This window comes from Phallusia mammillata, chromosome 5 (assembly GCF_965637545.1).
Source record: "Phallusia mammillata chromosome 5, kaPhaMamm4.hap1.1, whole genome shotgun sequence".
NCBI lineage: Eukaryota > Metazoa > Chordata > Ascidiacea > Phlebobranchia > Ascidiidae > Phallusia > Phallusia mammillata.
This window is the reverse complement of record NC_137256.1, coordinates 8,673,476-8,780,434: the sequence shown is the minus strand read 5'-3', so window position 1 is coordinate 8,780,434 and position 106,959 is coordinate 8,673,476. Positions and strand designations below refer to the sequence as shown.

The following is a 106,959-nucleotide window of genomic DNA, read 5'->3' as shown; positions in this document are numbered from 1 at the left end:
TGAAAAATTGAAAAAGGTCTCTCGCGTAAAGCGTTCTGCTGTAAAAATGCGCAAAGGGTGTGTCGTAACGGCAACGGGATAGAAAAGAGTAAGCTCTGGGCTACAACATGGTATCCAGCTGGTTAAAAGCCCCCCTCCGGAACAGTTTCAAAATTGAGGTTGTTTACGGCTAATTTATTCGCATTGGAAAAATTAAACAGATGTTTGAAAAATTGAAAAAGGTCTCTCGCGTAAAGCGTTCTGCTGTAAAAATGCGCAAAGGGTGTGTCGTAACGGCAACGGGATAGAAAAGAGTAAGCTCTGGGCTACAACATGGTATCCAGCTGGTTTAAAGCCCCCCTCCGGAACAGTTTCAAAATTAAGGGTTTTCACGGCTAATTTTTGTGTGTTTTGACACTGAAAGCTATGATTTCTATTATGACAATAAAATTCGAAAAAATGTCACAATGGACGCACAAGATTTTGCATGGTTCTATTTTATTTTGAGTATTTAGATTCTTTGACGCGTGATCACATTCAAATGCTCTTTATCATGTCATTTTTCCATTTATTTTTTCGTTTTTAATTGTGTTTTTCATTAATATTTTATTTGATATGGTACCTGAAATTTTGTGGTAAAATTTTTGTGTTTAGGGGAAATTATTCTGCCAGAATGACACTGGTTTAAAATCGTCATAAACACGCGATACTCCAATCTCTGTTTTCCGCTCTGTGACCTGTGCTCATCCGATATCATTAAAATAGTTTTGAATCCAATCAGGTTAGGTTGCAAATTAATTTTAGTTTTTTCCACAGTTATAAGGCCTTTTAAAAACAAATTAATTGTGCAATAAATATGTTTTACCTAAATTCAAGTTTCAAAATGCGTTTTTAAATAACTTTGTCATTTAATCATTTTTTGTAAAAGTAACAAATAAGTAACACTGCTACTGCAAACAAAAACTTTTAAACCATGAATTTTAACAAAAAATATCTCAAGCAAACCAGTTGAGTAAAAATGCGGTGTGCATAAACTAAAAAAACTCAACCGGCAAATTCTGTACAACAGCTCCCCCAGTGTTCAAAATAAACTTCCAACGCGTCAGCATTCAGGTGGAAAAGCTTGGCGATTGTCTGCGTGGACTTTTCGAAATAATTTCGTGCAATTGCGTTTGAATACAATACCAGATACACGATTTTGGAACGGTGAATATTCACAAATATGGTGAGAATATTTATGAGTTGTATTTGTTATAAATTGCGACTTAACAAGCCACTTTCGGTCATTTGTTTGTGAGCAAAAAAAATACTGTTTTTGTCATGTTTACATGTTTTTTTCTTTGGTTAAAACTAGCCAAATTTGTGTCCTTTATTGCTTCTATTGTCCTTTATTATGAAAATATCTTTAAAAGAAATTCGGAAACAGTGTAGATTTAGGAATAGAGTAATCAGTAACTAAATCAAGTATATATTTTTTTATTTAGCCGCTCAGATTGGACATCAAGCGTAAACTTAATGCACGCTCAGATCGAGTAAAGTGTGTTGATCTGCATCCAACTGAACCATGGATGCTTGTTTCTTTGTACAATGGTAAGCTAGATTATTTAAGATTATTTGTTTCCGTTGGAATTCCTTACTGATAAACGTTTGTTTTTGTAGGCAATGTTCATATTTGGAATCATGAGTCACAAACATTGGTCAAATCATTTGAAGTGTGTGACCTGCCAGTCCGAGCTACAAGATTTGTCCCAAGAAAGAACTGGGTTATTACTGGATCGGTAAATAAGCTAGATTTTACTTAACTCGATAACCAATTTTTTCGGTGTCCTTGCCATTTTTTGAAATCGTTCAACACTGACAGTTAGATAAAGTGACAATGCAAATAATATTTGACTTGATTTTAATTGACAAATAGTAAATAATGCTTTATTGTTTTCATTTGTAAGGGCACAGTTTGATACTGTCGAATGTGTATTTTTGCAGGACGACATGCAAATTCGTGTTTTCAATTACAACACACTGGAACGGACCCATGCCTTCGAAGCTCACACTGACTATGTGCGATCAATTGCTGTTCATCCAACTCAACCTTACATACTGACATCAAGTGGTAAGAAAACACACCATTGTCTTTCCCTAATGTATATGAAACAATATTTTTACAGATAAAATGTATTTGTCCAATTTTTTACCTCTTCTACACAAACCTACAAATTCCACAAGCAAACTAATTTCAATATAATAGGTTAAAAACGGTTGCTTCAAATACACATTGATTGTAGGTAATTGCTTTTTCAATTTACCAAGCTTTTTATACAATAAACAGAAACATGTCTTTACCCATGGGATTGTAGCACTAAATGGTTTAGGTTTGGATTTATGATCCCTGTGCTATTATACCAATTATGCATTTAACAAAATTCACCTGTACATATCATCTCAACATCTGCAAACTCCCTTCTCAAAATGCCTTTTGTGAGTATGTTTTAACCATGTGATTTTTTTAGATGACATGTTGATCAAGCTTTGGGACTGGGAGAAGAAATGGAATTGTGCTCAGGTGTTCGAAGGCCACACTCACTATGTTATGCAGATTGTAATTAATCCAAAGGATAACAACCAGTTTGCCAGCGCCTCACTCGATCACAGCATTAAAGTTTGGCAACTTGGCTCTTCTACTCCCAATTTTACACTGGAAGGCCATGACAAAGGTAAAGCGAAAGTTTTTTTTGAATTTGTGAAGTGAGAAGTGCATTTGAGGTGCCTAGGTATGGTTGGTATTGGCTAGTCATATTCCAGAACCTTACAAACTGGAGTGCTGTAAGGGTCTACATTAGCTCATACGGCGATCTCTCATCCACAGCATAGGTCAAAACAGTGTGTACTGTCTGCAACTTTTTCTTAACAGCGGGCCATATGTATAAAATCATAAATCTTGGCTTTTTGACAGTTTGGGGCATGCTGTAATACTTGCGTTAGTGATAGCTGCCATTTGTTCTTTTAGCCATTTTATGCAATTAAAGACTTATATAAAGTTGGTTTGGACTAAACGAAAAAAGATAGGTTCTTGGCCAAGCATTTTCAGGCCTGTATGATGTCACATATAAATAATGTAACAATGGAATAGTAGCCAGAAAATCAACTCTTTAAACAACCAAATGTTTCTATTTTTGTTGAAGACAGTAGGTATGTTGTTTTTCAGAGAAAGTTATAGGCCGGGGGGTTTATTGATTTTTTTCCTATTTAAATGTTGCTAACCAAGAATATTTTATTTGCAGGGGTGAACTGTGTTGATTATTACAATGGTGGAGACAAACCTTATCTCATTTCTGGAGCTGATGATCGTCTCACGAAGATTTGGGATTATCAGAACAAGACTTGTGTGCAGACGTTGGACGGCCACACCCAAAATGTGGTGTGTGTCAGTTTTCACCCTGAACTTCCCATCATTCTAACTGGATCTGAAGATGGTAAGTTAGGTTTAAGTATAAAAGTTTGTTATTTCGTTTTTTTTGCATTCATTATTTCAAGCAAGTCAATTGGTTGTAATGCCTTATGCTTGTCCGGTCTTGAATTTTAATGTCGCAAGTTATTATGGTTTCAACAACATAAACTGATGTAACACTGCTATAGACGTGAATAACACATACTTTTTAACTGCAGCAAAAAATGCTGAAATTTCAACTGCTTATAAGTTACGAACACAACACAGTTCTGCCCAATAAGGATAAAGAGTTCAAGATATTAATGCATTTTGTGTGTTTTGTGTTATAAAAGTTTTAAATCTAGAATCTGTGAAACACGGTTTTATGTTATGGTACCCTTTCCAATATCTTTAGTTGTTTTGTTTTAAATTTCCAAAACTAACAATCTTTGATTTGTTTTTCAGGCACAGTAAAGATTTGGCATGCAAACACATACAGGCTTGAGACCACCCTGAACTATGGGATGGAAAGAGTGTGGTGTTGTACTGCATTGAAAGTAAGTATTAGGGTGGAAAACATTTAAGTCACCGAATTAAGTATACAGCAACTACAAGTAACTCATATTTAAGTGTCCTGTTCCTTTCCCCCAAAATATGTAGCGAATATATAAAAGTTTCAAAGAAGCCCATAGTGTGTGTATAATGACATTATGTACCAAGCCACTCTTTTGATTTATAAGCATATTTTGATTAAAAATACTTGTCAAATTGGTTTGGATGTATCAAGATTTGTCCCATACGTATCTGATTGACTTATAACAGGGGTTCTTAAACTGGGGGGCGTGAAGGGTTCGCAAGGGGGGCGCAGCACAATCTGGCAGCAAAGTTTTAACTTGCAAACAATTGTAAATTAATGCATTGGAATTATGTCGGCGCTGATTTCGAACTTATTATTTAAAGTATAAACGCTTCATTACTCTGAAATGGATGTCCAATTGTATTAACCAAACTTTTCCCACTGCGGGCCGCCGCATAGTTTACATGCCCTAGTGCCGTCTTCTCAAACTTAGCCCATGAGGCGATTTTTATATGGGCGCCAAGATATGGTCTTTTTAAAACCCCATTTAAAATCTGTTAAATTGTATAGTTAGTCTCATCTTACAAGGAATGCTTGTATATTACGTCATAAGTGACACAATAAGGCAATTGTTTGCGCACAATTAACACTTTTTGTTTTGTCTGTGACGTAATAAACTGGGTTTGGATCAATCCTGGGCGTTGCAATCCTTTGAGAGTTGGTAATATTAATTTTACATGTCGTAACAGTAAACTTTCGTAAGGAGTAGATTAAGTTTTGACAGTAACAAAGTTATCAATACGATTTGGCAATCCAAAAATTGGGTCGCGAGCCGGATGAAATGACCTTGCGGGCCGTAGTTTGGTGACCCCTGTACTATATAGTCGGCTGTACATTGTTTATTTGTTCGCAATTTCGCATTAGAGATTGCCCTGACTTTGAGTGAATCAACAATTTCTGGGCAACATATGCGTAGTTTAAAAGAATACTGGCAACGTGTCTCTGTGTTCGCAAAAGCCTACTTTTTCGCAACTTATCAGTGTTGAAGTGGCTTTTTCCAACGTTCGGAACTAACTTGACAGTAGCTTAAGCTGACCTACGATGTATGTTGTTTTCAAAAAACAAGACAAGCATCATCAGTGCTAACGTTTTTTAGGGGGGCGCGTGAGAATAAATAATTAGTGTAAAGTGGGGCGCGACCGAAAAAGTTTAAGAACCCCTGACTTATAACATGAATAAAGTTGCTTGAACCATTTATTTTACATTAGTACAGCAACCATAGTCGTTCGGTATTATTTCCAAAAGTGTTATAATTTAAGGTTCAAAATTAAATGTTCAAAAAATTAATATTTTGAATGTATATGACAAACTTGCTTTTTGTGGTAAAGCTAGCTAAAGAAGTTTAACACACATTGAAAAACTTTAGTGTATAACTTAACGGAGCAACTAATCTTTTTAGGGATCCAACAACATTGCACTTGGATATGATGAGGGAAGTATAATGATCAAACTTGGCCGGGAAGAGCCAGCAATGTCCATGGATGCCAATGGCAAAATTATTTGGGCAAAACATTCCGAAATACAACAGGCTAATCTGAAGGCACTTACAGGTCTGTACAAAATTAGGTTACAAATTTTATTATGGGTGACATTTTGGAAGTCAAATGCATACTGTACATTTACAGCTAAAATTATAATCAAATAATTTGGTTTTTCATAATTTTTATGGTTAGTGGCAAACTTTTTTGGTGATAAACAAACAAACCAGCATTCATGTAGAATTTTGAAATATTTATAAGTCATTTTTAATCCACAAAAAAGATACCGAATTATATTTAAATGCTTTCCCTAAAAATGCTTGTATTTTCCTTTATTGTTGAAATTTAGATCTTGATTTTTAGATATGGATGTAAAGGATGGTGAAAGGTTGCAACTTCAAGTTAAAGATATGGGAAGTTGTGAAGTTTACCCACAGAACCTGAACCACAATGCTAACGGAAGGTAAAACTGCCGTACTTTTATATTAGTTCTCAAAATACCCACTAAATTTAAATTAGGTTCAATCCACTGTCATAAGATAATTTTCTGGTCTGTTTTTAAAATTTTACATCCTACGGTCCCGATGCAGCCAGCAAAGGTCTATAATTCGGCCTGGTGAGCAAGTCTTGAAGCTATCTTGCAAATTGTACCAATAAAATACACTTTATATTTTTTTTATTTCAATAATATAAGGTTTGACTCCAATATGACTTAAAAAACATAACTATGGTCATTTGTATACTTTTCCAAAAACGTTTGAAATAGATTTTTGCTAAACTCAGCCCCCAAACTTCAAAGATGGAGCCATGCTACACTTGAAAAAAACTTGTAAAAAAACACTACTTTAAATCAGGATTTTTCTTCTGTTGCAGATTTGTTGTGGTGTGTGGAGACGGAGAATACATCATTTACACTGCGATGGCATTGAGAAACAAAGCATTCGGATCAGCCTTGGAATTTACCTGGGCAAATGATTCAACGGAGTAAGGCATCAAGCAATGTATAGAGTGCTTTAAAATACCCATAGTGAAAATCATGTATGAAATAGAGCTCTTAATAAATCTAGAACAGTGGTTTTTAACCTGTTTTCGAGAAAAATGTATCAAATTCTTAATACAAGCTCTTTTAAAATGTGATGTGAAAAATAATTAGTTTGTTGATGCACCTGGTGCTTGAAAAGTTTTAGAACCACTGGTTTGTACAAAAATGTGCTTTTATAGGTTAAAAAAGTTTACACAAAGTGAAAAATAGTGTCTTAATGATTAGGTGATATTCTTTTTATCAGGTACGCTGTTCGAGAGAGCAATTCTACTGTGAAGTTGTTTAAGAATTTCAAGGAAAGAAAATCTTTCAAGCCTGACTTTGGAGCTGAGGGAATTTATGGAGGCCACTTTCTTGGTGTTCGCACCTCGCAAGGACTGGCATTCTATGACTGGGAAAGCTTGGATTTGATCCGAAGAATTGAAATTAACCCCAAAAATGTAAGGTTAAAAATAAACAACTCCTTTATCACTACCCTGTTTTTGTCATATGTACTCCCTCGATTATAAGTCACTTGTTTAAGTGTTAAAAATGTAGCTGTAATTTTAGGAAATTAATGGGTACATTAAAAAAACTCATATTTGTTTGATACATAATTTGTGTCAAAATGGAGAGCAGTCCAAAAAAATAAGCCTTCATTGATTGTCAGCCACACAACTTGTCAGCCACACAACAGATAGAGCTAAACAAACTTTATAATTGGATAAAAAAGGCACCCAGTACTTTTTCCAAGAGAGTTAAAATTAAAAATTTGTAATAAAATGCGGCAGTTTAACAAAATTATGCATAAAGACGAAAAGTAGGTTATAAATTGTACTTTCAATGTGTATGGAAAAGAGAGACACTGTTTGCATTTGCTTTTTAGGTTTTTTGGTCTGACAATGGAGACCTGGTTTGCATCACAACCGAAGAGTCATTTTACATTCTCAAGTTCAACCAAAGCAAACTGGAGGAGTCGAAGGAGAATCCTGATCTAGTTACTGAGGACGGAGTGACTGATGTTTTCAGCGAGGTTAGTTACTTTGTAATCAAGCAAAGAATTCTTTGTTTTGTTCTGTATTTCATAAAATAAAAAACATGGTTGCATTATCTCAGGACATTGGTGAAATTGAAGAAATAGTTCGAACTGGCCTCTGGGTGGGAGACTGCTTCATTTATACAAACTCTGTAAACAGGCTCAACTACTATGTTGGTGGTGAAATTGTCACCATTGCACATCTCGACAGGTAAACTACAACCTCTTTTTTTAATTTTTTTTGACAGGTTTCAGTGTTAAAAATGTACCTTCATTTTTATTCAACAGCCCAACTTAATATACTTAAATCAATTTTGCTTAGTGAAATGTACCTACAATTTTTGTTCAATTTACCCTGTGGTGGAAAATTAATTGCCTTTTAAGAAATTCTGTCATAGTCTGTACTGTTTATCTTCAATGCCTACCAGCAACCTATGCCTAAATCAAACTTTTGCTTTTTATCAACATTAACAAAAACTTGTGCACTTTTTCAGAACATTGTATCTGCTCGGATATATTCCAAACGACAATCGCTTGTATCTTGGTGACAAAGAACTGAATGTGGTAAGTGTGTTTGATGTCCATGGTTTTTGTTGTGGTTAAAAAAATTAAAAATAACGCTTATATATAATCTTAAAATAAGGACAGCCGAAGATTTAAATTTTCATATGAAACAAAACAAAGCTTTTGAACAAATCTTTGCATTTAAATGAGCCATTAGGGATGGGCCGAGCCGAGCCAGAACCCGAGTACTCGGTACCGAGCATCGCAGTTTTTAATGCTCGGTGCTCGGCCGAGCAGTTGCACAAACTGACCCGAGCGTTAAATTTGCATATTCATGCCCTGCTAACATACGAAACTAGTGTTCTGAAGGGTGTCTATGAACAAAAACGAATGATTTTTCAAATGCACTAGATGTTGGGAAAACGCGTACTTTATGCGCATGTGACGTAAGAGGCCTTGTAGAGCTAAAACGTAGAAAGGGGATTTTTGTGACGTCATAATGCACCGAGCGTGTTCGGCCGAGTACCGAGCATTAAAGTGAGATGCTCGGTGCTCGACCAAACAGAACATTTGCAGTTTTGGCACAACCCTATGAGCCATGACATATTTTTTGCCCAAAACAATCTGTTCCAGCAACTCCTTGTTCGTAGAAAGTACTTCGTGCATCTCACAATAGCTCAGGTCTATAGGTTTACTTTTACTTGTAGCAGGGATTTGACTTTGTAAATAAAAACATAGGACAAAATTATGACTCCAAAACAAGGACATTTCTTAGAAATAAGGATTTTTTTAAGACATTACCCTTCAAAATAAGGACTAATCTTAGAAATATGGTATGGCAACCCTGTCTATAATATCAGTAATTCAGGGTGAATGAACTTTAATGTGCTTTGATTTTTAGGTGAGTTACTCTCTTCTGCTATCTGTACTTGAATACCAAACTGCAGTCATGCGTCAAGATTTCGAGACAGCTGACAAAGTATTGCCATCGATTCCCAAAGAGCAGAGAACAAGAGTTGCACACTTCCTTGAAAAACAGGTATTGAAAATGTATTATAAGTATCTGTTCTGCCTTACCCCTTTTCAGCGTCTTTATAGATTTTATTGACTTGCTAGGGCTTAAACCTCATTTGAAAATGACAAATTGGTTGTCAAAATACTACAAAATGTGGTTAAAAAATTATGACCCCTCACTCATTCCCTGAAACAATTGTGACTCCAACTCTAATTTTTTAAGTAAACTAACTTTGACCCTAAATGGAGTCCAAAGAATTTACTCAATGTATTGCTGTATTGTATTTTTTGCTGACGGTCAAAGTGGCCCAAAATACCTAGACCCTGACTCCACAATAATAAAAATAGTGACTTCACTTTACTTTGCAACACTGACATTAGTTAGTTTCAACATAGTTTTTTGAGAGCTATACACTGTATTGCTGATGAAGGTTTAGTGGCCGCCGGAAGTAATAAACTAAAAGTAAATTTTTAAACAGGGCTTCAAACCTCAAGCTATGGCTGTTACCAGCGACCCTGAACATAAGTTTGAGCTTGCTCTTAATCTGGGTGACCTTAAAATTGCCTATGACCTTGCCAAAGAAGCACAGGTAAGAAAATTAATCTTGTTAACTGGCAATATGTTGTAGTGAAATGTGATTCCAAATTTGGCTAGAGCATAACTGACAAGAGCATAAGCATTAGGGATGGGCCGAGCCGAACCAGAACCCGAGTACTCGGCACCGAGCATCGCTGTTTTTAATGCTCAGTGCTCGGCCGAGCAGTTGCACAAACTGACCCGAGCATTAAATTTGCACATTTATGCCCTGCTAACATACGTGTAACTAGTGTTCGAAACGGTATCTATGAACAAAAACGAATGATTTTTCAAATGTTTTAGATGGTGGAAAAGCGCGTACTTTATGGGCATGTCAGCTTAAAAAACACTGCTGGTGACGTAAGAGACCTTGTAGAGCTAGAACGTAGAAAGGGGATTTTTTGTGACGTCATAATGCACCGAGCGTACTCGGCCGAGCACCGAGCATTAACGTGAGAAGCTCGGTGCTCGACCAAACAGAACATTTGCAGTTTTGGCACATCCCTAATAAGCATAATATTAAACCACATTAAAACATTTTATTTTTTTGCCAAGAAGGTTTAAGCACTATACATGGATCTGTTCATAAGTTTAATGACAAATATAACATCGCAAATAGACGCTTGTTTCCCACCCATTACTAATGATGGCACGAGGATTTGCCAAAATGTTTGAATAATAAAGCATGCACATTTAATGTCTATTTTGACCGTTATATTCATCATTAAGGCTCAAACATTACATGTAAATGTTTGATTGGACGCTCAAAGGTAAGTTTCCAAAACTTATGGTTTTTAACCAGGCTGAACAGAAATGGAAGCAACTCGCCGAGCTTGCCACAAGCAAATGTGAGTTTGGATTGGCCCAGGAATGTTTGAGACAAGCTCAAGACTTCGGTGGTCTCCTGCTTCTTGCCACTGCAGCAGGCAACAGCAATATGGTCAAATCCCTTGCTGAGAATGCTGAAACCGGAGGTACCCATTATTATAGCCAGTAGTTACTTAAATTCAGTGCAAATTTGTGTAATTATGGGTCCACTTCTGTGATGGGACCAAAAGTTTGTTATAGTTATCGTTTGAAATGCATTATTTTCTTGGCATGTTTGTGGACCCATGAGTTTCTGTCTTCAGAAAAAACAACAACAAAGGTTGTCAACAACACTCAATACAAAAAATAGGTTATAGTGTAAGTGCAATGGCAAAATGTGCTAAGCCACCCTTCTACTGTTTGTTATGTTTAAAAGTAGCATTTTTAGCCAAAATTAAAATAGAAAATACAATTTTTGCACAAAACCTTTTCTTAAGTTATTATGGGTCCCCTTCCCTGAAGGGGACACATATTGATTTTACTCGATTTGTTTGTTTTTTTGTTTTTTTTCTTGTTTTTTCTTGTTTTTTTTTCTGCCCAAAGTTTGTCCACCTCGTTTTGCCTTGAAATGTTTGATGGATTTGGATGAAATTTTCACAGATGGTAGATATAGTTATGTAGATGTGCCATTTGTTTTGTTTGACTCGATAGCCCCAGTGTTTACCCCACTAGCCCCCTAAAATGGGTAAATTTTGAACAATGTCTGAATTGGATGAAATTTGGACAGTTTGTTCATTGTGCCATTTTAGGGCATCGTTTGTTGTGTTTTACACTGTAGCCCCAATATTTATCCCACTAGACCCCTAAGACTTTATGCAGATTATTTTTTGATTAGTTCCAGGGCAGCGGTTTTCAAACCAGACCCATGTGGTCCCATAGTGGTACATAAAGCGATTTCCATAGTTAGGACTACCAAAAACTCCAGGTTCAGCAATTTCTAGGTTAAATAAATCCTGAATGTTGTAGTGAAGATGAAAATGTAGTGAGGAATTTTAATTAGCTGGGACCGTAAGTCCTACAAACTACGAGGAAATAGCAAAACGACCATTGTGTAAGTCAAAAAGTTTGAACATCACTGCCCTTGGCCTGGGAAATAGTCTATGCGGCCTACACGAGTGTCGATAAATCGTTAGGTATCTTTTATAAACGAAAAGGTTCCCCACCCCTGGTTTAGGTGGTCAAAAATCCGTTTTAAATCACTGGATAAATACGCGATTAATGTATCGATTCAGGAATCCGGCCCGCCAAGTACTTCATTTTCCCATATCAGGCCCGCCGACTGGAGAAGTTGCCCGCCCCTGTTATAAAGGCAACTACATATGGTACTTATGTTTGAGGATTGCTTGGTGAACGTGTTTGCGGATAGCAGTCAAGGGGGTTGTTTACAGCCTTGTGACGTCACAAGTCATTACGCCCCCTAGTGGTCAAATTGAAACATTGGCCGATTTAGACAAAATTTTACAGGATTGTTGTTTGGGTCATTGCAGATTCATATTTTCAACATTATGGTGAAGAACCCCATCAGTTACCCCACTAGCCCCCTAAAATGGGTGAATTTTTAAACAGGGTCGGAATTGGCTGAAATTTGGATAGCTTGTACAATTTGCCATTTACAAATGATGATTGTTGTGTTAAACCCTGTAGCCCCAGCATTTACCCCACTAGCCCCCTAAAATGGGTGAATTTTTAAACAGGGTTGGATTTGGCTGAAATTTGGATAGCTTGTAGAATTTGCCATTGACAAATGACGATTGTTGTGTTAAACCTTGTAGCCCCAGCATTTACCTCACTAGCCCCCTAAAAAGGGTAAATTTTTTAAACAGGGTCGGAATTGGCTGAAATTTGGATAGCTTGTACAATTTGCCATTTACAAATGACGATTGTTGTGTTAAACCCTGTAGCCCCAATAGTCACCCTACTAGCCCCCTAAAATGGGTGAGTTTTTAAACAGTGCGCAATTGTTGGAAATGTTATGCCATTTATAGGTATCGATTGTTGTGTTTTACTTCTTTGTTTTAAACTAAACAAACTTTAAACAATGCTTGAATTGAGTCGATTTGTATAGTTTGAACTTTGCATAGCATGACTATTTAATCCTAGTACCAATCACAGTGTTTTACTTTACAACACCAATGTTTCTTATGGTTATCTCTTGAAATGCAGTATTTACAACTTTGCATGTGTGGGGACCCATGAGTTTCTGCCTGCAGAAACAACTAACGTTTTAAAAGACGGTGGCTAATATGGGACCCAATATAAAATAAGTGAAGGAATTATATTGCCGTTTTAGAATACGATTTAGTGTATGGACAATGGCAAAATGTGCTAAGCCACCCTTCTAGTTTTAAACAATGTCCGATTCGGATGAAACTTGGACAGTTTGTTCATTGTGCTTTTTTAGGGCATCGATTATTGTGTTTCACCATGTAGCCCAATATTTACTGCTTAAGCCACCTATTTTTTTAAAAACATCCGATTTGGATGAATTTTTGATAGTTTTATGAATTTGGCATTTGTAGCTGTCGAATATTGTGTTTCACCCTGCAGCCCTATTATTTACCCTACCAACCCCCCAAAATGTGTGAATTAATCAACAATACATTTTGACAGTTTGTATAATATGCCATTTTGAGATGTCAGTGTTTTATGCTATTTAGGCACACAAACTTATAACAATGTCTCAATTGCATGAGATTTAGACAGTTTGTACTTTACATAACTTTTTTTTTAGGAACACTACCAATCACTGTGTTTGACTTTATAGCACCGTTTCTTATGGTTGTCTGTTTACAACTTTGCGGTTTTGGGGACCCATGAGTTTCTGCCTGCAGAAACAAATCAAGATTATAAAAAATGTTGGCTAATATAGGACCCAATATAAATAAATATAGAGAATATATTACAGTTTGCAGAATAGGTTGTAGTGTATATGCTATAGTAAAATGTGCTAAGCCACCCTTCTAGTATTGTAATTGAAGTTACTGTCTTTGTGCTGTAATTTATTACATTAATCAACTAGAATTTGCTGCTAGTCGAAGTTTGATGGGCATTGTGACTTAAAGTTAAACAATATTGATTTGGATGTTAGCTTATTGGATTTAATAAACCTTTTTAAGTGTCTTTTTTGTGTTGCTTTTGCTGTAAGTTCTCAAATTTTTCAGGCAAGAACAACGTTGCTTTCCTGAGTTATTTCATCACTGGACAAACCCAGAAATGTCTCGATCTTCTCATCAGCTCAAATCGACTGCCTGAAGCTGCATTTTTCGCTCGAACTTATTTGCCCAGTGAAGTGTCCAGGTATTGACCAGAATACATAACTATATGGTCTAAAGCAGGTGGCTTAACAAACCCATGGAGTGGTGTTATTTATCACTCTCGAAGCACCTTTATTGGGAAAACAACAGAAAACCTAGTCATATTTTATTTATACTGATATCAAGATCAAGATATATTGAAATATTCGCAAAAAAAGGTTGTATCCCAGTCATTTTTTATGAACAAAACGTAGTTAGATAGTTTAAACACTGAGCTAAATGCAATTTTACTGGGAAAGGCCAGAATAAGTTCAACTATTTTGCATCTTGCTTTATCAAAAAGGTAAAGGTATGCAAGGCCTATTAAATTCAAATATGCCTGCTATACTATGATTCCTTTTTGAGTGTGCTATGAGTACTGGTCTGCATAGATGCTTAAGGGTTGATACCAGTATAGCATAATGATGACTTGTTAAACTTGTTAAAAAGATGAACTTTTTTCAGTAGTTTCGTTTTGTAATTTTTGCCTTATTTGTGTAATAGAGTTGTCCAGCTTTGGAAAGAAGGTTTATCAAAGAGTAACAAAAAAGCTGGTGATGCATTGGCTGATCCTTCCCAGTATGAAAATCTATTTCCTGGCATGGCTGACAGTCTTGTTGCACAACAATACTTGGCTGCTACTGAAAAACAAAGACCAGCAGCACATTACCCTCTTACACCGGTAGGCAAAGCAACAAATAGATGAAATATTTCTGAACTTGATAAAAATAGTGTGTAGTGATCCTAACAATATTTTAGATAGAGTAAATATACTTACATAAGTGTATGACTTTTTTAGGTTTTGTTTTTGAACTTTTTGTGCATTTTCGAATGTTGTTTACTTGCACAGTTTTGTTGAAATACTGTGACAATTATTTTTTTTATTTACACAAAGGTAAAGCGTTTTTTTTTGTACTCTTAAGAAACAAACATAACTTGTTCTAATTCAAAATTACAAATTGCAAATGAAACACGCACACACAAAAAGTGGTAACAAAACATATTCACTACAAAACTTTTATTACATAACAAATTTTATTATAACTTGTTAATATGCTCACCAAGGCATTTTTCTAGAACACTTGAAAATAAGCACTTTGCATTGCCAGAGTAACGATGATCGAGATATTTTGGCTGAGTCTGAAGGTTTTGAAGGAACTTCACAAGATGTGCCGGTTAAGGTAATATTGTGTGAGTGACTCTGTGTGATACGTGCATCAAGCAATCATTTATTAAACATATTAAATTTAAGTTCAAAATTCTGTTTCCAAATTTGTTTACTATTTTGTTCATATATACAGCAGGGGTTCCCAACCTTTTTATGATCTCGTACCACTTGGACACTCTTTACTGCCACGCGTACCACTTCTAGCAGAACAACTTATTTGTTTAAATCATATTTTTTTCAAGAGAATAATATTGGCCTACTAAAATAACACTAAAGAACCACAACTAATTTGTTTTGTTTACTGTTCACCAATTGGTCAACAAAACCAGATAAATAAATGATAAAGTTGTGAATCTAGGCTTTTGTGAAAAACCGGATGCTACTCACGTACCACCTGAAAAACCTTCACGTACCACAGGTTGGGAACCCCTGATATACAGATATGGCATGTTTTTGTTTAAATCGATGTTTTCCAAAACTTGTTGTACAGCCCCCTTGTCTCATAACAGCTTACTAATTTCAAAATACTCTTGCCCCCTAAAGTAAAAAAATATTCGTTTTACTATCCAACGGCCTTTTAATATTGCAAATTTGCTTTGAGAACCACTGCTTTAGATGCAAGCCTTGCTGTTAACTGTTTTTTTACATGCACTATGATTTAATGTGCGATGAAACTGTTGGAATTAAATAATGCAATACAAATTAAAGGACTTTTTGTACCAAATCATTTTCATGATTATTTTGAACTATTTTGTTGAGTTCAATCATGCATGCAATTATTTTAACTGACAGGAAAACGAAATTGTTCCTGAAGTGTCGATTCCGCTTATAAAACCAGATAAAGCGAACCCTGAGCCAGAAGAGAAGGTTTGTGACTGGTTTTGTTTTAGCATGCACTTGTTTGCAAACTGTTTGTCCTGTTTATCATTTGTTCTGTGTTAATTTTGTATTTTAAGGTGCCAAATTGTTGTGCCAAACTAATTTATTCCTTTTTGTTGAACAATATACAAAACTAATTATTTATTAAGATAATAATAAAAGTAAAGCCAATAAATGATAGCTGCAGACGGTGCACACTGTTTCGGTTTCATGAGTGCATATAAGGTTTCATCAGTGCAGCTGGTGACAAGACATAGGTGGCATTGGCTACTTGGCTAGTGTAGCCATCCAACGGCACTCCAGTTTGTTGGGAGTAACAGGGTAAAAACCCGTGCCTAACAAACTGGAGTGCCGTTGGATGACTACACTAACCAATACAGCTGATCTCTTATCACCAGCTGCACTGATGAGACCTTATAGGTCGAAATAATAAAAGTATTATAAAAGTTGACTAACTTGGTTCTAACTAAAAAGTTTACCTTTTTTGATAAGGGTTTGTGTTTGAGAAACAATAAAAGGGGCCTGATTTTGGTCGGTTTTTACACTCCGCCTTATTTTAGCCTTAATTTTTGATATGAAAAGAAGTACCGCTATGGGCCTGGTTTTCGGACTAGTATTTTCGGGTTTGGACTCAATTTTAAGCCCACTAACTCTTGTTTTAAACTTTAAAAAACAAATAAAAATTTAAAAAATCGGTCTAGACTTTCAATTAATCAAACAAACGATTTTAAAATTTTCCTTTATGACATCACAGGAAGAAACCCCGCCAGTGGAGCAAGTTCCCGCCAAATGCGATGTCACCGAACAAGAGACGAAGGTGTCGTCACAAACCTTGGATGATTTTGACGTAGATAAGGGCCTCGTTTAGTGCGCATGCGCGTGGTGTTTTGCCCAATTTAATTTCTGATCATCCAGCAAATTTTTACCAACTTTTTGTTGAACTAAATCAAAACAACACGACGTTTTAATTTCTGCACACACACGCAATTTTGAGTTTGTTAATTTTTGCCTGAAAATGTAATTTAAAACCAAACCCTTACGTCAGTGGTTCCCAGACAGGAGGGCTTTCAAAACTTGAGGGAAGGAATTTACTTTAATTAGTACATGTGGTTTGTAAATTAACACTTAAGCTCTGTGAATAAAACCTGTGAAGTTGATAAATGACCCAATTTTAAATGGTATTTGTATGGTTTAGCTTAGCATCTACTATGTAGTATATTTAAGGGAAATAAAAATGTTTTGAATTGTTAAGGGGCGGGGGAGGGGGAGAATTCGTCGAAAAAGTTTGGGAACCACTGTGTTAGGTCAACTGTTTGTTTTTTTTGTTCTGTTTTTATGTATTTGTGCAACTAATGATTTGTTTTTGCCCAATGTTGTTTTCGTTGCAAACTAATTTATCATAACTGAACCAAATAATTTGTCATTCTTTGCAAATTGAAAGTTTAAACTCCAAAAGTTACGTTCATTTTCACAACGGTTCGAAAACATTTTTTCACAAATTTACCAAACTTGCATTTGTTTTAGGATCTTGAGTTGGACATAGAAAATCTCGAACTGGATGACGACATCGACACCTCTGACGTCAACCTCGATGACGAGTTCCTTGAGGATTGATGACGTCACAAAAGCCGTTGTGACTTAAAAACACTATGCCGGATATTTAAAATACCCACGCCCGGCCAAATCAATTTGTTTCTACTTGTTATATATATTATTATGAAATGCGCTTTGCGTCGTTGCGAAAGGAAGTCGTCGTTGTTACGTCACAAAAGATTTTGCGAGACTATGGTGACGTGGCAGTTTTTGTGTGCGCAAGAAAATTATTTCTTCATATCCTGGTAAAACGACATAACCAAAATGCAAAAGTGCAATGTTACTATATTCTTGGCATGTTGTTGCTGCTGTTTTAAACTTGCGAACCACAGATTCAAACCATTCCCGCCATTTGTCTCTTTGTTGTAGATACAGCTCTAGTACTATTTTGGTGCCGGACGCAAATAAACTACTATCTTGCGGTCTACATCTGATTAAGTTTATCATCATTTTAGCAGAATTCTACTGTCCTAAAAATATGTTAATATCAGTGCCACAACTTCGTACAACAAGTTCAATTTATAAAAAAAAATCCCAAGCAATAATTAAGAAAGATGCCTTCAGCACAAAAACAGGAATAGATGAGTAAAACCGAAGGCAGTGCCCTTGAATCATTTTTTTTCCGTTGTACACCTTTTACAATTTTTTCAGCAACTTCGTAGCCTATGCTTCACATAAAGCATTTTTAAATTGTGCACAGAGAAAAAATAGGCTACACTAATTAATCGTTGCTTGGTCAAGTGATTATATTTATCCTGCACTTGGCGAAGAAAATTAACCATGAAATAATGTAAAAAAAACGTTAACACGTTCACTGCCAACTACGAGTTATCTCGTAGTTTTCGATTAAGCCAGGCTTGCCAGATACGAGTATACTCGCAGTAGACTCATTTGATTGTAACGCGCTTAAAACGAGCTGGCGTCTCGAACTAACGTCGTGGATGCGTTGTGGCAACACCGCGACACCCTACACCAGCATGTTACCTACGAGTTAACTCGTAGCATGGCATACAAAATATTTCTACTTTCTCATTTCAGAACGCCACTAAAACATATTTGGCAAATTTAAGCACAACATAGGAATATCCCTTGGCAGTCAACGTGTTAAAGGGTGATTTAATGGCTATTTTGTTGCTGCGTGTGGACTCGTTATTCAGTTGTACAACTTAGTTTTTTAGATATAAACTTGGGTAAACAGTACATACCCGATTGAAGAGCACCACTACGCCTGTAATTGACACTGCATGTTGTTGCAATCGTTTAAACAACCTACTGCTTGAAAAGCCTGAAAACAAATGATTGTCCTTTGAACAATAGGATACGTGTTAAGCATTGTGTCTTGAGATGTTACTGGTCTGCTGCAGATTTTTGTTTTTTTTTGCGTCGAAAGATGTCATGCAACGCGCCGGAGCGCTTCTGGTTGTAATGTAAACACCATCACCACACCTGTTTGATGTTAGCACACGTCTGAGTTCGTGTAGGTGGCATGAAAAGAATAAGTAGACTTGGTACCATAAAGTCATTCGTTGGTTTCTTGATCGTTTTGTAACCCAGGCTGTTTTAGAATGTAAAATGTGTTCATATAGTTATGTACACTAGGCTACAATATACGCATTACCAGGGATGTAAAGGTATAGTACTTTATAGTTCATAATTAACAAACCGAAAATCAAGACGTCTTACGCAAATTATTAAAATTATCCACTTTTCTTCGCCCTATAGTTTATAAGGTAAAGACAGTCAGAATTACCCCTGGCCTAAAATGATTGAGAAACACTTTGTCAGAAAAATTGAAATGATCGCAATGACAAATACAAATGCACAACTATGTAACTACTTTGGTGCTTGGATAAACTTTTGATTTTGGTTCAGGCAGCTACTTAAACAAGACATTACAACTTGCAAAGCTTGAATTAACTTTCGCCCTTGCGAAACTCATTTCTCGTCGGGAGCGAGCTCTTCCCGGTATGGTTACGCTTGAATGCACACGCATACCTACCAGCTGTTGGTTGCAGCGAAATTAATTTGCAATGTTTTTCGTTGGTGTTCGCGAATCAATAAGAAAGGTTGAAGTGGCTTCAAGGAGATTCAGTCAAAAAGGCTCTTGCGCTGTTGTATCACTGTAAGACACCTTTAGGCCTGCTGTTGACCTGTATTTTTTGTTTGAGTATGTGTTTTTGTTTCAAAGGCGCCTTTTGTCCTTGGACAACGAATTGATGCTCAGATAAGGTTCTAGAAACCGGTCGCAAGAATGTTGTGGCCTTTTGTTCGGTTGTTTGTTAGATACAAAGAAGCATATGTTATTTTTCTTTTAATGCAATGTGCCTCCTACTTTAAATAGCATCATTTTAAATTGCACATTAAAACGTAAGTAGAGATAAGTTTATGCATGGTAAAAAGAAATTGTAACAGCATCAAAGATTGTACTGCACAAAAACAGTAAGACATTAAAATGTGACACCAATAAATTTTAGGGCGTAAATGGTTGATAGATTGTAGATGCTCTGCAGATTTACCCTGATTACAAAGCCCTATTTGACGGGTAAAATTGGCACACTAGCACATTGAACTGAGGTGGCACCATTGGTGGAACCAGTTAATTTGTAACCTAATCTAGCCATTAACACACATGTTGTGGAAAGCGATTGGAGCTTAACATAAAAACCATTGAAAAACCCTGCCACACTCTTGCATTAACTGTCCTAATATTAGCCATATTTCAACAAGTTTTGCGTTGTTTTGTTTTAGCTGTGGTGTTAGGTGTTGTGCAAAGCTTTTGTTAAGCTGTCTGGCTGAACATGGAGGCTCTTCATGACAAAACCAATCTCCATCCATTCTTTCACGACAAGGAAGTTTACGAAGTGAAATGTAAATTTTGTTGCCGTGAGCTTACAAACCGAGGAATGAAAGCAATTTTGCTTGCTGATACTAACGTGGATTTATACTCAACAGATATGCCACCCAAAACGTATGCTGCTACCATAGTTTAATAGATTTTTAAAGCATTTTTTGTTGATTTTTGTAAAAATTGTTAGCTACAGTAGTGGTTTAAATCTTGTTTTTTTCTTCAGAGCTGTGGAATTAATAGGAAAGTACTTTACCACCAAAACCTGCGCATGCAAGATCAAAGACTTCGCATGTCTTTCTTGGTAAGATTTTTGCAGTTTGCACTTCCCTGTTTTATGTATTTAACAAAAACAGAAGTTATACTGCTGCGAAATGACATTCAGATAAAGGTACCAATGACTTCTTATGTTCACAGCGGAAATCCTGTTGGCTACCATGTGGCCCTTCCTTGTGCCCAATGCCTTGAATCGTGCAATAATGGACACTTTTGGATTTTTCATTGTCACACTACCACTGTACATAAACGACTTAATAGCTTTGGTATGTATTAGTCTTATAATCTGAGTAAAATCTCCTTTGCCATATTAAAACGAATAATAATAAATCTTAGGTGTTTTAGGTGACATGTATGTGTTTTTTTGCAGTACAGCATATTTTCATCTTTGTAATGATACACAGTAAATCTTGGGTAATCCAGATTAATTTGGGCAAAAAAAATGTCTGGGTTAGGTGAAGATCTGGATTAATCGATATCGATTAGTTAAGCCTTACTACATTACAAATCATTTGTACCTCAATTTGTATGAATTAGGCAAATATCCGTATTAACCGAATCCGGTTTACCCGAAGTTTGCTATATTTTCTGTGCTGTTGCTTTTTAGACTCTGGTGTACTGACTTGGGGAGATTTATCTTGTGTTGCATCAACAAGTAACAATTTATATGATTCAAATGAAAACCTGTGTCGGTGATGTGATGATGACTAAACAGTTTTTATTCTTACTTCCAACCATTAGTATGTTTTATTAAGTTCTTTTACTGGATTTTTAGTGATGTCAACTTCAAGTTGAAAGTAGCTTGGCCCTAGGAAATGTTATTTTTTGCAAGCACCAATGCAACTTTATTTACTGTACACTTGTTTTATTTGTTTGTACATTATGGGCAGTAATTTTAAGTCTTTGGTAACTATCTACACATATTTTATCTGTTGTTTTGTACTGATATTATTATGATGTGAACAGTGTTCTAAATCTTGGAATTCATTTTAATTTATACTTTTTATCTGTAGCATAGATTCTGCCCCACTACAAATATTTTTAGACACTTCAAGGTTTGAAAAACAAAAACATTTCATTGTAAGTTTACCAATTTTTTGTTTAATTCACTTTCAAGTTTAAATAACTTTTATTGTTTCTAAATAATGTTAGAGATAAGTCGATTGTTCCATTTATGTTATTTGCACCATGATATGTTAAATAAGTTTGGTAAGTGAATGTGTGTGAAGTACATTGTAATATTTGATTTCAGTTTGTGAAGACTTTCAGCCATGGTGACCTTTTATGTAGATCTATTGTAATGTACAATACATATCAATATCATTATAAAGCATGTTACAAAGTGTGGCTGTGTGTAGGTCATTAACAAAACATCAGTCTTGTATCAAAAAGTGGACAAGTCCTAGTCTCATATAAGATTTAACGTTGTATTAACCCTTAACCTGATATAATGTTTTTTGCCTTTCACTTTCTATTTATGTATGCTAATAATAAATGTACAATATTATGCGATTTTTCAGTATCAAAAGCTTTCTATACCGTCACTTTAAAAAGCTATGGACTAGTTTTTATGCGTTTTCTGCTCATGTAGCACTTTGATGTGTCATAAGAACAAATATGTTATGATAGCGGTTGGTAATACTATGTGCTATTTCCACCTGTATTTTCTTGTGAAGTTTCTGTGTTTGTTTTAATTCAATCTTCAATATGTGTTTTGCGCATTTGTACTGCATTGCGCTTCATGCGATTTCGTTGATTTTAAAGACTAATTGTCAGTAACAAACAAAAAAAGTTGTCGTTTTTTTGCAGCAAAGTATAAGCAACAACGTTTGTTTCACATCGAGTTATGTTATATAAACGTTTGAGTTATGTATAAAAGCATTGGAGTCGCGTAGGTTTGCCTTCGATGCACAAATCTTGAACCAAATAGCCTCTAGAAACCAAATCTAAAAAGCAAGGCCAAACAGCTCCATTCTTTGCAATAGTTGAGCATACTAACGTAGTCGTTTATTTTGATGGACTGCTGAAACATGTAATTTATATTGCCCAATATTGAACTTAAGTAATTTAAGTGATAAATACGTGTATTTACAAAAAAATGCAACCAAATATCTCGCAAAAACAGCCGTTTGTGCTTTACAAACCAAATGACGTAATCCTAAAACAATCCAAAATTAAAATAAAAAATTTGCAAGTAAATGAAGAATAATGACTGAAGCGTCACGGCAAAACTGCAAATTTTCCTTTGCAAATCAAAACAGTCAAAATTTTAGCAAAAGTTTCATGTAAAAACGGTAAAATAGAGACTGCCTTGCTTGAAAGGCAAATTGCTGCTAAGAGACCGTAACCGTTACAAAAATCAGCTGACTTGGGATCGTTTATGACGTCATACGCGAATTTTTAGTGGGACATGAGGACAACTTCCGAAAAATTTGCCGACTTCTCTGCTCATTTTCATTTTGTCTTGAGAGAAAAGTGGATAGAAAAGGGCTGGAATATGGACTCTGAGGTGAGATTTTTGTCTGAATGTGCTTTTCGCGACTTCTAAAGTACTCGATTAATGTTTTTCTTAGACTTTGCTTATTTCAAACAAAACCAGTGATGAAACTAAAACAGACTACTGGTATTTTTAATTAATGCAGCAATAAGCTAAATTATTGAAAGCAAAGTTGTTCTTTGCGTCAGGAAGTCCCATTTTACACAGCTGTATTCGAACAGAAACAATCACTTCCATGAATTCAATATGTCAGATCTGTCAAAAACTAAATGACCCTAATTGGTTTGTCACATTTCATTTTTAGTTACCACCGACGATAGAAAGCAGGCCATCTACTGCCCGAAAAAGGAAATGGAAACAATGCGCTCCGGTAAAGCACGAAATCATGTTTCAATATTACAACAATTGGCTTCAATATTACATTGTTGGCAGCCAATACAACACGAGACAAACAAACCAAGACCTTGATTGCATAATTGGAGCAAAGACAATTATATTTGTATTGGCTACAGAATTTGTAAGGCACATTTGTCTGTGGTTGCTTGTTTATTTGTATGCTTGGTTGATCACACAACGTTTAACAGTGAAACAAATAACTGCAATGTGCTTTAACACACAAGCCTGAGTATCCAGTCTAAAGTGACTGCCATTTTTGATGGCTATATTTTATGCTTTCGATAGCTTTTTTATTTGGGGCATTTGTCCGTTTTCCACAAGCTTGAAACCGTTTGTTGATTTGCACTAAATAGAAAGATATAAGGTATGTTATTTTCCCAACACTTATGTTAGACCAGGTTTGTAAGTTTAAAGACGCTTTAATTTATTTGTAATTGCTTGAAATTGTTTGGTTGTATTTTTCAGCAAGGAACGTCGGTGGGATATTCCACAACTCGCGGAGAAAAATCGCCAACAAAAAAGTTATTTAAAAGCGACCGGCGGACGGATCCGTCAATTTCTTCCCACAAGGACTTCTTTATGCGTCTCCCGGACGAGCTGGTACCCTATAAACATTTTTACAACTTAAAATACTGCAAATGTCTAAGTTGTTTGGTAATACCTCTTTTCGGGCGACCAATGAATATGTGCCAATTACCTATTCCTACGTCATGTATGTGTGACGTAATAGTGCCCCAAGCTTGCTTGCTTAAACGTGTTTAGTGGTATACCAGCTGAAAAAAAAACTGTTTGGACCCCGTTGAAAGAACAACACCGACCTTTGGTTATACTGCCTTTATTTTTCTGATCGAAATGAATATAATTTGCCTAAAATATTCTTAACATCGATTTTGCTTTTCGATTTCAAAATCAGCCTCGGGTTAAATCTCTTGGACATGCGCAGATCAGTCAGATCGTTTTATATCTGAGGCCGCCCTCCATCGCGAAACTGGCTGTGACGTGCAAGCGTTTCAATGACGTCATCGGGCAGAACCATATTTGGAAAGCGCTCTTTCGAGATCATTTTCGCATGTGGAGGTCAAGGCCACGTGACTTGCGGCAGTTATCGTCAGAAGAGGATTGGAAAAGACAATATTGTCTGAATTGTGAGTTGAAAAACACAGTTGGTACTAGTGCATTTTGTTGGCACGTTTATTACGGAACAGGGTTGTAAGTCGGATCGGGCTTTTCGGGCCGAGTTCGGGCTTGGGTTTCTTAAAAATAACGGTCTCGATTCGGGCTTGACTTCACACTTTGTGAATTTAGCGAGCAAAGTACCCAGTTGCTGGTCCTGACCTAATGTCAAACAGCTCTAAAACGCCTTGTTTAAGACCAATTGTCTGCTGTGTTAGTTGTCTTGGTCTCTTCTGAGGCTTTAGTTTAATGTATACTCCTGTCAATCAAACTTTCGGGCCTAAACGGGCCTTTCCAAATACGATTTGGGTTCAGGCCGGATTTCTGGCTTGTGTTTCGGGTTCGGGCTCCAGTTTCGGCCCCGTTTACAAATCTGTTACGGAAAGTTAGCTGCACAATTATGTGGTTAACCAAAGATGTCTTTAGCTGAATAATCAAAGTTAGCTGAATAACCGAAGATAATACTTCAAAATAAATGTTAGATATTTCATTAATATTTTGTAGCCGTAGACGGGGGCAATATACCACAATCATTTAAAAATGCACATGTAAAGTACCCTGAGACGGGTTTCGCAAAAACAGACCTACAAAATAGAAAGTTTACACATGCAATTAAAATTCTGATCAATTATTATGAAAAATACCATTGTTTTGAAAAGCGACAGAAACTCTTATTTTACATCGTCCTTCAATTTTAGAAATCATTTTTTATGATTATCCCATCTAGCAAAGAGCGTAGCCGGTTCGCACCGGTTCTAACCGTCTCACGAAATTTATGAGATCAGCCAAACCAGTTAGAATTACTGGTTACTGTCAATGGACTTTTTGTAACTGAACCGCGGCTGACAAATATGACTTTTGTGGTATAACCGGCTGACAGAAAATTGAATCCCACCACAGATCATGTCTTGGAATGTAGTGCCACAATTTTTTACCTCACATTTAGACACCAAGGGCATCACGTACCATCTTCTGGGCAGTGGCAACGCAAGGCGGAAGAACTTGAACCAAATCTCGGACACACCTCTGGCCTTCGGTTTCAAAAAGCTTTGTGCAACCCGTGATCACGTGTTTGGTCTCGATATGGTTGGATGCCTTCATGTATATCGGTACGTGACGTTTTTTTATGAACAGTGTTGAGTAATGGGACTTTTATAAGTACAGTCTTCTGGCGTTTCTGTTTAAAGTCAGGTCATTTTATCGTACTAAATTAGAGTCGAGTATATTTCCATACTTGAGACTCGAATCTTTTATGTCGTGTCTTTGATAAACGCGACTCGAGTCGGATCTTGAACTCTTTTTACAGACAATCGTTTAAAATTAGAGCCGAGTATATCCTAACTTGTGACTCGATTGTGTGAAGTCGAGTCTTCGATAAACGCGACTCGAGTGGGACTTAGAACGCAACTCTTTTCACAGACAATCGTTCTGAATCAGTGTCGAGTATTTTGTAACTTGAGACTCGATTGTGTGAAGTCGAGTGTTTGATAAACGCGACTCGAGTTGGACTCTGACAGCAACTCTTTTCACAGATAATTTTTTATAATTTGTCATAATTTTCAAATCTGGATGTAAGTTCAGTAAAACATTTAGTCCTTCATCCATTAGTTTCAACTTGCTATATAGTTTATTAATCTTTATCCACCAAGCAACGGACTGGGTGATTCCAGTTTAAGGTTCAATTACGAATTTTCAAATTTGTCACAAAATAATAAGAGGCTTTATAATTTAACAGTGCTGAACCTGTTGGCAAGACAAAAATGCTTCCAACTTTGCAGGATAATAGTGTTTGCAATCTATTTAGTCAATCGTTTGCCAGTTTTGCACTTATTAGTATATAATGCATTATTTTTCCTTGACTTTTCAGAAGCAAATGGGAAAGAGACACTTTTACCAATGAATTAGTCTACAGAAGAACTGAATGGCATCAGGAATTTGCCAGACATGTTATTGATGTGAGAAAACACTTTTACTAAACACATATGCGATTATTTTCCGACTTTTTGGTGGCTTGAGTTTAATGTTAAATTTCGTAACTATTTGCGAGTTTATATTCAAAGGCTTTTTGATATAATTTAAAGTAATACATTGCTTGTTTTCAGTTTGTTATGTTGGAAGAGTTAAGAAATCTAGCCCAACACGCACGATTCTGCTTTCTTTTTGATTGATAATCAAATTAGTTTTCACAAACTAATGTTCAACACAAATATATTGACATTATCATGTTGACATAACAAGTGAAAAAATTTGGTGGATTTTGCGAACTTTCTTTAAGCGATCCTTTTCCTTCTCACAAAATTGTGAAAGTCACGCTGATTGTGCGCTTTTTGTTGCAGGTCACCACCGATCCCCGATATGACAACAACCACCGACGTTACGTGTACGTTCTCACGCAAAGCGAGGCAATGCGCATGCGCCGTTCGCTCCCCCACACGCGAAGTAGCGGGCCCTCAACTGGCGGAGGGTAAGCGTTTCTATCTTCATAAAATTACAGATATATAAATAATAAAACTGCTGGAATAACAATACTCGTTTTTCATTATGCTTGCTGGCAGCAATAGCATATACCTAAAACCATGGTTTGTATTTTGTTACGTCGATTTTACACCATTCGCTTCTCTCATCCAGTTGGAACGACGTAGGTGCGCCGGTTTCGGGTGACAAAATTGACGTGTTTGACGAAAGATCCTGTCGACGCGTCTTCAATATGACCTTTGACCCCGAGATGCGTTTTGTCTCCATGAAACTAACGTCATTTTCGCAGCAGCAGAAAACCTTGTTTATTTTAACGGACGCTGGAAAGGTAATTTGTGTGCACATATATTTTTTCACGTAACTTTCTCGTACAATGTGATACAAAATTTAACTGAAAAGGTGTTAACTAAGCAAAAACGAATGTCAACGTTGATAAGATAAATATTAGATATTTTGCTTATTGTATTAAGTTTATGAAAACATTAAGTCATTAGTCCTTATAATTCTGACATATACATAGGCTATATTTATCTTAATTGCCTTAATAGCATCATCATTAAATCAATAGACGTAACGTTCATTATAGTCTTCATCCACCAATCAATGAGCTAGGTAATTCTATTTTTAATGTACAAGTATTTAATTGTTGCACAGGCAACTAATTACATATATCATGGTACGACAGGTCAATGGAAGGTGCTATACCGAAACAACCCGGTATCTCAAGCATTTCTGGCTGATCTAAGCAAAGAATATTTGTCAATATTAACTGACCAGTATATTTTTCATGGTACTCCAGGCCTGTTAAAAGCGCATACCGAATCAGCCCGTCTAAGCATTTCCATATGGCAAGGAGTACATGCTAGAAAAATTTGTCCTGCGGTGGGATTCAAACCCACGACCGGAGCCTTTCCGAAAAAGTCGAATTACTAGCACCGTTGCGCTATGTCACGCCTTTAATATGCCTGGCGTACTACGATTTATATACGAGTGTGTCGTGATCTCTGGTCTGCATCAACACTTTTAGAGCTGATTCCAGCTGCGAATATATGTTCATCTTAATTGAGCGATATATTATTTAGGTTTACTCCCTTCAACTCTACGAGTCATCTCTTCTTAACCTCGGCTCGGAAGGAATGCAAGTGACCCTGAAGTCCGCAAGCAAAACATTGGGCGAAAAAGTTTGCAAGGTTGAAACCAGTGTTGGGGTGGTCGGCTTTCTAACAGGTAAAAACTTATTTGAAGTTCAATTGTAAAGGTTTTGAGTAAACTATATAATTAATTGGAGTTGATTATAGAAACACCAAAAATTTTCCATTTACGCTCCGCGCTTGCGCATTTCCTGGATCTTATCAGCGCCTAAGAATATCTACCTTGAGTCTGGACTGGTGTGTACGGGCCACAAACAAAGTGTCTTATTGTGATCTTACAAAACGACAATTCACCGCCTTCTCTGATTTTTAACTTAAAATTGCCTGCTATTTTACTTTATTTTTTGCTTGAAAACACCAGATGGAATAGGCGCGTTTTAGCTCCAAATATGCTGTGTTTTTGTTATGTTTGGTAAAGTGGGACTGGCCCAGTGTTTATCGATGTGTTGAATTTTTCTTTAGAAAGTGGGAAACTTCATGCTATCGTCCAACGAAAGTCGGAATTTGCTGATATTTTCGGTCGAAATGCTCAAGTCAAATTGGGTCTTCCTCAGGTTATTCCCCACGTCGCCAAAGTGGGTGAACTGAGTTTAAGATTTTTGCTTGTAGTAGGCAAAATATTGTACGTACTTTTTTTGTTTTAACCACGGCTTAAAGAGTTTACTTCACGAGTTTTTGTTTTGTTTCAAATAATTCCTAAAATAAACTATTACTGACAAAACACTAACTTCGTAAAAAAGTTCTGTTTACCTTCATGGTTTTTATTTTTATTTTTCAAGCCACAATCATTGTTTACAATAGGGATAAAATATGTGTTGCTTAGTGGATTGACACTGTTAAATGTATAGCAGTTAAATTTAAGTTCGAAAAAAAATTAAGTAGCTGACTTGTACAAACATTTTTCACTGGGATCAGCTCTGAAGCGTTCATGAATCCAGCGATTACAAAAGACCAGCGATTACGGTGCACTTATATAGGCAGGGTTGCCATCGACTTGAAGCCAAAAATAAGGACAAACGAAAAATTATATTTTTAGATGAAACGATTTAAACGTTTTTGAACAAATCTTTGCATTTACACGAGCTATGATACATCATATGCAATATTTTGGCCGGAAACAATCCATTGCAGTAACTTCTAATTGTTCGAAGAAAATACTTTTTGCATCTTACAACAGCACAGGTCTAGGTTTACTATTAATTGTAGCACGGATTTGACTTGTAGTTGTTTAAAATAAGACAAAAGAAGGACTCAAGTCAAAAACAAGGACATTTCTTAGAAATAAGGACAACGAACTTTTCTAAGACATAGCCCTTCAAAATAAGGACAAATCTTAGAAATAAGGACGGTATGGCAACCCTGTATATAGGCCTATGAATGATAAAACGCCAAGCTGGTCTCCAAAACATTCCCACTTGTCAAGACATAGACGATAAAAAGGCTAGCCTGTGTTTTGACTAGAAACCACGAAAGGAGTCCATCCTGGGCGTCTAGCGTACTTTAATTTAAATATAAAGTAATTTTCTGTTTTTTCTTGTTCGTCGAAAGTGAAATATTTATTTCTCCAAAGGACTATTACCCAATTTTTTTCTTAAGCTTTTACCCATTAACCTGATGCGCAAAAGCCTTAAAATTAAATATTCATTAAGGTTGTTCACTGTTCGATTGGGGATCGACATCTCGGCTTTATCGACGAGTACAACCGAGTTTTTGTGTTGGGCAACAATCGGTACGGTCAACTGGGAACGGGTGATAGAATGGATCGTAGCTCTCCTGTACAAGTTCTCTGTGGACGAAGAATAAGAATTCTTTATTGCAGGTTTAATTATTTTTTCTCAAAGCTGTTTAACTATAAAAGCACGATATTACATATGCATAAACTTCCCGGATATTTAGCATCATTATTGATCCTAATTCTTCATTTATTTTAAGAAATAATTTATGCTTTGTACCTGTTTTTTATTTGTACAGTCTAAATATATCACTGATTCCAAGCAAAAATCTTTCTTTTACATTCTCATGCCTGAGAGAAATTCTTACATACGAAAGTGTTTTGGTTGTTTATTTATGTTTATTGTTTTGTAAACATTTTCCGAAACAAAGTAATTTTCGGTAAAGTACAAAAAATACACGTCATTAGCAAAATGATAAAGTTGAGATTATGTCCTATATTTCCTTAATTGCACGGCATAATAGATGTACAAGAAACTTACCTTGCTGAATAAACATTTGTTTTAATAAATAGTTGAACTTATTTTTGGCGCCAGTTTAAACCACACGATGGCGGTAGAAGAGCACGGAGGTCGATGTAAAGTCCTGGGAACTGGTTGTGGTTATAACGGTCGTTTACCGGGAAAACACCGAGGTTGTGTGGAGTTTACGATTCTGGAAATTAAGGTACAGATATATTTAAGCTTTCAGTTCATTTGTGCTCGTTTGTTTGTTCAACGGTAAGAAATAAGCATTAATTTGTACGTTTAGTGAAGTGATTGCTGTGTTTGTTTCGTCCACCTATTCAAGCTAAGTTTGTTTATTTTATTTCTATCGTTAGTAGCGGAATAACGCGTATAAGTTTTTAGTTTAACTATCACCAATTTAAGTTTATAACTACCACCAATTTGTGCAAAACAAAGAACAGTCGCCCAGAGAACCACTATTCATGCACCATGAACATTTGAGCCAGAAAAATTGTTTTACCTGTTTCTAAAATCAAGTCATACATTTTGTCAACGGTGTAAGATAAAATAACGACACAAATGTGACCGAATATGAAAAACATGCAGGGCCAAATCATATCCGTTGTTTTCAAACTTGTGTCCGAATCCAACGCAAAAAAAGACTACACCTATATAACTCCTAGGATAAGTCGATTTATACAGAAGTGCGTTTTTCGGAAAAACAAAATCTTCAAGGTGATTCTTTTAGGTTCCTTGGGGTGTACGACAGGTGGACGCTCACAAAGAAACGTTATTCCTTCTTTCTTGTTGGGACACAGATAGCCAAGATGAATACAAGAAACAAGAAGACGGATTTCATCCTCGCCTGATGGAAAGCTTAGCGCTAAAATCACCAGAGGTTTGTTGACCGTCAGAGGGCGCTATTGAGACGACTTTTTTAGGGGTGGGGAGTTATAAAGTTCGGTGCGGTTGGGAGATCAAAATAGTGAGAAAGAAAGTTCTGTGCAATTTTAAATCAAAATAGTAAGAAAGATGATTGAAACGTCTGCATTACAAACAATTTACAGTGTGTAAGCTCTTCAGTTTTGTCTTGTTGAAAAAGATCTATTTGCACAAAACATCTTTCTTGGGTTTTATGTCTCCTTAACATATTTTCTTGTACTTAAAAAACACCATTTTACCAAAAATTTGCGTCTTTGCAGGAGTTGTTGATAGAAATGAAAAAGGGTCGAGGAATGGTTGAAAAACTAAGAGTAGTTGAGGCTATGGTGGATAAATTGAGTCATCATCGGCCAAAGTCAGAACATGGCAGCTCAGCTAGATCAGGTCATCATCAGTCCCCAAGTAGTAACGTAAATGGTAGAGAGGTTGGAGTTTTACGGAGGGCAGTGGAAGAGCTAAGGCTTGAAGTGGAAAGAGATGAATTAGACAGAAGGATTTTAAGCAGTAGGGTCGAGCAGCGCAGTAACGTGCAATAAACAAAATAAAGCTACCAAGTATCATAATCGTGCCTCCTATTTATGCTATTTATTCAAGTAGTTAGTTAAATAGTGATTTGGAACGACGGCATTAGTCAAAACGTTTTGTGCAGAAATACGTCGCTTGTTGGCCTCAAACAAGCAGCCCTGATTGTGCAATGGTGCTCAACCTTTTTTGATAATGCCGGTCGCATTACAAGTTCTTAGTTAACGAACAGGCACTAGCCTATATTGTGTCTATATATCTCCAAATAAAGTTTCCCAGATGGTCGCGTAGGAATACAAAACTGTGTATTTTTAGGTCCAAAATGTTTTTTTTAAACGTTTTAAGGGAGGCGCAAGAAAGAAATGTTAAAACTTGAGCGAAGGAGTTTACTTACGTGTAGTTTGTAAATAGACACTTGAAATAGATGTACGGTAAGTTCAGAAAAAAACACTTAGTCGTTCACCCTTTAGTTTAAATATATATATCTTTAAAACCAAATGATGAAGTGTTTTTTTGAACTTACAACTATTGCTATAAGGCTTTTTAGTCTTCATCCACCAAGCAATGGACTGGATGATTCCAGCTTTAAGTTTCAATTACGAGTATAGACACTTGAAATCGATGAATTTGATTAAAGATCCAATTTTAAATGCTCTTTGTATGGTTTTGCGGCTGCTATATGTAGGCCTAGCCTAATATACCAGGAAGGAAAACGGTTGGGAACCACTGATAGAACTAAAAGAGTTGTATAACAATGCTCATGCTCGTCAGCAAAAATTGTATTAACAGCCTCAAATTGTGCACCCCTGGTTCCCCGATCGTAAAAAACATTTAACCAACATAGAAATGTAATAGACACGCATCACTGGGTCTCCTAAACGTCACTCATCTTCCTGATTTACTGCGCAATGTTTTTGCGCAGCAAGGCGAAGGTCGGTCGGTAGGTTAATTGCAGGTTTTTAGTTAATTGTAGATTTTTCTAGTAATTTGAAAGAATTCGATCCCCGATTTTCTGCCGCTTAACCGTAGAATCTTGTGTTAGTTTACTCACAGTTATTTGAATTTAATTTCACATGGTTTAATCTGTGTATATATTTAGTTTTCTTTTTTACACAATCTATCTCAAAATAAAGTAAATTTGCTTTTGTATGTGGTAGGAATGTTCTGTTGCAATATTAACAACAACTGTTTATAGAAGTACAATGCGTTTACTGAAAACACACTCTCTGGCTGTGGCTGGGTATAATTGAGTTGCATTTATTTTATTTAGAAAAAAAACAACTAGTTAAACAACATAAGTAACGTATCTATACATTCTTAATTTTTTTCTGTTTGCGTAAGTTTAAAACCATAAATAATTATTTCAGTTTTTATTGGTGACAAAAAAAGAATTTATTTTGCACAATAATTAAAACAGGGACCACATTGAATTATGCTTTAGTCATAAATAATGTGTGTAAACACATGTTTACGAAGACTGAAAATAGATACATAAAAAAGCTTCTAAAATATAAAATAACATTCTTGATCATCCCACAATGTTTATTGTTGTGTAAAAGTTTGGTTTGGTGTTGACATAAGAAACTATGTGTTACAAGTATTTAATTCAGTTTAACTTTACTTTTTAACTTTACACGTAATTATTTACAAAACATAGCTGAAATACCCAGATTTTTAAAAGAGTTGTATAATTCTTAACCATATGATTGTTATAATGCATTGGTGTAGAACAAAGGAAATGAAATGTCCAGGTGGAGAAGCATAGGTTGTGGAATATTCCGTATTGTGTGTGGAATCAGAAAATAAGGGGATGAGCCGGAGGTTGTATTTCCGACTCTTATACCAAAAAACTAGGGAGAAGGTCCTTCTTACTGCCGGCCTCGTAGTAATTATGGGATATGGGATTTTTCTTTACATTTTCTGGTCTGTGTAGCAGAATTACCTACGATTGCTAGTAGCCTTGTGTGTCTGAATCTGTGTTTGTGCGTTGCTAGGACGATGGGGAAATGATGTCATATTCTCGTGGGGTTTGAGGGTCACATTGCAGTTTGGAAACTATGCCGAGGGCCGCATGTAGTTTTAATCTAGTTTTATACATTTAAACAACCTTTTCGCTACGATGGCCGCGTTGCAGATCCTTATTTTAAGAACAGTCGCCAATTACCTGCTGGTTTTTGTTATAAAATTACAGATGTAAATAAATAGGTTTATATCACATTGAAAGTCCTACAAGTCAAGATAAATTTCCAACCTGATGCACAGATAGAGCTGCACAGTGTGAAGCTCAGTTTTAATTGTTTATTACGTTATAATTTGTATTATGACGCTTTTGGTACCTGTTTTTCGCATTGTTTGCAGACAATAGGCCTACAAAAAGTTTGACGCATATGACTGCTAACTTAACGATTTAATTACTATTGTTTCATAACATATGGATTTTATTCATAAAAAAATTTCTGTAATTGTCTGTTTAAACAAAAGCTCTCACTTAGAAAAGTAAGAAAAATGTATTATAATTGGATAAAGATCTGACAAAATACGACAATTGTTGTTGAGTGTTCGTGGGCCGCATTGGAGGGCTTCGTGGGCCGCGAGTTTGACACCCCTGATGTATACCATAACTTACAAACATAACGGCTGTGTGTATAGCAGGGGTTTCGCAACACTTTACATTCATGCTAAGGTTGGCATGCAAGGTGGTTTTTCATGGCACACCGACATGCACAAAATGCTCCGCTTTCTCATTAATATTGATATCAGCTGGCATAAACCACCATTATGTAGAAAAAAAGTTAGCATGCAAGGTCATTAAAACATGCAAATAACAAGTAAATTGGCATGCGTTACCTAAAAGGTTGCTGACTCCTGGTGTATAGTTTGTATTTATAGTATTAGTAATGGGACTAGTAGAATCAGTTTTATTCAAGTTTCTTTATTTTATTCTATTCTATAAAAGAGAGAAAAGTAAAAATGAATCAACATAATACATAATCCTGATCATTGCTCTTGTTTTTTTCAGTAGGTTGGGCTAAAACTTATTAAAATAATACTATAAAACAAAACCAGCAAACCATGAGTTTAATTGCCCAAAGCCGAGCACTCCTAAAGGAACATAAATGCCTTTACCTGATTGTTGGTTGCTGTGGTCTGTCCTGCACCTTTGCAGGCGTTATCACAGTTCATTCTCTTCGCAAGTATGGAACCCACATGGGGGCTGGTTGGAGCGCGAACCCCAAACCCCATCTTTCAGTGCCTTGGGATAGACCAACCCAGTTTCTAATCACTTTGAGGAAATCTCACTTCAATTTGTACAAGGACGACAAGCCCTTCAAATCCATGTTGGCTGAGATCTATCAAGATGGAAGATATGACTGGAGAAAATCAGATTAGACATTAACTTTCGAATATTCATTACAACTGTTAAAAAACTGTTTATGATGATGTTTTATGTTTTGAATTCAGTGGACAATTTTCTTGCGTTGAGTTCAGGATATGTGTGTAATATAAAAAAAATGACTTGACCCATAAAAGTTATCCAACTTGGCCAATAAAGTTCCCAACTAATATGTTTTGTACTGTCTTTCTCAGTTAAAAGCTCCAGAAAGAGTTGGTTAAACCAGTGGTTTCCAACTAGGGAGGAATTTTAAAACTTGAGAAGAGTAATTTACTTTTATTATGAGTCATGTGGTTTGTAAACAGACACTTAAGCTTTGGAAATATGACCTGCAAAGTTGATAAAAAGACCCAATTTGAAAATATCTTTGTATGGTTTAGCACTCTAGCATCTATTATGTAGTATCTGAGGAAAGAGTAAAAATGTTTCTAATTGTCAAGGCAGAAATTCGTCAAAAATGGTTTAAACTCTGGCAAAAGCATATTGTTTTAATTTGGGCTGTGGCTGTCACCAAAGGCTACAGTTAACACGGTCTGTTTATGCATAGTGACATCACGTGGATAGAATATATTTAAAAATACCACCACACGATGTCGCAAAAACGCACAACGCTTTGCGTATAAACCAGGCAGTGCTCACGTTGCATACCAAAACGTAAATTCAAATACTTTGCGATATATGTTAAACCACATTGGCTAGAGAGTAACTAAATCTGGTTTAAGCGACTCGTAAATTGACATTTCAGATACAACGGACTCGTTTAGATGGATCCAAGCAATAATATCCGTTTTTATAGATTTCCTGACACACGTTAAATGACAAAGGTCCGTTTCAAAAAACCCAAGCTCGCCAAACACAAGCAACAAAACAGACCAAAAGCAACCAATGGCCACATTAGCATACTTCATTCAGTGTTTCGTGCAGCGGTGTTCAATGATTGTAATGTACCCTTTAGTTGAAAAACCGACATCTATTCGTAAAACAAAACTAAATATGCATTGAAAGTGCCTGCGAAATTGTGGCATTGACAGACCTTGAACCATCTCACGGACCACTTGCGGTTTTCTAACTTTAGGTTGGTATAGCGTGTGTACATTGGAAAAGTCTAAATCAGGGGTGCGTAACTTGCGGCTCATAGGATAAGAGCGGAAAAGTGGAAATCTAAGCCAGGGGGTGCGAGACCTGCGGAGATGTTTGGATTTAAATTAAGTCAAGTTTCGAAAAACTGTTATAGAGTGAAGTGCTAGCAAGCGATTCGAATGTTTACTGGTTTCTGACCGCCCAGTCTAATTTTTCTGGAACATAATGTTGCTGAAATCACTTACTGACAGTGGTGGGATTCAAATTTTTTGTCAGCCGGTTCTATCACAAAAAAAGTCATGTTTTTCAGCTGGTTCTGTTCCAAAAAGTCCATTGACAGTAACCAGTTTGCGAGCCGGCTGAATCCCACCACTGCTTACTAACCTCACTGACAGCCGTTAAACACAAGATAGGCGTGTTTGGAACGCAGCAATGTAAAGTCAACCACTATTCTAAAGGTGCGGCCCGTTGACTAATTATGTTAATTATGCCTACTTTTCACCAGCGGGGATAAAAGTTGCACCGCTCTTGTTGTAAACAACAGGAAACGGCAAACTGTTTACGCGGGGCGGACGGAAGCAAAACAACATACTCGCATATCGTCAACACGATCACATGTGTAAGGCGCGTGTAATATCAATGCCCAAGTATTGATAGGGCTAAAAACACATGAAACCCGACACAGCGGCCGCCTTACACAAACTTCCGCGTGTATTCATTGAAGTATCGGTTTATCTCCGTTCCTCAACAGTGTACGTGAGACTGTAACCGTTCGATCTGAGACTATTTTTACACATTCCTTTCCAAAGTGACGTAGTTGCCTGCCGCCGCTCGCTAATCACGTGTCTCATCGCGCTGATCACTTTATGACGTCACTTACGCGGGTCGGAAGTCAGCCATCGCGCTATTACCCAGGTCACGTCTCGATGGGTAAAAATGCTGAGTCAGCAATTTTTGCTGGTTGGATCAGGTCGTAAAATATTATGGCGCGTTTGTTTTTGTTTTAAGAGAGTTGCTTAGTCTGATATTTCTGCCATAAATACGTAAAGTTATGCAACACAGTAGGCAACACCATTTTCAACCGCATTACTTGAAAGTAAATCTCGACAGACAGCTATTGATTTCAATGCAACAGGATCAAACAACAACATAATTATAACAATACAGCTACAATTGTGCACAAACTTTTAAAAAGTATTCAGTTAGTATAACCATAGTCTTTACATAGTTTTTTTTGTATGTAAAGACTATGGTGTAACCTATTTTGGTTGGCTAGGCTAGCACCAACGCTATTTTGTTCATGTATTTGGTATTGTGTGACCAACATGTTTTTAAACATTTACTGAAATATCCATTTTTCGCTTGACTGAAAGCAATACGTACATTTAAGCCCCTTCTATACACACAACATTAGGAGAAAAATAAAAGAAATGTCAAACAACAACGTGGCTTAGGCCTCTAAACCAACAATGGGCCATTGTCTAGCTCCAAAGAGGCAGAACTCCCCAATACACAGACCGAAACCCTTGTCATGAAAAATACCCTCTCCAGCCGAAAATTCGGTTGGCTACTCATGTGTTCAATTGGCGCAATGTTTGGTTTAACGAGGCTTGATTTCGAACTAACCCGATAGCAGGAACTACATAAATAATTTACCAAGAAAACATGCTGTACAATTTGTTTTACCCTTCCTAAGTTTAAATCATTTAAAAAACGATTGCAAAATCCTAAATAAACACATACTCTGTTCATATAACTGTACAGGCAAGGGGTTCAGGCAGGATTTTAAGTAAAAATCGGACAATAAAATGTCGGTTGTCGTTTCTTTACATGCTGTGGCTTGCATTTGAAAATCATTGATATTTTACCCTTAACAGCGATTGTTGTAACGTCTGCAAAGTATGTATTTATTATGTACAAGATCTTTGGCAGCTTTTCTAAGTTGAATGGGTCCCATTACAGCACTTAAATTGTTTCAATTTTATCTAGATGCAAAATTGTTTGGGAAAAGCGCATAAACATAAAACATATAACACGCTTATTTAAAGTGACTTATACTCAATTTTGTTATGTGCCCTTTCTCTCCAAAACAACTGTGTGTGGATTTTCTAATAACCCTGTTTGAAAGAGCTTAATAAAGCCAGATTAGTTCCTTTCCGCAGCAATGGTATGCGACGAATTTGAAAGGTTTGAATTTTGCAAAGGAAACGTTTAACGTCCAATCATTTGAGAACGTTGCGTTTGCTTTGACCTTGCTTGTTCGATACTGGGAAACTAGTAAATTATTAAACAGTTGTCGATAGCTGCTCCTTTGTCAGTTTTAGCTAAATATACAAGGGTGTGTCAATATTTTCGATTCCGTCAACAATTTAACATCAGCTAAGCTAATCCTTGTTGAATGTGTGATTACAATGCAAAATTATTGTTCGAACTTAAATCATTCATTTCTTATTTATTAGATATGCATTTATTATTAGATATACAGAATTAAATTTGTATTGATTTGAAATGGATTTTAACCCCGCATAATGCGTTTTTAAACTAGTTTAAACACAATACCAATTTTTAAAATCGTTAAATTGTTGCGTTTGTTTGCTGTTGCCAAACAAAAGCCAAGGTTGTAATAAGAAACGCTTGCTTACCCGTCCGTAACAACGTGTATCTTTAGAATATCCAAGTAAAAGTTCAATGTCTTTCGCTAGTCGACCTCCATTTGTTATTAGTAAATACATAAAAGACTGTAGCTATGCTGTCTTAGCCTTGTCATGGTGTCGACGAAATTGCATACATAATCCCTTCACAGTGTAACATCAAAGTTTAAGCTGCTGTAGTCTATAATCTTAGTTGCTCTTATTACAGAGTTTGATAACATTGCTTAACCCTGAAAAAAACTTTATTTGTGTTGCTTTTCGTTTCAGTCCACTTCGGCAAATTAATTTTGGCAAGAAAAACTAACCGTGAATAAATATTGTATCATTTCAAAACTATGTATTGTAGATGTAAAATGTTTATTTAATAAACTAACAATCTTTAAATTTCTTGAAACGCTTAGCTAAAAGGTATAACATATTTTAAGTGAACGGGAGTATATTGTCTCAAATGTTTACATAATAATCACGCGCAGACTGTAAAAACATTGTTGGATATCGCAAAGTTCATTCTTTGTATCACAACGAAGTTTATTAGCTTCTGAATAGCCTGAAACAGGATATATCGGAAGTCTAAAAGTTTACGAAAAACAATCTACTTCCGTTCTATAATGCCTTCCAGTAACACGTTTCAAGAGTTCACTACATCGAAACAAAAAAAGCTACTTTGTTTTGTTTTTAACTTTCCCTTACGTCATTTGCCCTCCTTCCTTAAAGGTTGCAATCTCGAATTAAACGACTTAATTCAAACGTTAGCCTTTATATTTCACGTTCAAGAACCCCCGTTGGCTTTTTACCCTTTTGCTGAGGTCATGACCTTTACCCACACCCTGGTATATATTTACCTAGCTTAGGTTTTTAATGACCCTGTAACACTTTGCGATTGTTTGAACGAATTGCCTACGTGCCGAGGCACCACGCGTTGGTTTGTGACGTCACAGACTGATCATTGTGACGCGGCGCCGATGAAACGCTTAAATACGAGTAGGTTCCACCCTCTCTGGGTTATAGCTGGGCTGACAGGACGGCCAGAGGAAGTTTAGATCAATTCATGCTAAGGTTACAGGATGGGAAAGGTACGTCGAAAGCCATTGACAACAATTAAGGCTTGTGTTGACCTTAGAGGTGCGTTATTAGTGGAGGGCAGGTTTCAACACAAAATTTGCAAACAAACCTATAACGCGCGTTTTGACACAGGGTTGGTTTAGTCTGTTGTACGTTGAAGCAACGCGGCAGGTTAAAATATTCAATATGTGTCTGAATACAGCTGATACATTGCGTTTGATATATTCGCCAAAGCAAAGTTTGCATAATGTTTAGAAATTGTTGATGTATCTTGTATAACATACAACAGAACGCTATGTTTATTCAGTTTAAGTAGTTTATTGTTACCCAGTTGGACAGCCGCTGTTTGATTTTTTACCTGGACGAAAAAGTTAATTTTACATGTAACACGTACAGTTTTTGCACGACATAAAAAACTGAATAGTTTGTAACATCACTATATATAGTTTATGTAATATCAAATGCAAATGCAAGACTTGACTCAACAAATAAATATTTAAATTAACAAATAGCTATTTTGTTTTATAACAGAAACAAACTATTAGACTAGTTACAAACCCAAACAGCAAAAAAACAAAATGATGCGTTCGACAATGAACCTTCTTAAGAAAAACTATGGCCTTGTGCCGTTGATTGGTGCCGTTTCGTTTACGTCTGTGATGGCAGCTGTTGCTGGCATCTACACGTTGGCACGGAAAAACGACATCACCATCAACCGTTGGAAGACTACCAAAACCTTCGAGGAGATTGACTGGAATAATGTGCGCGAAAAACTGCTCCCACGTGCTGAAGAAGTTAGGCTACATAAGGATGACCCAGAACTTAGAAGTCTCCTTACTGAAATCTACAGAGATGGCAGATACAGATAAATCACTGAAAATCGTGGTTAAAAACTCTTTTTAGGCGCTGTAGGTGCGCCATTTTGCTTATTTGTCATGCTTGTTTTGTTTGCACTTATAAATGCGTCGCCAGAAACTGATTTCAAATATTAACAACAAATGCTGATTAAGCTGTATGGTGACTTTTAAATCCTTTGTGATGTCATAATGTGTTTGACAATGCGCTTGGTGTTTTCGAATCCAACTGGGTTTGAAATCGTTTTTCACTGTTTTTGTGGCTGTTCACTGAAATATGAGTGTACATTATCTTATTTGTGTTTATTATCTTATTCAAATACTGATAATTTAGGTATTCCTTTTAGGTATGAGTCCCGGTAACTTTACCCAGTTTGTTTTTCACTTCTCTTAAGCTTTGATAAAGTAATTGAAATTGTGTACTGTATGTGATTCAAAGTGTCGATAAAAACTCTTGTATCGGTGTCAAAACTAATACGAGTATTTTTACGTTTTATAATTTGTACAACTAATTGTGTTCATTTTAGTAGCGGTTTCTTTTATGCTTTTTTCTTTTTAAGTGTATAAATGTTTTTGCAATACTTATAGTTGTTGAAACGTTTTGCCATTCACAGTGAAATTATAGGACTCATATAGTAATGTTAATTATTTGATAGAAAATATTTTAATTGTGGAAGCTAAAGGCGGAATATTTAGCACTGTGTGTTAAAAACTTATGAGTGTGCTAAACTACAATTGCTGTATATCGCAATAAACTAAGAAACCCAATTATTTCAGAGGATTTGTGAGTATAGAGGATTAATTCTTTACGATCAATTTTCGGAATAAACCAATCACATGCATGGTTTTGATATTCTTAGTACGCTGAGCCTATTGAAGGGTGGTACATCGCATCAAACCTGTCCTCCAACCATTCCCATGTGGCGACGCATAGGCTATAGAAAAAACTGACCTGCGGTAGCCGGTGGGATTCGAATCCACGACAGGAGATTGTCTATAGCTGGCCCTCTTCTTTAGAAAACGTGTTTGGAACAAAGACTAAGTGTAAATTTGCGAAACAGGCCCCAAAACTCAAGATTATATAAAGTGAGGCGTTGTATTATAGTAACAGAAATTAAATAGAAATAATACTGTAACCGGCGGATTTAAAACCTTTGGAATCCGTTACAGAAAAACTGTTTTAAGTATTTTATTTTTTTACGGAGTTTGAACTTTGTACGTCCCTAACTGAGAAAGGCCAAGTTCAAGCAGCGATTTTAGTATTCTTGTTGCCACACAGCGTCACTATGCGGTAGTTCTAAAAGGCGTTGACACTTAACAGCACCAACGCCAATGTACGAAAATATTTGTACTTATAAAGGCCACTGATAGCCTGCTAAACAAAAACGATGTTACAAAATTTGCAAGTATGTAATTAACATCTTTTCATGTGTTGTAGGCTAAACAGTATTTAGTTTTATCGTTGTAAGACCAAATATCTTTGTGGCCGGATAAAATGGCGCAGGGTGCAGCCCAAGGACCGTATAGTTTGGTGACGCTGATCTAGAGCTTGTTTGTCCCATGTCTTTTCCCAGGATGCATCTTTAAAGTATCCAAACGTCTAGGCGCATTATTGATATAAATGTGAAAAAATCAGTCCCATAACCTGGGGACAATATTGATTTTCCGTAAGATCCATCCGTCTAGTGTGAAATATAAACGTTGTTGGAGCTAAACACGTTTTTTAAATTCACATGACAGTAGAGCTATTTAGCCTACACCATAACTCACGACGTAGCCGCAATTATTTATTTAGCGACCAGAGAGGGATAGGATTGGGAAGTAAGTTTTTGAAAATTTTACATTAAGAACTACATTTTAAATTTCGTTTCATTGAATGTTTAATTAATACCTAACCCCAAGCCTAATATCCCTAACCGTCAGCATATTTTTAGGTATACCGTTTTTAACAGGGGTTAGTGCTCTTTGCGTCACCTATCAAAAATTAGCTAAATGTGCGATTGACGTAAGTCGTGGTGTTAGCACCTTTTCCTCACATGACTTTGTCACAACACAAAAAATAACGTTTCAGTTAAAACTTTTTAGTTTTGTTACTTAAAATCTGCATTTTAAAGTTTGTAAATTTCTAAAACAAAGTATTCTGCACACTTCGTTTCGGTTATGTTTAATGTATTTGGGAAGTTTACAACAAAAAATATCCATTTGCAGCATTCACACCTCGCAGACAATCGACCACGTGTTTCCTATGTTTGTGACGTCATAATGATCGAGCTCAGCTGATCAAATTTGGGCACGCGCACGCGCCACGTTCGTAAACAAAACCAACACGCAATTTGCCGCAAGTCTGTGTGGGCGAAATGGTAAAACTTGCAGGCCAAGTTTGGTTGTAGGCGTAGAAACAGTTTATTCCAGAAATAGTAGGCTGGACAATGGTGACATTTTACGTTTTTGTATGATTTTGTTTCAAATGTTATTTATGCGTTTTGTTTTGTTTACAATTATTTATTTGTACCCGGTGTTTTTGTATTGTAGCTTATTAGGTATCATATAAAAGTTTATCTGTAAATGGAAAAAACTCTGGCTAAATATTAGTTGAATCATTAAAAAAAGATTATTTTATGTCTAGATTTTAAACCAGCTATCGAAACAAAAGAAAAAACCTTTTTTGAACTTGTTGTTTGGCATAATTCCACAGATTTTTGATATGAGTCTTGAGTTTACAAATTTCTGTGTCACATTTAAAATAAATACTGTATTCATTTTTTAGCTTTAAAGTATGATACCAAGATAGTACAGAATTCTGATCTGAATTTATTCTGAGCATTGACGAGAGAGCAATTCAAAATGGAAGAACCATTGTCTGATACACCCACTGTGGTTGGAAATGACTTGTATATGCAAAAATATACAGATTCAAATTTTACAAGTCAGTTTTTGACTGGACTTGTGGATTTGAAAAATGCAGGAAAATTTTTTGACATGAATATTTGTGTTGGATCCACTAAGATTCCTTGTCACCGAATTGTTCTTGCAGCTGCCAGCGATTACTTTAGGTTAGTTTCCTGATTTTTATTGTGTAATTTAATGTTTAATGAAGTCACCTATTTCACCATAACATGTCAAGTCTAATGTACTGTAGCAACCAAGATGATAAATTGTGTTGTAAGGTTGAAATAAAAGAAATGTAAGATTAAAGTTAAATAATAACTAAAAAAAGTATTGGAATTACAAAGTTTGTTGTTTTGCAAAAGCATTACATAAATTTAAGTTTTTTTTTCTGTTATTATATTATAATCATATACATTTTGGTTTATACTCAATAGAACCAGAATAATGCTTTTTTCCTGCTTTAAAACACTTTTGCTCATTTAAAACTTTTCTTGTTATTCTACCATGCGAAGAAAACTGAAAAAAATGTACTTAATTACAGGAGCATGTTTGGTGGAACGATGAAAGAAAGTTTCACTAACACTGTGACCATACATGATGTTGAACCTTCAACTATGGAATGTTTGGTTGATTTTTGTTATACTGGAAGTGTTGTTGTGACTGAAGATAATGTAACTGACTTGCTAAAGGCCTCAGATGTTTTTCAAGTGAGCAAAACAAAATACAATCAGTATTAATTGTTGTTTATGAAGTGCATTTTTTCACACATTTATCCTTGTCATCCAAAACTTAGCAAATTACATCTAATTGTGTTTTTCAAAATTGTGTTAAAACTTAATTTTAAAGAAGGGAGAAATTTTCATGACTACAAATAGCATTTGGTTATTTTTGGCACTAATATTATTAGTATTTATGTTTAACAAGAAATATAATGACCCAAATGAATCAAGAAAAATCACTGTGATTTTATTTGTTTTATGAAAACAAAACATTTCGCTTTTATATGCATCATCAGTATTTGAAAACAATAAAAAAACAATGAATAAAACCAAAACGGCCCCAAATGAATGTAAAAACATACTTAATCGTTCAAATGTTTTGGCAAATATTACCCGTACTATTATTAGCAATCTATGTTTAAGTACAAAACGTGTTTACCGAAATGCACCACTGCAAGAAATTACAACCATCAAATATTTTTTAGTTTCCTACTGTGAGAGAATCATGCTGTGAATTTCTTGGCAAAAAGCTTCACCCTTCGAACTGTATCAGTATCCACAATTATGCTGAGAGCCATTCCTGTACTCAGCTTGTGAAAACAGCTCTAACATTTATTGCAAGCAACATTGTGGAAGTTACTGAATATCCTGAATTTCTTACCCTGGGTTATGACATTATGCGCCAGGTACATATCATGCTGGTCATGTGCATGTATGTTGGTTTGTAACCTTTTGTGCTTTTAAATGCGATTTTTACCTGTGTATGTAAATTGTTTGTTTGCGAAATGTTACAGATAATGTCACATTCTGAGGTAAATGTTGACAAAGAAGAAAATGTGTATGAAATACTGCTTTACTGGCTAAGGGACAATATTTCTACAAGATCTGAAAGTTTTTGCAGGTTTGCCTTTTTAAAAAATACCCTACAAAGCTCCTACAATTATATCTAAACATTCTGTTGTTTTTTTATTTTATGATAGAAGATTTGCTATGTTAACACACTTGTCATAATATGCTGCTGTGAAAAGTTTGCAATTTTAAATCTTATTTTGATATTTGTTAGCTTGTAGCTCTATATTAATAACCCTCTCATAAAAAACTAACAATTACACATTTAAATTGTAAATTACTATGTTTAAATAATTTATTAAAAAATAGACTTGGCTAAAAATTGAGTTTATGTGATGTTGGTACTTAGACGAACTTAATGACTAAACTACTTTGGTTTTTAGACTGATGGAGTGTGTACGTCTGCCCTTTATAAGACGTATCTACCTCCTGTCGAAAATTGAGACTAACCCACTCATTCGTAAGTCATCGTTATGTCAAAGACTTGTCAAGGAGACCCGTATGTTTCACACATGTATGTTAGACCTCCAAGATAATGCTTCAATCCGACTTCAACCAAGGCCCTCCACTGGTATGTGTAAATTCAAAGGCATATTTTTGAATCATAGGTCAAAAGCAAAATACAGTGCAACCTCAGAAAAGAAATTGCTCTTTTCAACTGTAATATAAGATAGCAGATTTGATACACATGCTATTAATAAGCTAAAAATATTTTTTTATTCGTGTGTATGGACATGATACATTTAATCAAATTATAGTATTGGCTTTATGAAAGGGTATAAAAAACAATACTCTCATTAAAAGATAGAAATACTATTAAAATACAATAATCAATTTTGTTTCATTACACAAAACACATATATAAATCAAGCACACCATGTTTGTTTTATGGAGGTCACCTTTGGCAAAATGTTTACATCCAGGCAGATTTTGTACAAAACTGTCATTGTTCAACATTTTATCATTAAGGTATTGCTGAACTGCTAATAATGGTTGGTGGCTGTGACGAAAATTGTGACCAAGCAACATCTATTGAAGCGTACAACCCCATTACCGACACATGGAGAAGACTTGCTCAGTTTGAGGGCAATCTTCGTGGAGGTTATGCTATCGTCACTCTGGGCAACGACATCTATGTGACAGGTTGATCAATAATTCAGTATCTCTTGAGTATTTTCTGCTCGATTTTATCATAAACTATTGATTGGGCATCAGTAGAGGGTTGTCAAGCATGCATGAAAAGACTTGTATACCTATATATCTATTCCACTTGTATGTAACCATGCAGTTTAAGAAAGCACATGGGCAGTTGTAAAATGTCAAAACACATAAAAACTAAATGTATGGGAATCACTATTTCTTAGATTGCATATGTTATAATTATAAATCATTCTAAAACCATCTTTGCTAAATATTTGATACGATAAAAGATAAAATTTAAAACCAGACTACAAATTAAAAATTTTCACATATTCTTTCAATGTTATGTTATAGTTCAAAATGAAATTATTATGAACACGTTAATAGCATGCATAACAAACAAAAACTTTTTTTTCTGTATTTTTGGTTATAAATGGCAACAATAGCAGAAGGGTTTGCCATTTTGTTTTTAAACAACTTTATACATGTTAAACCATTCTTTTGTAAATATGGACTAAATTTCTGACGAACCCAGATAATATGTTATACATTTTTTACATGGAAAAGGTTTACAAAAACATTTCCTTTTTTCTTTACAAATGTACAAACACTGTCATGATTTTACAATTAATCCTCTGTCTGTATTTATGTTTAATTACACAATTCATTGTTTAAAACCGAAACACAATTAAAAAATTTAACTGAAAGATAATGTGGATTGGCTTGAATATATGTTTTCATTTAATAATTATTTGTTTGTTGCTTTTAAGGTGGTTCTCAAGGCAGCCAGGTCTATAGTCGAGTGTGGCGATACAATTCACAAGTGAGTGAATGGTCTGAGGTCGCCCCTATGCTTCTCCCTAAGGAATACCATGGATCAGTTGTTCTCAACTCATTCATATATGTGGTAAGCAACATTCATATGTGTACAAACTGCTTCGAGACAGTATTTGTAAGATGTGCTACCTGCTGTGTCAATACATTCATGTTTTAGACTTCTACTGAGCTATTAATACACTATTAAAGATGCAATGTAAGTTTTTAAAGCCAATTACTCATTACATGTTTTTAAAAACAAACTTTTTTGATTTAGAAAACTAGTAATACAACATTTTCACACAAAAATATAACTTAAAACTGTTTTCATGTAAGTTGTAATTGAAAGCATGTCTTGTTTTTTTTACATTTTAGTTTTTTAGTCAAAGTCATGCCTGTTAGTTCCAATTTTTTTAATACATTTTTGGTTTGATACACCACATATCAAATGAATGCTGTTTTTGACACTTTATCTACTGCAACTGTAATTGTTGTCAAATATAAATTTTGGTATAAGTTTTTTTTTCAAACATAAAATTTTGAATATTTCTTTTAAAAGGGCTCTTTGCGTAAAATCATTACTTGATCATTATCCACACCTCTGTTATACACTCATAAACACAAACATTCAACTTTGTATTACTAGGTTGGAGCCAGTGGGTGCGAATGTTATGATTTTCTGTTGGACCGATGGACAATGATAGCATCCCTTCCCCACCCTGTTACAAACTGTTCTGTTACATCATGTCTGGGGAAAATATACTCAATTGGAAATGCGTTCAATTCTGAGGAAATGATTATCCAAGTGTACAGCCCTGAAACAGGTCAGTATCACAATTGATAAATGTATAAAAAAAATGAATTTTGAAAATTTGATAAAAAGTGTTAAATAACATTAGGTTGTAAGCAGTGGTGGGATTCAGCTGGTTTGCACAGTTCTATAGAACCGCCTGGTGAAATATTATGAGATCAGCGAACCAGTTAGCATTACTGGTTACTGTCAATGGACTTTTTGTAAACAGGTTTTGTGATAGAACTGGCTGACTAAAAATTTGAATCCCACCACTGGTTGTTAGCTAAAAAAATTAATCTTGTATGGTCAAATGACTTTGCTTATGAAATATCAGAAAGTATTTGAATTACATGATTGTTTTTTTGGGGGGTCAAGTTTAGCTGAAATCTTCCTTGTCATTATACCTCATAACCTCGGCCTTGTGTCAGCACCTTTTCAATGCCTTACGTCATCGTCAGCTGACCGATTGCGTCAAACTGTCACGTGATTGACTTAAGTGCAACTTCGGTCACGTTCGCCAAACGTAGTCAATTTAAGTTCAGGATAAATTTGTCCCAGAAAGCCACTTTTTCAATCAAATTTCTCCTGTATAAAATCAACTGTATTTTCATACTCTATTTGAATAAGTTTCTTAGGATTTGTTTAGTTGGGTGAAAACGACATATATTTTAAAGATAACGGTGAACGACTTTAGATTTTTCTGTGTACTTATTTTTAAACAATTTCAAACAATTTTCACAATATTAGCAAAACGTTTCAAACCTAATCCCTTTTCAGATGCTTCAATTAGCTCGTTTTATAAATGATTCAAGATGTAACAAACATTTCATGCCGTTAATTCTGCCAGTAGATTTGAGTAAATGTTCGTGGTTATATATTAACCTTTGCACTGCCTGACGATGTACAACGTATCATTGACCAACAATTACGAGTAAAGTACTTTAATCACTTAACTTGAAAACGCTTTGTGGTTAGTTATCAAAACGTACATTGCCTTGTAATTTGACCCTTAAATTGTCGGCCTTAATGGAAACGACTGTAACAGTAAATCATCAGTAAATGGCTGGGAAAAGATTTTAGCTGTAATGCCATCAAAACAAGTCAAGATTTCTTTACTTAATTCAATTATCAAATAGTGTTTTTGCAATTTGTTTTTATTAAGGGCAAAAAATATAAAAACATTGTTTGCTGCTGTGTTTGACAACATGTGCTTTAAAAAATATATAAAATACCAAACACAAAACCTTTTTTGCATTTTGTGTCTTCATATCACAGGCGTACTATATCGCACTTAATTAATGACATTTATTTTCACAATAACGACGCTTAAATTTCTTAATAGCATCAACATGCATCGAGTCCCATTAACAATATGGGTCACACGAGTCCTGTAAGTAGCATAAGTCAATCGTTCAACTGTCAATCATTACTTTCAACCTAATTTCGGACAGCACTGTCGATAAGCGATTGTGAAATTACGAAATTGGCGGCGTCTGTTATGATATGGTCGAAATTTGGCCTCGAATGAACAAAAAATTTGCAACTGAAGTACTTGGTAGCTGGATAGAGGATTCATTAAGTCTACCAGTTTTTTTGCGTTGGATTCGGGTTTATGTTTTGTAAAACGAACTTGATTCGGGCCTGACTTCACGCTAGGCCATATTTAAGTCGCAACTTGCTAAACCTTTAACTTTTAGGCCCCTCTGGGCTTCATTTCAACGTAATTTTGGGTTCGGGCCGGGTTTGGGGCTGTATTTTTAAGTTTAGACCTTGTTTTGGCCTCAGTTTTAACCCCGCTAACAGTTTTTGCATAACACATGTTCAGCCCACCGACAATAAAAATGATACAGAAATTGTTATTGGTATACGTAAACAGTTTCATGAGCAACATTAACACTTCTACGTGACGGCCTGTTTACCAATGCAAGGTGTGTGAAATTGGCAGACTGTTACGCAATCAACAACATGTGGTAAATCCCTAGCGATTTAGACTGCCAAGGTGATATTTTGCTGGCGTCAATATCGGGTATATACACGTTCCTCTCATGGGATTTGCGGTCAGGCCTACGGTAATAAGTTTGTCTCCATATATCGAACCCCTATGAACTGGGAAATTCTACTAACGTAAGAACTCACATCAGATAAAGTTTGCTATATTCCGATAGGTGGCGCAAAGAGCATTTGAGAATATTTAAAAGCAAATTATGCGGAAGGGCTGGCGGTTAGGGCTATTAGGTTTGGTATGAGGTTTTTTAATAGATATAAAAAACAACTTAACTTAGTCTCTAACCCTATCCCAGCCTCACTGTTAATTTAAATACATGTGCTCTGTACGCCATCTATGGGTATTCAGCAAACTTTATATGTCATTTATGTTAGTAGCTTTACTTAAAATCTGTTTTATGATTTTTGCGTACAATAGCATTTTCCAAATACAGGTATATCAAAAAGCCTTTAGTATTGGTTGAAGGTTGTAGACTGTTGTTTACAAATCAAACTTATAAATTCTGAACTCTTTCACCCTGCTATACAAATGTGTGCCTTGCGTCAGCGGGTAATCAGCATAATCGGTTTGGCAGAAGTATCAAGAAACTACCCTATAATGTGAAGTTAATGCGACAGTACGTATAATGTAAACCCTAAAATACATTTATCATCATTTTTGTTAATGCACGTCAAAAAATCTCGCACCCAGCGAGGCTAATTTCATGCCCTTAAAAAATTTCGTTTAAACACTTAACCTTTGTTCTGTACACTTTTCTACGTGTTGCTTTCGCCATTTTAGGGGGTAATTATGCCCGTGGGTGGGTTTTGTAACGGAAAGTTTGGTATAACTTGACACCTGTTGTTCAAATTTGGCAGTGAACTTGCTTGTAGTTTTACCCAGCTTGCGTTTCGTGGGTTAACGCGATTTATCATAATGTGTGTGGCGAAATAGTATAGTTGAGATTAGGAGTGTACAACCTGCGGCCCGCGGATAGGGTTGGATTTTAAATGAAGTGTGACCCTAAAAACATGTTTCAGTGCAGTGCTATGGCAAGCGATTTGAGTTCTTTTTTGTTTCTGAGCAGATCATTGCACCGTGTGCTATTTTTCTGCACCCTAACAATGCGACTGGAATTTTACTGGGAGCTGTTAGCGTACCATAAACTCAAATCGAGTTGTTCCTATTTATATATGACAACAAACTTAAATAATATACAGCAGTTTGTGTGTTATGAAATAAAATATATACTTCGTACAAGTAGTGATTATACTGAACAGTATCAGACCCTGCAATAGAAAGCATGGTCGTAATTACTGTTATTTGCTCTTCATTATGTTTTATCCTGTGGTTTTATCGGAACTAAACATGTCGGTTAGACAAAACATATATATTCCATGTATTTTCATTGACTGATTCTGTTACGAAATATTTTCGATTTTTAGAAAACTGGGATAAGTTTTTTGTTTACATTTTACTTCGTTTTTTTTTAGATTCTTGGTCGGTCCTTCCATGTCCACTTCCGCAAATGAACTTCGTTCCTCACATTACTTCACTCAAGGGATTGGTGTACTTTATACGGGAAGACTCAACCGAGGTCTTGACCTATGACCCTACAAGGTATGTCATCCGATTCGGAGTTTTAAAAATCAGACTATCTTCATATTTTTAGACTTTATAGCTTAACTTTTTCTTTGTTGTTACCTTAGAAAATAACCGGATAAAATTTTCTTACGTCTCTCAAATTTACCAAATTTAACTTTACCCACTATGACGTTGCACAAGGATGACGTCACGAAAATTAAAAAAACGCAAACATGTATTTACTCTTTAAAAATGTAAAATTGCCCTGAAGTAAAGACCACTGGGTTGGAGTTAGAACTGAACTCCATCAAACTTTTGACAGCTTCAAGTGGTCAAAAATTCCTCCTATGTTGCAACTGCATTTGGGCGGCAGCGCTGCTGTTTTCAACGGTTCAGTGATCGTATCTGGTGGGTATGATGAGCAGTTTGGGCTTGCGGGGACGATAGAGGCTTACGACCCCGATAAAAAAGCATGGAGCGTGATCGGAATGATGCCACGACCCATGTTTTGGCATGGTTGCGTCAGCATATACAGGTGGGATACAGTTTGCTGTGTGTGTTTCTATCTTTCGTTTCCACCCTATAAACAATACACGCAGGCTCGCTTAAAACTTTTGTGTAGTGAATACAGTATATTGCAGACTTAGCTATGGTAATCGGTAAAGGATTTAAAGTTAAATTTAAAATTCTTAGAGCAACTAGTGCCAGCCAAGTTTGATGAAAAATTATGTATATATAACATATATGAACGTTTCAACAATCTTCAATGGCCAATACAAAGTAACAATGGAATTTGTTGAAACGTGTAATATACAATCTCTGTGGCACTTTTGTTTAATATGAAACTAAGTGGTTTGTGTTGTGAAATATAAATTTCTTTCAAGCCTTTCAGTCTAATTTCAAGCTATTTTGAAATGCTTTCACCACAACGAAAAAATTATTTGTTTATTTTTCAACGAGAAAACTTATGTTTCATTTTACGCGTTCATTTCAAATGACAAAAAATCGGGTTACTATATTGAGCAGCCTTAATATTAGGATTATTAAAGCAGGCGTTTAAAACCAACTAGTCGCTACAATGATACATCACTTTATACATATACAGTGTAAAAATACCTTTTGAACACACAACCGTTAGTCTGCTCGTTCTGTCAATTTGTTCATATTAAAAGAATATACTTTTTGTCTCAGATTTGTTTCCACGCCGACTGGACTAAAATTCACAGCAGACGCGGATCTACACGACCTCACTCCACTTCTGAAACCTCCTGCTTCGTGATTGGCCTGCGTCGGTCACGTGATGTGTGAAGGGCGGGCCTTTCCACAAATCAGACAAGCGCGGGCGCATATTTCTTACACCGTTTTAGTTTGTCGTCTGCTCGGCAAACCCTGGTACTTAAATCCGCTTTTGATAATGCTTACTGGTTGTTAAAGTTCATTGTAAAGCCGGTACACGGCATGAAAAAACATCCCAAGCAAAGTTACAAAAGATAAATTAAAAAAAAAGTTTTTTTCATATATTACGAAATCTTTGGCATAAAAACGAAAAATAAACTGCTTTTGTAAATGCAATTGGTGCAACAAAAGGGTAGAGCTACTAATACAAGAACTTACAGTAGGAAAGTTTCTAATTACCGATAGATGGCGTAAAGAGCGCGCAGTTGTTTATGTTAACGGTGAGACTGGGGTAGGTTTAAAAACTAAATTTAACGTAAGAACTAGGTTTTTAGATTGATTTTATCGTTATTATTATTATGAAACCTCAGCCCGACCCTCACAACATTAACCGTCAGCAATTTTTACACAAATTGTTTTTTTAATATTTCCGAAAGCTCTTTGCGCTACCTATCGGAATATAGCAAACCTGTCTACAGTGAGTTCCTGTGTTAGTAGCTCTACCCAACAAAAAACACTTGTAACGTTACATATGTTAATGTACAGTGCTGTTAGGTGATGGTGTACCATTTTCTTCAAGGCATTTTGTACGATGTTAATGTGGTGTTAGAAAAATGTAACTTTCTAAACCTTGAAGACAAATCTTTGCCTGTGCAATTATTTGCTTGACGACTTTGAAACTCAAACCGAATTGAAGAAACAAATCAGCATGTTATGTTGCCCAGTGTATTATTTAACTTTGGTTGGTATTAGATTGATTACTCGAACAGGTGTTATATTTTTCTCCATTTACCTTGCTTATACTACCTTTTTGTACTAGTGTTAAAACACACAATTACAAACGTCAAAAACACACATAGTACAGTATTTTAAAACAACCAACCCTTCTTCTTTATGTTACCTACTGAAATTTGCCAAAACGTACACAGTGTTGCCCAACAAATAAAGTAAATTACTTATCTTGGTCTAGTTTACCGTTTGCTACTTTAATTTACTCTTTAAAAACAAGTTTGTAGATTTCGTTTTTATTGTGCAGCATATTTAGCATATATCCGGTTCTTGTGTCTAATCTCAGTTTTTAAGTTAGGCCTACTTCACCGAACTGAAATTTTTTTGTAATTGTTTGGACTAATTTCTGACTGGTTTTGCGATAGGCTTTTGTCATATATTTCACCATTCAATCGTTGCTGTATATAGCCTACATTTGATTAAGATACACATACTTGATTGTATGATCTGTTTACCTTTGTGTAGTTTATATTTATTGTCGACCTGTATAAAACACGAAGTACTTTGTTGAATTAGTTTCTCTGTAAGGTGTGTGTTTAGTTTTCACGTTCATCCTTTTTTGCGTGGTACCCCTGTAACTTTGAACTCTTTGCCCCCAGTATTGAACCGTTGTATTACACACAAACCAATTTGCCAGCAAATACACCAAACTATAAACTCAAGTTCGTTTGAGAGAGAAAATAAGGTTTTTGATTGATGATAGTTCCCTTTTGATAAAATTTTTAAAGTGGTACATTGATGCATACCTAATAGTAAATTTGTTTGATATATTACGAAAGTAAAGCTGTATGTAAGCATTGAAATAAGGCACGTAGACGACACTACGCTAATATCAACTGTGTTCGAAAAACTGAAATGATCAACCCTCGAACTCGAAAAAGCCTGTAGAAAATGGGGCCTGAAGATAAACCCTTCGAAATCATGTCTCCAGAAGAACACGAAGACATCACAATAAACGAACGCATAGTCTCAAAAGTTAAAGAGTACAAGTTCCTCGGCAGTTCGATCCCTAACCTGTGCCTCGTCCAACACAGAATATCCATTGCATCACAGGCGTTTGGTCGTCTGAGGAGTAATATCTGGACCTCTAGAAGTCTAGAGACATGTCCAGAACCCTAAAACTAAGGTTATATATAAGGCTTTAATCCTCCCTATAGCCGTCGTGGACTCTCAGAGAACAGGAGATAAGAGCTCTGCTGGTCAATCTTGAGAGTGACACGGAGGGACAGACTCAGCAATGAGCACATACGGAACACGTTGGGTATGACCGAAACCATAGAAGATGTGGTTTCGGCAAGGAGACTTCGATGGTTCGGGCATGTTGCCAGAAGCAGTGAACTCATCAATGCCAGCTATAAACAAGATTTTGTTAAAGGTAGAAGAAGAGGACGCCCACCAAAGAGATGGACAGACGCCATCAGGCAACAGTGCGGAGTTCCTCGTCTGACGCTAGAGAGGGATGCGATCCGAACAAAGAACCTTGTGTCCATCAAAGCGAGGGGACGCCAAGTCCTGAGCATTGATTGAAGCTGTCTGTCCTACTTCATGGCGCCACCTATCACTGAAAAAAGTCAAAGGCTGAAGCAAAGATGACTTACTTGACCCCCTTTCTGTTAACTTTGTATCGTAGCGGTAGCATCTTTAGCATATTAATAAAAAATGAAATGAATGTGGGAAACAATACAAATATATATAGCGTAGCCTAAATAACCTACAAGTTTTCAATATATTATCACACAAGTGGCTACTTTTAATCAGACGTTAGTAAGAAACGTGAATACAAATGTGAAGATTTTACAAAGAAGTCTTGGTAATCTGTCGCTGCACCCCTGCTATTTGCCAAAATCCTGGTTGGAAACGACTGGACCAACAAATTAAAATTGTCCCCCAACATTTAGTATTCGCTTTCAATTCTTTTTTATTATCAATTTAACCTGTTGCTAAATTCGCAAATTGCTCTAAGCTTTTGTTCTGTTTGATTTTTGCATTTGATTTGTCAGAAAATAAAAACATTTGATTTTTATGTGAGTGGTGCAATTTCTATTATTTCTCAACACTGCAAGTGCAAGTCTTTCGCTGCCCTGCACTTTGCGTTTTTCATGGATATTTTTGTTGTAACTTTTTCCTCATTTACGTGCAAATACAAACTATCTACCTACCAAGGCTTGATTTTAACTTGCAGCGCCAAGTCAATGAAAAATTGTTACAGCATTGAGAGTTTTTGCTATTCTGGGCGTAAATAAGCTTTCTCCTTAGTTTTTATGTATAATTTAATACAAATTTGTTGAGTGTGTGGCTTAAAATTTTTTACAGAACAGTAACATTTGGTTTGCCTTCGAATACTACAGGTGCGCTTGGTACCCCGCTTGGTAACCTTTTTTCGTGCAACGTAACTTAAAAATAGTGCAGGTAACTCTCTTTGGTGCGATTAAACTCATTTTACGACGTAACACGAAAATAATGCAGCTGTCCTGTTTTTTTGCGACAAATTGTAAATACTGCAGTTAACGTTAAAACATGCAAATAATGTTGGAAAATAGTTACGATAGTCGTATCACATACCCCAAACTTAAAACCCCAAACCTTAAACTCTAAACCTAACCCTAATCTTAACCCTAACCTAAACCCAAACCTAACCCAACCTTAACCTTAACCCAACCTTAAAACCAGTACCTACACTGTAGGTCCTACAGCATTATTACGTTACGTCGCAGTAACTACAAGTTTTCTCGCTTCAAAAAAGGTTACCTGCACTATTTACGGGCTTTGTTGCATTAAAACGAGTTACCTGTAGTATACCTAGCGAAGTACCTAGCGGACTAAGCGCACTTGGCGCACCAAGCGGCCCTGCTGTTTTCGAAGGCACCGTAACATTGTGGCATTTTAACAAAAACAAATTTGTTTTTTTAAGATTGTACGATAACAGCTAAGAAATGAATGAATATGTTTAGATTGTTGTTACAAGTAAACGAAAGCAATGAAAAGGTCGTTAAGTGGAAATATAGTGAAGCAGAGCACATCTTCAGCAGATGACACAAAGCCTCCGGAACCAACCATTGTTGGATCTTACAAGACAATAAATAGTGAATTTACATGCCCAATATGTTTTAACCTTATTGAGGAAGCCTACATGACAAAATGCGGCCATACATTTTGCTACGCTTGCTTAAAAAAAAGTCTCGAACATAGCTATAAATGCACAAAGTGCAACATGGTGCTCAAGAAAAAAGATGAAATTTATCCCAATTTTCTTCTGAACAATCTAATTCAAAAACATAAGCAGAAAGCAGAGTCACTGAAAGCAAACTCCAAACATATGAACATGGATAGTCGGATGTGGGAATGGCAAGCGTTTCTGACCTTAGATGAAGATGACCTTCATTTAGCAGATGTGGATCAAATGTTGAAGCTCTTGCAAGAAAAAAGAAGACAATTAGTTCATGAAAGTGCTGCTGCTCATAACCAAGTGCTTCTAGAATTTCTTCGTGAACTGAAAAAACAAAAGCAGGTAGCCCTTGAAAAGGTGAGAACAGAACTTTCTGTTGTGGACACAGACATAAAGCGTGTTACAGAGGCATTGGAGAATGGTGCAGATAGAACGTTGCTGGATTCAGTGGTGCCTGACAGCTGCACCAATAACATTAAGAAAGAGCAGTTAGTACCGAAACCAAGTAACTCTTCAGAGCCTGGACCTTCAACTTCAACAAATCCTGGTGATGAAGAAACTTTTAACAAGCTGGGATTAAAAAGCAAAAATCAGGAAAATTCTTTGCACAGAACTCTAACCAAGCGTCGCTGTCGGTTGCATGCTCATTTCAACGACCTTCAAGATTGTTATTACAGCACTAGGTTGAGTGAAATTGCTCCCATTGAAGAGCGCAATGTTGAACTGTTAACAGACTTCAGCCATAAACTGAGAAGGTTTACACAATTTTCCTCAATTCGATCTGTAGCAACTTTGAACTACGCTGGAGATGTTTTAAACCAGTCCAGTATTGTGTCAAGCATTGATTTTGACAAGGACTGTGACCATTTTGCAGTAGCAGGAGTCACTAAGAAAATCAAAGTGTATGATTATGAAGCAGTGGTGAACAATGTTGTAGACGGGGTAAACTGTCCGATTGTGCAGATGGCTTGCAGTTCGAAGATATCATGCATAAGCTGGAGCCATTATCATAAGTCCTGGCTGGCTAGCAGTGATTATGAAGGCTCTGTGATTCTGTGGGATGCCTTTACTGGTCAAAAACAGAGAGTACTGCAGGAGCACGAAAAGCGATGTTGGAGCGTCGATTTTAACACTGTTGATCCGAGGCTGCTAGCTTCAGGGTCAGATGATGCTAGAGTAAAACTCTGGTCCAGTGGTCATCAGCATTCAGTTGCTTGCATTGAGGCCAAAGCAAATGTGTGTTGTGTCCAATTCAACCCTTACTCATCGTTTCATCTTGCATTTGGGTGCGCTGACCACTTTGTCCATTACTATGATATACGGAACACAAAACAGTCGTTAGCAGTTTTTCGTGGTCACAAAAAAGCTGTTTCTTACGCCAAGTTTGTTGACAAAGATGAAATTGTTTCTGCTTCAACAGACAGTGAATTAAAACTTTGGAAAACGAATGCTACACCTTGTATTCGTTCCTTCCGAGGTCACACAAATGATAAAAACTTTGTTGGCCTAGCCACCAATGGAGATTACATTGCATGCGGAAGTGAAAACAATTCTCTGTATGTGTATTTCAAAGGTCTTTCCAAGTCTTTACTGACTTATAAATTTAACGTCATTAAAAGTGTTTTGGACCAAAAACAGCAAGAGGATGACAGTAATGAATTTGTTTCTGCTGTGTCATGGCGCGCAAACAGTAACATTGTTGCAGCAGCTAATAGCCAGGGGACAATAAAAATCTTGGAGTTAATTTAAAATTTGCACTTCTTCAATGTGTGTTAGTACCAAATGAGCAACATATTTAACCAATTAGTTTCTGTTTATGTGTCCGTTAAAACATGTTTCTTCACCAGTAGTTTAAACATGTATATTTAGTTTATACTAGATTGCTATTGAAAATTTAGGTACATTAGCATCCACGATATTGAATGCTATAAATGTTTTTGTATCATTCACATCAGAAAAAAGGTACTTAGTCACTTATAATGTTGTGTTGTAACTTAGAAGCAATGTTGTGGCTTTGTATTTTTTGCCCTCTGTGCTTGACAGCAAACAAGCATTAAGTTTCATATATCATACTTTTTACTGTCTGGAACACCATACCATAGTGGTTTCATGTGAAAACATCTTGCTTGCTTTGTATGCCTGTAATGGTTACAAAAGCTCTTGTTTTGGTCAACTTGATTTGCAAAATGCTTATATGTTTCACTTTATCAACTAAAAAAATGAAACTAACATTAGAAAATACAAATTTTTTTTGCTGTTATCTGTTTTTTTGCAAAGACTTACAACCTCTAACCGTTTTTGCTGTTGTAATGTACCAAAGTTTCAGTCAAAAACAAACAATACAGTCTATTTGAATTACACTTTAAAGTTAGGTAAAATTTGTTCAGTTCTTTCAAATGTAAATCAATTGGAGTAATGTTTGGAAGACCTGCTTGATTAGGTATACTCCTTCAATAGGCTTGACTATATTCTTTACTTAACTTGATTTCCAAATTTTGGACTTGTTTGACTGCATTAGTGTGGATGTAACACCTCTGATATTTATATGTTGCGTTCCAGTGACTATTTTGTGCTTTGTTGTGTTCCACTTACCCTGTAACAGTATTTGTTAACAACTGCATTTGTTTGTTTTTCAGCCGGTAAGAAAAATGGATGATTTCAAAAGTGTGAGGCATAATAGGCCACGTAGGGATGATTCTGAAGATATTATTGATCCAGTGTATCATGCTCTATCAAGGATCAACGGCAGAATCAACAGAATGACAAAGGCTGAATTGCAAACTGATTTAAATAGAAATGGATTGAATGAGAGGTAATTGCCTTTTGAGTTTGTTTCATTTTTGCAACTTGGTTGTTTTTACAGTGTGTCTGTTAACAAAATGCTTCATTAACAGCTCAAAGCAAGTTTTATATATACCAATACTGAACTCATTGCCAGTCTATCAATCCCAAAAGTGTAATTAAGTTCATGTAAAAAACTTGAGATTACAACTTCAAATGTTTATCTTAACTAATACTGGTCAATCTGGTAATCCCCTAATACAGGGGTTCCCAACCTTTTTACGATCTCGTACCACTTGGACGCTCTGTACTGCCAGCCGTACCACTTCTTGCAGAGCAATAATTTGATTGAATCACATTTTATTAAGAAGAATATTGGCCTACTAAAGTAACACTAAAACACCACAACAAAGACATTTTTGTTTACTGTCCACCAATTGGTGAACAAAACCAGATAAATAAATGATAAAGTTGTGAATCCAGGTTTGTGCGGAAAAAAAACGGAAGCTACTCGCATACCACCTGAAAAACGTTCGCGTACCACTAGTGGTACGCGTACCATAGGTTGGGAACCCCTGCCCTAATACAAAGCTGGCATGTGCAGCATACGACACAGGTAACAATGCTTATGCTTTGAATTTTGACGTTTTTACCACTAAGCCTGTGTAGCTCAGTTGGTAGAGTGCAAGTCCCAGAAAGACCACTGTCATGGGTTTTAAAACCACCACAGGCTAGATTTTTCTAGCAAACGCCCTGTCATATGGAAAAGCTTATTCGGAATATAAAGCCTTCAATGGGCCTGGCATACTGTGATTTGATTACGAATTAAGATTTTTTTTTCTGGAACCATTGTTTGTGATTTTTTTCTTCTGACATTTCAACAAGCACATAGAGTGAACATTTTTTGTATTAAAACATTTTTTGTACTAAATGTATGTTTTTAAATAACTTTAACCTGTTGTAAAAAGTTTGACTGTTTCATTCTCTGGGCGACTTTAACTAAAAATGTTTTTCTTAATGCAGGGGAGTAAAAGAAGTTCTTCGGAAACGTCTCAAAAACTATTACAAGAAGCAGAAGCTACGCATGAAACCTTTACATGAGGATGGCTCTCAGTATTATCCATATCTTGTTGTAATCGACTTTGAGGCAACATGTGAAGAGCACAACCCTACTAATTACCTGCATGAAATCATTGAGTTTCCAGCTATTCTTGTTGACACTGAGAAAGCTAAAATAGTAAGTGCTAACAACTTGGTATTTTTTCAGCAATATTGTAATAAAAACTGTTTCCCCGTTGCGTGTGTAAATTTGTCATGCTAAAAAACAGTGATGGGAGTAGACATTCTATGTGCCTTTTTTGTGCTTTTTGTTTTCTGTTTTAAGGCATATATAATTGAACAGAACTTTTTTGCTCTAGATGTCCATTACCAACACTTTTAAAAACCCGATGTTTTATCTTTTTTATGCAGGTTGACAAGTTCCACACATATTGCCAACCTGTCGTAAATCCAACGTTGTCGTCATTTTGCACTCGATTAACTGGCATCACACAATCAACTGTTGAGGCTGCACCACTCTTCCCTGAAGTACTAGAAAAATTCCAAGGGTGGTTGCATCTTCATGGCCTCCTCATCCCTAAAACCTGTTCCTATGTCACTGATGGGTAGGTCTGTTGGTAACACGGAAATAGTTCATGTTTTTTACAGGATTTGTAATGTATATCAAGTGAGGTAAATTTGTCGCAATGAAATACACCAACATCTTAATTAAGTCTTGCACTCATGAATTAAATCAACTTTTGAAATAAACAACTTACAGTATTTCTTATGTGTGAACCTAGCCAGCAGTATGTTGCCCAATTTGACATTAAATTTTTTGATGTTTTGGTTTTAGCTCATGGGATTTCAGTCGCTTTCTTAACATTCAGTGTTGTCTGTCGGAAGTACCTTACCCGAAGTGGGCCAAAAAGTGGATCAACCTGAAGAAAGTGTTTGGAAACTTTTATGGGGTAAATTTCTATTGACATGAATTGTTGCAAAAATATTTTTTGAAAGTGAAAGCATGGAGCTATAATAATAAGCAATAAATAATAAGCTGCAGACAGTGCACACTGTTTCCACATATAAGTCTCATTAGTGCAGCTGGTCATGAGAGATCCGCCGTATTGGCTAGTGTAGCCATCCAATTGCACTCCAGTTTGTTGGGAGTAGAAACCCATCCCTCACCTATTCTGTGCGATGCCACAACTGGGCCAGCTGCACTGATGTGACCTTAGAGGTCCAAACATTGTGCACTGTCTGTAGCTTATTTTTTGAAAGTGCTTGAAAAGATACTGTACAACAGAAAATTGCTAAAAAAACTGTAAACACTGCATATGTTAAACTTTTTATGGGTCCCGGAACGGGGAAATGTTTATTTTATTTCTGAAACTGGTCTGTTGCACCCGTTTAGTCAAAACTGAGTGCTTTAAACAGTTTTATTTTTACACACGGGATAGATGGTTATTGGAAGTTAATCCTCCCAAAGTTTGAACTTGGATGGCCCAGCAATTCACCCACAGGCCTTCTTAACATGGAGTTTTTTTTGAAAAAGCATGGAGTTTTAATTGCTGTACTTACTTCAGCACATGTCCAATGGATTTTACACTATTTTTTATTGGTAAACAGACTGTCATGGGTTTGGGGAGTTACTTTAAAGGGGGCCATAAACTTTTAAAAGTTGATAACCACCGCTTGTGATTCAGCTTTTAAAGGGTTTACCGCTGAGTCTGTGTGGCTCAGTTGAAAGAGCGCGAGTCCCAGAATGACTCTTGTCTTGGGTTTGAATCCCACAGCAGACTAGATTTTTCTAGCCTACGTCTTGCCATCTGTGTTAATGCTTGACGACTGGCTGATTCGATTCAATAGACCTGGCGAACTATACTTTATATCACTACAATTCCGTTATTTGCACACACACATAAGACTCAATGCCTGTTTTCGACTTAGTTTAAAAAATCTTTCCACAGCTTAGAAGACCACGTATACTTGATATGCTTCAAAACATTGGACTGGAATTCGAAGGTCGTCCACATTGTGGTCTCGATGACGCAACAAACATTGCAAAAATCGTTCTGCGATTGTTAGAAGACGGGGCCGAGTTCCAAGTCAATGAACGTCTTAGAGCAGGTAACTTAAAACTGCCATTTTTGCGTCACATTGCCTGTAGCCAGTTTCATCATTGACCTAAAGCTAAAAACAAGATGGCCTAGATAGACTACGATTGCCAAACTACAAATATAACACCGATTTTATGAAGATATGTGAATTGAAGCCACTAGTATTGAATAGCACTAGTAAATTATTGACCTTTCCTTCTGCCTAACGCTTAACTTTTTACATAGAAATTAGTTTACAACCTAATCTAGCAGGTTACTGTGCTAATATTAATTACTAGTGATGGGACGGGTACCGGGTAGCCGGTACTCGGTATCGATGGTATCGAACGATTTCAGTGGTATTGATACTCGTATTTTGTCTCAGTTTTCGATACCAACGTGCGAATACCGAAGGCCGATTTACACCATAAGAATACAGGCAACTTTATGCCAATATTTGCTTCCGACAGCACAAAATCGGGAAAAAGTTACTACCGGGTTACGTATATTTTTTTTCGCTATCGTATGGAGATTACATTTTTCTGCATGTGTCTGTGCACGCTTGTACCCTGGCCATTGCAGATGAATTATCCAGTGATATACAACTAAGTACAACACTACACTTAAGTACCCGGTAATCGTACTCGGTATCGAAGGCATATACGAGTGGTACTCGGTATCGCCACTCGCTTCAAAATCTGGTATCGTCCCATCACTATTGATTACAGTGGTATTTTCTTAAATAAAGATCAAAATTATGCGGTCAAATCATGATGCCAATATAAAATATAAAATCGACGTAAAATGAAATACACGGCGGCAAAACAAAATAAGAAGACAAGTAAAAAATAGGAACATTTCTTAGAAGGTGAACCAAATTTTGACAACGTGGTCCATCTAATAAGGACAAATCATAAAAATAAGGACGACATGGCCCCCTGGTTTGTCCTGCATGCAACGGTTATACCTGGCATAATCGACTATTATGGGTTTCATTCCAAAATTCGAAACTTAAAACTCTATACACAATGTTGAGTGACCAGTGTCTTTCACTGTATTAACAATTTCAGAACTTTTTGGTTAAACGTATACACAATTTGCCAAACTTTTAAATGCGATTAACTCCAATTTGCGATCAACCAGATTCTGTTTCAAATAAACAATACACATTTTGGGGATTGCATTTCATATGCCATTAAAAATCGGAATATGAAACGAACTGGATCGTCGTACCAGGGGTTCCCTAGTGGTACGCGAACGTTTTTCAGGTGGTACGCGAGTAGCTTCCGTTTTTTTTCACACAAACCTGGATTCACAACTTTATCATTTATTTATCTGGTTTTGTTCACCAATTGGTTGACAGTAAACAAAAATGTCTTAGTTGTGGTGTTTTAGTGTTACTTAGTAGGCCAATATTCTTCTTAATAAAATGTGATTCAATCAAATTATTGTTCTGCAAGAAGTGGTACGGCTGGCAGTACAGAGCGTCCAAGTGGTACGAGATCGTAAAAAGGTTGGGAACCCCTGGTCTATATAATTAATCGTTAGTGTAAGGCGAAAATCTGGTATATGGAGTATCTTGATTACCAAAAGCCCCAGAACTACGAATTGCATTTTTAACAAATCCGTACATATGAGACGCTCCCTATAAAAAATACATCTCCTTGATATGGCGTTTAAACTTTTTCTAACTACAAAAAAATATTTTTCAAGGAAAACTGGAAATTATCTCGGAGAAGGAGCGACTTCTGCTAGGCGGGTACAAGAAGCACGTGACCCCCGAAAAGAACCAATCAGACGTCGAGAAATCGGTGGAGTCCCTCGATGCGCTTTCCATTTCTGATTCCTCACAAGAAGAAACGAACAGTCAAAAAACGACGATAATCAAATTGTGAAACTGTGACGTCATAAAGCGATCTGTTAAATCATTAGCACTGTGATAAATGTAACGAATGGCGGTTACAATGCAAAGCGTATGTATCAACAATTTTAACACTAATCTGCGGAAATAGTAAAAAGCAAATGGAAGTTTAATGAAACATAACGTTTGATGTCAACGCATTTTTCAACTTTATAACGGTGCTTTTTGAATTTGTGTGGATGTCATTTTATGAAATCTGTTTCCTTTCTTTAATGGGACTATTCCAGAATCCTAGAACCTTTGTTTTTTCTAGCTTTATTTTTTGTCATTGCCGTCTTGTAATTGAACTATGCTGTGTGATTGGAATAACGTTCGTGATTTTCAATAGGCTTCTTGTCAGAAAGAGAAGTGAAGAAACTGAAATAATGTAGATCAGAGCTCTTCAACCGGTGTGGACGGTCAACCCCAGGGTGCACCAAAATATGCATGGGGTGCACCAGTATGAAAAGGTCTACAAGGGTGCATCACAAACTTTTAATAAACCATTAATATTGGACTTCCAAGATATTAGAAAAAAGATGAAGGTTTCAACTGATGTAGAACCTAGGTTAACTTTTTCAATGTTTTACCCCGTGTCAAGTTTGATAGTGTCTGTGTTACATTCGGGTTGTGTTAAGATATCAAGTGTTGGCTTTTTCGCCGATGTTTCATAAAAAATTCGCGAACATGTGCTTGGAGTTAATAGGCATAATGATTTTTCATCTCGCGTTTTACCTCAGTTTACCTTTTAAGTAAACAGGGTGCATGAGTTCGTCACAACAACTTTAAGGGTTCACCAAACCAAAAAAGGTTGAAGAGCACTGATGTAGATTACAAGTATGATAAGCTCAACTTCGTTTAAAAAAATGTTTTTACTAATTTAAAATGATAGTTTTTTGGCTAAAAAAAAATCGAAAATGAACAAAAGTGAATGGTGTTTTTTTTTCTAAATTTAGTAAAACTTTGTAATTCCGGTTAAACATTTCGGTTACGTTGGAGATCAAACCAGTTCAACTGGTATATTTGGGCTAAAAAACATAAAGACACAAGCGACAACAAACTTGATTGGAATATTCCAGTTTCAAACTGGTTTAGGCCGGTTTCTGCTCCTGCCGAACCTCCAAACCGATTCAAACCGGAATCGAAAACCTGAAATTCTGACCCGATTTTTGAAAAAAACATAAAACCTTTCCGTTTTTTCGGCTTTTTGGGGTGAAAAAAATGCTGAAACATCCGGTTTTCAGTGGGTTTTCGGTGGAATATTCCAGTTTCAAACTGGTTTGGGCCGGATTCTGCCTCCTGGCGAATCTCCTAACCGGTTTAAACCGGAATCGAAAACCTGAAATATTCACCCAATTTATGAAAAAACCCTAAGGCTATAGCCTTTTCGTTTTTTCGGTTTTCAGGGGTGAAAAAATGCAGAAAAATTCGGTTTCAGTGGGTTTTCGGTGGAATATTCCGGTTTCAAACTGGTTTGGACCGGTTTCTGCCTCCTGCCGAACCTCCAAAGCGGTTTAAACCGGAATCGAAAACCTGAAATTTTGACCCGATTTTTGAAAAAAACCTAAAGCTTTTCCGTTTTTTCGGTTTATGGGGGTGAAAACAATGCAGGAAAATCCTGTTTTCAGTGGGTTTACGGTGGAATATTCCAGTTTCAAACTGGTTTGGACCGGATTCTGCCTCCTGGCGAACCTCCAAACCGGTTTAAACCGGAATCGAAAACCTGAAATTTTCACCCGATTTATGAAAAAACCCTAAGGCTATAGCCGTTCCGTTTTTTCGACATTTAGGGGTGAAAAAAATGCAGAAAAATCCGGTTTTCAGTGGGTTTTCGGTGGAATATTCCAGTTTCAAACTGGTTTGGGCCGGTTTCTGCCTCCTGCCGAACCTCCAAACCGGTTTAAACCGGAATCGAAAACCTGAAATTTTGACCCGATTTTTGAAAAAACCCTAAAGCTTTTCCGTTTTTTCGGCTTTTATGCTTGAAAAAAATGCAGAAAAATCCGGTTTTCAGTGGGTTTTCGGTGAAATATTCCAGTTTCAAACTGGTTTGGGCCGATTTCTGCCACCTGCCGATCCTCCAAACCGGTTTAAACCGGAATCGAAATCCCCAAATTTTGACCAGATTTTTGAGAAAACCCTAAGACTACAGCCTTTCCGTTTTTTCGGTTTTCGGGGGATCAAAATATTGCAGAAAAATCCTGTTTTCAGTGGGTTTTCGGTGGAATATTCCAGTTTCAAACTGGTTTGGACCGGTTTCTGCCTCCTGCCGAACCTCCAAACCGGTTTGAACCGGAATCGAAAATCTGAAATTTTCACCCGATTTTTGAAAAAACCATATAGCCTTTCCGTTTTTTCGGCTTTTTGGGGTGAAAAAAATGCAGAAAAATCCGGTTTTCAGTGGGTTTTAGGTGGAATATTCCAGTTTCAAACTGGTTTGGGCCGGATTCTGCCTCCTGCCGAACCTCCAAACCGGTTTAAACCGGAATCGAAAACCTGAAATTTTCACCCGATTTATGAAAAAACCCTAAAGCTTTTCCGTTTTTTCGGCTTTTATGCTTGAAAAAAATGCAGAAAAATCCGGTTTTCAGTGGGTTTTCGGTGAAATATTCCAGTTTCAAACTGGTTTGGGCCGATTTCTGCCACCTGCCGATCCTCCAAACCGGTTTAAACCGGAATCGAAATCCTCAAATTTTGACCCGATTTTTGAGAAAACCCTAAGACTACAGCCTTTCCGTTTTTTCGGTTTTCGGGGGATCAAAATATTGCAGAAAAATCCTGTTTTCGGTGGAATATTCCAGTTTCAAACTGGTTTGGACCGGTTTCTGCCTCCTGCCGAACCTCCAAACCGGTTTGAACCGGAATCGAAAACCTGAAATTTTCACCCGATTTTTGAAAAAACCATAAAGCCTTTCCGTTTTTTCGGCTTTTTGGGATGAAAAAAATGCAGAAAAATCCGGTTTTCAGTGGGTTTTAGGTGGAATATTCCAGTTTCAAACTGGTTTGGGCCGGTTTCTGCATCCTGCCGAACCTCCAAACCAGTTTAAACCGGAATCGAAAACCTGAAATTTTGACCCGATTTATGAAAAAACCTAAGGCTATATAGCCTTTCCGTTTTTTCGGTTTTCGGAGGTTAAAAAAATGCAGAAAAATCCGGTTTTCAGTGGGTTTTCGGTGGAATATTCCAGTTTCAAACTGGTTTGGGCCGGTTTCTGCATCCTGCCGTACCTCCAAACCGGTTTAAACCGGAATCGAAAACCTGAAATTTTCACCCGATTTATGAAAAAACCCTAAGGCTATAGCCTTTCCGTTTTTTCGACATTTAGGGGTGAAAAAAATGCAGAAAAATCCGGTTTTCAGTGGGTTTTCGGTGGAATATTCCAGTTTCAAACTGGTTTGGGCCGATTTCTGCCTCCTGCCGATCCTCCAAACCGGTTTAAACCGGAATCGAAAACCTGAAATTTTCACCCGATTTTTGAAAAAACCCTAAGGCTATTCGACTTTTGGGGGTGAAAAAATGCAGAAAAATCCGGTTTTCAGTGGGTTTTCGGTGGAATATTCCAGTTTCAAACTGGTTTGGACCGGTTTCTGCCTCCTGGCGAACCTCCAAACCGGTTTAAACCGGAATCGAAAACCTGAAATTTTCACCCGATTTATGAAAAAACCCTAAGGCTATAGCCTTTCCGTTTTTTCGACATTTAGGGGTGAAAAAAATGCAGAAAAATCCGGTTTTCAGTGGGTTTTCGGTGGAATATTCCAGTTTCAAACTGGTTTGGGCCGGTTTCTGCCTCCTGCCGAACCTCCAAACCGGTTTAAACCGGAATCGAAAACCTGAAATTTTCACCCGATTTTTGAAAAAACCCTAAAGCCTTTCCGTTTTTTCGACATTTAGGGGTGAAAAAAATGCAGAAAAATCCGGTTTTCAGTGGGTTTTCGGTGGAATATTTCAGTTTCAAACTGGTTTGGGCCGGTTTCTGCCTCCTGCCGTACCTCCAAACCAGTTTAAACCGGAATCGAAATCCTGAAATTTTCACCCGATTTATGAAAAAACCCTAAGGCTATGGCCTTTCCGTTTTTTCGACATTTAGGGGTGAAAAAAATGCAGAAAAATCCGGTTTTCAGTGGGTTTTCGGTGGAATATTCCAGTTTCAAACTGGTTTGGGCCGGTTTCTGCCTCCTGCCGAACCTCCAAACCGGTTTAAACCGGAATCGAAAACCTGAAATTTTGACCCGATTTTTGAAAAAAACCTAAGGCTATAGCCTTTTCGTTTTTTCGGTTTTCAGGGGTGAAAAAATGCAGAAAAATTCGGTTTCAGTGGGTTTTCGGTGGAATATTCCAGTTTCAAACTGGTTTGGACCGGTTTCTGCCTCCTGCCGAACCTCCAAAGCGGTTTAAACCGGAATCGAAAACCTGAAATTTTGACCCGATTTTTGAAAAAAACCTAAAGCTTTTCCGTTTTTTCGGTTTATGGGGGTGAAAACAATGCAGGAAAATCCTGTTTTCAGTGGGTTTACGGTGGAATATTCCAGTTTCAAACTGGTTTGGACCGGATTCTGCCTCCTGGCGAACCTCCAAACCGGTTTAAACCGGAATCGAAAACCTGAAATTTTCACCCGATTTATGAAAAAACCCTAAGGCTATAGCCGTTCCGTTTTTTCGACATTTAGGGGTGAAAAAAATGCAGAAAAATCCGGTTTTCAGTGGGTTTTCGGTGGAATATTCCAGTTTCAAACTGGTTTGGGCCGGTTTCTGCCTCCTGCCGAACCTCCAAACCGGTTTAAACCGGAATCGAAAACCTGAAATTTTGACCCGATTTTTGAAAAAACCCTAAAGCTTTTCCGTTTTTTCGGCTTTTATGCTTGAAAAAAATGCAGAAAAATCCGGTTTTCAGTGGGTTTTCGGTGAAATATTCCAGTTTCAAACTGGTTTGGGCCGATTTCTGCCACCTGCCGATCCTCCAAACCGGTTTAAACCGGAATCGAAATCCCCAAATTTTGACCCGATTTTTGAGAAAACCCTAAGACTACAGCCTTTCCGTTTTTTCGGGTTTCGGGGGATCAAAATATTGCAGAAAAATCCTGTTTTCAGTGGGTTTTCGGTGGAATATTCCAGTTTCAAACTGGTTTGGACCGGTTTCTGCCTCCTGCCGAACCTCCAAACCGGTTTGAACCGGAATCGAAAATCTGAAATTTTCACCCGATTTTTGAAAAAACCCTAAGGCTATGGCCTTTCCGTTTTTTCGACATTTAGGGGTGAAAAAAATGCAGAAAAATCCGGTTTTCAGTGGGTTTTCGGTGGAATATTCCAGTTTCAAACTGGTTTGGGCCGGTTTCTGCCTCCTGCCGAACCTCCAAACCGGTTTAAACCGGAATCGAAAACCTGAAATTTTGACCCGATTTTTGAAAAAACCCTAAGGCTATAGCCTTTTCGTTTTTTCGGTTTTCAGGGGTGAAAAAATGCAGAAAAATTCGGTTTCAGTGGGTTTTCGGTGGAATATTCCAGTTTCAAACTGGTTTGGACCGGTTTCTGCCTCCTGCCGAACCTCCAAAGCGGTTTAAACCGGAATCGAAAACCTGAAATTTTGACCCGATTTTTGAAAAAAACCTAAAGCTTTTCCGTTTTTTCGGTTTATGGGGGTGAAAACAATGCAGGAAAATCCTGTTTTCAGTGGGTTTACGGTGGAATATTCCAGTTTCAAACTGGTTTGGACCGGATTCTGCCTCCTGGCGAACCTCCAAACCGGTTTAAACCGGAATCGAAAACCTGAAATTTTCACCCGATTTATGAAAAAACCCTAAGGCTATAGCCGTTCCGTTTTTTCGACATTTAGGGGTGAAAAAAATGCAGAAAAATCCGGTTTTCAGTGGGTTTTCGGTGGAATATTCCAGTTTCAAACTGGTTTGGGCCGGTTTCTGCCTCCTGCCGAACCTCCAAACCGGTTTAAACCGGAATCGAAAACCTGAAATTTTGACCCGATTTTTGAAAAAACCCTAAAGCTTTTCCGTTTTTTCGGCTTTTATGCTTGAAAAAAATGCAGAAAAATCCGGTTTTCAGTGGGTTTTCGGTGAAATATTCCAGTTTCAAACTGGTTTGGGCCGATTTCTGCCACCTGCCGATCCTCCAAACCGGTTTAAACCGGAATCGAAATCCCCAAATTTTGACCCGATTTTTGAGAAAACCCTAAGACTACAGCCTTTCCGTTTTTTCGGTTTTCGGGGGATCAAAATATTGCAGAAAAATCCTGTTTTCAGTGGGTTTTCGGTGGAATATTCCAGTTTCAAACTGGTTTGGACCGGTTTCTGCCTCCTGCCGAACCTCCAAACCGGTTTGAACCGGAATCGAAAATCTGAAATTTTCACCCGATTTTTGAAAAAACCCTAAAGCCTTTCCGTTTTTTCGGCTTTTTGGGGTGAAAAAAATGCAGAAAAATCCGGTTTTCAGTGGGTTTTCGGTGGAATATTCCAGTTTCAAACTGGTTTGGGCCGGATTCTGCCTCCTGCCGAACCTCCAAACCGGTTTAAACCGGAATCGAAAACCTGAAATTTTCACCCGATTTATGAAAAAACCCTAAAGCTTTTCCGTTTTTTCGGCTTTTATGCTTGAAAAAAATGCAGAAAAATCCGGTTTTCAGTGGGTTTTCGGTGAAATATTCCAGTTTCAAACTGGTTTGGGCCGATTTCTGCCACCTGCCGATCCTCCAAACCGGTTTAAACCGGAATCGAAATCCCCAAATTTTGACCCGATTTTTGAGAAAACCCAAAGACTACAGCCTTTCCGTTTTTTCGGTTTTCGGGGGATCAAAATATTGCAGAAAAATCCTGTTTTCAGTGGGTTTTCGGTGGAATATTCCAGTTTCAAACTGGTTTGGACCGGTTTCTGCCTCCTGCCGAACCTCCAAACCGGTTTGAACCGGAATCGAAAATCTGAAATTTTCACCCGATTTTTGAAAAAACCCTAAGGCTATGGCCTTTCCGTTTTTCGACATTTAGGGGTGAAAAAAATGCAGAAAAATCCGGTTTTCAGTGGGTTTTCGGTGGAATATTCCAGTTTCAAACTGGTTTGGGCCGGTTTCTGCCTCCTGCCGAACCTCCAAAGCGGTTTAAACCGGAATCGAAAACCTGAAATTTTGACCCGATTTTTGAAAAAACCCTAAGGCTATAGCCTTTTCGTTTTTTCGGTTTTCAGGGGTGAAAAAATGCAGAAAAATTCGGTTTCAGTGGGTTTTCGGTGGAATATTCCAGTTTCAAACTGGTTTGGACCGGTTTCTGCCTCCTGCCGAACCTCCAAAGCGGTTTAAACCGGAATCGAAAACCTGAAATTTTCACCCGATTTATGAAAAAACCCTAAGGCTATAGCTTTTCCGTTTTTTCGGTTTATGGGGGTGAAAACAATGCAGGAAAATCCTGTTTTCAGTGGGTTTACGGTGGAATATTCCAGTTTCAAACTGGTTTGGACCGGATTCTGCCTCCTGGCGAACCTCCAAACCGGTTTAAACCGGAATCGAAAACCTGAAATTTTGACCCGATTTATGAAAAAACCCTAAGGCTATAGCCGTTCCGTTTTTTCGACATTTAGGGGTGAAAAAAATGCAGAAAAATCCGGTTTTCAGTGGGTTTTCGGTGGAATATTCCAGTTTCAAACTGGTTTGGGCCGGTTTCTGCCTCCTGCCGAACCTCCAAACCGGTTTAAACCGGAATCGAAAACCTGAAATTTTGACCCGATTTTTGAAAAAACCCTAAAGCTTTTCCGTTTTTTCGGCTTTTATGCTTGAAAAAAATGCAGAAAAATCCGGTTTTCAGTGGGTTTTCGGTGAAATATTCCAGTTTCAAACTGGTTTGGGCCGATTTCTGCCACCTGCCGATCCTCCAAACCGGTTTAAACCGGAATCGAAATCCCCAAATTTTGACCCGATTTTTGAGAAAACCCTAAGACTACAGCCTTTCCGTTTTTTCGGTTTTCGGGGGATCAAAATATTGCAGAAAAATCCTGTTTTCAGTGGGTTTTCGGTGGAATATTCCAGTTTCAAACTGGTTTGGACCGGTTTCTGCCTCCTGCCGAACCTCCAAACCGGTTTGAACCGGAATCGAAAATCTGAAATTTTCACCCGATTTTTGAAAAAACCCTAAAGCCTTTCCGTTTTTTCGGCTTTTTGGGGTGAAAAAAATGCAGAAAAATCCGGTTTTCAGTGGGTTTTAGGTGGAATATTCCAGTTTCAAACTGGTTTGGGCCGGATTCTGCCTCCTGCCGAACCTCCAAACCGGTTTAAACCGGAATCGAAAACCTGAAATTTTCACCCGATTTATGAAAAAACCCTAAAGCTTTTCCGTTTTTTCGGCTTTTATGCTTGAAAAAAATGCAGAAAAATCCGGTTTTCAGTGGGTTTTCGGTGAAATATTCCAGTTTCAAACTGGTTTGGACCGGTTTCTGCCTCCTGCCGAACCTCCAAACCGGTTTGAACCGGAATCGAAAACCTGAAATTTTCACCCGATTTTTGAAAAAACCATAAAGCCTTTCCGTTTTTTCGGCTTTTTGGGATGAAAAAAATGCAGAAAAATCCGGTTTTCAGTGGGTTTTAGGTGGAATATTCCAGTTTCAAACTGGTTTGGGCCGGTTTCTGCATCCTGCCGAACCTCCAAACCAGTTTAAACCGGAATCGAAAACCTGAAATTTTGACCCGATTTATGAAAAAACCTAAGGCTATATAGCCTTTCCGTTTTTTCGGTTTTCGGAGGTTAAAAAAATGCAGAAAAATCCGGTTTTCAGTGGGTTTTCGGTGGAATATTCCAGTTTCAAACTGGTTTGGGCCGGTTTCTGCATCCTGCCGTACCTCCAAACCGGTTTAAACCGGAATCGAAAACCTGAAATTTTCACCCGATTTATGAAAAAACCCTAAGGCTATAGCCTTTCCGTTTTTTCGACATTTAGGGGTGAAAAAAATGCAGAAAAATCCGGTTTTCAGTGGGTTTTCGGTGGAATATTCCAGTTTCAAACTGGTTTGGGCCGATTTCTGCCTCCTGCCGATCCTCCAAACCGGTTTAAACCGGAATCGAAAACCTGAAATTTTCACCCGATTTTTGAAAAAAACCCTAAGGCTATTCGACTTTTGGGGGTGAAAAAATGCAGAAAAATCCGGTTTTCAGTGGGTTTTCGGTGGAATATTTCAGTTTCAAACTGGTTTGGACCGGTTTCTGCCTCCTGGCGAACCTCCAAACCGGTTTAAACCGGAATCGAAAACCTGAAATTTTCACCCGATTTATGAAAAAACCCTAAGGCTATAGCCTTTCCGTTTTTTCGACATTTAGGGGTGAAAAAAATGCAGAAAAATCCGGTTTTCAGTGGGTTTTCGGTGGAATATTCCAGTTTCAAACTGGTTTGGGCCGATTTCTGCCTCCTGCCGATCCTCCAAACCGGTTTAAACCGGAATCGAAAACCTGAAATTTTCACCCGATTTTTGAAAAAAACCCTAAGGCTATTCGACTTTTGGGGGTGAAAAAATGCAGAAAAATCCGGTTTTCAGTGGGTTTTCGGTGGAATATTTCAGTTTCAAACTGGTTTGGACCGGTTTCTGCCTCCTGGCGAACCTCCAAACCGGTTTAAACCGGAATCGAAAACCTGAAATTTTCACCCGATTTATGAAAAAACCCTAAGGCTATAGCCTTTCCGTTTTTTCGACATTTAGGGGTGAAAAAAATGCAGAAAAATCCGGTTTGCAGTGGGTTTTCGGTGGAATATTCCAGTTTCAAACTGGTTTGGGCCGGTTTCTGCCTCCTGCCGAACCTCCAAACCGGTTTAAACCGGAATCGAAAACCTGAAATTTTGACCCGATTTTTGAAAAAACCCTAAAGCCTTTCCGTTTTTTCGACATTTAGGGGTGAAAAAAATGCAGAAAAATCCGGTTTTCAGTGGGTTTTCGGTGGAATATTTCAGTTTCAAACTGGTTTGGGCCGGTTTCTGCCTCCTGCCGTACCTCCAAACCAGTTTAAACCGGAATCGAAATCCTGAAATTTTCACCCGATTTATGAAAAAACCCTAAGGCTATGGCCTTTCCGTTTTTTCGACATTTAGGGGTGAAAAAAATGCAGAAAAATCCGGTTTTCAGTGGGTTTTCGGTGGAATATTCCAGTTTCAAACTGGTTTGGGCCGGTTTCTGCCTCCTGCCGAACCTCCAAACCGGTTTAAACCGGAATCGAAAACCTGAAATTTTGACCCGATTTTTGAAAAAACCCTAAAGCCTTTCCGTTTTTTCGACATTTAGGGGTGAAAAAAATGCAGAAAAATCCGGTTTTCAGTGGGTTTTCGGTGGAATATTCCAGTTTCAAACTGGTTTGGGCCGATTTCTGCCTCCTGCCGATCCTCCAAACCGGTTTAAACCGGAATCGAAAACCTGAAATTTTCACCCGATTTTTGAAAAACTCCTAAGGCTGTAGCCTTTCCGTTTTTTCGACTTTTGGGGGTGAAAAAATGCAGAAAAATCCGGTTTTCAGTGGGTTTTCGGTGGAATATTCCAGTTTCAAACTGGTTTGGGCCGGTTTCTGCCACCTGCCGTACCTCCAAACCGGTTTAAACCGGAATCGAAATCCTGAAATTTTGACCCGATTTTTGAAAAAAACCTAAAGCTTTTCCGTTTTTTCGGCTTTTATGCTTGAAAAAAATGCAGAAAAATCCGGTTTACAGTGGGTTTTCGGTGAAATATTCCAGTTTCAAACTGGTTTGGGTCGATTTCTGCCACCTGCCGATCCTCCAAACCGGTTTAAACCGGAATCGAAATCCTCAAATTTTGACCCGATTTTTGAGAAAACCCTAAGACTACAGCCTTTCCGTTTTTTCGGTTTTCGGGGGATCAAAATATTGCAGAAAAATCCTGTTTTCAGTGGGTTTTCGGTGGAATATTCCAGTTTCAAACTGGTTTGGACCGGTTTCTGCCTCCTGCCGAACCTCCAAACCAGTTTAAACCGGAATCGAAAACCTGAAATTTTGACCCGATTTATGAAAAAACCTAAGGCTAAAGCCTTTCCGTTTTTTCGGTTTTCGGGGGATCAAAAAATGCAGAAAAATCCGGTTTTCAGTGGGTTTTCGGTGGAATATTCCAGTTTCAAACTGGTTTGGGCCGATTTCTGCCTCCTGCCGATCCTCCAAACCGGTTTAAACCGGAATCGAAAACCTGAAATTTTCACCCGATTTTTGAAAAACTCCTAAGGCTGTAGCCTTTCCGTTTTTTCGACTTTTGGGGGTGAAAAAAATGCAGAAAAATCCTGTTTTCAGTGGGTTTTCGGTGGAATATTCCAGTTTCAAACTGGTTTGGGCCGGTTTCTGCCTCCTGCCGTACCTCCAAACCGGTTTAAACCGGAATCGAAATCCTGAAATTTTGACCCGATTTTTGAGAAAACCCTAAGACTACAGCCTTTCCGTTTTTTCGGTTTTCGGGGGATCAAAATATTGCAGAAAAATCCGGTTTTCAGTGGGTTTTCGGTGGAATATTCCAGTTTCAAACTGGTTTGGACCGGTTTCTGCCTCCTGCCGAACCTCCAAACCAGTTTAAACCGGAATCGAAAACCTGAAATTTTGACCCGATTTATGAAAAAACCTAAGGCTATAGCCTTTCCGTTTTTTCGGTTTTCGGGGGATCAAAAAATGCAGAAAAATCCGGTTTTCAGTGGGTTTTCGGTGGAATATTCCAGTTTCAAACTGGTTTGGGCCGATTTCTGCCTCCTGCCGATCCTCCAAACCGGTTTAAACCGGAATCGAAAACCTGAAATTTTCACCCGATTTTTGAAAAACTCCTAAGACTGTAGCCTTTCCGTTTTTTCGACTTTTGGGGGTGAAAAAAATGCAGAAAAATCCTGTTTTCAGTGGGTTTTCGGTGGAATATTCCAGTTTCAAACTGGTTTGGACCGGTTTCTGCCTCCTGCCGAACCTCCAAACCGGTTTAAAACGGAATCGAAAACCTGAAATTTTGACACGATTTTTGAAAAAACCCTAAAGCTGTAGGCTTTCCGTTTTTTCGGTTTTCGGGGGTGAAAAAAATGCAGAAATATCCGGTTTGCAGTGGGTTTTCGGTGGAATATTCCAGTTTCAAACTGGTTTGGGCCGGTTTCTGCCTCCTGCCGAACCTCCAAACCGGTTTAAACCGGAATCGAAAACCTGAAATTTTGACCCGATTTTTGAAAAAACCCTAAAGCCTTTCCGTTTTTTCGACATTTAGGGGTGAAAAAAATGCAGAAAAATCCGGTTTTCAGTGGGTTTTCGGTGGAATATTTCAGTTTCAAACTGGTTTGGGCCGGTTTCTGCCTCCTGCCGTACCTCCAAACCAGTTTAAACCGGAATCGAAATCCTGAAATTTTCACCCGATTTATGAAAAAACCCTAAGGCTATGGCCTTTCCGTTTTTTCGACATTTAGGGGTGAAAAAAATGCAGAAAAATCCGGTTTTCAGTGGGTTTTCGGTGGAATATTCCAGTTTCAAACTGGTTTGGGCCGGTTTCTGCCTCCTGCCGAACCTCCAAACCGGTTTAAACCGGAATCGAAAACCTGAAATTTTGACCCGATTTTTGAAAAAACCCTAAAGCCTTTCCGTTTTTTCGACATTTAGGGGTGAAAAAAATGCAGAAAAATCCGGTTTTCAGTGGGTTTTCGGTGGAATATTCCAGTTTCAAACTGGTTTGGGCCGATTTCTGCCTCCTGCCGATCCTCCAAACCGGTTTAAACCGGAATCGAAAACCTGAAATTTTCACCCGATTTTTGAAAAACTCCTAAGGCTGTAGCCTTTCCGTTTTTTCGACTTTTGGGGGTGAAAAAATGCAGAAAAATCCGGTTTTCAGTGGGTTTTCGGTGGAATATTCCAGTTTCAAACTGGTTTGGGCCGGTTTCTGCCACCTGCCGTACCTCCAAACCGGTTTAAACCGGAATCGAAATCCTGAAATTTTGACCCGATTTTTGAAAAAAACCTAAAGCTTTTCCGTTTTTTCGGCTTTTATGCTTGAAAAAAATGCAGAAAAATCCGGTTTACAGTGGGTTTTCGGTGAAATATTCCAGTTTCAAACTGGTTTGGGTCGATTTCTGCCACCTGCCGATCCTCCAAACCGGTTTAAACCGGAATCGAAATCCTCAAATTTTGACCCGATTTTTGAGAAAACCCTAAGACTACAGCCTTTCCGTTTTTTCGGTTTTCGGGGGATCAAAATATTGCAGAAAAATCCTGTTTTCAGTGGGTTTTAGGTGGAATATTCCAGTTTCAAACTGGTTTGGACCGGTTTCTGCCTCCTGCCGAACCTCCAAACCAGTTTAAACCGGAATCGAAAACCTGAAATTTTGACCCGATTTATGAAAAAACCTAAGGCTATAGCCTTTCCGTTTTTTCGGTTTTCGGGGGATCAAAAAATGCAGAAAAATCCGGTTTTCAGTGGGTTTTCGGTGGAATATTCCAGTTTCAAACTGGTTTGGGCCGATTTCTGCCTCCTGCCGATCCTCCAAAGCGGTTTAAACCGGAATCGAAAACCTGAAATTTTCACCCGATTTTTGAAAAACTCCTAAGGCTGTAGCCTTTCCGTTTTTTCGACTTTTGGGGGTGAAAAAAATGCAGAAAAATCCTGTTTTCAGTGGGTTTTCGGTGGAATATTCCAGTTTCAAACTGGTTTGGGCCGGTTTCTGCCTCCTGCCGTACCTCCAAACCGGTTTAAACCGGAATCGAAATCCTGAAATTTTGACCCGATTTTTGAGAAAACCCTAAGACTACAGCCTTTCCGTTTTTTCGGTTTTCGGGGGATCAAAATATTGCAGAAAAATCCGGTTTTCAGTGGGTTTTCGGTGGAATATTCCAGTTTCAAACTGGTTTGGACCGGTTTCTGCCTCCTGCCGAACCTCCAAACCAGTTTAAACCGGAATCGAAAACCTGAAATTTTGACCCGATTTATGAAAAAACCTAAGGCTATAGCCTTTCCGTTTTTTCGGTTTTCGGGGGATCAAAAAATGCAGAAAAATCCGGTTTTCAGTGGGTTTTCGGTGGAATATTCCAGTTTCAAACTGGTTTGGGCCGATTTCTGCCTCCTGCCGATCCTCCAAACCGGTTTAAACCGGAATCGAAAACCTGAAATTTTCACCCGATTTTTGAAAAACTCCTAAGGCTGTAGCCTTTCCGTTTTTTCGACTTTTGGGGGTGAAAAAAATGCAGAAAAATCCTGTTTTCAGTGGGTTTTCGGTGGAATATTCCAGTTTCAAACTGGTTTGGACCGGTTTCTGCCTCCTGCCGAACCTCCAAACCGGTTTAAAACGGAATCGAAAACCTGAAATTTTGACACGATTTTTGAAAAAACCCTAAAGCTGTAGGCTTTCCGTTTTTTCGGTTTTCGGGGGTGAAAAAAATGCAGGAAAATCCTGTTTTCAGTGGGTTTTCGGTGGAATATTCCAGTTTCAAACTGGTTTGGGCCGGTTTCTGCCTCCTGCCGAACCTCCAAACCGGTTTAAACCGGAATCGAAAACCTAAAATTTTCACCCGATTTATGAAAAAAACCTAAAGCTATAGCCTTTCCGTTTTTTCGACTTTTGGGGGTGAAAAAAATGCAGAAAAATCCGGTTTTCAGTGGGTTTTCGGTGGATCATTCCAGTTTCAAACTGGTTTGGGCCGGTTTCTGCCTCCTGCCGAACCTCCAAACCGGTTCAAACCGGAATCGAAAACCTGAAATTTTCACCCGATTTATGAAAAAACCCTAAGGCTATAGCGGCTATAGTATAGCCTTTCCGTTTTCTCGTATTTCGGGGGTCAAAGATTTGAGAAAAATCCAGTTTTTAACTGGGTTTTCGGTGAAATATTTTATCTTCAAACTGGTTTGGGTCGGTTTGTGCCTCCTGCCGAAAACTTGAAGTTTTGCCTCCCAGGCATGCTGGTGACATCTAATTGAAAACACAAATTTTAAATTGATATTTTATTTCTCCTCATCGACAATGAATATATCACCGTGCAAGGACAGCAATTTTTTTGTCGCAAATGAGGTTTGATCACTTCATGTGTTGCTCAGTGATTTTTTTGGTTTTGGTTCATTTGACTAGTAGAAGAAGCGTTATTAATTTCATGTTTGCTTAATGCAATTGTTTACCTGCCCATCATAGGAAAAAACGTGTGCAGAATATAAGCTGCGAAGATAAAACAACAAACTGTGCAAAAAAACGTATGAAATAAAGTCTTAAAAATCATCTGCTTGATTCTTTCATGACATCGCCGACTAAGTCCACAATTTCGAATCCATTTTCGTCTTGTCCCTCCAGCAGGCGACCACAGCTTCTCAAGTCCACTCTTCTTGACGGCGTGGCGCCTTGTACCAATGTTGGCCGTCTTTGAAACTTCCTTAGCCTTAGAGCTGCATTGAGAATCGGCCATCGGTTTTTCCTTCTTCCGCTGGTCGACTTTGGCGCGGTCTGTGTAAATTCTTGACTCGCAGAAGTCGATAAGCAGCTCGCGTGCTTGCTAAGTTTAGGGAAACTTGTTGAATGGACCGGTCGGATTTTGCTGAATTCACGATCAGAGGACCCGTCTGATTCTTCACCGAACAAGAAACTCATTCTCACACGATCGCCCACTCCGCCGTTGTTGTTGTTATTGGAAACCAGGTTTTTTGAACTTCTCTTTGTGCGGGGAGATTCTTGTTTCATGGTGTTCTCTAGCTTCTCCTGCATTAAGGAAAAACACAACATGGATTTGATTGTTCGTGTTCAAACATGCTCTATATATAGTTACTGCATGAGAAGAAATTTGATAAACGTCGTTGACAAAAGCTTTAACACAGGGGTGTGCAACCTGCGGCCAAACGGTTGCGAACCTAACATACCCAGTACCCGTTGGACATATTAAAATAACAGGACACTTGGCCCGATAAGCCATGTTTTTACAGTGTCTTTGCTGTTTTACGAAATCGTTCATTAATGGCAAATTTGATGAAGTAACAATGTAAATAAAATTAAGTTTGACTTGTTTTAGATTTTGTTTCAAAGAGTACAATGTCAGCATTTGTTTATTTGTTGATCTAAGCTGCTATTTGCAAGCCCAAAAAGGCCATGTAAAGCATGACATATCTAGAATATCGTTTACAAAAGTAAGAATATGAAAATAGTATTGATGTATCTATTCTAAAATAACGGAAATTTTCTCTTCTTCCGTTTTGTCCAGGGACAATTCGTTGTCTTACCATGAGTAATTTGATGTCTTCTTGTAAAGAGTTGACTTTCTTTCTCTCCTCGTTCAGGATTTGCTTTTGCATTTCTATAAGTTGCATGGCATCGCCCTCGTACGACACCTTGCGGCGAACTTCACCGATGGAGTCGCGTTTGCCGTTCGATTTCGGGTCGACACCGAGGCACTGCTGCATCTGTCCAACCTGAAAATATCAAACATGGTTATTATAAGCCACTGTACTGATATTGTGCAAACGTAATTAGTGGTTCTTAACCGGGGGAAATTTAGAAACATTAGGAGAGAAATTTACTATAATTTGTACATGTGGTTGGTAAATGGACATTTTAACTTTGGAAACATTGCCTGTAAAGGTGATAAAAGACCCAATTTTGAATGATCTTTGTATGGTTTAACACAGGGGTCGGCAAACCCTGGCACCCGTCCCAAGGTTGACACGCTTGATGGTTTTTAATGGCACGCCAACCGATATGCGTGTTCGTATTGAAGTAACTGTTTAACCTGTTGCACTGCTTGTTTATAATTTTTATCGTGCCATTGTCTTAAAATTCATGCACGAAACACTGCTTTCTCCTTATTATTGATACCTGCTGGCACGACCACTATTATTTAGAAAAACGTTGGCAGGCGAGGTCATTTACACATGGAAACAACAAGTAAATTACCACGTCCCGTCTTAAAGGTTGCCGACCCCTGGTTTAACATCTACTATATGCTGGCTATTGGGAGGAATAAAAACGTTTTGAATGGGTAAGTGATGAAATCGCCGATAAAGGTTGGGAATCACTGGTTTAAACAAACAAATATTTTTTTATTTTTCTCACCAATTCTCTCATCCGTTCCATCACTTGACTTTCCTCTCTATTTTCAGGTAGTTTTAAAGTTGTTTTCGTCTCAGGTTCCGTAGGTTTAGGTTTCGCAATGGCAGTATCGTTTTCTCCCACTTTGGAAACATTAAAACACTCCATTTTAATTTAAGTTAAAATGAGTTTAAAATGGTAAGGTAACTAATGAAGTGATACTAAAATCGGATTTCCTTAGAAACTAATTTTATACTCATCTTTTTATTACTTAATTGTCAGGTGTTAAAGCTTGTCTGGTGTTGTTTTATATTTTCTAAGCTTAAAATCACGCTCTGAAATAGAACAACTACGATGTTCCTCAATAAAAATATATCAGACAAAACATCACACTGCACAATTTTTACTTGATTTTGTAAATCGTAGCAAAAGGGGAATACCCTTATTTCAATCCATTCAACACCCCATTCACAAATTCTATTTATGCTCACCAGAAATTTGAGAAGCTCGGTCGAATGTTTCTTCGTTGTTGGAAGCGTTGAAAACTGTTGGGACATTGAGAGAAGAGGCGACGGATGCTGCCAACATCTCTGTTCCTCCGCGATGTGGTGTTCTTCCGCTGAAAGATTTAGTGGAACGAAGACGAATTGATCGACGCTTTGGAGCAGAGGCTGATTTCGCACGTTCTTTGCTGAAAAATAAAAAGATTTATTAAAAGAATATGTATAAAAACTCAATTTTTAAGTTATGTTAAAATGAGACGTGTTTGTAAACCCTACGAAGGTATTGTAGATACAATGTAACTATAATCATGCCACATAACAATACGCTATGAAGCGCAAAATGTTACAAACAATAAATTGGATTTAACACACCAAAAACGCGAAAGGTAAACAAAACAATATTGTACGATGCCAGACCAGCTGATTTGATGATTTACGTTTAATCAAACCTCAAATTTTAATATCTTCATTGAATATTCAATTACTATGTTCACAAACTCAGTCTTTATGACGTCACAACTCTTTACAATTACGTCACTAACCGTCTGGAGGCGATGCTTGCGATGGATTCTCGCATCTTCATCGATCTTTGCTCCTTTTCCACGAGAAGTTCGTGAGCATCTGATCCCGGATGTTGGGAGGATTCCTCCAGGCGCTGACGTCCGTAGAGAAGAAGAAGTCGTTTTGCCTCTGCGCAGAACAAGCGAACATTGGTTAATGAGAAACAAAAATAATTCCATTTGGTCATTTTACTTTACATGTTAAGTCCTTAAATGGTGATGTTTTGTGACCTATTTGTATTGTTGCAGACGACAATCATTTTTTTCTGACAGCCGAATAGCAAAAAAGCTACTTGTGTGTTGTTACCCAAATTCGAACATAAAAACAAATTATCCAACAGGCCACTCAGAGACAAGTCAACAATTTTTAGATTGATCGCTAGGTAACGCCAGCACCTCATGTTTATCAGGGGAGGAACTTGGCCGAGTGGTCCGGCGCGCCTGACCCAAAACAAAACATGCAAACCTTGATCGGGAGCGTCCTGGGTTCGAACACCGGTAAAAAAAATCCAGCGAATGATTAGTTACCTGGATAATATTCCATAGCTTGTAGAACGTCTTCCCCTTCCAGAGTGAAAACCTCAGAGTAACCGACGCTCCTTACATTAGCAACTCTCTTATTCACCCCCTTCATTATGTTCAGGATTCCAATTTCACCGAAAAAGTCTCCAGCTTTCAACCGAGCCATAATAGTGCCGGATTCACTAAAAAAATAAACAAAAAGGTTGTAAATCTTAAATATTTGGTAACAGCTCGAACGTAAATGGTATTGGATAGCAAATGTATTAACTATACCTACGGCTGCCCTATCGTACTTATTTTAAGGATTGTCCTAAATTTATTAAACAACATTTTAAAAAGTATGTTTTTTTTCTCTTAAAATCGTTCTTAATTTTGATTTGAGTCCTAATTTCGGATCAGTTTTGGAATCATAGATTTATTGAAGGGCTAATTGTGCAGTTTGCTTTACTTGGCAACAATTAATTAATTGGCACAAATACAAACATTTTCTTAAAATAAAACGATCAGGGGCAGCTCTGACTATACCCCATTTACAAAATATTTCTGTACGCCCTGTGTGAATGTATAGATGTACAATGTAAAATAAAACAGCGTATTTTTGTTTATTTAACTTTTGTTAAACGGTCGCATGAAAGTTGGGCGGATAATTAAAGACTTTCAAAAAAACATAAATTTTATTTCGTATTTAATTTTATTGTACATCGATCTACATTTTAACCGTTTATCGAAACATAACTGTTCGAATCGATTTTTAGAGAAGGTCGTTGAACGAAACGGTTGCTTCTAACACAACAACTAGGATTTGACATTTTAGTCACACTAGATTATAAAAATTGTTGCTGTTGGCATCACATTAAAACTGAATTACAAATTATGACGTGACCAAAAGCAATTACAGGTGTTTTCCGACACCCAAAAACTAAAGCAAGCGGCAGGATTTTGATTCTAAGCACCAAATTAGACAAATGCATAGCTTTAAAACAGCAGTTGATCAGACAAATTGCAAAGGTTGTTTGTTAATAAACTGTACAAAACATTATTTGCAGAAATTTAATATCACAGGTCGCATAATTTACATACAAGGGTAAAGAATTTTGGTTAGGTAATGCTCTAAATCTAACGTGTCCACACAATCTGATTCCTTGGACAACCAATCCCTAAATCCAAGAGATAACTCCCTTTCCAATCTATTACATCACCAGAGTACACGCTCAGGTGTTTTCCCCTAATTTCCACATCACAGCTTCACCACACCGCACACACACACAGAGATATGCAAAATACGATAGACACTGGTCTTGATAAAACGACCCAAATGGGCCATAAGTGGGGCCGCGGGCCTTACTAACCTGACCACCTCCAGAATCCCGTGACTTATAATAAACATTTCTCTTGCGACCTCGCCCTGACGACAAATAAGATCCCCTGGGGTGTAAATACACGATTTCATCTTAAGTACCAGGTGATAGAGGAATTCGGGCTGTACTAGCCGGAATATGGACACCTGTAGTGATAAAAATAGTTGGAAAGGTCAAATGAGTTTACATTTTTTGAATTTTTAAGTCCCAGGGGATTTTGAGCAAAAATATTTCTGCAGAATGTGCTTGATCTAAGGACATGGTTTGGACAAAATATTTTTGGCAATTTGCTTAAACTTGCTGTTTTCTTTTTACAACGTTATCCAGGTTAACCTCAATCAAGAAGGGTAAAACGCACATGGACTTGAAATTTTGGATGACATTGTTTGTGCAACATGTGCTTTATCTATTGACATTGTTTGACAAAAAAGAGATTTTGGCATTTTGCTGTATAGTAGCTATTCGCTTTATCAAGACGTTATCTATGCTGGCATGATTCAGAGGTTCTTCATCGGGGCTGAACTACCTCTAAAAACGTAAATTGACATACATTAGGGGTAATTTTAGTGAGAAAATATTATTTTGATTTTAGTGTGTTCCTAACGGTGAATTTTATCTTTAATATCTGGCTGGGTGTATGCGAGTGAAAAAAGGTTGAGTTGAGTTTATTTCGATTGGTGAATGAACACTATTGCATTAAAACAATAGCAACGCCGGAAATATATGCGCAACCTTGACGTTATGGAGCACAAAACAGTGGAGGGCAAATTTTTTTGGATCATAACTAAACGCGCTTAGGTACACCTTACCATAAAGTTTCGTATGTGACGGGAGCTCACAAAAGAGTAAGTTTGGCGCATTGTAAGTTAAAAAAATAATAACATTTAGAGTAAATTTTGTCTTAAATTAAAAACGTTTTTTTTGTCAATTTTACTTCGCTTTTAATGAAGCAGTATTCCCTACCTTTCTTAGTGTGTTTAGGTTCACTTGAATAGCGAGTTCAACCTTTAAAGTGTCAGGCATCATTCCTAGTCGGTTGACATCGGTGGATCCACGCAACGTTCCGCGGGACCACGAGTAGTCGTACCACCGCAGAACCCTCGTCTGCATGTCCTTCGGTACGTTTTTAGTCTTCATAAACGTCTTTGCGTTGTCCTACGAAGAAAATTAATAGTTAAAAAACGTTCAAAGCTGCGTTTTTAGGTTGCTTGACATAAATTCGAGATTTAGCATTATTATTTTGACTTTAGTGATTCCTTACAATACAACACAATTTGCCTACTCACGCATAAACACATAAAGAAAATTAAAAAGTACTTTTATGCTCTAAGTCTCTTAAAGTTATTTTTATGCCTTAAACTACTTTGGATCCAGCTAACCATTCGTGAAACTAGTTCGATGTAAATAGATAGAAACACCTGGAAAATATGTTCGGATGTCCAGATTCACGTAACCATTCTACGGGCCTATGTCCGAGTCCAAAGACTTAAGAAACACTGTACAAACTAGTTTATCCCAAAGTACAAACCATAACTTACCACCATCCGTTCAAATTCTAATCTGTTCGCGTTTTTGTTGGCAATCACGTTTCCAACTTGGCCTGTAAGAAGAAAGAACACATAAATATATGATCATATAAATCCGTTAAGGATCATGGCAAAACATATATCTATTATAGGCCTCAAAATATAGTGCAGTTAGAACCGATTTAGCAATGAGTTTTTCCTACTTCAATTAACCCAAAAGCACGTCAAACTCACCCCCAGGGTGTGAATTTCCCCGTTCTTGAAACCCATGCTTTGATTCTAATTCAAACAGTTACGGTATTTTGAGTTTATCTAAAGGACTTAAATACGAAGGACAGGATACAGGCTTGAACATCAATTGTGCCTTATTTGCGTCGCAAATACTTTCTTTGCACAAACGTGCAAGCGCGCAAGGTGTGTATATCGATTCGTTACATTTCGTAAATCTTTATGTAGGTCAGTCTGCCAAATTGATCTAGTCGGTGAATATGACTAATGAGGCCTTATTAAAAAATCGACTTACAACGTGTTCGAGTTTAAATATAGCACGCTAACAATTTTTCCTTCAATCCGGATTTAGGGATGCATCAATAGGCCAGACATGGCAACGTGGGGATGGTTTGCCCAATCGATAAGCAACACGCGTAAGGCGGTGAACTTAACTTGGATTACGAAAAGCTTCACTGGCTGTCAAACGCTATATCCAGAGTTGTGACCAAGTGGCCTAAAATTGCACCAAACCCTAACGTTCAAGCTCAAAACTTAGTCCAAACCCACATATACAAGCCTTAAATAATGTCCGACCCCCAAAAATAAGCTCAAACCTGGCTGTAACCTAAAATTTCGTTACCATGAAGCAAGAATTGGGCAAGAAAATAAAAACCAAGTCGAAATTGTGAAACAAACGTCGTTGAAGTAGGCCCGTATCAAGACGCTTTTTTCAAACTGAAACCCGAACCTGACCTAATCCCTAAATGTTTTCGCAATAAACCCATGACTATATAGGCCAGCAAGTTGGATTTACTAAGGTGTAATTAAGACACAAATGTGGCCTAGTGTAAAGTCAGGTCTGAATCAAACCTGTTTTATTCAAACTTAAGCCCGAAGTCAGCTTGATCACGACACAAAAAGCTTGGCCAGGCTTACAACTATATTTATATCCAATAGTGATATACCAAGATAACGGTTATAACCCTAGCATAACGAATTTACAGCCAAAATATCCATTACTGATATTGTACCGCAACGAGGCAGGGGACATGTTTTTTGTACACCTGAATAGCTCTATCCATGGCTTGTTTATTTTATGGGCTGGGTTAAAGCGTAACGCGCCCACGTTGTAACATGGGACAGCTTTGTGGCGCAGTATTGATTCTTTTGCAGTATATGTATAGTGTCTAATGTAACCAAGAATGCAAGCTCGTGGTCCAATTCAAGTCTGTAAGCGATGTGACAAAGTGGGTTGATATGTCTGCCTGATTCGATTTTTAGGTTGATTTTAAAACCACAATGTCAACCCTTTCAGTTCGTTCGGAGCAGTGGTTCCCAACCGGGGAGGAGTTCATCCCAAGGGAGGAATTTTAAAACTTGAGGGGAAGAATTTACATTTTTTCACATGTGGTTTCTAAATGGACAATTCGCCGATAAAGGTTGGAAACCGCTGGTTTGGAGGTTTACAGATATATTTTTTCCCCACTAAGCTTATAAAAACTGCCTCCTACCTACTACAGTCGCAAAGACGAAAATCCCCAGAAAATAGGCCGCCAGTGTACAGATGTATCTAAAAATACAATCGTACTATTAGATGTAATAATTGTGAGCGGAAAAAAAGACAATACAGTTTTTGAACAGCATATTGTTTCAAAATCGGTATGAGAGCGGGTTATAACAATACATTTCATTACAATTATTCCCAATACTCAATGTTAAGAATTAACACCTTCTAGACAGTATTACATTTTTTTTGAAGTTTGGAAAACTTTCTTGCGGGAAAATACTCACTCAAGGTCGGTTGAAGGCGATTGCTTTTCCCCGATGGTGGTAAGTGTGAGACATGACCAGTAAATTGAATGCAGATACTTTCTTCGTAACGTCGACCACTCGCTCGTGTTGTCACCTTTTGGGAGGGGGTAAGCCCAGCCTCGTACTTCACCTGGAAGTAAAACCGTTTTAGCATCAGATAAAAGGTTTTTTTGAGATGCAAACACAAAATATCATTAGTGGGACGAATTTTTAGAACACGTAGTTTATTATATACATAGTCACAAACACGATAGAATGTCGTAACATTATGGGTTTAAATTCAGACCTGGTCTTAAAAACAATTTCTAAGCAAGAAACTTAAAGTTTTAAACCAACTAAAAGTCAATTTAAACTTTCTACAAGTTGGGTAGAAAAGTTTGGCATAGCAAAACAACTAAAATAAACAAATTTAATACCCAAATTTTCTTTGTAAATGCCAAAAAAGTAAAACAAATTTTTCGGCTTCAAGTTGATATTTTGAATTGGCCAATATCGTATGGAAACGATTGTCATTTCCGCCACAAAATTGCTCTCAGGATTATTCTACAGGCGAATCAATTGTATTTCTCCTTCAGTAATGGCAACAACAACTGTCGTCCAACAAAAGGACGCGTTGCAATCAATAGGACACTCCGTTCAATACAGGTGTCGAAAAAACAACAAATAGGAAAATTTGCTAGAAAGACATATTAAGTCAAAAGATCCAAATTCGTTTGTCAAGATTGGAACGTTTCTGAACCCAAATCTATGCCTTTTATGTCTTGATCAAGATTAAAAATAACCAGGGTTGCCATAAGTAATGTAAGTATTTCATCTTTTACAATTTTGCCTTAAAGATCCATTGGCCGGACAAAATTGCACTTACTTAAATAATTGTTAGCATTATTTTTGATAGAAAATCACAAATCCCTCCGCACTGGCCTATTTTAGTGGGTTTCATAACGCCAAAAGGACTCATAACGCTTGTTGTTTGACCAAGCGATTATACATACACAGAAATAGACAAAAAAGCGCCAGAACAGCAAATGCTCCCACGCATATCGAGTATTGATTGATGACCCCTTTGTTGGAATATTTGATTTGGTTGTGTAATAGTGCAGAAGAAAAAACAACATTAGCTACTTAAGCTGAAAACCTCCTTTCAATAAAATGAAACGGCTGCACTATACAACCGTTTTTTAGAAATCTACAGTACTGGGAATTTACTTGCAGACGTCCTCAAATATAAAGAATCCTAACGGAGCTTCGTAATGTGGCCACACTAACTCATACTACCAATGTCTTGTCACCAGCTGCACTGATGTGACCTTAAAACGTTATAAGTCGAAATAATGTGTACTAATTGTAGCTACTTTTTGTAGCTACGAACCAAGCCGGCTAGAAAAATCTAGCTGATCTGTATGAACGCTTTAGGGCTGATCCCAGTATGAATGTATGTTCATCTTAGCTACAAGGAATCAGTTCATTATTACAGAAAATTGGGTTCACCATTTTGGTTCATATTGTTTTCACAAAGTAACGGACACATGGCAGGGACATACTTTTAACACAGTCGCCGACTAGAAACGTATGTAAACTTTGTTTGCAACAGTTTTACGATGCTTCCATCCAGGGTTTTTTTTAAGGTTTGGTTTGGGTGACCGCTAAGTAGTTTTAAGAGACCGCAAGTGTTTCATTTAAATACCAAAAAATAGCCATATTTGCTTAAACGATATTATTAGGCTATTTATTAGGCTACTGGCAAATTTTGGGAAACCGCTGGAGAAATTTGGGGGACCGTATCGGTCCCCCAAAACACCTTAAAAAAACACTGCTTCCATCATAAACATCTAGGCCCCAAGGTACAGAAGTACAACGATTTGGTCAAAACATTAAAAAACAGTCGAATTTAATCGCACTTTTTTTGGCTTATCTAACCACAAGAAAACACGGTTGGGGTTTTGAACGCAAGATCAAGCTTTTAAATCGACTTAAATCCTCGCAATTTTGGGGTGTTAAAATCCAATTTGTGGCGTTAGTTCAATATTTTACGATGTTACGCAACGTGAATTGATGATATCTTACATAAACGCTTGACGATAAAAAAGGTTCACTCTGATATTACTAAATAAGGTTAACAGTGCATATTTCCGTTTTGTTCACTCTTCATGGAAATTACATTATGTTTGTCAGATACATCATGTTTCATAGATTTTAACAACAACCAACGTAAGCGTTCATACGCAATGGCATTTTTGTGACGTCTTCAAAAGGTTACAAATTTGTTGTGTTTCGTCTTTTTGGCATTTGTTTTTTGACTCTATCTTTTTGGCATACTAGCTATTGTTGTTTGGCTGTAACTGCAATTCATGTTAACCAAACTAAGTAAAGATAACCAAAAACTATTTCTGTAGAATATTATTAATGTTTGTTAAAAGTAGCGGCAGCCCTAAATTGGTATGTTGGGTAAACTATTACCGGGAGTAATATTTTAAGTTGCACTCTATCATTAGCAATTTTCCAGATTCAGCATACTTAAGACCTGTTGTAAATACCTTGGCACAACAACAAAATTCCCAAGACAATTTCAAACTGATAAACAATTTAAACTGAGTATTTAGGCAAGCAAATGTTTCGCTGAAACTTCTTGCCAAGGCAAACAACAAAAAGGCGGGGTTAGAAGCCACAAGCTTTCGAGTGAACCGCCCTTGCACCGACCACTGCGTTGAGGTAAGAATGTTGCCCTAATATGATTATTAAGGTGGTTTCTTACCTTCAGGTGTGTAAAAGTCCTCACTTTCACTTATCATGAAGTAGAAACAAGCAAACCAATGCATAAGCAACATCATGGTGTGTCCCAGAAATATTACACGAAGCACGTTTGGGTAGGAAGTGGCCGATTCAGCTTTTCTGTAAAACAAAAACTTTTGGGGTAAAGAGATGAAGTAACATTGACCACAAACAATAACTATATTGTGTATTTTGTGGATATTTGTTGGAACAACACTGGATTTTAACATGTAACCTTTTAGTAAATTATATTTTTATTAGCTGGAAGAGCCACTGTTATTGTTTGGCACCATAGCACATCCGTTATACAAAGTTGTAGTCTATCTTCCAATTTTGTATCTTCACAGTAACAGGTAAGAAAAATGGGAAGAAAATACAATATGAAATACGCCATTTAAAGATAACAGTGGTGGTAGAAATGTTGACTGAATTAAGATTCCGAATTTACAGGTTTATTTAAACAATTACTACACAAGTAAAACCGGTTTAAAAAAATACTTAAAGATGGACTAACCTGTAGAATTGTTTTGCCCGATATCCCTTCAGAAACCTGGGGAAGCGGTATAGAGGCTCCATAGACCCGGTGAGAAAATACAAAAAGTCTGTAGGAAGGAGACAGGCCACGTCCATCACGAAACGGCGTGATAATAAGTAGTGACGTGTCAGTTTTGACGTCTTACACACGAGTAAACCGTTTTCCAGGAACCCTGTCCGGAGTTGTACAAGGATGTCAACGAGATATATGAAGTCGCTTGAATAGTCGAGAACGAACCAGAAGATCATCTGCAACAAATGTATGACGTCATAAGTTTGAAGGCGTTGTTTAAATGTTGTTAATTGGCTTAGATTGGCTTTTCACTCTTGACATTGAGTTTTTAATGCTGACAAAAATTCAACAGTGTAAACTACGTCATGCTTTGTAAACTACGTCTTGCAAACTTGGGGCAAAATAGTGGACACCCCTGGCCTAGAGTAACCCTAACCTATGTAGGCTTTGTAACGAATTAAACCGGTTTTCTAAGCATTCCCTTTTGGCAAGGCATAGGCTAGAAAAATCTAAAAGAATGCTTCAGAGCTGATCCGAGTTGTGAATGTATGTACATCTTAGCTTAATATATCATTGTTTTAATTACAAGCTAACTACGTCTGTACACGCAAGGATGCAATAACAAACGTATTGGCTTCATTAAAACAACTGTCTTTGAAATGTACGCTAATGCCGGGACCCGTGAGAATTTCAAAACCACAATAAAGGTAATTACAAGGCAGCTGGGGCTGTTAAGCTCCGTTGAGAGTAAAAACATTGAATCTTTGATCGATGATTGACTTTCTCCAACTTGTGAAAGCAACAACAAGCGCTAATCCGTGACATAAATTAGCGCGTTTCGATTTATGTAACAGTTTGTCGGGCTGTGACGTACTGGTTCATTAATACACGAATATTGATTGTGTAGCCACAAATCTAACCAATTTTTTTCTTGCGATTGTCAAGTGAAGAAATATAAAAATTGAAATTAGATTTTTTCACAGACCAAAATTTGGGCAAATTTTTGAAGTCTTTGTTGTACAAAAAAACGTTTTTTTAACTTTGTTTATCTTTTAAACCATTTTCGCCCCAGCATAAACATTTTGTACACTGAAAATGAAAAATCCAAAAGCTTAAAACAAACGATTAAGTTAAAAACGATTTTACATTATGAGTAGTTTTTCCAGATCACGAAAATCTTTCACAGACTAATTAGAGTCCGCTCACTCGGGGATGAAAATCACTATGAATACTTACTGAGCTTGGGTCACGAAGTTCACGAAAAGCCTGTCGGGCTATGAGAGCCCAAACACTGTAGAGCCAAGCGGCAGAAACACAAAACAGCCACATGAAGAGGATTCGCCCTTCTGGGTTCACAACCATACGATGAATCAAAGAACTGCATTGGATAAAAAAAACAAAAACGTTAACATGTGTTTGTACCATTGTGCAAGTGCCCCCTCTTGCCCCTACGTGGCGGCGCCCATGTATATGTACCGAGTTTTTCTACAAAGGGAAAGTTCTGCTTTGAAAAAATATGAGAACATTTAATAACAAAATGCTCTTGGTAATAGTTTGTTTTATTCGACTCGATGTGTATGAAAATTTGTTGGATGTTTAAAAATCACAAAAACAGTAGTTATCACAATTAAACTAAACTCCTTGATTGTAACTAACTTAATAGTGTGAAAAGGTGGACGCTATGTGTTACAAGTTTGAAGGCGTTGTTAAATCCTGACATCCCTGATCCGGGCCCACGCCAATAGATATTTTAGCGCTACGTATCACAGCCAATCAGAGCTGCTAACTATGTTAAACCGATCAATGACCTATGCTGGACATGAATAATTTATTTCTTGTATAGGTATGACAAGGTATGGGTTCCATTTCCAAGTTTGTTTCGTTATAGTTGTACATTTTGCTGGGATCAAGGCCATTTGGTATCAGAACCGAGTAAAGCAAATGGTCTAACAAACAGTGAAATTTCGTGACACAAAACTGTTTTTTTGGCCTTGAAATATCGCGGCCTAAATGTACATGCTTTTAGCTGCAGCGGCCGCAGTAACAAAATTTGGCAGCGGCCGCAGTAACAAAATTTTGGCCGCTGGTTCAATAAGGACCTGTGATGCGGTCGTCAATAGCTAAAAGGTGTGAATTACTGCCCTATGGGTGGGATGAAAAACGATATTGACATTGGTTTGTGCTGGAAAACTACCCAAAATAAGAAAAGCGTACGTTAACTTTTAGGAACGCACTCTTTAATATCCTGAAAAACAACAACCTTAAAGCCCCAATTGTTGCAACTTTTTGAGCAGTATCTTAAACTCCCCTTACGTGCTTCTTAACCCTTGTACTCTAGGTGTGTCATTTAATAAAAATGAAACATGAATAACAATCAACTACTTTCATTTCGTTTCTGTCTGTCAGACCAAATACCGCTTTCAAGGTATTACCGATTTAAGCCGGTCCCAAGCATTCCCATGTGGTAAGACAGCAACAGCTAGTAAGATCTAACCTGCGGTGGGATTCGAACCCACGACAGGATCTTATCAGGTTATTGAATTTACTGTGTTAAAATAACAAGGAGAAAGTCGATATTTTTAACCGCACTAGTTTTTGGCTGAGTCGAGTTGATTTGGCTTCGAGACTAAACACATAGCGACACCAGGACACTAAACAATTACGGGAAATAGCTGCACAACAAAAGCCGGAAATAGCTACACAACGTTGAAACATAATGGAGCGCAAAAAGTGGATGGCACAATTGGTGGATAATTCCTAAACGCGCTGCAGCTACACCATATTATAAGGCGGTTTCGACACAATTTTTCGTAAATTTTGAATGAAAAACAAAAACGAAAAACTTCCGTAAATGTTTGTTCTGTCCTTAATGCATTCGTGCAGTGTTTACATTCGTCTTACGTAAGTCGAATATTGGTTTTCACGCGCTATCGGGTTCAAAACAACAATGTTAACGACTTTTACAACAACGGTCGGCATGTCAGCCAGCGAGTATGTCTTACACCTTTTCATGAATGTTTAATTTAAGGTCACCGTAAAACGTCACATATTCACATGTCAAGTTTTTAAGTCAAGTGCTATGCCTACACTTTGCATATAGCATTTTGGGCACACTTTTTCTTACCAATAAAATAACCTGAACTCACTGCTGCTTGATTTGTAATGCATTATTCCATAAACAATAATGGCGATAGTTTAACGTTTAGTGATGGATATGTTTAATGCAATAAAATTTGTTGTGCTAAATCGAGGCGATAAACCCCCTTATATTAAGTGTATTGAGCATTTTTACTCCAATAGTATCATCAATTTTTCCAAAAACTCAAAAACTTAAAGCATTGTAACATAAAGTTGCCCCAAATAAAATTTTAGCGCTTGAAGCGGTCAGATGCAAGCCCGTGGCATACTAAAATCAACACGTACTTTGTAAAATTATTTTCGTCGCTTCCTTTGATAGGAATGCCCTGTGAGAAAGTAAAACGTTTCGTGGCGTCGTTGCTGTCCGCGCTGGATAGATTGCTTTCTGTGCTCTGGACAGAGGGAATAGAGAATTTCTTCATTAGCAAACTGTCGTCGTCTCGTGCCGGATTGTCTTGCTTCATGCTCGGCCAAATGCGAGGAGCTGCCTGTGGTACAAAGAGTCAAATTGGAAGGGGTTTGGTTAAGCTGTAGTGCATGCGTCTCCAACACGTGGCACGTGTGCCAAATGTGGTACGCAGAGCGTTTATAAATGGCACACGAGCTTTTGCAAACATTGGGACTTAGGCTACTCAATTAATTTTTGTTCATGGCCTATATTTTCACTTAAGTAAAGATTATCGTGCAGTTATAAAGTTACACAACCAACTAATAAATGTAAAACATAAGCCCTGTTGCAAACTATTGGTATTTTTTGTCGCATAAACAGAATAAAAGGTTTCTGGAGTATACCATAAACAAGTTTACTCGCATTTGACGGGATGTGTTTTTTCTAAACATTTCATAGGGTTGTACATAATGGCCGAATAGTCGGATTAAGCCCAAACCGTTTAAGACAAGATTATTGACACGCGAGTATATTTTAAAACCAAAATCGGCACGGCGGTATTTTCGAGTTAGACCTCCTCTGCTGTAGTGGTATGTTGAGCGATTGCATTAGACGTGATATATGGATTGATGCATTGTTTTGCATTGGGTTATAGCGGTCGGATTTAACTACGTACATAATCACTTCAACTTATACATTCGAAGGAATAAGTGGATTTCAGACTCCTCATCGCTTGGTTAACTGAGCAAGTGTTTTACGACTTGTGTTTCCAAATGATTTAACAAATAAGTGTTAACCCGAGTCAGTGGCTCCCAACCTTTATCGACGAGTTCCTCTCCTACCCAAACCAAACATTTTCATTCATCCCCCAAAGGATTAAATAAAAGATGCTTAATCATACAATAACCATTTAAAAAAAGGTCTTAGATCAACTTCACAGGAGATATACCCAGAACCGACTGCAGCTTTACCGTACTTTTTCGATTTAAATTGATAAAAAAAAACTGTGAATGGATAACATGAACCCAAAACGTCTAAAACTTGAACAAAAAGGGTGTGTGCAATTTTTGTGCAAATTTAAAAACAAACATATTCATCGAGCAGAAACCACTGTTAGTATTATTTACCAACAAAAAGCCTCAATTTACAAATGAATTTCTGCATGGCGGGGCGCGCCCAGGTTCTTAATCTGCTTGTTTGTGGATTAGGAAACACACTGAAATATAAAAGAAGCTTTTCCCAAACAAGCAGGTGACAGGTTAAGACAAACAACTGCCAATAATACGTATTCACCCAATACAAGTGAACTGACAACCGCATCATTGATTATCCTCAAGTTAAGATAAAATCTTTGCTCCTCTTTGAATCTCGATATGTAGGTTTTAGATTCCAAGGACTTTGCTAACCCATCAAAACACCAATTAATTATTTACCATCTGTGTTTTACATTCCCTGGGTCAAAAGGGTTGAATCGTATTGGGTGTTGGGGGCATAAAATGGGTAACAGGCGAATTATGCTACAAAACGAAGAGTTTTAGTGAGGGGAAATAAGATGATATTTGCAGGGTTTGGCCCAGAGATAGGAATCTTTTTCGTATCGCATTTTTGCAGCATTTTTCAGCAAATTGCGTGACGTCAATAGGAACTCGAAAAACATGTAGTGTTGCAAAATAAATGTATTTTCAAATGTTCGTGTGACGTGTCAGCAATATCTTCTAAACATACAATATATATTATCACTCATGCACGAATTAAATCAAACAAAAAATATTATTTTAGGTTTTAACAAACCGCAAACGTGACGTACAATTGACGTCACATACTAGTCCAGGGGTCGGCAACCTTTTTGGCGACGCGTGCCGATTTACGTTTTATTTTCATGTGTTGATGACCTCGCGTGCCAACGGTTTTCTAAATAATAGTGGTTCGTGCAAACAGATATCAATAATAAAGAGAAAGCAGAGTGTTTTGTGCATGTAAGGCTGAATTTTAAGACAATGACATGTCAAAAACTAAAAACAAGCAGTGTAACAGTTTAAATTAGTACTTCATTATAAACACGCAAATCGGTTGGCGTGCCATGAAAAACTACCTCGCGTGCCAACCTTGGCACGCGTGCCAAGGGTTGCCGACCCCTGTACTAGTCGATACAAAAACATTTAAATCTATTTTTTCGAGATTTAAACATCCGGCTGATCAGACAAGATCGAATATTGCCGTATTTGCACATGGGGAAAAAACAAATTTTACGCCCAATTTGGCGCTTGTTCTGAACTCACGAAAAGTTTTAAAAAGATGATTTCCTATCGGGTTAAAAGTTTGGTTCCGCCTAATGTTGTCTGTTATTCCGATCAGTTGCCTCAAATTAAACTTTAGTTTGTTCATTTTTTTGCGAATTCGGTAATTTTCCGGGAAACAGAATATCCGCTCCGAGGGATGACCTGGGTTTACTGGGCTCCACATTACACCGAACTTGCTAGAAGACGTAGATCTAATCATCAAAGGACGACACGGCGGCTGAAAATGTAATTACTACGTGGTCGTCTGCTGCCACGTTTCATCGTAGTAAACACAACTCTAGCTGTGGGGACTGACTTCTTTCATGTTTCGCATCACAACAATTTCGTGACGGTTCATGTTTTTTAAGATCTTTTTAAATTGCATTTTTGCGATTGAATTTTGATGAAAGCCATTAAATTTGGAAAACATATTTCAAAAAACATTTTTCGACAAATTTTAAGATCAGTACTTCAACAACCTAGGGACAGATATAACTTCGAAACCGTTTTCCTCCAAGAAAAATAAAAACGTTTTTAACATTTTAACTTTATGCGAAAATATAGCGAGGTTTTTTTAACTAAATTTACTTGAATCAGTTGAATTCGGACGCAAATATTTAAAACTCCCTGCAAAAATAACTATACAATTTTGAAAAAAACACTATACCCCTTGTTTAATTAAAAATACAAATAAACAAAATAATAAATGTTTTGGGTGTTTTACCTTAAACTTCGACATAAGATTGTGCCAAGGTCGAAGACATCTTCTATTTCTTCTAATCTCTGGGATATTACAAGTTTCTACTTCAATTTCAACCGAATCCTTCATGGGAAGGGTCTGCCGTATGTCGTTGGTTTCAAAAGGTTTCGCGTGTTTCATTGCGTTCAGTCGTTTCGCTTGCCCGTCGAAACACAATTGCATCGGGTTTTTTCTTAAAGGTAAAACAGTTGCTTGCCTAACCTGCGGAAAAAAAGGAAAGTTGTCTGTAAATGCACACGCGCCTTTAAGTGCAGGTTTTCGGAAGAAAATCTTGACTATAACATGGAAACTGCATTACGTAAGTACATGAGTATGGTGTGATTATAAAGTAGATTAGATTGGAACAACATTATTCTAACATGCCCAGGCGCAGTGTTTTTTTTAAGGTGTTTTGGGGGACCGAAACGGTCCCCCAAACTTCTCCAGCGGTTTCCCAAAATTTGGATTTGGCTATTTTTTGGTATTTAAATGAAACACTTGCGGTCTCTTAAAACTACTTAGCGGTCACCCAAACCAAACCTTAAAAAACCCTGCCCAGGCGTATGGCCAACCGGCCTAATACAAGATAACCTTGATTTTATTAACTTAACTAACATGCAAAGAGAACAGTACAGAACTTCAAGCGTACAAATTGGCCGAAAACCCGCTACAAGATTTAGCGTGATAGTGAAGTTGTATTGACGTCATAGCACAATGTTTGTGATTTTTTTCCAGCTACTACAAATTTGGATATCATACGTCCTTCAAAGTCGAAAAAAAAATCAGTCACTATTAGGCTAACTGGTAGTAATTAAGGCAATCCTAACAAGCAACATACAAACTTTTTACACTAAACCTTTAATTGTTTCTTTTATGCGATTTTACCTAAGGCTAAATCAACTTTTTCTGCGCCAAAACCATTTTTTGTGCAATGCTGTTGCAATCAGTTAAAAAGTGTTCAGTGGTCAACTGGAAATGCTAGGATCAGCGATTTTTATCTTGTGCTCTATACTCCAACGTCTCTAAACCAAAAGATCTTGTTATTATACGATCTCTTCCTAGATTATACCAAAGTAGCAATCATTTTTGTCGTCCACATAACCCACAGCTGACAAAACACTTTGTATTCGACATATAATATGACAAGTAGAGCTAAAATCTGACATTTACCTAGTATTAATAAATTACTGTAACTGACTACGCGTAAAAACTATGCCCCCAAAACTAGTAATTATTGTCCACAGAAAAGAATGTTAAAAGTCATTAAGCAATATACACATGTAATAATTGTATTGCAACAACTTATATTAGCTTATGAAGACACGTTATAGCCTATATCGAACTATAACCCAATAAACTCAACCCAACTTTTACTACACACGCCCCGTATCTTCTAATTAGACCAATTCGGCAGAAAGCACAACGGAGAGCTGCTAACCGAAAAAGTCAACTGGCCTACCCGTCCTTTGGAGATTAACTGAAAAGAGGCCGTGCGTCAGACGCCTTTTTCCCGGGAAGTTTACGCACTTTTTGATCGATCTTGTGCAAAAAGCGAGTCTTATATCTTGCTATGCTACCTGACTTACGTTTAAAAGGCAAAATTTAAAGAACATAATCTACAATCTTTAAACAATATCTAAGTTATAGATTTTCAAAGGTTATGAAAATCAGGTCCTAACTATTGAAAATCAGATATCGAGTTAGTAATTAAGTGGAGAGTAAATCAAAATTGTTGGATTTTTTATTTAACACAAACTTATAGTATTAACACTCAAACGATTAACTAAAATGTCGTTGAAGGTCAAACGACCAGAATAAACACTATTCGAGTCCTTCAAATCTATCGCTGGTTCCGTTTTTGTATTGATTTACCTCTGTTATTCTGAGATATTAAATCTTTTTTTTTTTAAACCCAGCGTCTAATGTTTATGATGCAGTTAAAGCAAACTTTAAAGGTCATTGGAGTTCAAACGGAAAGGGTAAACTAACAACAACAGTTTACATAAGAGTAAACCAACATTAGGGTCTTTGCATTTTGCATTCGAGTGGGCTTGTAAGTATTGGACTCTGATTTGTTATGCGGGATATTGGCTTACCATTTAGAGGTTACCATATTTGTTTGTTCAAGATCTGGGCCTTCTAAGATTGCGTCATTCGGATGCATATCTCACTGCCGTGTTATTACAAAATCCATTAGGGTGGGGTTTCAATCCCTAGTAAAAAACTGATAGCTCCGAGCTTGGTACAATATGCTCTTGTTTTTTGGCCATTTGCGTTCCAAGTTTGTGCGATAAAAACTGATTCTCAAGATTGCTGATGGCAGCTTGATTTAAAGTTCAAATTATATTACTTGTTTTATCTGACATGCTGTATGGGCCGGTGGTACCTGACCTGTCTATCCAGCTGATAAAATGTTGATTTGAAAAGTCCCCCTTCCGACAAAAGCGTTGTGCAACAGTTTAAAAAGCCTTCCGGGCGTAAAAACAAAGTTTGAACAGTTACTATGTATTTACAAGTACGTTTTTAGGTGCAGTTTTATTGCACAACGTTATACTGAAATGCAGTGTTTCATACTGGAACGGAACGGAACGTTATACCGGAACGAAATAAATATTTTTTGGCTCAAATACCGGAACGAAATACCGAAATAAAAAATATTCAAAATACCGGAACGGAACGAAATACCGTTAAATTTTATTCCGGTATTTCGTTCTGGACATTTGACATGATACAATTGCTCAAAAATTTCGCGCCGTTAGGCTATAATAAAAATTGAAGCTCCTACAATTTACATCCGTTTGACCATCATTGACAAATGTTATGTGACGTAACAACTACCGACAATAATTATTGTGTGTTGCAACTTTCTTCCTTTTTTCGGTTAATAGTTGCAAAGACCACAAAGAAATGTTCGTTTGTTAAGACCGAAATACCGAAAAATACCGTTATAAATTTATTTCGGTCAGACCGGAACGAAATGAAAATATCGGTCCAGAATGAAATAACGAAATAAATAATTTGCTCAGAACGAATAACGTTATTTCGTTTCGTTCCGTTCCGGTATGAAACACTGCTGAAATGTTTCAAAGTTTGTATAATACGTTTTTTTTGCGTTTTTGTTGTTTTCTTTATCACACATAGAATTCTGGCTATTCTGACATTAAAAACTACATACCGTATTTACTCGATGGTAAGCCGCCCTCGTTTATAAGCCGCCCTCGATTGTAAGTCGCTTGTTGAGGTGTTAAAAAAATAATGTAAGCCGCACGCTGGAATTTTAGATACGATTGTTTCTTAATACAGGGGTCCGCAAATACTTTTTGGCGCGACCCTAAAAAAATTGCTCTAAATTCTCGTGACCCAAGCATTTTGCAAAATTGCTCTAAATTCTCGCGACCCAAGCATTTTAGCATGTACGTTTGTGAAAAATACTAATAAACTAAATATCAATATTAAGACTGCTATTATGCTATTGTCAGTTGCTATTTTCACATAAAACAGTAGGTAAACGAACGTATTTATTCTAACAAATGAGAACTTTGGGCTCTGTGTTGAGAACACAGCTAATCAGAAAACGCATGCTTGCATAGGTGCGCTTAACTTTTTGCATTGTTACATATACTTTATGTCATAGTTACGTAGTTATACGTAACAATGCAATAATAATGAAAAGGTTTAAAAAGCCGAAATTCATTAATACTGTAGATGCGATGCTTATATTCATGGGAAATTTAATATATTTCGCGACCCAGACTGGAAGGTCTCGCGAGCCAAATTTGGGTCGCGACCCACTATTTGCGGACCCCTGTCTTAATACATCTTTCTGATGTTATATGGTATAAATATTTGCCCATATATGTTAGTTACGTTGATAACTGTACCCAACAGAACGTATATCGACGTATGATCTGTACACGCATACATACGGTGGCCCATAAGGGCAACGTGCGAAAAAGTTTAAATCGCAAAATATATTTTAAAATCGACATATATATTCCGATCGCGATTTCAATATTCACCGATCGGGATTTCAAAATTCACCGATCGCGATTTCAATATTCGCCGATCGGGATTTCAATATTCGCCGATCGGGATTTCAAAATTCATCGATCGCGATTTCAATATTCGCCGATCGCGATTTCAATATTTGCCGATCGCGATTTCAATATTCACCGATCGGTATTTCAATATTTACCGATCGGGATTTCAATATTCGCCGATCGCGATTTCAATATTTGCCGATCGCGATTTCAATATTTGCCGATCGGGATTTCAAAATTCACCGATCGCGATTTCAATATTTGCCGATCGCGATTTCAATATTCGGCCCTGCTAGTGGTGAGTAAACATGCATTTACCAAAAAACGAAACAAAATAATAAACATGTGAAGTAAAATACCAAATTACCAGAAAACATTGCAGATCAGTCTTGAACGAAACTATGGCTAAAGAAAAAAGATTTGTTGTTGTACTTTAAACAGTATGTAACTTCGTTGAAATATATTCCGCCAAACCGACAACGAGGTTAAGTGAAACTGGCATGGTGAAAACGAGCAAAGCTTGGTCTAAATTGTGTCGTATGATAACCGTGTACATCATTGGCAATACCCCGCAGCACACCTTTATGTATTTCTTAAAAACATTCCTACACAGGTATAGCTATAGCCATAAGAGCCACAAAATGTTTTGTCAAAGCTGTGGTAAACCTGTGGAAGAACATTTTAAGTTTTGTCCTCACTGTTCTTGTAAAATTCCCACTGCAAATGAAAGTGAGGTTGCTGCACCTGGTAATGTTTCAGAGGGAAAGAAGTTAAAAAGGCTGCTTAGCTTTGACTTTTTTAATGCAAAGAAAAAAGAATCATTTCACTTCAGAGGAAAGATGAAAAAGACCAATACATCTTGAAAGCTTTTCAAAGATTGTAGTTCCAAATTTTGGTAATGATGGAAGTTCGAAAAAGATAATGGAAATAACTACTTTCAAGTGATTTTTGGACCTTATGGAATCATGCTACTATGACGGTATGCTGAAAAATGATTGAAATTGTATGTTATTACATACATCACAATAGGTCCACCACAAAACCGAATAATTTGTGTTTTTTTTAATCACAGAAAAGTCACCAGTGTCATTTAAGGATTTCATCAAGTTCTTCACTGGATGCACCAGAAAACCTCCACTTGGGCTTCCGGTCACGTCTAAAACTGCGGGCCCACTTGGCCCAGCACTTCATGCAATTGAAAAACTGCGGGCCCACTATATCCAGACTTGTCGCGTCTCTTACAAGTATAAAAACTGCGGGCCCGCTATATCCAGGCTTGTCGCGTCTCTTGCGAGGAAAAACTACGGGCCCACAATATCCATTGCTTGGCCCGTCTCTCGCAGGGTAAAACGGGCCAAGTGGGCCAAGCGGGCCCGCAGTTTTAGACGTGACCCCTTGGGCTTCCACATAATGTTACCGTTGAGTTTAAACATGGGTGCATGACATCACAGAATGGTACCAAATGCAACTGTTTGCCTACTGCGAGCACATGTTCATTGATAATAACGATTCCTGTGCTGTTGGTTTTGGCTGTTGTTAAATTATATAGATAGTTTTGTATAGTTTATTGTTTTTGTTTGTATTGTTTTCTTCCTTCTGTCTAATGCTAGTTGGTTAACGCATTTGGTTGAGAAAAAGTGCTTCAAATTTACACAGATGTAAGTTGATGATCCAAAATTGATCCTCCTAAAGTTTGACCCCAAATGACCCGGCGGTTCACCTACAGGCCCCCAAAACATTTGTATTAAAATGGCTCTTCTGACTAAAGTACATGATCTAGGAGTTTCATGCTTTGTTGGTTTGTACAATGTAAGGTATTTTAAAGAATTACCTTTTAATTGGATTCGCCCATCAAAACTGGCCTTGCACACTTATCAAGGTCAAACCTAGAGATTAAATTCTCAGATTGGGAGTATTGTTTATGTTCTTTTTTACTACTTTTGTAAATATGTGACAATATAATGTAAACAGGACAAAGCCTTTTAATGTTTGAGTTGATGCTTTCTACTAATTTGTCCTTTTAAAAAAAGAATCTAAAACTAAACAATTGTTTACCATGACCAAATCGCTTAAACACAGGTGTGGGGACCCATTCGTTTTTGCTTGCAAAAACAATCTAATGGTGTATATATATAGTAAATCGATAAGAGTGGTACACAACATATATATAATATTGAAATGTATGGGAAAGCCACCTTTTTGGTTTTCAAGAAATATTACAGGGTGGCCTAAAATTGCAACTGGGTTCAGTTTGTTTTGATGTAAGGCACCATTTTTGTCATCAATGTGGTGACATTTATGCATTGGTTAGATATTCGTCAAAATTGTACTGTAAAATTTAACTGCAGGTCCGAAAAATATGAAGATTAAAGGGCAGTCATACATAATATCCGTCCAAAATTTATATACCCTTGACTGCTTCTTTTATTTGTAAGTCACTCGCCCTGGATTCAACATCTGGGATTGTATTACCAAGACCAAATTTCTTTGGTATAGCCTAACATGGTCTTACCACACACAGATTTTTTAAATACACCTGGTAAATAGGTTTAGTGAAAAGCAATTTTTTATTTTGTGACAAAATTTGCAACAATGTGTAACTCGATATATTTCGTTAAAAACTGTTTTTTTCATTGTATACATCATGTAAATTAATTCTTGAAATGCTTGCGAGTACTGTGCATAGATGCTTTCAAGTTGTGTTTCAGGAGCATTATGTTTCTATGTGTTCGTTTTATACAACAGTAGAATTCACAATACACATGCATTTAAATACAAAAAAAGTCTTAACTTTCTGCATGATTTTTCAGTGTTTGATAAAGAGACATCATGCCAATCTACAGGCATGCTATAGCTAGTTCAGTTTTCAGGTAGTGAAAATACTCTTGATGAGTGATTCTTTCTTGTTCTTCTGGTGGAAAATGGTTTTGTTCAATATAATCACACTGCCACAAGTCCACTTCCTTCAAATAGTTTTGAGTACCATGCAGTTCTGGAAAATTAAAAATGACATTAGGCCGCCCGGAAACAGTATCATGTCTTGATTTTCTTATATAATGAGTATTCCAATGATTCTTGAATTTATCCAATTCTAGTTCCAGTAGTGGTGTGAAACAATGCCATAAGCATTCATGCTGAAGAACATTGACTGGGGTGTAAGTATTCTGTTCAATTAAGTCTTTAAATATTTTCATCCACAAGGTAGTTACACGTTTTCTTAATGTTGACCACCATGCTTTTATCCGTTGGTTGTGTGCTGAAGTTCCATAAATGTGTGCATCCACAGTATTCATTAAACAACACTGAATGCTAGCAAGATGATTTTCTGTTCCACAGTCAGATCTTATTTTTGGGGGACAGCCACCAAAGGCTCCAACTGCGTCCATATAAAGGTGTCCAATAACTAGTGGGTTATTGTTTGCGAGTAGAACTTTCAACCAAATAATTTTCCTGCTGTACCCGTCAATGCAGACATGAATGCAAAAAACATTTTTTTTTTCAAAAAAATTTGGGCCAGGCACGAAGTATTTTCTACGCTTTGAACATTGTGATTTTCTTGTAGCTGCACCTTCGGTATCTTTTTCACGCAAATACTTTTGTACACAATGGCGGGGTAACATGACCCCATCCAAGCGTATATTGTGAATGCCACAACCCTCTGTATCCCATTAAACAACCTGCACCGTCTATCTTCTTTCTAATAACATCTTCAACTGTGTTTGGCAATGTAAGTCCCCTTCTTTTGAGTCCAAGACAAGAAAGTCGAGTTTTAAGCGTTCTTAAACTCATGTAAACTCGATGATATTTTGCCAAAAACTGAATGATTATTTTGTAACTGTAGCCATCAAAGAAATACTTCCTGATCAAAATTTCCTCTATGTTTAATTTGTCACCACATTGATGACAAAAATGGTGGCTTACATTAATGTCAGTATTTTGACACTTTGAACAAGACATACTGCATAAACACACAAATAATGTTATGTAGTCAGCAGTTAGCGCTTTCAAATAGTACACGTACGCGTCATTTCAAGGTTTGAAACGTGTGTATTCAGGCGTGAATATTTTTCGCCTATTTTTTCTCGAATATTGAAATCGCGATCGGCAAATATTGAAATCGCGATCGGTGAATATTGAAATCCCGATCGGCGAATATTGAAATCCCGATCGGCGAATATTGAAATCGCGATCGGTGAATATTGAAATTCCGATCGGCAAATATTGAAATCGCGATCGGTGCATTTTGAAATCCCGATCGGCAAATATTGAAATCGCGATCGGTGAATTTTGAAATGCCGATCGGCGAATATTGAAATCCCGATCGGCGAATATTGAAATCCCGATCAGTGAATATTGAAATTGCGATCGGCGAATATTGAAATCGCGATCGGTGAATATTGAAATCGCGATCGGAATATATATGTCGATTTTAAAATATATTTTGCGATTTAAACTTTTTCGCACGTTGCCCTTATGGGCCACCGTACATACATGTTTTGAACCCCAAATAATTAAAATGTTGGAGTGTAGAAACAATTTCGGTATAAAATTAAAATATAAGCCGCCCTCGATTGTAAGCCGCCCTCGATTATAAGCCGCACAAACGGCAGCTAAAAAACAATATAAGCCGCGGCTTACAATCGAGTAAATACGGTATTCAACAAAATTGGCTGTCAGCTTG

At 37.2% G+C, this 106,959-nt stretch overlaps 8 protein-coding genes across 10 annotated transcripts; 6 read left to right on the top strand and 2 right to left on the bottom strand.

The window, feature by feature from the left end:
• The first annotated feature begins 1,071 nt into the window (after window positions 1–1,071).
• LOC145228432 (coatomer subunit beta'-like) lies at window positions 1,072–17,897 on the top strand. 3 transcript variants are annotated; one of them, XM_080093493.1, is made up of 23 exons: window positions 1,072–1,204; window positions 1,464–1,569; window positions 1,639–1,757; window positions 1,963–2,089; window positions 2,487–2,690; window positions 3,258–3,449; window positions 3,869–3,960; window positions 5,440–5,590; window positions 5,882–5,981; window positions 6,392–6,502; window positions 6,805–7,000; window positions 7,426–7,572; window positions 7,656–7,786; window positions 8,070–8,139; window positions 8,981–9,118; window positions 9,573–9,683; window positions 10,473–10,644; window positions 13,699–13,834; window positions 14,335–14,512; window positions 14,940–15,011; window positions 15,791–15,865; window positions 16,632–16,694; window positions 17,402–17,897. In XM_080093493.1, the coding sequence occupies exons 1-23, from the start codon at window positions 1,202–1,204 to the stop codon at window positions 17,489–17,491; spliced, it is 2,784 nt and encodes a 927-aa protein (XP_079949619.1). In that variant the 5' UTR covers window positions 1,072–1,201; the 3' UTR covers window positions 17,492–17,897. The 3 variants fall into 3 exon arrangements, with proteins under 3 accessions (XP_079949619.1, XP_079949618.1, XP_079949620.1); XM_080093492.1 differs by having other exon boundaries at window positions 16,632–16,724; XM_080093494.1 differs by lacking the exon at window positions 15,791–15,865 and having other exon boundaries at window positions 16,632–16,724.
• A 1,547-nt stretch (window positions 17,898–19,444) lies between these two features.
• On the top strand, window positions 19,445–22,073 carry LOC145230434 (protein FAM72A-like). The gene is made up of 5 exons (XM_080095864.1): window positions 19,445–19,592; window positions 20,219–20,438; window positions 20,542–20,619; window positions 20,733–20,857; window positions 21,199–22,073. Exons 2-5 carry the CDS (start codon window positions 20,269–20,271, stop codon window positions 21,285–21,287), a joined length of 462 nt encoding a protein of 153 aa, XP_079951990.1. The 5' UTR covers window positions 19,445–19,592; window positions 20,219–20,268; the 3' UTR covers window positions 21,288–22,073.
• A 1,015-nt stretch (window positions 22,074–23,088) lies between these two features.
• Window positions 23,089–31,987, top strand: LOC145229522 (F-box only protein 24-like). Its single transcript, XM_080094879.1, has 14 exons — window positions 23,089–23,100; window positions 23,393–23,605; window positions 23,950–24,084; window positions 24,428–24,629; window positions 25,604–25,766; window positions 26,525–26,612; window positions 26,994–27,121; window positions 27,286–27,460; window positions 28,215–28,359; window positions 28,746–28,858; window positions 29,933–30,102; window positions 30,551–30,680; window positions 31,209–31,358; window positions 31,663–31,987. Exons 1-14 carry the CDS (start codon window positions 23,089–23,091, stop codon window positions 31,936–31,938), a joined length of 2,100 nt encoding a protein of 699 aa, XP_079951005.1. The 3' UTR covers window positions 31,939–31,987.
• Window positions 31,988–43,714: 11,727 nt separating this feature from the next.
• Window positions 43,715–54,585, top strand: LOC145228194 (kelch-like protein 21). The gene is made up of 11 exons (XM_080093200.1): window positions 43,715–44,018; window positions 44,396–44,561; window positions 45,059–45,259; window positions 45,368–45,474; window positions 45,806–45,993; window positions 46,392–46,565; window positions 47,333–47,469; window positions 48,025–48,202; window positions 51,649–51,775; window positions 52,062–52,274; window positions 52,931–54,585. The coding sequence occupies exons 1-11, from the start codon at window positions 43,810–43,812 to the stop codon at window positions 53,016–53,018; spliced, it is 1,788 nt and encodes a 595-aa protein (XP_079949326.1). The 5' UTR covers window positions 43,715–43,809; the 3' UTR covers window positions 53,019–54,585.
• A 2,251-nt stretch (window positions 54,586–56,836) lies between these two features.
• LOC145228193 (E3 ubiquitin-protein ligase COP1-like) lies at window positions 56,837–59,725 on the top strand. Its single transcript, XM_080093199.1, has one exon. The coding sequence runs from the start codon at window positions 56,901–56,903 to the stop codon at window positions 58,836–58,838; it is 1,938 nt and encodes a 645-aa protein (XP_079949325.1). The 5' UTR covers window positions 56,837–56,900; the 3' UTR covers window positions 58,839–59,725.
• LOC145228195 (3'-5' exoribonuclease 1-like) lies at window positions 59,722–65,433 on the top strand. Its single transcript, XM_080093201.1, has 6 exons — window positions 59,722–59,901; window positions 60,894–61,107; window positions 61,341–61,534; window positions 61,765–61,879; window positions 62,879–63,038; window positions 64,721–65,433. The coding sequence occupies exons 1-6, from the start codon at window positions 59,738–59,740 to the stop codon at window positions 64,900–64,902; spliced, it is 1,029 nt and encodes a 342-aa protein (XP_079949327.1). The 5' UTR covers window positions 59,722–59,737; the 3' UTR covers window positions 64,903–65,433.
• A 14,395-nt stretch (window positions 65,434–79,828) lies between these two features.
• On the bottom strand, window positions 79,829–98,456 carry LOC145230514 (uncharacterized). Its single transcript, XM_080095959.1, has 16 exons — window positions 98,224–98,456; window positions 95,118–95,320; window positions 92,931–93,072; window positions 91,662–91,930; window positions 91,131–91,267; window positions 88,358–88,508; window positions 88,078–88,136; window positions 86,369–86,430; window positions 85,794–85,985; window positions 84,822–84,976; window positions 83,479–83,654; window positions 82,933–83,080; window positions 82,379–82,578; window positions 81,912–82,030; window positions 81,083–81,271; window positions 79,829–80,567 (listed from the first exon to the last, which is right to left on the bottom strand). Exons 1-16 carry the CDS (start codon window positions 98,419–98,421, stop codon window positions 80,091–80,093), a joined length of 2,877 nt encoding a protein of 958 aa, XP_079952085.1. The 5' UTR covers window positions 98,422–98,456; the 3' UTR covers window positions 79,829–80,090.
• Window positions 98,457–104,822: 6,366 nt separating this feature from the next.
• On the bottom strand, window positions 104,823–106,413 carry LOC145228839 (uncharacterized). Its single transcript, XM_080094044.1, has one exon. The coding sequence runs from the start codon at window positions 105,896–105,898 to the stop codon at window positions 105,116–105,118; it is 783 nt and encodes a 260-aa protein (XP_079950170.1). The 5' UTR covers window positions 105,899–106,413; the 3' UTR covers window positions 104,823–105,115.
• Between the last annotated feature and the right edge of the window lie 546 nt (window positions 106,414–106,959).

Bases quoted from the DNA above. Each gene is read 5' to 3' on its own strand.
- LOC145228432 (XM_080093492.1), top strand. The intron at 1,758-1,962 runs GTAAATAAGCTA...GTATTTTTGCAG, and splicing joins ACTGGGTTATTACTGGATCG to GACGACATGCAAATTCGTGT. The intron at 2,691-3,257 runs GTAAAGCGAAAG...TTTTATTTGCAG, and splicing joins ACTGGAAGGCCATGACAAAG to GGGTGAACTGTGTTGATTAT.
- LOC145230434 (XM_080095864.1), top strand. From the start codon at position 20,269: ATGGAGGCTCTTCATGACAAAACCAATCTCCATCCATTCTTTCACGAC. The intron at 20,620-20,732 runs GTAAGATTTTTG...TTATGTTCACAG, and splicing joins GACTTCGCATGTCTTTCTTG to CGGAAATCCTGTTGGCTACC. The intron at 20,858-21,198 runs GTATGTATTAGT...GTTGCTTTTTAG, and splicing joins TAAACGACTTAATAGCTTTG to ACTCTGGTGTACTGACTTGG.
- LOC145229522 (XM_080094879.1), top strand. The intron at 24,085-24,427 runs GTACCCTATAAA...GGACATGCGCAG, and splicing joins TGCGTCTCCCGGACGAGCTG to ATCAGTCAGATCGTTTTATA. The intron at 30,681-31,208 runs GTACAGATATAT...TGATTCTTTTAG, and splicing joins TTACGATTCTGGAAATTAAG to GTTCCTTGGGGTGTACGACA.
- LOC145228194 (XM_080093200.1), top strand. From the start codon at position 43,810: ATGGAAGAACCATTGTCTGATACACCCACTGTGGTTGGAAATGACTTG. The intron at 44,562-45,058 runs GTGAGCAAAACA...AATATTTTTTAG, and splicing joins AGGCCTCAGATGTTTTTCAA to TTTCCTACTGTGAGAGAATC. The intron at 45,994-46,391 runs GTATGTGTAAAT...TTTATCATTAAG, and splicing joins TCAACCAAGGCCCTCCACTG to GTATTGCTGAACTGCTAATA.
- LOC145228193 (XM_080093199.1), top strand. From the start codon at position 56,901: ATGAAAAGGTCGTTAAGTGGAAATATAGTGAAGCAGAGCACATCTTCA.
- LOC145228195 (XM_080093201.1), top strand. From the start codon at position 59,738: ATGGATGATTTCAAAAGTGTGAGGCATAATAGGCCACGTAGGGATGAT. The intron at 59,902-60,893 runs GTAATTGCCTTT...TTCTTAATGCAG, and splicing joins AGAAATGGATTGAATGAGAG to GGGAGTAAAAGAAGTTCTTC. The intron at 61,880-62,878 runs GTAAATTTCTAT...ATCTTTCCACAG, and splicing joins TGTTTGGAAACTTTTATGGG to CTTAGAAGACCACGTATACT.
- LOC145230514 (XM_080095959.1), bottom strand. From the start codon at position 98,421: ATGCAATTGTGTTTCGACGGGCAAGCGAAACGACTGAACGCAATGAAA. The intron at 82,579-82,932 runs GTTAGTGACGTA...TTTATTTTTCAG, and splicing joins GCAAGCATCGCCTCCAGACG to CAAAGAACGTGCGAAATCAG. The intron at 80,568-81,082 runs GTAAGACAACGA...TCCTTAATGCAG, and splicing joins AAGACATCAAATTACTCATG to GAGAAGCTAGAGAACACCAT.
- LOC145228839 (XM_080094044.1), bottom strand. From the start codon at position 105,898: ATGTTACCCCGCCATTGTGTACAAAAGTATTTGCGTGAAAAAGATACC.